Source organism: Adiantum capillus-veneris, chromosome 20 (genome assembly GCF_014529385.1).
Source record: "Adiantum capillus-veneris isolate H3 chromosome 20, ASM1452938v2, whole genome shotgun sequence".
Classification (NCBI taxonomy): Eukaryota; Viridiplantae; Streptophyta; class Polypodiopsida; order Polypodiales; family Pteridaceae; genus Adiantum; species Adiantum capillus-veneris.
The window spans coordinates 29,609,581-29,753,759 of NC_140950.1; the positions used below are offsets into that span (position 1 = coordinate 29,609,581).

A 144,179-nucleotide genomic window follows, 5' to 3' on the forward strand; every position below is an offset into this window, starting at 1 on the left:
AGTAGCACACATGATGGACTCGAGACAAAACAAATGTGGCAAAGCTTGGCTTTTGACCATACATTGTGCCATCTCCGTAAAGAGACCCATTTTTCCTTTCAGCAACACCAATTTGCTGAGGTATATACGGCATTGTACATTGGTGTTTTATCCCATGACTAGCCAAAAATGCATTAAACTCATGATACATATACTGCCCCCCTCGATCTGAACGAAGGGTGCCCATAGTACATTTAGAGACATTTTCAGCCATAGCCAAAAATTGCTTGAAGCACATGAACACTTCGACTTAGCTTTAAGTGGATACACCCATAGAAGTTTTCCACAGGCTCTACAACTACTCTATGCTAGCGCATAGTGTTTCTAGAGGTACCCAAACTAGTAGGTGTGTGCACAAAGTGCTTCAAGAAGCTCTACAACCAGTTCATGCAGGTGCGGTGTTTCAAGAGGCTTCAAGGTTAGTATGCATTGACAAGGAGTCATTCAAGAGGCTCCAAATCTAGATCATGTAGGCCCTGAGTGTTTAAAGAGGCTCCACAACTAGTTTGTGATGGCACAATGTTTTCAAGAGGCTCTGCAATGAGCCGTTCTAGCATGAAATGGTTTAAGAGGTTTCAAAACTAGTCCGTGCTAGCACATAGTGGTTCAAGAAGCTGAAAATTTAGTTCGTGCTGGTTTTTGGAGGCTTCGGGTGGAAATGTAGCTAAAGGAATGCACAAGACAATGGAGAAGAAGCTCAAGAGCACACAATGTAAGAAGTGGTAGCATTTAGTGCACTAATACAAAATTAAAATTTACCCAACTGATGGGTGCATATACAAGCTAGAGGGGGACTCCTAGCGAGGGAACAAAGTGCCCTTTCAATCTTGAGTGTGTAACTACCATCAAATGGTAACAATTCTCCCCTACAAGAGCTAGAGTGACATGGACTGGCACCCATGTATTAGAAAGTGCCATACCCTAAGTGATTGGCATGTTCATCCCGCATAGGCACATAAGCCAAGCTAGCCTATCTTACATAGAGTTTTTCCCTGACATTATGATAATGCATAAGGGAACACTGTGGTATACCTATTTGACATTCGGACTTGTTGCAACTTTTAGGGGCCTTCATGTTTTCATGCTTCACTAGGATGAGCGCACCTATCATGCCCTACTTACACCCTATTCTTCACCAGTAACTCCTTTCATAGCCATTTTCAATTATATTCTGAAATAATGATACAAAGATTAAATGTTTTATTCCGATTGTGGTGATAGATATGTTGATAGAAAGTGATGCACCTTTTCTTATTTGCGAGATTCAATGGCTTTGTGTGGAGTTTGTTACCTCATTGCAAGCTTGCCTTGGTAATGCTAAACCCTAAACACAATTTAGGATTTAGATGTCATCTCTTGGAGTATGTTGATTCCAGGATATTCCCCACATGGTCCCATTTAGAGAGCTCTAGCCTTAGGGAAGCACAAAATTTCTTGATCTGATTCGTTCTTGGCTTCTCGTATTTTAGAGCATGCTAACATGGTTGTGACAAAGGAAGTTTGTGAAAGGGCAAGGTAGTTGCCCAAATATGTGGTCACCTTAATGTATGAGGTCTAGAATGGCCAAAATGTAGACGGTAGTGTGGAAAGTGAAACAACTTCTAGTGCATTGCAAGAGAGAAGTGAGGTGAACAAAATGCAAGTTTGGCAAGCCTAAGAAGCTATGAGCTATTCTCCTAATGCAAAATCCTTGGAAAAAGTAAAAAATTTTGGTGATTTTTTCTATGAGTTCTTGCTTCAATTTTAGTCCGTGATATACTTTGAATATTGTAAGCTTGTAGAGAAGTAGAAAATTGTAAGTTGTAGCCCCAGCTAATGTGTGAGGGCATGGATTACTCTGAGCCATTCCATGAGGCTCTGTTGAAATGAATGATCGATGTAGGTGCTCATGACCACTTGATTTTTATTCAACCCTTGCTCATGGTAGGGGTACCTTAAATATTGTGGTTTTCCACATAAGTAGAGACCGTCGAGTTGTAGTTGAAGCTAATACATGAGGGCATGGTGTATAGCTATCCATTCAAAAAAGCTTTGTTGAAATATATAAATGATGTAGTGCAACCATCAATTGGTGATTTTAGCAAGATTTTTAGCTCCTCAATCCGTACGGGAGGGTTGAAGGAGCCATGTGCACCAATTAGTTTTTTTTGCGAGGTTGACAAGAGCGACCAAGGGTTGCTACGGCCAAGAGTAGGAGAGAACCTGTGTGGCAAATTATTGATGGTGATGATTGAAATTCATGATGAGATTGCTAGTCAAGGACTGTTGTAGAAACATACCTTGCTTAGCAGTGCTTTGGTCAACATGGATGCTACATGTGATGTTCTTAGGGAAGCACAAAAAGTTCTTGATGAACTTCCTATATGGGATATCTCCTTGAGCACACTGGTTGCAAGATACTCCCAACATCATTGCGGTAAGGAAGCTATGGGCCTTTTTGACAGCTGCAAACTAGAGCAATGTCCTGTTAGGATAGCGACATGCAATGATATAAATACAAAGATAGTGAAGTGAGTGACTGGAGTGAATAGAGGAGCAATAGAGCAATTCCTATATATGGCAAGAATAATGTGGGCCATTGTGTGGAGCCGTTGCAAAAACTTTTGTGGCGAGAACTACTTGTCGATGAGTCTGGCTGATTGCCTGGTCATAAATGCATGGCAGAGGTAGGGGTTCTTGTGGGATATGTATGCTAGGTTATGGAGAAAATACAGAAAATGCATAGGTGTAAAAGTGTGACATTTATGCAAGGAAAATAGGAAGTCATGCATTGATAGCTTGGTTGTGTGGAGTTGTCGCAACAACATCTATTTATAACTAAAACTGATTGTTGATGAGCCAACTTGATTGCTTGGTGAAAAGTGCATGGTAGACTCGAGATTCTTACAAGATATGCATGTCAAAATATGGAAGAAAAATAGTGAATTGCGGGTGAGCAAGTATGCAAATTTGCGTTGGGAAAAAGGGGGCCAAGTGCGCATGGATAGAGGAGGCATTGGAGGTACCTGGAAAAACTTGTGGGTGCTCGTGGGATGTATCATTTTGAAGCAAGGTTACCATGATGCCACTGTTTTTGAGAACTTGAGGGTAATGAATTCCTCATGTTGCATTGCAGATCTTAAAAAAGGAGACCCTCATATACTGAACTAGAAGCAAACATGACCCTTCAACACTGGAGGGGTAGCATATTGTGACCCTTCAACACTAGAAAAGGAAACAACTATGTGAGGAAAGGGCACGTTCCCAATGGTCAAGTGGGCGAGGACAATGTCATCTCCCCACCGTATGTACATATGCCATTTCTTTTTCTTTTTGTGGGCACATTATGCGAGCATGTAATGCATTGATCATAATCTTTTGAACCTATGTTAGAAAAAATTTATTGCTACCGATATCTTTTGACTTCTAATTTTCTATTCTTGTGAGGTTTGATGATAACTTACATGCACTTTGGGATCAATTTTTGACACAAAATACAGGTACATTACTACCCTTCATTAAAGAATACTTAATAATGATACAATTCATGAATGTGACTTGAATTGAATCATTCCCTACGAAGTAATCTTGACACACTAGTTAAGTTTGCATGGATAACAATGGATACGTAATACGTGTCCAAGGCTAACAAAATCTATTGTCTTGCTTATATGGATGCACGTGAGAGTACTATCCTTGCTTGAAGAGGTTTAGTTTAGTTGGAGTCAGGCCTTGAAGATGGACATAATTTATCCACGAACTCACTTATTGTCATGTTGTGTAGGATACTTGGAATGAATCTTAATTCTGAATAAATTGTACAAAAATGTTTCAGATACAAAAATGTCTTTGTGCAAATACTTCTTATTGTATAGAGCCATATGTAATTTGAACATGGTGTTATTTTGTGCACAAATATTCTATTTAATACAACAACACACACATACTTTCAAAAAATAAAATAAAAAATATATATACATACATGTTCTCCCACACACACATGCATTCAAGTTCTTTTTGTCCTTAGATTCCGTGATTTGTTTATATACTCTCACACTCATTTGTACACATGTACAAGGATGCAAGTGTACATGCACGCACACACATACATGAATAATACATATTAAGCACATGAAGGTATTCATTATACCTATGTATTGGAGAGACTAGGCTTATGTTGTGTGCACTTTTGGGAATTGCATGCTAGCTGTTGAAATCCTTCATGTGCCGACAATATTGATCAACATACACAATCCCAAGTTAAACTCAACATTGCACCACTTGACTCTCTTTATTGTGAAATTTCCCAACTACCCAATTTTGGATAGATTGCTCCAGTGTTTGCATTGTTTTTTTTTGGATATTAGAGATCTATCTATCAATATTTAGACAAATTTTTATACCAATGATAGTGGCATTTATGTGAACATATAATGATTCTTTCATCTCGAGAGAACAAAATACCTTCTAAAATCCTAGTTCTCCCCCATATGGCGAGCTGTGGATGCCAAGAGCCATTGGGGAGCATTGATTATCTGGGAAGGACACCATGCTTTCTTTCCAGCCTTGAAGAGTTGGGGGAAGGGGGCCAATAGATGATTATAGCTGATGACTTGGTGGGCTCTTGCCGACAAGCATGCAACGACCACAAGCATTTTTTCTTGCCAGTAGTGTTCAGACGGCTCAAAGGGGTCCCCCATAGGCCCTAGAAAGGTGACATTGGAGGGTCCTCTATGTCTCTAGAAGGTGCCCCATACTAAGGAGTTTGATACGAGAGGCCCAATATCTCAAAAAGCGGAGTCACCGCTACATTTTAGTTGGGGGTTTGGGGGGGGGGGGGGGGGGGGGGGGGGGGGGCTCAACAACACCCCACATGAAAGGTTTCACCTTTTGCACCGGCAACAAGAAGTTTCCAATCATCACCATCGACACACAGATCGAGTAAAGAGTGTACAAAAAATTACAGGCAAAACTTTAGGCAGCTGAAAATTGGCAATGCTTAAACAACAAGGAAGAAATTGAGAGCATAATTAAAACTGAGACTCGTGAGCTTTGATCGTTTAATGTTCTGTTGATGAGCGTCTTGCAATCGTCAATAGGTAGCCGGTGAGCCTACGCATGGATTTGGTGGGGTATAATAAATCAACAAGACAAGGACTCAGGGCACACACATTCTTAGAGAGAGAGAGAGAGAGAGAGAGAGAGAGAGAGAGAGAGAGAGAGAGAGATTTTGTAAAACCCTTTGTAATTGGTTGCCAGTAGATGTATGGGGTGCTCATCGCTTGCATAATGGGTGCTCTACAGGAAAAAGGACCCATTAATTTTCGTAGCAAATCGCACACATCCCCTCCTGCGAATTGATACGAACGTCCTTATGAGTGCACAAGGTCGCTTGGTTGCCTTTGAACCCATGACCACGTAAGAACAAAGACTCAACCAACCAAGTTAGCACCCATTAATTTTAACACCATTTAAAGGGGAGCCCTCTCTGAGTACACGCTCCTTGACCCGTGACCTTGGCTGGGGTAAATTTCGTTATGGGAATTCTCCCAACAAATTTCCAACTACGATGGGTATTTTGGGAAATCTGGCGTGCATATTTAGTGATTTTTCCAGGTTTTAACAATCAGCGACAGTGCAGCTAGTGAGCTGCGATGGCAGCTCCTTCGCGACCCAATGTTGCCAGAGCCAGGTAGTCCGCGATGGTTTTTCTCACCAAAGGTTCTTCCACACGGCGGGCTCTGGTGGGTCTGTGTGTGGCAGCCTTGTTCCTTGCCTGCATCTCATTACAGACGCACATCTTCTGGTCTGCTGATGACGGGGCCGCCAAAGAGCACGAAGAGCACTGGATCTCAGCGAAGCACCCTCACAAGTTCAGCTTCGTTATCAAGCTTCTCACTTACGACCGCCTTCACTCACTCATTCGATGCCTTAATTCTCTTGCCGCTGCGGATTACGGTATGCAAGTAGTTAAGCTCCATGTGTATATTGATCACTTCCCCCACAGTGATATGTCGCTGTCATCGCCGTCGTCAAAATCATCATTACCTTCTGGATCATCTGTAGAAAACAAGCTCCAGGAATCGCATGCCATTCTTGATTATGTTGATCAGTTTACATGGATTCATGGTCCCAAGGAAATACACTACAGAACACAGAATGCAGGTCTGCAAGGGCAATGGTTGGAAGCGTGGTGGCCAGCTTCAGACCATGAGTTTGCTTTTATGGTTGAAGATGACATGTTCGTATCCCCACTTTATTTCAAGTACCTCAGACGAGTCATTGAAACCTATTACTATAATCCATCCAATTATGACCCCACTGTCTATGGAATCTCTTTGCAACGCCCAAGATTTGTCCCTGGTAAGTCCCCGTTGTTTTCTCATGTCTACATTAAATGGATGTATGATGTCCATCGCTGCACATCACAGATTTTCAGTCATGTCTTTCCTTGTGTGTGGGAGTACAAATAAGCGGTAAATGTGATTGAGTAGCATCAGTGGTGTTATGCCAATTCTAGTGAACATCCATACATAGCTGTGAAATCAGCAAGTCTTGAGGAACGCTTCGCCAGGGCGTAAGAGCTTTTCAACGGTAGCGTTTTGAGATGCTTCTTGAGAAGTGCTCATGCGCTGGTAGCAAGCCACTATGCCACACTATGCTCATGAGTGTTTTCGAAACTCAAGGGCTCAAAGAGAGCATGTTGTCTTGCTTGCTCCGGAGTCAGCATAGTTAGATGCTTGGCAAATGTGTAGCCTTGTGCCAAAGCGGTATCCACATATTGTGGGCCTCTTCAACGGCGATGAACCAAGACCAACACCAACTATTGGCTATGGATAGCGCATCTACCAGTACCTAGCTAGCAGCCTATGCACAAACAAAGTTCTCAAGGAAGCCGTCAATTTTTTTGGCTCGGGATTGTGAAGCCAAAAGCAAATGTACGAGTTTGCTAGAGGAAAGAGGCAAAGGCAAGCTTGACATTAGTTAGTTGCCTCAGTACCCTCGAGGTCTGAGAGTTGTCGTTATAAATGCGAGACGACGCTTTGTTTGGCTCGAGAATGCAAAAAGCAGGAACTCACAAAAGGACAAAAGGCAAAGGCAAGCTGGATAGAGATAACAACGATAAAGATTTGATGTAGGAGATTGGCATTGTAAGAGCCTTGTGCAACTAAGAGTGCTTATTCGTGATTCAATATTTAAAGAACTTGACAAAATATTAATCACAACACTTCAAAGAGACAAGAGACAAAATGAGGGTTGAAGATAGACACCCCCCCTTCCCAAGGAAACATATTTCTGCTCACTCCAAGTACCTTAGGATTGAGCTCAGTTACAATCAACCCGAGAGTGAGTTTAAGTAGACTCACACTCGCAGATCATGCAAGATGTCATGTGCACATGCATAAAAGCAAACTTGAACATAAGTAGACTTCTCAAACATATGTACAAAGAGAAAATTCAGCTGCTGCGTGTGATGGAGAAGAGATCCAGTGTTTTGGTTGCTTGTAGGATGTGTAGAAGAGCGCAAAATTAAAGGGGGAAAGCAGGTTGGTTGCCCGGTAATCAGCCTGAGAGAGAGAGAGAGAGAGAGAGAGAGAGAGAGATGCTTCTTGAGGATGAGGGAATAGTAGAGGTAGAGAGAGATGGTGATTATAGTGAAGGGGGCTTCTTGGGCTGATGGTAGAGGATAATTCAGCAACTAAAGGGAAAGAGGCTTTCTTTATAGGGAAGTTGCCTCAAGAGGAAAAGGGAAAAGTGGACAAGCTTTCGGTAAGAGAGAAAGTTGGTGTGACAAGTGTCCACACACTTGTCTCTTCCTATGAAAGCTTTTTGACAAGTGTCTCATCTTCTGGAAAGTTTGTGACAAGTGTTCCGCCACTTGTCCTCCTTTTTGAACCTTCCTTCTAGAATCTCCCTTCTAGAACCTCCTAGAATCTTCTAGAAGCTTCCATCTTGGAAGTGCTAAAAACATACATCGAAATGGGTATCAAATGAAAGCTGTTTCCGAGTACAATACGACTTCTGTTTCAAAACGTGGATTTAATACTTCTATGAGGAGATAAAAGCATTTGATGCATTCAGTCCACACATGTATAATGAGCAATCTTCATGATTATGCCATCTTATTGATTGTAACTATCTTTTCTAGCGGATCTAGCCCACACTCCAAGGCATTAATCCTTTCCGTGTGGAAGTATGTAACAGACTTGGACACTCCAAGTCAAGAATCAATCACGACAGCACCAAATAACCACTTCAAACAATTCACATATCACAATAGATTTGCACTGGCCCGGTGGAGTTTCGTGCCTAGAGATATTGGTCCCAAAGACTGGCGCCCCTTTCGGTATTTCTTTTTGTATTAATCAGTTCAAAGTACAAGAGAGTGGCTTCAGATTCACTCTCAGACTCTGCGTCCAGATGCTCTGAGAAGTGAATGCCCAAACCACTTATTTAAAGTTACAAGGGATGCCCAAAAGCAGAGCCCCAAAAGCTTGAAAGTAAAAGCTCTTTTCCCTCTCTCAGAGAGAGCTTCTGAAAGCAAAGCAAATTCTCTCTCTCTCTCTCTCTCTCTCTCTCTCTCTCTCTCTCTCTCTCTCTCACTTAATGAGAGCAATCAAAAAGCACTTATGCTTTTCTGGCCAAAAGCTGAGATTTGCGTCGCTCAAAAATATCCCCAAAAAAAAAAAAAAAAAACCTCCACAATTTCCGGAAATTAGGGTTTGCAAGTTTTTAGGGTTTTTGTTGTCCGCCACGTCATCACTTTGTGACATACCCCCCTCTTGAAAGCATTGTAATCGACCGCGATTACGCTTGCAAAACCGACAAAAGCCATAAACCGTCTTAGCAGACATTGACTGTTAGTACCTACGTACTAGGGGGACACATCTAGCACATGTACCAAATCGAGTCACATCACACGACATCACAGGACATCACCAGACATCACAGGACATCACATGACATTCAACATTCATTCGGATCTTAGACCATGATTTATCGGCAATGTAGCTAGCAATCGCATCTAGGTCCAATCGGGACCTCATCGATGTCCGATTGACTAACCCCTATTGCAACCATGTCTATTCGAGATCAATCAGACCAAAATGCTGCAGTCATTTCGGCTATCAGTTCGTGCACTCAAAAGAAGTCGAGAACAAATCAATATCATTATCAGGAATTCCATTTCATAAAGTCATCCAGCAGAATACTGTCAGCTCTCAGTATCCCTGAAGCTCAAAGAGACATCAGTGACTTTAGTATCAAAATCAAGGCATCTGTTGACAAAGGAGCGGAGTAACTCCCCTCTTGTGCATCCCACTGCACTAGATCTTCGGCCAAGCTGAATTTCTGGGTTCCGTTTGGAGTAGACTATGCTAAACCAAAACATCGAGGTAAAGTTTCACAATCCGAGGAGTATCTGCTAGGGCCTTCCTCCATCCACTTCGCATCAAATGCAGGAAAGTTCTTGAACTTAACCAAGAACCGCCTTCGGACTTTACCTTTCTTCGTATCACTGTGTTCCAAAATCTGTTCAAGAACAAGGGTCTCCTCGTTTTCTTCCATTGCCGGTTGCTCATTAGGCTCCCCATCATCAGGCACATCACCCTTAACAGGTTTCAAGAGACTCACATGCAATGCATTGTGAATCCTCCAAGTATCTGGCAGTTTCAACCAGAAGGAGACATCATTTATCTTTTCAGTAATCTGGAAAGGTCCGTAGTATCGCATACTAAGCTTTGGAAAAAGCCTCTCCTTTCCCTTTTTCTTTCTTAGGCGTGCCTTCTCAAAACGTAAGAGCACCCAATCATCCTTCTTCAGTTTCAAGTCGCGACGATGGCGATCCGCTGCCTTTTTCTGTCGTTCTTGAGACTTCTACAAAGTCTCGCGAACCTTGGCAAAAGCCGTATCCAAATCTCGCGAGTATTCATCCGCTTCAAATATCTAATCTTTCGTGCTCAGGAAGGATGGAACCTTCGCAGCACTTTCAACAATCTCAAATGGCGTCTTCCCCGTCGAAGAGTGTATCTTGTTATTGTAGGCAAATTCCACCAAAGGTAAGTTCTTTTCCCATTGAGTCTTCTGATCCGAGATACAAGACTTCAATAAATCTAAAACCATTGAATTGGCAATCTCAGATTGCCCGTCAGTCTGCAAGTGGAACGGTAATGAGAACTGCAACCGTGTGCCAATGTTCTTCCAAATTGCCTTCCAAAACAAACTAATAAATCTTGGTCTCTGTCTGAGACAATCGTCTCAGACGTGCCATGTAATTGGAAAATCATCGTGATCATTCTATGTTCTTGGGAGATCAAAAATGAAATCCATTTCAATATTTTCCCATGGGCGGGTGGGTATGGGTAAAGGCTGTAACAATTCCTGTGCCTTATGCCTGTCAAACTTGACCTTCTGGCATACTGCGCACAAACTCTTTCACATCCTTTTTGAGTCTCGACCAAAAGAAGTATCTCTCTACCCCTTCATGGTGGTAGCAATGCCACGGTGACCCGGAAAAGGTGGACGTGGCATTCAGTCATGACCTTTTCCTGCAACGGTTGTGTAACGCACAACATAGTCTTTCTCATCAAGTAGCCTTCTCGAAGGGAGTATCCAGCTACTGTCTCCCCATCCCGTATCCGTGTGAAAATATCTGCAAAATTTGTATCTGTGGCATACTGATCGACCATATCCTCGAAGCTCCTATGATGTATCGCGGAAAGAGCCAGAACCAACGGCTTCCGAGACAAAGCATCTGCCACCACATTCTTTTGTCCCTGCACATTGACAATCTGGAAGTGAAACTATGACAAGATGTTCGCCCACCGCATCTACTTTTCCAAAAGCTGCTTCTGTGGCAAGAAGTAGCGCAAACTCTGATGGTTTGTAAAGACAGTAAAATCCGCTCCGAGTAGGTAATGCCACCACTGAGTAAGAGCATGGATAACCACCAAAAGCTCTTTCTCATAAATCTGTGCTGTCATCTCCGGCCTAGAGAACAATCGGCTCTCGTAAGCAATGACATGGCCTTCTTGCATCAAGACCGCACCCAGACTACGACCATAAGCATCACAAAATACTTCAAATGACTTCTGCAAGTCTGGCAAAGTCAAATCTGGTCCTGTAGTCAATTTCTCTTTCAATGTCTGAAAGGCAGTCACCTCGGAGATCCCCACGAGAAAGGGACTCCTTTTTGTATCAAGATATGCAAAGGGGAAGCAACCTCTGCAAACTTTCGAATGAACCGTCTGTAGTACGAACACAGTCCCAAGAAGCTTTCAACTTCATGGACATTCTTCAAATCGGGCCAATCACGGATAGTGTCTATCTTGGCCGGATCCATTTGCACTCCTGTTGCTGAGAGACAGTGTCCCAAAAAAAAAAAAAAGTATCTCTGAAGCATATGATCTCTGTGGTTTGCTTCATTCTTGGAGAAAATAATGATATCATCAAAGAAAGTGCCAACAAATAGTCTGTACTCTTGAAAAATCCTATCCATCATCCGATTAAATGTCACAGGAGCATTGGTTAAGCCAAAAGGCATCACCAAAAACTCAAATAACCCAAAAGTCGTCCGAAAGACTGTCTTGTAGACGTCTCCCGACGCGATTCGGATCTGATGATATCCACTCTTCAAGTCAATCTTGCAAAGCACGAGGATCCTTGTAACTTGTCGAGTATATCATCGTGATGGTGATTTCGTTGAGAGTGCTATAATCGAATCTCGATGCACATTCTCCAAGATCCGTCTTTCTTCAAATCCAACAACAGTGGAGAGCAATACGGTGAAGTACTATGCTGGACAAGACCCTTTTCCAAGAGGTTTTTCACTGGGTTCATAATCTCTTCATTCTGTACTCGGCTCACACGGTAAGGTGGCCGGTTCGGTGGCGTGCTTCCAGGTATCAGATCAATGGTTTGATCTTCAGGCCCTCTGAAAAGCAATCGGCATGAGTCTGGACAAAAATCTTGGCGTTCTTTTGATCAGGTCAAAACATATTCAACCTTTATCCATCGTTCAGTTCTCTCCCAAAAGAATGAGTAAGAAACTGAAGTTCATCAAGTACAATCTCTAAGCCCTTCATTTATCAAAGTCGCTTTCTCGGCCCGATAGTCAACCACGGCGTAGTTCTTGTGGTACCAAGGGATCCTGAGTAGAACGTCATTCGCGTGCCCTGAACACCCCTGTCATTGCAAACGAAGTTTGCCAATGCTCGGTGTAATGGCAACGTCCCATCCGGGTGCCAGTCGAACTACCTCCGCCTGTGGCGTCAGTCTGTCGAGCGTAATTCCAAATCGAGCCGCCAATTCCAAGTGAAAAGAAGTTGGCATTGGCTCCTTCAAAAGAGCTTCTTGATCCTTCACTTTGCCCCAAAAGCGGCAAAGTTTGTACTTTCATTCATTAGATTCGGTGCAGGTCCCACGCCATGTGGTACCAGGTCTGATTTTCTATCTGCCTTTTCTGCCACGTTTCTCAGCTGCTCTCGAACTCTCAGGCCTGTCGTTGTCTTTATCATTCTATTCTTTCTGTGCCTTTTTAGGGCACTTCGTGGAGATATGTCCATGTTCCCCGCATCCAAAGCACTTCCCCTCTCTGATGACGCGAGCTCTCTCCTCAGGAGTAAGCTTGGGTCGTGCATCCTTTTTCTTTGGGTTGCTCTTTTTCTTTCTACTTTCATTCCCAGAAGTCTGTTCGGCTCGTTGTGTCATGGCCTCATTTGTGGGGTAGGTCAGACTGCCAGAGTGAATGGCAAAGCCCCGCTTCGCATGACTCATCAACTCCTGAATAGAAGCTGACTTCTGTTCCAAGCAGTGATCTCGGATCTCTGTAGGTAGACCCAATGTAAACTGCTCAATCTGTTCTCTGAACGAGATCTTCTACAAAAGAGCTCCAGAATCTTTCACAGTAAGCATTGATTGTATCTTTCTTGGTCATCCGAAGATGGTTCCAAGCAGCTCGTATATCTCGTTCATATTCTTGCGTCAACCAAGAAGAAATAAAAAGCTTCTTAAATTTCAGCCATTTAATTGGCGCAGTCTTGTTTAAAAGAAGCGTGGACCACCAAGTACGAGCATTTTCCTTAAAGTAAGAGGTAGCTCTCCGAATCTTGGAGTGCTTTGAATAGCGTCCTCCCACGAAAGCGATGTCAAACTGCTGTATAAAAGACAAAGCCTTCGAAGCATCTGAGTATCTTGAAAAAGTATCAAACTTGATCGAGTGGCCACCTTCCTTAAACTCTCGAACTTTCTTGCTTTTATCTTCGAGAAAGTCATACTGGTTAGCTTTGTAAAAATTCTTCTTGTTCGCATAAAAGTTTTCGTCATCGGAATCTGAGCCGTCTGTAGACGAGTCCTCAGTAGAACTGTTAGTCTTTGGGCGAGATGTAGCCTTCTTTGCCTTTTTCTTGCCCTTTCCGAAGCTTTGTTTCATGCTTCGCTTTTTACCTTTTCTGTCTTCTTCGCTTGAATCTGAAGAGCTAGAAGAACTGTCAGATGAAGAAGAAGAAGAAGAAGAACTGGGTACTCCTTCAAATCGAACATGCTTTTTCTGTTTCTTTGCCTTGTCAAAAGTTGACGGACGACCCAAATATCCTGGGAAGTCAGTGCTTTTCTTCTGCTTTTTGCCGTGCTTTTTGGCTTTCTTTTGCGCGTCAAAAAGCTGAGCAATCCGTGCATCAACCACCTCTTCTAATTCCTTCTCTGAATATTTCTTGTGAGCAGAAGGTTTCTTGAGAGTGGATGTAGTGGTTTTCTGCCACTGCTCATGCACTTCTTGAAAAGAAGTCTCGCTCATATATTTTGCAAATTTTGGGTCCTTCGCAAAATTGAGCATCATTTTCGTTGCATCATCGATCAACTGGCGATGCTCTATCTCTCGCCGCTCCACCTGAGTAGGCCGAGGCGGGCCATACTCTGTCGGAATCTTCGTTGTGATCCCTGCCCGCATCTCTAGATGCAGAGGGAGTCGACTGATCCTTGAGTGAAGCCATAGGTGCCGCGGAAAAAAATAATTGGGGATCGGATTTCTCGTAGAAGAGAAATTGGCCGTGCTCTGATACCACTGTAACAAACTTGGACACTCCAAGTCAAGAATCAATCGTGACAGCACCAAATAACCACTTCAAACAATTCACAGATCACAATGGATTTGCACTGGCCCGGCGGAGTTCCGTGCCTAGAGATATTGGCCCCAAAGACTGGCGCCCCTTTCGGTATTTCTTTTTGTATTAATCAGTTCAAAGTACGAGAGTGTCTCGGGATTCACTCTCAGACTCTGCGTCCAGATGCTCTGAGAAGTGAATGCCCAAACCACTTATTTAAAGTTACAAGGGATGCCCAAAAGCAGAGCCCCAAAAGCTTGAAAGCAAAAGCCTGAAAGCAAAAGCTCTTTTCCCTCTCTTATAGAGAGCTTCTGAAAGCAAAAGCAAATTCTCTCTCTCTCTCTCTCTCTCTCTCTCTCTCTCTCTCTCTCTCTCTCTTAATGAGAGCAATCAAAAAGCAATTATACTTTTCTGGCCAAAAGCTGAGATTTGCGTCGCTAAAAAATATCCCAAAATAGAAAATAAGAAATATTATTATTATTTTTAAAAAACCTCCGCAATTTTCGGAAATTAAGGTTTGTGGCAGAAATTAGGGTTTGCAGGTTTTTTAGGGTTTCTAGCAGAAATTAGGGTTTCTGCTGTCCGCCACGTCATCACTTTGTGACAGAGTATGACCCTGATATGCAAGAGTTACAAGCCATAGGCGCCCCGTTTGAGCTAGCTAGGTGGGAGTGTGCATTAGCGATATTCTAACCCATTGTGTGGGTCCACCATAACCTGTGACCACTCATCAGTGACCTACTCAAATGCACTGTTCAGGCTATCTTTCAAAGAGGAAAACAAATTTCAAATGCAAAAAATAAGCTTTATCACAAAAAGGATACAAGATCTTTTTCTATTGAGTTCTAAAAGCTCCCCGGCTCTTGATTAGCTCTCTTCAGCTGAAAAGCTTGAAGCTTCTTCGTATCATTTGATTTTTGTCCTTCTTTAAAGGTTGAACTCCCTTCTAGATTTGCAAGCCTCTTTTTATCTTTATATGAAAGGTTGTTACCACAATTATGCTCTTATCTCCCATGTTTCGGCATGGTCTACAAGTTTCCTAAGAGTAGTGCAAGAATAATGACTTAGAGCAATACGAAGCTTTAAGTGTAAACCTCCTTGATACTTCCTGAGTTTTTCGGAGTGACTGATCTTCTTGGAGTGTTGAACTTTCAAGAGCAACTCCCAAAATCTCTTTGAATGATCTTGGAGTGTCTTGCCATAGTCGATTCCATTCCATCTTCACATCTCTCTTGAAATGAACAGGCAAAAATTGAGCCCATAGCATGCAAACAAAAGATCTCCACGATCTTGGAGCAGCATGATCATACTCCAATTCGGTCCACCAATTGTGAGTAAACTTGATCTTCTTCTCAAGTTGTGAGAGTGACTTTGTCTTCTTCTTCTTGTGCTGTAAGGTGCAGCGGAAGTGAATGTTGAACTTTGCTCAAGATGAATGCTCCGAACTGTGCTCAAGGGTTCCTTTTACTTACGGAAGGGAGAGCCTTCCGTTCCTTTAGTGAGAGAGTGCAGTGGACACAAACAAAGTGGTGAACACTGTGAATGAAGGTGCATGAGATTGAGAGATAGAGAGAGAAGAATACCACACCAGAATGTTGTCAAACCCTCCTCCGAAGGCCCCACTCTCTATGGCGAGAGCGGTCTACTTATGATTGCACAAATCTCTACAATGTTTTGGACTTGCCGACAATGTCGACGACGATGAGACGGGCTGAAATCTGAAAATGCTAATGGCTGAAATTTGCAAATCTTTATCTGCTGAATTTTGGCTCTATGTTGGTGACGATGTCGATGACGACAATGCGACGACAACGTGCTGAAAACGCAGATGCTGAAATCTGCGTTTTCCTGGCTGAAACTGTAAACCTTGATGAATCTCACTGTGCGGTGAGGATCTACTGTGGGAATGTGAGATCTGCGAGGTTTGGGGGTTCTACTGTGGGTACTGACTGCTGAAAACTGAAAACGCTGAGTCTAGGGCTGATTCCGTCGCGAAGATCTGCAAAAACCTTGAGGTGTCTTATAGATGCAAAAACGCTAGGGCTGAAAATCTTCTTGCGGGAAAATCTGCAATCTGCTATGTGAATCTGATAACGCTGGGAGTCTTCTGCTTCTTGCTGTCGCCAAGCTGTTGCCAATGCAAAAACACTGGCTGATCTTGTCGATAAACGCCAGCCTTCTACTGTGATGCAAAAACGCTAGGCCTTTCGGGGGTTCTGCTGAGAAGTTGCTTGTTGAGCGTGTGCTCCTGCTGCCTCTTCTGCCAGAAAGTGCAGGGCATCAGAGCTAAAGAGATGGGGTGCACAGCAGAGGCAGGGTTGGCATGTCCTGGCCACTCAGAGTGTGTTACTCCCATCATTGGAAAGGTGCGTCTGCATATTCAGTCTTATGTGGACACAGAAGAGTTCTACATTATGCCGTTGGAAGGATGTGACGCCTTGTTGGGGATCCCGTGGATGCTCCAAGTGCATGGAGTCTTGGATGCCTACAACAAAAAGATCACTGTACAACATAGGGGCAAAACTCACATCTTAGATGTAAAGCTTAAAGGAGAGTCAGTCGCTGCTGCTATCACTTCTGTAATAAAGAATCATCTTTCTGTGTACTTGATTTTTGCGTGTGATGTCTCAGATAGTGATCAATCAAATTTATCTGTGTTAGATAAAGAAAGGTTAGCATTTTTGCAAAAGTTTAGTGAGTGTTTTTTGATTCATTACCGTCGCAATTGCCGCCAGAGAGACCTGAGGACCATCGAATAGATTTGGTGCCAGGGTGTAGCCCACCAAATAGACCTCCCTACAGGGTTAGTGCGGCGCAGCAGAAAGAGATTATGGGCCAGGTTGAGGAGTTATTAGAGAAGGGAGTGATTCAGCCTAGTTCTTCACCCTTTTGCTCCCCAGTGCTCCTAGTGCAGAAGAAGGATGGCTCATGGCGCATGTGTATTGACTACTGTGTGTTGAATAAGAATACCATCAAGAATAGGTTTCCTATTCCTCGAATTGATGATATTATCGATCGTTTAGAGGGTGCTGCAATTTTCAGCAGGATAGACCTTAAGAGTGGGTACCGTCAGATTCGTATAAGGCCAGAGGATGTGCACAAGACTGCGTTTAGAACGACATTTGGTCTTTATGAGTTTCTAGTGATGCCGTTTGGGCTAACAAATGCTCCTGCCACGTTCAACAGAATGATGGACCGGATTTTTCGCTCACATCAACAGTTTGTTGGGACGTTCTTCGATGACATGATAGTGTATTCGAAGAATGAAGAGGAGCATAGGCGTCACTTGACCATTGTGTTCGAAGAGCTGCGCAGTCACAGGCTACTTGTCAATCCTAAGAAATGTGAATTCTTCTTGGAAGAGATCCACTTTCTTGGCCACATAGTCTCAAAGGATGGTGTTAGAATGGATCCCGCAAAGGTCGAAGCTATCAAGACATGGCCAGACTTGAAGACTGTGCACGATGTCAGAAGTTTCTTGGGATTGTGTTCCTACTATTGAAGGTTTATGAGGAATTTTGCAGAGATAGCATCGCCTCTTCACGCATTGCAAAAGAAAGAGGTCACTTTTAGATGGACCCAAAAAGAGATTTCAGCTTTTAGTCTCTTAAAGGAAAAGTTGAGCAGATCCTGTAATTGTTTTGCCAGATCTTAGGAAGTCATTTGTGGTCCAGTGTGACGCGTGTGGCAGTAGCATCGGAGCAGTGCTAATGCAAGATGGACGGGTAGTAGCTTATGAAAGCCGAATTTTACAAGGGCTAGAGAGGACTATGCAAGTCTATGAGAAAGAGCTCTTGGCTGTCATTCATGCGCTTTCTAGCTGGAAGCACTACCTCTTAGGTGCTGATTTTGTTGTCCAAACAGATCATCAGACCTTGCGATACTTCTTGACACAGTCAAAGTTATCCGAAAAGCATATGCGATGAGCAGACATTCTTTCCATGTTCCACTTCCAGATTATGCATGTGGAAGGCAAGAAGAATGTTGTGGCTGATGTGTTATCAAGAAAGCCACAAATTTCAGCTGTGTCAATTCCTTATCATCATGAGCTAGATGACATGAAGGAGCAGTATACTGATGATGAAGATTTTGCAAGGATCTTTGAACAGTTACAAGAGGGGCAACATCATGAGCACTACCTCCTTAGAGATGGTTTTATGATGACATGGCAGACTTTGTGTCACTAGGCCACTGCGACATAAGGTCATGGAAGAGGGTCATGTCCCATCGTATGCAGGGCATCGTGGAATTGATGCGACAATTAAAGCGGTAGAGACATTCTTCTATTGGCCTACCTTGAAGAGATGTGGATGCCTTTGTGTGAGCATGCATAGTTTGCCAAAAGGTCAAGTTTGACAGGCAAAAGGCACCAGGGTTGTCACAACCACTGCCAATTCCGGATAAGCCATGGGAAAGCATTGCTATGGACTTCATCTTTGATCTTCCAAGAACGCCAACAGGGAATGATGGTATATAGACCATTATTTGCAGGTTCAGCAAGCAGGCCCACTTTATCCCTGTCAGGAAGAAGATAAAATCTGATCAGATGGCACGCTTGTTCATGTACAATGTGTTTAAGTACCATGGTATGCCACAATCGATTATCAGTGATCGTGATCCTCGCATGACCAGTTTGTCCTGGAGAGGATTGTTTGAGAACATGGGCACTACGCTCAAGTTCTCGTCTTCGTTTCATCCACAAGCTGATGGATAGTCAGAAGAGGCTAATTCTACTGTCTTAGATCTGCTGAAATGTTATGTGGCAGATAATAAGGGCAAGTAGGAACAATATTTACCTATGCTTGAGTATGCGTACAATAATACGGTGCATTCGTCTACTGGCAAAGCAGCTTTTGAGATTGTTGAAGGCGGCAAATAGGTTCCTCCCATTTTGCATACAAAGGACAAGATCTTTGAGGCAGATCGATATGTTGAGAACATGGATGAAATGTAAAAGAAAATCAAAGTTGCCTTGGAGAAGACTCAGGTAAAACAGAAAACGGCTGCTGATCGTCATCGTCGTGAATTGCTGTTATCCCCTGGTGATTGGGTATTGTTAAGGTTCGAAAAGGCAAGGTTAAAGAAGATGAAGGGCAAGGAATGGTCGTTTCCTAAGCTCAGCATGCGTTACTATTGGTCTTCTCAAGTGCTTGACAAGATCAGCGATGTGGCTTACAAACTGAAATTGCCTGATGCGTGGAAGATTCATAATGCGTTTCACGTGAGTCTTCTAAGACCCTTCGTGGGTGATGTGCCAGAAGATATGCCAGATGAGGATCAGCCAGAAGTTGAGAAACTTGATGAGATCCTGGTACCTGAGCAAGTTTTGGCACATAAGGACAGAAAAGTTAAAGGACAGGTTGCAAGACGTTATTTGGTGAAGTTCAAGAACTATCTGCCTATGGATGCAAAGTGGATGGAAGAGCACGAACTGTCAGAGTCACCAAATGTATTGCAGCTTTACCTTGAAGCCTTTGGGTTACAACCTACCTATGCCCCAACCCAACGTGTGCAAAGGAGGGGTTAATGATAGAGCTAGTACATCAAATGTACATATGAATTCAGTGTAATAGATGGAAATGACAAAAGTATGAAGGTCTCATTAAGTCATTTGTATCTATGTGTTACGACCTTTCTTGCGGATACAGAGTGTTGATAGTACAAGATCATCGGTGACGTGTATTTATGGTATGCAATCGAGGACGTTTGCGATTTCAAGAGGGGGGTATGTCACAGGGACGTGGCAGCTGTTAACTATGTCACGAGGACGTGGCAACTGCTAACCTTAGTTGTTGGTTTCTTTCCAATGATTTTTGTTTAATTTTTGAGACCCTCTTTTTGAAGTAGCAAATGGTTGGACATTGTATGGCCAATGTGAACGGTAGTTTCACCTGCAGATGGTAAGTGGTCGGCACTGGAATTTGTATAGTAAGAGGATGTCTAGGCTCAGAGCAAGATCATATAGATCCCCCCGTCGCACTTAGCAAGTTGGTGGATACTAGGAAGTGAACTCAATAAAGGCATAAAGTCAAGGTGGGACCACCAATAGAAAGTATCCGACAATTGGGCCACATTGCACTTTTGGATGCGGTCCCAAAGAGGATAGACGGTCAGAAGACCATTGGGAGCCCAACGGAATCATTTCCTAAAAATTAGGAACTGTGATTTTGGGCTGTGAAATGTGTTCGCGTCATTACCTCCGGTATGACTAGGGGAACATTTTACAACTCTGCCGCAAAGTCAACTGAGCAACCAGTCGGGAGATTTTTAGGCGGCAACCCTGAAACGGGCAAATGCTTGTAAATGCGCCAAGTGGCAATTTTTCATGGACTTGCCTCTTACAGAAAATTGGGCGCTGAATTTCAAGCTGGGAGGAGGCTTCATTTGGTTTTTGTCACAAGTTAAGAGCTATGAAGTGCTTTCTTGCCCTCTCATGTATAGTGTGGTGCTAGGAGTGATGCCCTGCACGCTACACACTGCTCTCTCTTTCCCCTATGTGCAGTTATGTAATGCCCCACAAGAGGGCTCTTCATTTGACTGATGTACAACTGTATGGTTTCATGCTTTTGTGCTGAGGCAAGAGCCTCCTTGAGCAGGAATAGGGGTAGCTAGCTACTACTCCAAGGCAGGCACCGGTGAGGGTCATAACCTCACCATACAGGTGCAAATTTAGCGCTGTGTATGCGCAGAAAATTGACTGTTTTTCAGCCGTACGGACGCCAGAACCCTTGGGAATTGTGCTCCACTGGCAGAGGACAGCTAGGGGACTGTTTGGGGCTGAAAACAGGGCAAAAACCAGTAAATACAGCGAGCTGAATTTACTGTTTTTGGGCTGGAATCAGAGGGTATATGCCAGTGGAAGTGAGTTCTAGCAGGGGAATTGGTTTCGCGCAAGTTTTGGGGCTGTTTAACTGGCGAAATTTGGCCACATCAGGTAGTATCTAGAGGGATACAGGTAAAGGATTCCTAGGACTCTACTTTGTAATTTACCCTCTCAAAGAATAAAGAAATACCGAAAGGGGCGCCCATTTTGGGGCCTACAGGTTGTCGGCATCTGCTCGAAGCATTCTAGCTTCCGAGCCGTATGTGTGCTTAAGTGTTAATTGCTGTTGCAGGTTTCCTCCGCACGTTCTCTGTGTGAGTGTCTAGAGTAAAGAATTTCGGGTGAAAGCCAAAGCCTACTGCCCCACGGGCTGGTTTCAGCCAATCTTTCTTCGGGTTCACGTGCTATGGCTGCCATTCGTTCTTCGTATTTACGTTCTATCGCCGCCATTTCTGCGTCGCTTTCTAGCTTACTGTCCATCATCATCTTGTCGAAAGTCTCCATAGGAGTCAGTGCAATCCTTGGCGTAGATGGGGAAAATGGGTGATGACCATCCACTGAAGTGGTGGGTTCTTAAGTTCACGAGGAACTTGGGTTCTTGTGGGTCTTGGGTTCTTGAGGTTCTTGAGGGTCTTAAGGGTTCTTGAGTTTCTTGGGGTTCTTCTTTAGCTTGCAATCTGTGTTAGAGAAGGATCTTCTCTTCACCCGAGTTCTGCTCTTTTCCGCGAGTGCACCCCTTGGCGGCCTTGCGCTCACACCAAGGTTGCTTTGTCCCACCTCACGTCGATTGGCCGGCCGCTAAGTGCACGGTCCGCTCTCAATGAGTGAAAAGAGGCACAAGGGGAGGCTCGACAAGCCCTTCTTTCTTGGGTTTCCTGTCACTCTTCAAAAACACGATTAGGAATCGACACGCCCAAGAGAACTTGGGTTACGTGCGACCTCAACAAGCAAAACATTTTTTTGTGGTTCTTTCCTTGAGTGATACAGAACACTGCCAAAGCTTTGATACCAATGTAAGGTGCAGCGGAAGTGAATGTTGAACTTTGCTCAAGATGAGTGCTCTGAACTGTGCTTAATGGTTCCTTTTACTTACGGAAGGGAGAGCCTTCCGTTCCTTTAGTGAGAGAGTGCAATGGACACAAACAAAGTGGTGAACATTGTGAATGAAGGTGCATGAGAGTGAGAGATAAGAGAGAGAGGAATACGACACCAGAATGTTGTCAAACCCTCCTTCGAAGGCCCCACTCTCTATGGCGAGAGCAGTCTACTTATGATTGCACAAATCTCTACAATGCTTTGGACTTGCCGACGATGTCGACGACGACGAGACGGGCTGCAATCTAAAAATGCTAATGGCTGAAATCTGCAAACCTTTATCTGCTGAATTTTGACTCTGCGTCGGTGACGATGTCGATGACGACATTGCGACGACGACATTGCGACGACGATGCACTGAAAACGCAGACCTGCATCTGCGTTTTCCAGGCTGAAACTGTAAACCTTGATGAATCTCACCGTGCGGCGAGGATCTGCTGCGGGAATGTGAGATCTGCGAGGTTCGGGGGTTCTACTGCGGGTACTGACTATTGAAAACTGAAAACGCTGAGTCTAGGGCTGATTCCGTCGTGAAGATCTGCAAAAACGCTGAGGTGTCTTACAGCTGCAGAAACGCTAGGGCTGAAAATCTTCTTGCGGGAAAATCTGTGATCTGCTATGTGAATCTGATAACGCTCGGAGTCTTCTGCTTCTTGCTGTCGCCAAGCTGTTGCCAATGCAAAAACACTGGCTGATCTAGTGCCAAAACGCCAGCCTTCTGCTGTGATGCAAAAACGCTAGGCCTTTTGGGGGTTCTGCTGAGAAGTTGCCTGTTAAGTGTGTGCTCCTGCTGCCACTTCTGCCAGAAAGTGCTAGCGCTAGGTTTGCTTATATACAAACTTAGCAAAATTGCCCTACCTAGTTGCCAACAAAAGTAACTTAAAAATAATAAGTGAAAAATGTCAAAAATAGGGAAATAGGTTTAATGCACTGGAAAATTCCCCTGATGGATTCTGATGAATTCTGATGGGAATGCTGATGATCATGCTGTGTGCAACCGGAGGATATGCATCTAATCTAAGTGACTGGCCATGCACGGTCTGCGAACAGACTCACAAAAGTGCCAGCTCACTTCCTATTCTAGACTGACTTGACTAAACTGAAACCTGGACATGCTGTAGCTTGTCCACGGACACATAGGGTTGGATGTGTCACGTGACATCCCCTTCTTTACAAAGTGAGGTATTGGTACCGAACTGTATGGCGTCGAGGGAGATCGCCAACAGTGTCTGGAATCCTGGGAAGGACTCTTCGCTGGCCCACTCTGATGCATGGGTCATGCGATACTTGAACTTCATAAAGGTCTGCAACGCTTGCTTCTTTGGGCTGCGCCAAAAGCGACACAAAGTCTTCTGTGGTTCCTTTGATGCTTCAACTTCGTCTAGAGTCATGCGTCTACCTTCTTCAAGAATCTCGGAGGCTGAAAATTCGTGAAACCACTTTCAACACAAAAACATGAACAAACCCTTTCCATGTAAAGTGACTAGAAAAAATCTCGTCTTCTCTAAAGACTATGCATGCAATGTAGATGAACATAGAGACGGAGTGTCAAACCGTTCATCAAACACATGCAAACAATGAGATCAAATCTTTTCTTTCTGATCTAAATCAATCAACTATGGCAAATCATAATGGAAATACCGATGCTTGATGCTCAATCTTTCTTGTGCTCTTTCTACGATTGTGTCGTACCAAGGAAGAGACATGGAATGTGACCTCCCTGAATGCATACCTTTCAGCTTTTCATGAGAAATCCGCATACATCCGTGCTCATTCATGAGTGAATCATGCTCAACGTACAATATATCATGCCTAGGAAAAGGGATCACATAAAGACGACTGACTAAAATACAGGAAACAATCACGAATGAAACACTCGAACAATGCGTGCTGACTAATTATTCGAACACATAGTACTTTCTGTAAGGGTTCTTTGGACCTAGGCTCGAGAGCCAAGATCGGTTCGTCGTGTTTGGGTCGAATCTGCCTGGGGGTTTACTGTGGACCTTGACTCGAAAGCCAAGATCGATTCTTCGTGATCGATCGAATCTGCAACGAGGTTAGCTTCGCTAGAAAAAGCATCAACTAAACCATCATCCCGGTGAACAATCACATCATCTTCATGCAAATCATCATGCTTGTCATTATCATGCAATTTATCATGCTTGTTATTATCATTCAATTCATCATGCTTATCATTATCATTCAAATCATCATGCAAATCTTCATGTGTGTCATGCTTTGGAGAAGAAGAGACTGCGAGAGTCTCCTTCTCCTGATTCTGTTCAAACTGTGCCTGCACAATTGAAAAGAGTCGCAAGAACTCTTTCATGTATTGGTCGCTTTTCTCTTTTCTTGCTTTGTTCTCGCGATCAAATTCTGCTTCTCTTGCTTTGTCCTCCAAGCGTACTTGCTCGTACTTATGTTCGATGGTTGCCAATCTTTCTTCGGGTTCACGTGCTATGGTTGCCATTCGTTCTTTGTATTTACGTTCTATGGCCGCCATTTTTGCGTCGTTTTCTAGCTTACTGTCCATCATCATCTTGTCGAAAGCCTCCGTAGGAGTTAGTGCAATCCTTGGCGTAGATGGGGAAGGGGGAGGGTCAGAAAAACCTCTTGGTGGGGAAAAGTCTTCGTCGCCACTCCCATGCTCACCACCTCCATGCAAAGTATCCATTCTGCTTCGGGTGACGACCATCCACTGAAGTCGTGGGTTCTTAAGTTCACGAGGAACTTGGGTTCTTGTGGATCTTGGGTTCTTTAGGTTCTTGAGTTTCTTGAGGGTTCTTGAGTTTCTTGGGGGTCTTGAGGTTCTTGGGGTTCTTCTTTAGCTTGCAATGTGTGTTAGAGAAGGATCTTCTCTTCACCCGAGTTCTTCTCTTTTCCCCGGGCGCACCCCTTGGCGGCCTTGCGCTCACACCAAGGTTGCTTTTTCCCACCTCACGTCGATTGGCCGGCCTCTAAGTGCACGGTCCGCTCTCAATGAGTGAAAAGAGGCACAAGGGGAGGCTCGACAAGCCCTTCTTTCTTGGGTTTCCTGTCACTCTTCAAAAACACGATTAGGAATCGACACGCCCAAGAGAACTTGGGTTACGTGCGACCTCAACAAGCAAAAAAATTTTCTGTGGTTCTTGTGGTTCTTTCCTTGTGATACAGAACACTGCCAAAGCTTTGATACCAATGTAAGGTGCAGCGGAAGTGAATGTTGAACTTTGCTCAAGATGAGTGCTCCGAACTGTGCTTAATGGTTCCTTTTACTTACGGAAGGGAGAGCTTTCCGTTCCTTTAGTAAGAGAGTGCAATGGACACAAACAAAGTGAATGGACACTGTGCGTGAAGGTGCACGAGACTGAGAGATAGAGAGAGAAGAGAATACGACACCAGAGACGTTGTAAAACCCTCCTCCCAAGGCCCCACTCTCTATGGCGAGAGCGGTCTATTTATGATTGCACAAATCTCTACAATGCTTGGACTTGCCGACGATGTCGACGACGATGAGGACGACGACGAGACGGGCTGAAATCTGAAAATGCTAATGGCTGAAATCTGCAAATCTTTATCTGTTGAATTTTGACTCTATGTCGATGACGATGTCGATGGCGACGATGCGACGACGACGCGCTGAAAACGCAGATGCTGAAATCTGTGTTTTCCGTGCTGAAACTACAAACTTCGATGGATCCCTCAGTGCGGCGAGGAACTGCTGCGGGAAGGTCAGATTTGTGAGGTTCGGGACTTGATCTGCGGTGTCTTAAGGGCTGTAAACTGAAAACGCTGATGCTTCTGCTGATTCCGTCGCAGAGGAACTGCAAAACGCTAGGTGCTTTTCTGTCCCAAAAACGCTAGGGCTGAAATTGTCTTCTGTTGCAAAAACGCTAGGGGTTCTGTTGTCTTGCTGTTGCCGGGGCTGATCTGCTGTGCAAAAAACGCCAGGCTGCTTGTCTTGATCCAAAAACGCTGACTGATTTGGTCCAAAAACGCTAGGCCTCTTGGGTTCTGCTGAGAAGTTGCCTATTGAGCGAGTGCTTCTGCTGCCTCTTCTGCTAGAAAGTGCTAGCGCTAGGTTTCTACTTATACAAACTTAGCAAAATTGCCCTACTTACTTTTCAACAAAAGTCACTTAAAAATAATAAGTGAAAAATGTCAAAAATAGGAAAAATAGCATAGTTATGCAGAACGGGAACGGGAGGGTCCGCAACAGGACGGGAACAGGGAGGAGGAGGGGGGGCCGGAACGGGAACGGGGCGGGAACGGTTCACCTAAAGTAAGGATTGAATTACCTCCGTTCAGCTTAGTCTCAAATAAACTCCTAAACAACCCCAAAACTGCCCCCCAACCTGCCCTCAAACTGCACCAAATATGTTCCCCGAACAGCCCTTAATCTGCCCCCAAAAGCACACTTTTTTTCCCCCAAATGCCTACTTTTGCCCGTTCTGCCCATTCCGGAACACTGTTCCGATTACATCCCGTTCCGGAACGGCGTTCCGTTCCCATCTCCGTTTCGGGAAAGGGACTCGTCCGGAACGCTGTTTCGGAATGTTTAGGCTGTGTTCCCCTCGTTCCATTTTATAGTGGAAAATAGGCCTATGCACTGTAAAATGCTACTGAGGGGATCTAACTGGAATTTGATGGTCATGCTGTGTGCAACCAAAGGATATGCATCTAATCTAAATGTCTGGACATGCACGATCTACGAACAGACTCACAAAAGTGCCAGATCACTTCCTATTCTAGACTGACTTGATTGAACTGAACCCTGGTCATGCAGTAGCTTGTCCACAGACACATAGGGTTGGATGTGTCACGTGACATGTAAGGTGCAACGGAAGTGAATGTTGAACTTTGCTCAAGATGAGTGCTCCGAACTGTGCTCAAGGGTTCCTTTTACTTACGGAAGGGAGAGCCTTCCGTTCCTTTAGTGAGAGAGTGCAATGGACACAAACAAAGTGGTGAACACTGTGAATGAAGGTGCATGAGACTGAGAGATAGAGAGAGAAGAATACGACACCAGAATGTTGTCAAACTCTCCTCCGAAGGCCCCACTCTTTATGGCAAGAGCGGTCTACTTATGATTGCACAAATCTCTACAATGCTTTGGACTTGCTGGCCATGTTGACGACGATGAGGACGATGACGAGACGGGCTGAAATCTGAAAATGCTAATGGCTAAAATCTGCAAATCTTTATCTGCTGAATCTTGACTCTATGTCGGTGACGATGTCAATGCGACAATGCGACGACGATGCGCTGAAAACGCAGATGCTGAAATCTGCGTTTTCCGGGTTGAAACTGTAAACCTTGATGAATCTCACCGTGCGGCGAGGATCTGCTGCGGGAATGTGAGATCTGCGAGGTTCGGGGGTTCTACTGCGGTTACTGACTTCTGAAAACTGAAAATGCTGAGTCTAGGATTGATTCCGTTGCGAAGATATGCAAAAACGCTAGGGCTGAAAATCTTCTTGCGGGAAAATCTGCGATTTGCTATGTGAACCTGATAACACTGGGAGTCTTCTGCTTCTTGCTGTCGCCAAGCTGTTGCCAATGCGAAAACGCTGGCTGATCTGGTCCAAAAATGCCAGCCTTCTGTTGTGATGCAAAAACGCTAGGCCTCTTGGGGTTCTGCTGAGAAGTTGCCTATTGAGCGTGTGCTCCTGCTGCCTCTTCTGCCAGAAAGTGCTAGTGCTAGGTTTGCTTATATACAAACTTAGCCAAATTGCCCTATCTAGTTCCCAACAAAAGTCACTTAAAAATAAGAGAAAATGTCAAAAATAGGGAAATAGGTTTAATGCACTGGAAAATTTCCCTGATGGATTCTGATGGGAATGCTGATGATCATGCTGTGTGCAACCGGAGGATATGCATCTTGATTCTAATCTAAGTGACTGGTCATGCACGGTCTGGGAACAGACTCACAAAAGTGCCAGATCACTTCCTATTCTAGACTGACTTGACTGAACTGAACCTTGGTCATGCTGTAGCTTGTCCACGGACATATAGGGTTGATGTGTCACGTGACATGTGCCTTCTTCCATGCCTAGATCTCGAAGTAGAGAAAGACGAACTTGTCTCCGAAGATGAAGAAGAGGGTGAAGAGTATCGACATCTTTGCCTTCGATGAGATTTTTTGTATAAATGAGGTGTCTCCTTGTAACAAACTTGGACACTCCAAGTCAAGATTCTACCGCGACACAGCAGAGATTCACTTCAAACTTATTCATAGATCACAAGAAAAGTCGACACGGCCCGGCGTAGTTCTATGCCAAGAGATATTGGCCCCAAATACTGGCATCCCTATCGGTATTTATTTTTATATTAATCTTTGAGCAAAGTACAACTGAGCCCGCGGGTGCTCGCTCTCAGACTCTGCGTCCAGATGGTTTGCAGAGTGAGCCCTTTGGGTTTAATTTAAAGGTTACAAGGGATGCTAAAAGCAGAGCCCCAAAAGCAGGGAATCTCAAAAGGTCCCAAAAGCTACCAGCGCAAAACGCGGAACGTCCATATTGCCGTCTGAACCACCTCTTGAAGTTCTTGTTTTGTGAATATCCTTGGAGAAGGAGGTTCCTTGATTGCTGGTTCGATTGGTGGTTCGGTGGCTTTCTGCCAGTGAGTGTGCACTTCAACGAGGGATTGCTGAGTCAAAAATTTTGCAAACTGAGGGTCTTTCACAAATTTAATCATTTGCTTTGTGCACTCGTCAACCTGCTGGCGACGCTGCATCTCTTGAAGTTCATACTGAGTAGGCCGAGGTGGCCCGTCTCTTCCTCTGTTAATTTGTTTAAATCTTCTGCGTGGTATCCTCCCGCATTAGCAAATGCAAAAGAAGTTGACTGATTCTTTTCGGAATCCGTAAGTGTCGCGATAAGGGATCAGATTTCCCGGTAGAAGAGAAATCGGTCCTGCTATGATACCACTATAACAAACTTGGACACCCCAAGTAAAGATTCTATCACGACACAACAGAGATTCACTTCGATATTTATTTTTATATTAATCTTTGAGCAAAGTACAACTGAGCCCGTGGGTGCTCGCTCTTAGACTCTGCGTCCGGATGCTCTGCAGAGTGAACCCCTTGGGTTTAATTTAAAGGTTACATGGGATGCTTAAAGCAGAGCCCCAAAAGCAGGTAATCTCAAAAGCAAATTGTCCCAAAAGCTGACAGTGCAAAACGCGGAACATTCGTCCTGCTGTCCATAAAACGCGGAGCGTCCGTACGGCTTGCGACGTCAGCCAACGTAGATTGCGGCGATCCGTACAGCCAGTCCGCCAACGCATTTTTTAATTTTTAATGTCCCTGGGCCCCCTCGTCCCTTGGCCATAAGTTGGCACAACTTTATTGGTCATGCCACGTCATCAGTTTGTGACACTCCTTGTTGCTTGATGGTGGCCCATCTGAAGAGCCACTAGATGAATTTGACGAAGAGGATGTACTTTGGCTTCCATGTCTTCTCTTCTTTGAGATAGAGCGTCCTCTTGTGCTTTCACCATTCTCCTTCTTCACAGCTGGCGGACTTCGTGATCAGCTCCTGCCCTCACGATTGCGTTGCTTTGCTGGACGCTCTTCCTTGGCTTCATTGGGCTTCTCATCTCTCTCAAGTTTGAGAAGTTGTTCTCCGATGGAGCGGTTCGCCTTTTGCAAACTTTGAAGAGCTTGTAAGATAGCAACGTTTGTTTCTTCCATTAGTTAACAAAGACATGCTCAGGCAATGTGGACACAAGCAACTATAAGCACTAGTAGCGTAGGGATGAGGATCAAGCCAAAGCTCTGATACCACTGTAAGAGCCCTGTGCAACTAAGAATGCTTATTCGTGATTCAACATTTAAAGAACTTGACAAAATATTAATCATAACACTTCAAAGAGACAAGAGACAAAATGAGGGTTGAAGATGGGCAACCCCCCCCCGCCACCCACCAAGGAAATATATTTCTGCTCAATCCAAGAACTTTAGGATTGAGCTCAGTTACAATCAACCCGCAAGCGAGTTTAAGTAGACTCACACTCGTAGATTATGCAAGATGTCATGTGCACATGCATAAAAGCAAACATGAACATAAGTAGACTTCTCAAACATATGTTCAAAGAGAAAATTCAGTTGCTGCGTGTGATAGAGAAGAGATCATGTTAGATTTACATCACCTGCTGCTTCACATAGGTGTAGGGCACTTCCTTGTAGGGCGAGTGTCTCCGGGCTAGCCATCCATAGCATAGGTTGTACCTTGTTCAATTGCTCGAGTTTGGGGCCAACCACCCACCTGAGTTGGGCACCCACCTTGGGCACCTATATATGGAGCAAGGGGGGTACTCATTTCATAGATCACAGATCTCATCTGGTCATTGTGTATTGGGTCTTCTGCTCATGGTAGTCATGGGGGGCTGATCGCCCCCTCTTCACCATATCTTGTTTTTCTCTCTCTCTCTCTCTCTCTCTCTCTCTCTCTCTCTCTCTCTCTCTCTCTCTCTCTCTCTCACGCTTCCGCACACACGTTCTCACGTGGTATCAGAGCTCAGGCATCACTCAACATCAGAGTCTCTCCCAAGAAGACCAGACCAGCCAGCGTTTTTTTCAACAGCAGCATTTCTGCAAATTTGTCTACAAGAGGGGGTGGCGCCATCTTGTGGACAACTTCCATCGCGAAGGAATGCTTTGCCATCTGCGTTTTTGCAGGAAACCATCAGATCTACCGTTTTTCTTTCTAGCGCTAGGGTTTGGGACCCTTTTCCTCTCCGGAAATGTCCCTTTTCCAGTCGCGTTTTTGCAACCCATCTGCGTTTTTGGGAGCATCAGCGTTTTCAGCATGGAGGGGCAGCGCTCAGCTTTTGGACCCTACAGATCTTGCCTTTCCACCCGGCCTTGCATCCAGTGCATTGCCGGCGAGAATCCTCTTCATCTACTACTACATATTTCAGCCATTCTCCACCGCTGCTTTCTCTGTTTTCAGCCCACTTTGGGTTGCTACTTTGGTTCCCCACCCTCCCCAGACCCTTTGCACCGCTTCGGACCATGCCGGGAGCGTACGAGCATGCTGAAAATCGCTGGACAGCAGCGTTTTTATAAATGAGTGTCCATATCCATCTTTTGTTAGTTGGAGAAGATGCTCTCTATACAAAGCCATCTTCGTGCCCAACTCTTGTACCGGCTGTATCCATGTGCTTTTGGTATCTAGCTGAATCATATCCTGACGTATAAGTCTAGTGATCTTTGTCCGTGTAAGAGAAAGGGAGGGTGCATCCAAGGAGTGCAGTCTATCCATGCAGAAGCCATGTGACTGAAACCATGCTGTCATCTGCCTATACCAGCATGCTGTGTCCCCTTGTAGTGCTAGTTGTCAGGATGACTCAAGGGCTAGCCGAGCATATCTATTCCTTTGGGGAGGTCCTATAAATGATGCATGAAGGAAACTGGTCTAGTAAGGGCCTCAACTACGAGAGGGGGGGCAGCTAGCTCGGCTCGAATAATCTCATGTGGCACTGAGGCCTTAGCTCAAATCAGCCGAGAGATCATAGAGACTAGAGGCCTCTCCATAGATCTCCATTAGTGCTACCAGATCTTCCATGGTGGTCTACTGAGCGTCCCCAAATCTGAGCCCCATAAAGCATATAGCTGAAGCCACTAGAGTGTCAAAAAGCCACAGCTTTGTTCAAGGTTCCTGAAACTGAAGCTGCGAACACATCTTCTCCAATCCTCCCAAGGCTGCATAAGCTCTTGTCAATCTAGTCTCTACTGCTCTTCTAAATGAAACCGGTCCACTGAAGACTACCCCAAGATACGTGTATCAGTGTTGCCAAGAAACGCGTTTCTTCACTCATGAAACGTACGAAACGTTTTAGAAACGTTTCTGTATGAGTTTGGACGTTTCAAAGGTAAAGTCAAGGCTCATGTTACATGTAAACCTTGAAGCCTCTTGTTCTTTTTTCCAGTCATGAAATCCTCAATGTCATGAATGTAGCTTCTGTCTTGCTTCTAATGATGAAAGTTAGTCCTATTCTCCCTCTTTTTCTTGTCTAATTGTAAGGCAATGCTTAAAACATAGTTCTCAGCTTGCACGAAACTTTTGTTTTGGGGTTTCTTTCTCGGACAAAACCGTTTCGAAACTTCTGAAAATTGTTTCAAATGAAATGTTTCGAAACTCCGTGGCAACTATGACGTGTATGCATCTGTATACTCCACCGTCTCCTAGCCATATGTAAAAGTGGGTGTTGACCTCGTGGCCCACTGTGGTGTGGTGTTAAACACCATAATCTTGGTTTTTCCCAGGTTAACAGACAACCCACTATCGTGGGCAAATGTGTACAAAACATTTAAATGACGTTGCATTCCCTGCGGGGAGTTAGAAATCAACTCGATATCATCAGCATATAACAATAGTGGGATCCATGTCCCTGCCAATTGTGCTCCTCTATCACAGTCCCTCTCAATGTAGTCCACAATCTCATCCACATACATGCCAAATAGTGTAGGAGATAGCGGGCAACCGTGTTTCATCCCAATAGTGGAGTGAACCAAATCGGAAATCCCCTTTGGAGTGCGTACATGCCCCGCTATTGACTTGTATAGAGCATTGATCCCCCAGATCAACTCTTTGGGTACTCCCATCTCCTGTAGTCTGCGCATCAATCTAGCTATGGGCACTGTATCGAAAGCCTTGCGGAAGTCCACAAAGCAACAATAGAGCCGTCTCCCATGTGATCTCCCCTCCTCAATAATGGCTCTGAGTGTCAGAATATGATCAAGAGTAGAGAAACCTCTCCTGAAACCCGCCTGTCCTGCTGCCCGTACATGTGTGTGGGCATGGCTCCGACGGATCTGAAAGAGGTGGCTTCCCTAAGGCTGTGTAGAGAGATGATGCATACTGACCCCATACCTCCGTAGAAGTGATGACTGGTGGGGGAGAGTGCTCACGGAAGGAGTCGCCATGCCTCGCCTGAATCCTTGCTCAAAAACAATTGATATAAATTCTTCTCTAGTCGAGCTAGAAATGCCAAACACCCTCTTCTTCCGTCGTACCAAACGCCGAGAAGCAATCCGTGACTGCCTGTGAGAAATGATTCCTAGAAATACCTCCCTCTAGAGTCGGGCTCTAGTCTCTCTGCACTCCTTGTCATAGCAGCTATTCTAGGGTATGCTCCCAGAACATCGTCGTTGCCCAGGCTCAGTGTGTGGGTATGCCTCTACTACTGCATCCTGTCGTGTCTGTCAATATATAATTGAGCTCCCCTAGAGGTCTCCCCGGATCCTCTGCACATAAGCGTTTGTAGATGCCATCTATGTAGACAGAATCAGTCTCCGAAGTAAAAGTGTATCTGGTATGTGTTGATGTCTGTGCTAGTCGAGCTGTGCTGGACCGGAATGAGACGATAAACGTGAGGAGGGCATGATCTGCTGCTACCCCAATAGGCCTGGGCCCGGCTGTAAAGTCCTGAATAGAGGCTATGAAACTGGGCTAAGCCAAGACATAATCCATTGTGCTGGCCCCATGTCTATGAGGAAAACAAGTGAACCCACTCGACGCTGGAAATTTCTGGAGGCCATTCAAGATGGCCAGTCCATGTGCAGTCCCCAAATGTGTCAGATATCCCCCATATTCTGTGTGCTCTTCATCCTGCAAACACCTAGCCAATCCCTTATCACTGACATCCAATTCTCTCAACATTTCCTCGTAGGTATCATAGAAAGTTGTTTGAGACTGGCCCGATCTGGCATTAAAGTCTCCTAGAAGAATGACATCTCCATCCTTAGAGAACTCCCATATGTCCTTATCCAATATCCTGTAGGGTGACTGCCCCTTGAGCGATGCATAATGAGATGTGTTGGGGGCAAAATAGCATATTGTGATAGAGTGGCCTCCCTGTCTCCGCTCACTCTGACCCACATAAATAAGCATGAGGGGTTGAAGCTCCTCCCTGAATAGGACTGCCACACCTCCTGACCCGGTCCTCTATGCGCTGATCTCACATCCTGCCTACAAGTAGTCTCCCAATGGTATCCCGTCACTCTAGGTAATTTGCCGCCAGGAGTTTGATGCATTTCCGAGTAAAAAATAATATCGCTTCCCTTAAAAGCTATCCTCAAATGCGCCTACATCTAGCTTCATTGATCCATTACAATTCCATGCTGCCATTTTAAGGCTGGTCCCATAGGTTTCGCACCGTCATGCATTGCGTTTTTCCAACACCACTACTCTCCCTCCTCTATAGAAATCAATTTTCCCTTTTTCCCTCGCCGCCTTGATCGTTGGCATCAGCTCTTGCATGTGTGCTACCTGTGTTAGAGTGAGGTCATCACCCAAAAATATCCCAGTTTGCTAGAGTGTTGGTCTCTTCTTCAGGAATTCCTTCCTAGTTTCCAGCGTAGGGAAACGTATAATGAGTGCTCTTCCTTGGGTCTTCCTTTCTCATCACTTCCCTTCTTGCCAACTCTTCAACCCCTGTGTGTATAGGTTCAGAAATACCCATGCGCTTCAAGAGCTCTTGCACCTCTTCTTCTACTTTTCCAGTGTTTTTGAGACCTAAAACATGCACATGAAGGGCTCTAGTCTTTCTCTTTTGCCCCTCCTCAATTGTCATATTGATGATAGTGGATGTCGGTGTGGCGTCGGACATCTTATCTTTTCCTTTCTTTGCATCCTCGATCCACTTTTCAGCTTTATCAACCTTCTTTTTGCCATTATGGTTTCCAAGAATAGATCTAATTGGTTGAGCCAGTTCTACATAATAGGCCCTTGCAGTATTCCTTTATGTACTAACAAGCACACAAGGTGCAAGCACAAGAGTTTCAGAGGGATAAGGACAGTGCATACGTGGTGTAGAGATGATTTCCCTCAAGATCACTTGTCACGTGCACATCTAACCCTATGTGTACGTGCACAAGCTACTTCATGACATGGGTTCAGTCAGCCTAGCTTAGGAAGTGTTCTGGCACTTTTGTGAGTCTGATCGCAGACCATGCATGTCCAGCCACTTAGAGTAGATGCATATCCTCTGGTTGCACACAGCATGATCATCAGATTACCATCAGAACCGTCTGGAGCATTTTTACAGTGCATAGACCTATTTTCCCTATTTTAGCCATTTTTCACTTATTATTATTCAGTGACTTTTGTTGGGAAACTGGGTAGGGCAATTTTGACAAGCATGTATATAAGAAACCCAAAGCCATCATGTGAGTGTCATATAGTGTACATAAAATTCGCTTCCAGGCAAATATTTATGTTCACCTTTTCACGCCTGTATGAAGCCGGACGAGCTAGATTTGAGTAGATTCTATTTTGAGAAGTGGTCCAAAAGAGCTGAGTGAAGTTGGGCTTTGAGTGGAGGGTGATGCCAGTCAACAAAGAGTGACCTCTTCTTTGTGGGAAGAGGGGGAGGAGTTAGCTTTTCTGTCTCTGAGTTGATTGTTTGTGCTTAGACTGCTAAGAAGGGCTTGAATTTTGTGTAGGGCCATAATGCCATCAAGTTTGTGTCCCCTTCTAGATTCAAAAATTTCAGTTGATTGCTTAATGTAGATAAAAAACGTAATCTTTCGATTTATTTTGATGGTAATAGGATCAGCTTCCTGCCTGTGCTTATTGCCATCGCCAAAGGTTTATTATGTTTACATTGCAGGTAAACATGGTAGCCAGTTAAGGGTGGATGATGCTACCCATCTTTTTCTGTATCAACTGGTAGGAACTTGGGGGCAGCTTCTGTTCCCAAAACCATGGAAGGAGTTCCGCCTTTGGTATGACGTTCTGAAAAGCAAGAACATAAAACCTGTTTTGGAAGGGATGGTGACAACAGGATGGTACCATAGATCAAAGGAAAGGATCTGGACTCCTTGGTTCATTAAATTTGCTTATTCCAAGGGGTACTTCAATTTATACACTCATTTTTCAAATGAGCAGGCTCTGAGTGTCTCATACAGGGACAAGGGTGTAAATACAAAGAAGGAAGCTGGACCAGATTCTACTCTTATAGGAAATGAAAATGTGTCAGGACTAAATTCCTGGGAGATGAAGCCTTTGGACCAATTGAAGAGGTATGATTTTTGTTTCCACGAGGTCAAACAGGGTAGGCTTATAGAGAATGCTCAGGGTGTGAAAACAATTGTACCGTCATTTGAAGAAAACGGCACAGTTATTCTTGTCGATGCAGTGGGCTTTCGTGAAGAGGTCATAAGAAATTGGCTTTGCCAATTTAGCAAGTTGAGCATCAGAAACTTCGTGATTCTCATTCAAGATCGTGAGCTTGAAAAATCTCTTTTACGCCAAGGCCATGCAGTTATGCATCTTGCTCCCGAATTGCTTGAGAAAGAAATTCACCGAACTCTCAAACACCCAACTCTCAAAGATAAGATCGTGTACATTGAAAGAGCTCTAACTGTTATTCAAGCAGTAACAATGATTACACACTCTGGTTACAATATATGGTTGACAGACGTAGGTACACTCTGGCTTGCAAATCCATTTCCTCTTGTTCATATTGACAATGCCGATATACTTGGATTCACTTGGGGGACAGGAGTATCTAGTGAGCTTTTGTACATCAAAGGCTCTAAGAGGATGATGTCCTTTTGGGGGAATCTTTACAGGAACGTCTTACATCAAGCTGATTTTGTGGCAAATTCCATTAGTTCAAACTATAAACAGAACTACCTAGGGGTCATGATAGGGAACAATATGTCAAAAGGCACGCTAAGTTTCAAGCCATTGTCAACTACACTCAAGGTAGATTTGTCGGTAGCTTACAGCAATGAGTCTGATGGTCCTCCAAAGTTGGCAGCAGCATTGCTCGTAGGCATTCCTAGTAATGATTCATATGCAAGTGCCTTAAAGTCTTTTGGGTTGTGGAAGCTGGATGAGGAGCTGGTCTGTACAGGTGTCTATTGTTAACCAGAGGCATTCTTCTGCTTGGGCCTTACCCTCTATAAAAGAAAGTTCATTTCCGTGCTGGTGCTGAGCATTTGGTCTGCTTTTCTACATCCTGGATGCAATTGAGGTGGTCTTAGTATAAATTATGACGTGAGCCATGCGGTTTCTTCATTTTTGCTATTCGACACTCACGACTTCCCAACCAATTTGTGCAACAGTTTTGGATGTCATTACAAGCTTGAACCAAGAAAAAGTCCAATATATCATAAGCAGATGAAATCACAAGCTGAAGAGAGGCTCTGGCTGCCCCTACTTAAGTGCAAATCTTCCACAGCAGTGGAATATAACGGAGATGTTGGGTCGCCACTGCGCCCCCTCTTGTACTTCTCCACAAAAGGGTTCTTGATACTTCTAGAGGTGTGACTACCATTGATTGGATGTCTTGTCAAGCTGTGGCTTTGTCCACTTTACACACTCGTTCTGCTGATTCATAGTCCTCCATGAACCGTAAGGAATGAATTACCTCAGCTGGTAGTGTAGATGTAGTGCACTTGTTATTAAAACTTCTAATCAAATTCCAACTTTTGGTTGTGTGAGACCATATGAAATATTCCTTCAGCTCTGCATAGTCTCTTTGGCGTTCTGGATGCAAATTCTTTGTATGAACAGGTTGTTGTGACTGGTAATATGTTGTGCCTCAGGCTATTATTGTTAAAACAAGAGCTGCCTTGAAGATCTGTAGCTTGTCAATGTTTTACTGCTTGTAACTTGCAAAAACATACACAATTTCCGAGAATGAAAAATCCTTTCAAACAACTAAAATGCAAAGTCACATATTTCTTAATCTCTGCTTCCACCTCTGGCTTCTTTGACAAGCACCTTCTTTTAGGCCGTCTTCCTTCCGTAGCATGAGCACTTGGGTGTCTGAGGTTTGCTCTTCCTGCCGTGGTTTCGATTCTGCCTCTCACGACAAAGAAGCAAGGGTCTCTTGCAGCTCTCTCCTTTCTTGTCTTCGTGCTGCAAGGATGCTAACAGGGCCACCTTTTGTGTGATTCAAGCACAACAATGGCATTTACAGCATCGGCTCCAGATTGTGGTTGTCAGGTATGGTATACAGAGAGCTGCCATGGTGCTCAATCATAACAGAAGAGCAGGGAGAGAGGGACCTCAGGGTAGAGGGGCCAGTAGTGAGACTTTTAACTTGCCACAACAGATTTTCAACATCCATGGACAATGTTGGGCTGCAAGGATGCTGAGTCAGCACTAAAGGGTATTTAATGAACCCCAAGCCATGGGATCCAATGAGAAGCCAGTATGTAATTCATGAGATGCCTAGGACCGCAAGAGTTTCGCGCGAGTAAACTAGGACGACAAAAAGTAAACTCGGACACCTTAAATAAATATGAGTTGCCCACTAGGTCATGAACCCTGGCATAGTGGATAGGACATTAGCCTTGAGATGGGGTGACCACGGTTCAATCTGGGGCCTGCAACCCAAGGTTGATTTCTTTGGAGCGCTCGTCTGCCTCGAGATTCCCACATGCTGATCTCCACTGTAGATCTAGTGTTGAGGCACGTATGCTCCCGTAAGCCAACCACCCAAGCATCGCTGTGCTTCTTTTGGGGTGTGTTTAGTGTTAGTATTGGCACCCGACTCGCTACCGGCCCCTCTACCCTAGAGAGCGAGAGGGCAATGCAACAAGTCTTCATCCTGGTGTGAGCTCGATGGCGAGGAGAGCCCAGCGGCCAGGGCGAAAGCAAGGGTGAGAGGGCAAGAGCAGGTCTATAAGTGAGGATGCTTTGATATGCCCACCTGGCTACTGGTTAGAGGGCTCCCCCCAGGGCCCCCACACCTGATATAGGGGGCCCTTTAACAAAGTAATGCGGGCCTTCTTCAAAAGTGAAGGAGATAAAGGGCCATTCTCCAAAATTTCATCTCATCAAATGTGGAGGTGGCACATTCTTGTAAAAAATACTTGAGGATATTCTTGGAAATTTATCACTCTGCTAATTGAGGGAGGGGGGGACAGCTGATAGGCCAGCATTCACCTATGGTGAAAGCCGTTTTGCTGTAATTGATGAAACAAAGTGTGTCTCTTCCATACTACATCTCTCTCCTTATTCTTGTGTCTACTCAGACCCTTTCTTAGTGGACACTGAACAATGCTATGGACAATGTCCCTCCAACAGAAATGGGATCAAGGTTATTGTGAGTGCAGGGTGAAACCAAATGGGGTGGAAATAGGTGTAAAATGCAGGTGAAGAGGCAAGCGCACTCAACTTCAATACTAAAGGCGATGGGCTATTGAATGAAGCCTTAAGGGGTGTCTCTTGCTATTCATACAATGCATAACATCATGAGCTTTTGCTCGAGAGGCACGGCATACCTAGCTATGTACACTTGGGGGCAAGGAATCACCGCCCCCCCCACCGGACCGACGGTCCGTTGCCCCTAATCATACGTAGCTAGGTATGCGGTGCCTCCTTCAGAGAAGCTCATGATGTTGATGTAGGAATTATTGTGAGAATTTGTCCAAAACTTCTTGTGTATTAAGGTATGATGTAGATTGTAGCCTTTTTGTTCTTGACGTGTGGAAGCTATGAAAGCACCTCAACATACCATAGGAATAAAAACCTCAGCATTATGTAGACACTTTGGCACACTCATGTTACAATGCTACTAAGTTTTATTTTCATACACAATTTTGGATTGTGTGCATGATCATTTGACTTGCATTCCTGCTGTTGTATTTCCAACATGTATTGCATAAAAAAGAAATAAGAACTAGGAAAGTTTTTGGAGAAATTCCAGTTAAAATTGAGCAAAGGATTGAGGGAATGTCTCTACGATTTTGGATTGTTTTTTTAGGGCGAATCTGGTGAGATCCTCTTGCTTGGATAGAGGGAAAAGATAAGAAAATGAAATGGGTGTGCGTGCAATGAGTTGACATCGACGTGGGCAGGGGCAGCAACCTGTCAGGTGGCGCCAAGTCCCGCGGGGGGGGGGGGGGGGGGGGGGGGGGGGGGGGGCGGGGGTAGTCGGGTTTGTTGTCGCACCATGCTATTGATGTCGACGATGAGGTGCTAAGCTGGGCAACGATGGGGTTTCTTGCTATGGAGAAAGAGGGGATCAACGAGAATCTAAAGAGATTCCGCTTATTGAGAACTAGAAAGAGCCAAATATTACAACTTAGAGATCATCTTCAAACATGCATGCTATGAGCAAAACAATCAGAGAAAACTTTCTCTCTCCACCACCCTATTTTTTTTCTTTTAGTGCAAGGGAGAAGGTGATATTCTCTTTCTCTCTCTCTCTCTCTCTCTCTCCAACCAACCTTTCAAAGATGCATCAAATAGTAGCCTTCGATTTGAACAATGAACCCTTCAAAGGTGCAACCATTTACTCACAAGCACCATGTTTTGAAAGGAAGTTGGCCTAGTGGTAAATGTGAGGGCTTTAAGCGCACCCACTATGGTTCAACCCGTGAGACATGAGGGGTGTGGGTGAGTAGGAGCAATCCCATAAAACTAGTTGAAGTGAAGCTTTAAATGGCATTTTAAAAACAAAACTTTTAAATAATGTCAAAGCTTCTAATGCTATTGCTTTCAGCCCCAATGCATGTGTCAAGACACTCTTTACTTGGTGAGCCAAAGGTCATTTTTTTGGATCTTTGAGCCCACAAGTGGCCCCTCGGCATGATCGAAGCCAGCTTGAATCGCAAGAAAAAAAACAATAATAGCACTGCTTTTTATTACTTGTGCTACCCCAACACGTTCATGTCTGTGTTCGTATCATCAACACTTCCGGCAGCTCCGCTGGGTATGGTTCCAGCAATTTCCATCAAGTATTGCCTTGCAGTGGGTAGGCAAAACCTGGTCTAAAGGGCAAATTTAGCCTTCGACCCTAAATTTTTTGTTATTGATCAGAGAGAGAGAATAAAAAAGGTTTGCAAAAGGAGTTCGAGCATGAGGCTAAGTTGAAAGAAGAGGACCAGGCACCTATCAACCTTGGAAATAGCTACTAGAATGTGATAATGAAGAACATGGAAAAGCTTGCAACATGTTGGCGTGAGGAGATGGCCAGAGGCAAAAAACTGTTGTGGCCATATCCACAAAAGTCTAAGGTCTTTACTTGGTTGGCCTAAGGCCTTTTTCGGCATTCAAGCCTCTAGACGTGGACACAGCTTGGCATAATCTAGGCCATTGCCCTCGAGAAAATTTGCATTTCAATTCAGCCTTCCCGAGGCTCTATGTCCCTTATGACAGAGGGAGTATGATAGAGGAAGCTGCATCAAAGATTTGCAAACAGAGCTTGAATAGGAGACTAAGTTTAAAGAAGAGAAACAACATAGAAACATTGGTGATGGTAGACAGGATAGCAGAATTGAATTCCACAGTTGACGCGATGATAGAAGTTATAAAAGAGATGATGATGGAGAGATCACTATAGACACGATTGACTTGATGATGGAGATCGAAGTAGACATGGTCGACATGGGAGAAGGCATGTGTGAAAGACAAAGAGAAGGTGACAAAGCTGCTCACGGTATAGACATGAAATGCCACTTGGTCCTCCTCCTTCTTTAGGGCAACTGTGAGTGGTGCAATTTGTGGTTTGATGTAAGCTCCGCCATCCCGCAACACCTCTTTCATTTTTGTTTCAATGCAGTTTCTCATAGGAGAATGTAATCGTGATTCATCAATTAATGGCAATGCCACCCTCCGCCCCTTTGTCATCCCTTGGAACACCGTGTTCTGTTCGGCAATCTTGTAGAAACCCCCTATCATGGGTAACCTTGCCCAAATGGCCTCTATCAGGGAGGTGAGTGAAAGAGGAAACACCCAACACATGGATGTGAGAGTACAACCATCTGTGGTGCCCATGACACAATGAGGCCCTTGTTGTTTGGATACATTGTACAAAGCCAGGCGGAAGCATCGATCTAACACTCGTTGATGCAATGAATGATCCACAAGAATGGCTGCAAACATGCCTTCAAGCCCAATGCCAGTTCTATGACTTCCTTCCCTTATTAGAGAGACAATACTCTCAAATGCTACATACACAACAGAACCAAGGGGTTGCCTATCGATCCAGCTGAAACACCCAAGTCATCTTTGCGGTAGAGTACCGTGATGTTGCTAAACTGAACCATGTGTAACATAGGGGCCACTGGGTAGATTTATAGCCCAATCGCTTCGAGTGTATCTAGAGCCTCTGCTTCCACTTCAAGTGCAAAGAAGGTACTACACATCACCACCCAACGCAGGCTTTGCTGTGTTGGAGGAAATTGAGTCCATTCAGCTTCTCTGGAGTACGTCGGAGGAAGTCCACGGGGATGTCAACGACGCGGAAGCCCTTCATCAAACCTGGGATGATTTCAATGACCTCATCTTGCATACCCTTCGAATATCTTTGCAAGCCAATCAAGAATTCTTGAATTTCAAATAGAACAAGAGGTAACAAGAAGCTTCTAGCTCAAATATTGCCAGTCGAGAAATCACCTCCAGCTTTTATAAAGAAAGATGCAAAGAGCATTATCCATTTCCTAAAGGACCATCTGGTAGAATTTGTTGTCAGCTTGGAGGTATGACTACATTGAGAGGTTGCATGGAGGTATGACTACATTGAGAGGTGCAGGGGAGAGTTGAAGAACTGTTGACTATACTTTTTAAGAGGTGCGTGCAACATGTGGGTGATCTTAGTTGGATCTCCATCTTGCAATGGCTGCACCGATCTATATCACCTATGCTTTCATCTTGAAGACATGTGGCATTGCCTTGGTTGACATGTATGTTTGGAATGCAGTCTCTTGAAATGCACTAATTGCGGGATATGCCCAGCAAGGACTAGGCCACAAAGCTCTGGCTCATTGTTTTTAGGATGCTAAGCGATAGCATTTCTCGCACTACGTAGGACTGCAATATGTCTATGATCTAGAATAAAAAGTTAGCTCTACTTCTTTTAAAGTTTAATCTATATCCTGCATCTTTTGTATTTGTCTTAACGTGTGTTTTGTGTCTGCTGACAGAAAGGACATATATTCACGACAGTAGACGTTTCGATTGCATAAGCACGACCCCAGATCGACAACAATGCAAGTTATGTTAGTTGCATCCAATTCCCCATGCATATGCATTTTCTTGGTGCAACATAGAAATGCTACGGGGCAAGGCACGACTTCCGTTTCTTATAATTTTTGGAGAGGAACACAATGCCAACTCTCCACCATACATTTGTATGGCACTTATGTATGACATGCATTGTATATTTAACATTTTCACTGTGTAATGCTTCATTGCAAGACAAAATGTTTAACTATTTACATTGCTTTTATGTAGCTTGACTCAAACATTATTCTCTAGCTTGCACAATTGGACGACACCCGTACATGGGTGTGTGACACATTTGCACCACCACAAGTGAGAAAACGCTCTACTTTAGAAGCCTACACACTTGACATCATCGATTCTGCCCTCTCCCAACTCTATAAAATAAGCTCAAAGCTACACACTTTGTATCCCCTCAGTAGCCATCATATGCACCTACTTTGTACCCACTTTGTATATAGCATTTTCTCTTAATCTAATCATGATTTGCCATTAGCATTAGTGTTAATATCTCTCTAATCTCTCTTATAATCAACACTTTATTTACACAATGAATGGCTCATTACCGTTTTCACCATAATCACCATTCCTTCAAGTGGTATCAGAACTTACGGCTCATACTTAGACCTATTCATCAATCTTCGTATTTTCATACCTATGCTTGATTAGATCCCCATTGGTTAGTGTGAACACGTTCTAGGGTTTGAGTCCCTCGAGCCACTACTCTCCTAGCCAATTAGGTGGCTAATTAGCATTAGGTCTCAATGTGTGTAGGCCCATTGCATTCAGCCTCTTCTATGCTAGGTCATTCAAGCCCCATCCTTGCTTGATTTTGACCTCTACTCATACCTCTTGCATCACATTTAGGTGTAGGAATAAGAATTAGGTTATTGTGTGTATGTGTGATCGAGTGATTAGAGCACCACGTGTGTGAGTAATTGAGCCATTTTTAATCCATATTCTGAAGAATTGATTGTGTGTGGAGAGTACCCTTGCATAGGGCTTCCAAATGATCCCATGTATGCTTGATTTGGAGCTCATTTAAGCTCCTACTAGCCTTTGTACAAAGAATATAATCTACAGAGGTCGCTCCTTTGACAAGCAGGCAAAATGGGCGTCGTGGTGTAGGGGAATCACCCTTTTCTTGGCTTTCCACAAGGTTGTGGGTTCAACCCAACCTAATTTTTAGTTTATTCAACTTGGCTTGATGATGTTGGCAGGTCTGTTAGCGATCCATCACATGCACTCTCACCTTTACCCGAGAGAAATCGGATGCCAACCACTCCAAATTCACAGGCTAGCCCTTTTGGGTCCGCAAGGGGAGGATCTCACACTAAGAAACATTACCAAGGACCAGATCTCCCAAGGGAGTCTTCCCACAACAATAGAGAAAAGCTCAAGGCTACAATAGCTTCAAGGCAAGAGAATCTTTGCATGTGAAATATATGTGACATTTAGCATTGCACATGTAAGCAGGAGACCAAGCAATGTATGTAAAATTCAATTCCGAAATTTTGCAAACCTCACATTTGCACAAACTCTTTTGCAACCACATTTGCACAAATATAAAGCACAACCATTTGCATTCACCTCTTGCACTGGAACAAAGCAAGACTTTTGGATTCATAAGAACAAACTTGTATAAGGATCAGACATCGCCCGACATCGGGTAAGACCATCCTTACACAGACTTGCACGACAATCTATTTTGTATGCCATGCTGACATCGGCATCCTCTTTGATTCTGACAACGCATTTGAAGGGAAGGAGCATCAACAACAAATCTTAACACAAACTTTGAAGATTTACAGTAGGACTTCACCTTTGACAAAAGCCCCATTGTATTTTGATTTGGCCTACCACCTAGTTGCCTACCATTCTCTAGGGGAGGTGCACACTTTGGTCCTACACCCAGTTGACAATTCTCTCAGGTGGATGTTGTGACTTTGGTCTTACACCCAATTAACGATTCTATGGGGAGGATAGCTTTGTACTTTTGGATGCTACTATATCACACACAACGAGGAGGCTTGTTGGGTGTGTGACACATCCGCACCACCACAAGTGAGAACACCCTCTACTTGATCAAAATTACAACATGTTTTTGGCATATCTCTCACACCCGGACTCGGATATATGTGATCTAGGAGTCTATCCTGAGGTTTTGACACGTTTCAAATGCACAAGTCCTATCAAAATCTTGAAATTTTGAGTGTTGAAGTTTTTGTAGCAGCCTGCAGGAACCTCAACATATTGAAGTTTGGCAGTTTGAATCCTACATTGCAAAGTATTGTGCGGTTTGCACACTGTGGTGCTCTTTGAGAGGGAATTCACCTTGCTTTTGTGTATACAATTGATTCTTTGGAACGTGACTTTCGGATTGTTACACATCCGGGTGCGGTTTTGTATGCATTGTATGACTGTGTGGGGCATTCTAGAGAGTGGTTTTTGCACTATTCTGTGCAATTTATGCTATGTATGCATTTGCGGATACAACTTGAGCTAGGTATAGCTTGCAAATAGTAGGTTCATAGGTATACAGGTGTTTCACACAGATGGAGTTGTCCATAGAGCTACTCGTGCAAAAGTGAGCTCGATTGCAATGCGTATGCTACATGTATGTCATATCTGGATTTTCGATTGAGACAAATTGGTCTCAAAAAGGTTTATGCGCTTTTTGATTACGATGTACACGTTTTGTCTTGCTTCTCTCCCTCATGGTTAGAGAGCGTTTAGTCACTTTTGACTTGGTGTATGACATATGTGGATGAGAGATCGACTCTCTATTTTGCGCATTATCAAAACGGCTTCATTGATGCATTTTACGCATTGTTTATGCTTATGATTGTTTATGCTTATGATTGTTTATGGCTGAAATGTTTTGATTTTTTACTCAGTTTATAGGGGAAACTCTGCCATATTTTTTCCAGATTCTTGTCATGTTTTATGTATATCTGCAATTTTTCTCTGTGATGATTTAGTGGTCGAGTGTTTTACTCACATTTTGATAGGTTTTGTCAACCTTGTACACACTCGCGCAAGAGTGAGAGTTGCATATGCTCGTGTGGCTACAGACTTTTCCAGTCACAAGTTTCATAGGTTTTGCAAATTTTTGCAAGCATTTTCTCTTGTGGGATGCATTTTGAGCAAGTTTTCTCACTACTTGCATATATGGTTATGCGCTTTACACTCGGTTGAGCTGCTCCACCCACATCCTATGTTCTCTCTCTCTCTCTCTCTCTCTCTCTCTCTCTCTCTCTCTCTCTCTCTCTGTGCACACGCACCACATTTGCACATTGTTGTGTGCTTGCAGAGATAGAACATTCTGGAGCTGCTTTTATGCATATGTTTGATGCAGTTGATCATGGGTTTCATGATTGTGAAGTAGTCAAGTTTTCTCCCACTTTGTTGCCAGTTTGACATGGTTTATGGTAGAGATTATACTAGAGTTTTTTTTCTCAATTTACAGGGGAGACTCTACCAAATTTCTCCCATGTTTTCTCGCCATAGTTTCTTGACATTCACTTATGGGTCTTGGATAAAGCAAGCCTACCTTTTCCCGAGCCTTGCCCCGAATGCACATGTGGAAGGAAAAAAGGCAAGGCTCTCTCTTTTTGCTAGAGAGAGCCAAACTGATAACCCATATCAAGGAGAAATAGATCAGCACCATATGCTTTCATATCTTTGAAGATGTGGGGCTACTATATATAATTGTATATAGAGTTTGATCATTCGACTCCAATTTGGTGAGTAATGCCAAAAATGGCGAGGGAATAAGGAAGAATAAATAACCTCGAGTGGATGTAATGTTACTAACCCGTGCTACCTAGACTACCTATTAGGTATGATATAGAAAAGGTATGGCTTTTCTCGATTGCACAGGTTCCTTTTAGAGATTCGAGATTCAAAGCATAAAGTATAGAGATGGGAGGTGTACACCATATGCTATCTTTATAACATATGCCATCTCTAGGGATGCCATGAGATAGAGTAGGAAAAGGAGAAGCCATGTGGGCATGCATAGCAGGAACTGAGGGGTATATGTATTGGCAAGACTTGAGGGTTATATGGTTAGCACTAACAGAGGCCATTCTAAAGGATGTGTTGAGGCAGGCGGCAAGCATGAGCCCACGCGTGAGAAGGAAACCGGCCTAAAGCCATGTCTTGGTGCGAGAAGAAGGAAACTAGCCTAAAGTTACATCTCGGTGAGAGAACGATATGAAGTTGCAAGAGAAAGTGGATCTAGTCGGTAACTCTGAGAGAATGGGACACTAATTATAACTGTTTTTTCCCATGTAGATGCTTCTACATTCTTACTTTTATCTCCCTTCCTCTTTTAAGTTCTTATTGCCTCTAAGGGAGATTACATACAAAGCCCAAAAACTCTAATGAGTCTAATATATGATGTGACTATCAAGGTTGCACAATTTGCATGTACATGTTCCACCTTTTTATTGCCATCAAGCCGTCTTTTAGTTTACTTTATTTTCTTTTGTAACCAAATACTGTATTAGATCCACCAAGATTGTGTCAATTTGGTCTCATAGGTCATTTTGCACTTTTGAAGACGTTTAAAATAACATTTCAGTTCATTTCTCCGTTTCTTCTCTCTCTCTCTCTCTCTCTCTCTCTCTCTCTCACACACACACACTCTCTCTCTCTCTCTCTCACACACACACACACACACACACACACACACACACACACACACACAAGTTTTCTATCTTACACACACATAGAGACAATACAAGTTTTCTTACACACATACACATTGACACACACACACACACACACACACACACACACACACACAAGTTTTCTATCTTACACACATAGAGACAATACAAGTTTTCTTACACACACACACACATGTGTGTGTGTGTGTGTGTGTGTGTGTGTGTGAGAGAGAGAGAGAGAGAGAGAGAGAGAGAGAGAGAGAGACCAACCTCTATGACTATCCAGACGTGGTGGGTCATCGCATCTCGAATTTTCTCGTGTCAGTGGAATCATGTGGCTCATGGCTATGGCCTTTGCTTTGGTCTGTAAACCTTTGCAATGCCACGCCGCCATGGATATGGTGTTTGCATTGTCCGCAGCTCTCTCAAACACTCTCTTTTTCACACTCCAACTCGATGACTCGGTTCCAGTTCATTGCAACCATATTTGAGGCACCCACTTTTTAAAATTTTTAAAATTATAACTCACCAAGTTATGTGGCCAATGCTTGATCTCCATGTAACTCATTGAGTAACGTGGCGATCATGTAGGCATCACGCTCGCATAACCGGCGAGTTATGTGGCGATCCACCTCTGCCATCGTTGGCCAGCTACATATCTTGTCGAGTTATGTGGTGGTATGAACGAGGTGATTGTGGTGTTCCACATGGATCAGAAAGGACCCTCCACAATGGCATACACGTAACTCAATGAGTTACGTGTACATCCCACATGGCGAGCCACATGGCACACAACAACCACCCAGTCATACCACCACGTAACTCGGCGACTTATGTGACCGGTCCATGCTGGCTAGGATGTGTAATTCTCTATTTGTCATCGTATAAGTGCCACATAACTCATCGAGTTACGTAGATGCTCCATTGGATAGCTGAGCGAGTTTTGGGCAATTCCATGCGTCACATATTGATGCTTGGGAGAAAGGGTATCTTGCCAAGTTAGCTGCCTCGCGGATGTCACATTAGGGTGGGTACTGCAAGAAGTGGGTACGCTTGATCATGCATACACCTTGTCCTTCCCTAGAGTTCTCTTTTACTCACCCTAATCACAAGCCAAATTTGATACTGAGGAGTGGAAATTGTTGTACTAGTATTAAACACATCACACAACAAATGTCTGTTTGAGAAGGGGACGAGGGAGCGTTAATCTCTCCTTTGACATTCTCACCGGCATTGTTACATTTGAGGGTTTCCCAATTTCCCCGATTTTCTTTGCAACTACACAATAGTATTCGTTGATCCCAACCACCTACACCAAGGGAAAATTTGTGCAATCTAAAGAAATTGTTGTTGGCTAGTGGGCCCTCTCTCTCTCTAACAACAAGAAGCCATTAGTATCTATAGCACAAGTAGGCTTCTTGCTCTTAAGCAATGGCAATATTTTGCTCTCTCTTGAGAGCCTTCACTTTGTATCCCTACCCAAACTTGCACCCCAATTGCTTCCCTTGTAGCTATAACTAAATTTCTATCATAATCATCATCCTTTTGTAGGCACCTACACTCTCAACCATGACAAGGATTGATCTTATCCCAGCCCGAACATGTATGTATCAGTTGTAGTGTTTTCAACACTACCTTCTAATGCAACCCATCTCCTAACCAAGAAGAGGGTGCCCCTTTTTTAACGTAACTATTTTAGTTTATGGATATTAGCAGCCATCAAACTTGAAGCACTAATGCAAGATCTACTTAATTGAGTGGAGGTTCGTGCTAGCACACATGGTTGGTGTTGCTATTGTAGATGGCTAGCAATGCTTCTTGTCCAAGAATGGTATATCTTCATGCAGGGCTAGCACACCAAACTTCCATGTTGGCACTTATGTTGTGTCTATTGCTCTTAAACCTACTGGCTCTTTGCAACCAATATAGGCTTACTTGCACAACTAAATTTTGATGCTTTGCCTACAACCAAATTTATAGGTGCCATCCCTTCTTGGCAGACAACATAGAGCAATAACTTCACTAAAAATCAAGAATTTATCATCCATAGTGTTAATCTCACACTTGCATTATGAGAAATAGATAATTAAAAAATCCATCTTGATTCAATTCAAAATTGCATGTGTAAAGAATCATACACTCAAATGTACAAACTTCAAAATAATAACTTCCTTATATTGCATTTACAACCTTTGTGTTTACACACACTCTCGCTCAATATTACAAACATTGCAAATCAGTAAAGTGAAAAGTATTTAGCGGTTATCTCCCATATCAAGCTCATGTGTGGGAGTGCCCTTGCCATTGAAACTTGCTTTGGTATTAGTGAAACATTGGCATTGTACACATTTGGCTAATACATCCTGGATATGTCTCCATTGAGAGCTCACTGAATAGGAGCACTACAAAAGGCTTACCACCTAACCAGAGTCCTTTCATACAAACCTCATCATTCACACTTGCAAGTCTACATGTCGTCCCAAGCTACACCCATGGCCATCTGGACTCCTCAAACCCCATGTCGACTCCACCTCCAAGCTCTGCAGACACATTTTTCTCTACGCACATATCCGTAAATACCGTAAATGCTCCTTGGTCCCCATGCTATAGATGACGCAACAAACAACATGTGTGGCATAGTCTGTGTGACTTCAGTAGCTTGTCTGGAATTAGTCTCTATGCACTTTGTTCAATAGTCCAAAGTGCAAGGGAGGTGTCTAGAGTTTGGAGTATGCACCAACATATGGTGTCTATCTTCTCTATTCCAGGAATTGGTCTATGTGGACCTTTTCATGTTCCATGCGAGGTGTATGAGCATCCAAACTACTTGTACAAAGCTCCAAATCAATCTCCTAGCTTCATGGGTCGACACCCCTTTGTAGGGGTTGATTTGGGTGCCTCTTCCATATACATTGGTACTACACACTTGGACTACACCTTGCTAGTTCTACTTAAGTAGCACATCTAGTACATACTTTTGATACAAGTTTATGATCGATAAACTAGTTCATTTTCATCTTGATACATCTTGTGTATTGTGCCATTGGTTAGTACTCTAATAATCATTAATAATGCATCATTAAGTAGGCCACCATAGAAATAAAAGTGAGATCGATCATTCTTGACAGTTGATGCTTTGCCATATTTGTATCAAACTTTTGCCTCCACCTACAGGCTTATGATAAGGAATAAATCTGATGATGTAAAGTTTAATTGTCTTGTCTTTGTATTGTTGCAAGAGGCCCAATCTAGAAAAGATGAGGCTAAGTAGCGTGCTATTGAACATTTATTTGCGGCTGTACAATAAAAGAACAATGACATAGAAGGCTTGCCCACACAACTACTGCTTCTTCAAACTGAATTAGGTCCAAGAGGTCTTAAAAAAGAAGATGAAATTTCATTATTGTAGGAAAAATGATCATCTTATCAATTAAACCACCATAACATATAATCAACTTTTAAAATGCAACTGAAGAATAATCGCACTAAACCATGCATGTGACAGCTACATACTACATCAAATGTCTAAATGAAATATAAATAGTTCAATTCCAACAAAATCAATACAGTTTACACAAATTCAAAAGCATGTCTTTGCGATGTTAAAACAAGGTGAGAACTCACAATGGCTTGCAAAAAGCAAGGGAAGGTTAGTTTTTGGCGATAGGGAGGTATGTAGTGGAGTGGTCGGACCAGTAGTTGTAGTTAGTGCCATATGTGGTTTGTGGTAGGTCATTGCTAACCCATACGTGGTCTAGCATAGAGTTGTGTACTCTGGTTGGATGGTGTATTAATTGGTGGAGACCGTGCTGGAGAATGAGGTTGGAAAGGGTTCTATATGTGCTGGTTTCCTGAAGTGCGTCAATGTTGAAATCTCCCATTATGATTAGTGGTCGCATGGAGATGCTATGCAAGAATCGTGGGAGCGATGATGTCAGTGCCTTGTAGAGTGAAATGATTGTCGCCAGGCACTTGTTGGTGTAGTGGAAAGTTGCATGGATTGTTTCAAGCGTTTGATTTATGTAGATGCGTATTTGTGTAGGTATTAGGTTGTTTTTATGGAGAATGGAGATGCCGTGTAGTTGTGTTGAGGATATGCTGTGGAAGCCTGGAATGGTTGTCGTATGTTGTCGAGTCTCTTGTAGGCAGAGGATGTCGGAGGCCATCAGGATTTTGTCATGGATGATATCGTTTGCATGCTTTCCAAGGGAGACGACGTTTAGTGATTGCACAATGTAATGCGTATCTTGGTGGAGATGCAACTACTTCTGGACGGGCGAATAAGCTGCTTCTGTTCTCAACCTGTGGAGTTCTTTGAGGACAGATGCATCGGTGTGAATGTTGCAAGGTAGCAAGCTCTCTATTAAATATAGATTTGCAGTGTCACGAATTCATGTGATAGCAGTGTATGTGAGGCCGTGAGACCTAATTCCTTTGGGTTGAAAGCCAGTGTGTTGAGTGTAAGCCCTTGTGATCGGTGAATTGTGCGGGCCGCGGCAGGTTGAACTGGGAATTGCTTGTGTGTGAGGGTGTTGAAGTAGTTCTTGCCAATTTGGAATTTGCGTGCGATGCGGAGAATTGGCGTCCAACCAGGCATTGTGAGTGGGTTGCGAAGATGACGGTGGTCATACCTTTGTTTTTGCTCTATGCTAGGGTTGGTGAAATGAATCCAGAGGCATGTCGTGTCAGAGAATGTAGTGCAGAGCTTGTAGACGCCTTATGCACCGTTCACGAGGCCGTCGAGAATGTCCAGATTTCCAGCGCATAGCTCGACCACTAGGCCTGGCTTCAGACACAATGTTGCTTGGAGACCCGCAATTTGTCTGGCATCCAATGAAATTGCTATTGTTTTGCTGCAAGAAGCGGCACGCTTGTCAATCGCTTTGAATATGTGTGGCTCACCGGGCAATTGTGCGAAGACCTTTTCATTGTGTTCATCCTTTGCCTTGTTAGAGTAGAATAGGTGTGATATGGTTATGTCAGCAAGAAACTCTCTGTGGAAGGAGCTGTTAATGTATGCAAGGTCGTTGCTCGTGTGTGACCCAATTCTCATTCGGTTGAGCACCTCTATAAATTGTCCATCGTTTTGTCTCATTGTCATCGTTAGTTCGTAGCACTTAGGGATTTCATGCCAGTACGAAGGTGTAACCGCCTCTAGAAGAGGTTGCTTGCTTGTGAATATCCAAGAGTCTTTGACTGGGCTAGCTTGGCAGAGGTCACCACAGAGTATGATAGACACTTGATCCTATCAAGGAGACTTCATCAAACACTACAAGCTCCAAATCTTGATAAAGTAAGGACAATGCATCTAGCTTTTCTGCTCTGAGACTTGTGTGTGTCGTAGTTATCAAAGGCAAATATAAAGCTGAGTGTATAGTTGTGCCACCAATGTTGAATGCTGCCTTGCCTGTATATGCCATTAGGAGTGCCTTAGGAAAGTCAGGATTGTGGCCTGACTTATGTGTGTAGAAATGAATGAGGGCTTCGACTAGCAAGAGTAACGTGAATGTTTTTCCAGTGCCTGCTCCACCTGTGAGGAAGAGATGTATCTTTTCTGATGGCGCTATGCGTTTTTTAAGCATCACATCATCGAGGATGAGTCGCTGTTGTGGGTTTAGCTTCTTTATTGATGAGTGAAAATCCTTATTGGTCATGCCAATATGTTTGGAAAAATGCAAAGCATATGGTTTCTTCGCCGGTTGCTTTGATGGGGTGTTGATTATCACGTTGGCATTGTCGGAATCATTCAAGGAGCTTACACTTCTTGTGTTGCGTGAGGTTGAGACGGCTGTTGCGAACCTGTCGAGTGGAGCTGTTTCGACAACGAACTGTGATTCATTGTTTTTCACTATCTCAATGTTCGAAGTGTAGACATCGATCTAAGACGAACCTTCGAGCAGGTGCTCATTCTCATTGCTTGACCACGGCAAGAAGAGAAGGCATTGTTCTCTGTAGTGGTTGTCAGGGTCTTTGGCTTTATTGTATCTAACGTACGGTATGATGCATGCCCTCCGCAGCAACGTGTCAGGCTTGGAGGGATTTTTGGTTGTGGAAGCGAACTCGGCCAAGCACATGGCAAAGAACGAGTGTGGTCTGGAGGCATATTTGTCAATGATGGAGGTAGAGAAGATATCTGTCGTGTCGGGGTGCATTTTTTGCAAGGTGTTCTTTTTTTTGCGAACGAGAGCACGCTCTTCAGGTGGATTAGTATTTATGTATATGAATTCTCTAGAGGAGTTGTGCAATGGAAGCGAGAGACATATGTAAGCAGCTTGTTGTGAACTAATCTGCTGTGTGTTAAGGATTGTGCTACCAACTTTTCGTAGTCTCTCCAACGTTCTTGCATTGTTTGCGACACAATGATCAAGCTGTGCCTTGATTGCTCCTATTAATGTATTGTCCATTTTTGTCATGTATAAGGTGCAGTAGCTCGCAGCTCCATGTGCGATTAGCACGAATTGTATATTTGTGTTTGCATTCCAAAGTGAAGCTATTGACTTGTTGAAGTTGTTCGTGAATATATCGCTTGGTTTGCGCTTGAGGAAAATAGTGGGTCCCGAGATAGTTGCTTGCAATGCAAGCAAGTACTGTTCCATGGAGAGTTGTACTTGTTCTAGCCATTCTTCAAATGCGGGCGCATTTTGTAAATCAATTTGGCTGAGTTGTCTTGCAACTTGTTGCAAGTAAAGCTTACCTTGTCTAGCTATGTTCGCCTCAAGTATTCCTTGCCGGATAATAGTTGTGAATGGCATGGGGAAACGTGAAAATCCAAAACGGCAACTTTTGCTCTTCTTTTGGCAAGTCTTATGGTGCTTGTGCTTGTAAGCTTCAGAAAGGTCATTGGGCAAGATGGATCCATCTGTGCTAATGTGGGTATCTACAAACATTACAATATCTTGATCTAAGTGCGTTGTGAGTGATGGAGCATTTTCTAGCCACAACAAACCATGATCATGTTGGCTACCGCGACTTTGGAACTCCGTGATGAAAAAGAAGTCTCCTATTTTGCCACATATGGAGGAATCAATCCGCAACAACCGTTTCATTGCGTTGAACCTGTTGATGTAGAAACGGGCAGTTGTAATGGGATTGGCACGAATGAGGCGACGTTGGTATGAGCTCAGGCTCTCCTCGGGCTCTTGGCTCAGCGTGACTAACTTCTCTAGTGCAGCAAGAAGCTCTTTCCATCTTCGCTCTACGGTGGAGAACGTGACAAAAATGGGGGCAGTTCAAGTTGTCGGATCATTGCGAAGACATTTTTTTTTCATCTTTTCCTTGTAGTCGGAGGATGTGCGCAGTGCCTCGAAGTCTCTGAAGCCTAACCTTGAGTTCAAAAGCCTCTCTATGTTTGTGTCTTCTACAACTTGCCTTGCAGTCAGAGTTGTACCTGCTAGCTTTCCCTTGCGCATTCGCACCCAAACAGAGGAAGCAACTTGTTGTGACATGATTTTGATAGACTTGAAAAATAAATTTTCGATGTCCAGGACGAATCTTCTGTCAACGTTCAGGAGCTCCCACTTTGCAATCGTTTGATAATCTTTGCTTGCGGCTTCTCAATATCTTCTAGGTGACCCAAAGAAAAGAGTTGGGAAGCTCAACTCTTCGCAATACTCGTCCGTGAAGATGCTCAACGGTGAATTTCCCTCGCAAGGCGCAATCATGAAGAATCTTGCCACTGTAATCGACAACCTCTGCCGCACTTGTGACCCCATGAAGCATGACATCAGTCTGTTCATCCTCAAGCTCAACATCATGCGCATTGGCGTCAAGGGTATTCGTAGGAGGCATACCTAGACTAGAACGATGTGCAAGCCACTTGTCATTGATGGTGACACCTTCTCTCGTGTAGAGTGGTGTGGACAATAGCGTAGTGGTTGCACGCATTGTGAGCAGGGGTCGCACAACACCGCTTAGGTAACATCTATCGTATTCGAGCTTCCGTTTGATTCCCACAAGGACAGAAGCCTCATCCTCAATGAAGCACGGCAGCACAGTCTGGCTCTTCTCCAAGTTAGCAAGCATATTGACAACGCTACCTCTAAGCCCATACTGACCTTCGTACGTCAGTTCACGTATCTTGGCGAAGGGGATACAAATGGAGACCAAGCGTGCCTCTACGGGGTTTAGATCTGAGATAAAGGGAAGTGCTGGATTGACCCCTGTCTCTTGCAAGCTCCACAGGTGATTGCTATCGCTTGTCGAGTGTTTCTTGCACTGGCTACAGACGTACACATCCCCATAGCGTCTTCGCTTCCTTGAAGTGGATTCCGCAACTGGAGGCAGAAGCTGACGTGTTAGCTGGCGGCGGAATAGCAAGCGTCCACATTTTCCGCAGAATGTAATGGGCTTGTCCTTGATGCTTTTGTTGTATCTCTTAATCGGCTTGCTCAACCTGGCATGGGTGCTTCGTATCTGAGCACCAGTGACCAGGCCCTTCTCGTTCTTCAGACGTGAAAGCTTGCATTTCACGGCCTGGGTTGTGTGCAACGTGTGTGGGTGTTTGGCTTGGAACATGCGGACCACCTCAACAGCAGGCAAATCCTCATGCAAGCATAGCCTATGCAAAGTGGCCACCTCATCTTCTTTCCATCCAACACGTGCACGGCTTGAGCACGTTGTGAAGGTGGGAAGGTATATGATGCCATTGCTTGTTTCGGAGAGCAGAATGCCCTTTGCAAGAAATGGTTTCGATGGCATCCCCAAGATGATTGTTCTCACGCTTCCATTTCTTTTCAAATACACTTTTAACCTACAAGTCGCAAAGCGAGCGAAGGCCGTTAACACGTCGAGGCTAAGAGCAAGTGAGTTGACGCGTGTTGAATACAAAGACGTGAATTTTGTGGCCGTCATTGCGGTAGTGGCCCCGTCAGTACGGAAGAAGAGGCATGCACCCGGTGGGACAACTTGTCTTTCAAGCAAGAAGCTCTCAAGCAAGTCGTTGAGCAAATTTGATTTAAGGTCATGTGGTGCACTTGTTGAGTTTTGGAGATGGTGTAGCGCGAGGAAGATTTCTGAATTGTTCGGAAACTATGCCGCGAAAACGGTATCGACATCGTGTTTGGCCAAGTGAGTCATTGGAAAGACACGCAAAGATTGTAAATATTAAATCACCTTGTGTGTTTGTTTGTGTGTGTGTATTAGAGCGAGAGCGAGCGAGAGCGAGAGAGAGAGAGAGAGAGAGAGAGAGAGTCTGGGCTTTGGAAGGTTGAAAAGATGGAGAGGAAGGAAGAGTAGAGAGCGAGTTATGGAGAGACACCATGGCAACAAGGCTCAACTGCAAGATACGATTTTCTTATGAAAGCGATATACAATGGACAAGCCAAAATTTAGTTCATCGATTGTAGAGGAGTTTAGGTAAGGAAGCATAGTTATTCGTGGTGAAAGGCCAAAAGCTATGGAAATCCATGCTCTCAAAGCATCTAGGTTTCCAACAGAGAAGTGAAAGATATCATAGACCCATTTGTGCCAATTTTGAACACACCCTCGACAACAGATGTCGATAAAATATCCCTCGCCTCTGGAATGCTCTCCATGTACACCTCCTTGAAGCTCCTTGGCAAGCCCAGAAGACGATCCACCATAGACCCTTACACTTGAACTGCCACAACACATCTGTCAATGCTGCTTTGGATCTGTGCCTCAACCTGAGAGTCGTGTTGATGACGTGATCTTTATCGCATAGAGAACAACATAGTCGGCCTTCAACCTTCTTCACCTTCGGCGAGTCACAAACTGAGCACTGGGAATGCAAGAGAGCTCTATTGAAGTTCACAAAGCGCAAAGTCCCCACAACCTACAAAAAAAACAAACGTGTAAAGACCACTAAAGATGTGTTTATGCGGTTGAGTGCAAACCATGCAAAGTCACCTCTCTATTGTAGCCGAGAATCTCACACTGTTTATGAAATGCTGTGGTCAATTCTTCCTTCAAGCGTGATCCTCGCATGGGGGCCAAAGTTGTGACGTCCAGAACAGACAATGTGCGCACCTTGCCAACAAAGAGGCCAATATTCCTAGCCACAAACATAACAATGTCCTCCCTAGCCATCTGGGCCATCACCCGATCATAGTCATGCTTTCGAGAGTTGACAAAGCTGACCTACATATGATAAAAGGTTTGTCAATATCGAAAGAAAGAAACACTAAAGCCAATGCTTCTTATACGTACAACTGCTTTGTCGTCTGGGGTCGAGCCATCAACAACAACCAAATCCCCAAATGTAGTGTCAATTCTCTATGGAAATTACGACTTTGCAAGACAACAAACCGACATGCAAGGAGAACAAAGTTGACCCAACATCGCTATGGTTTTTAGCCCTCACAAGAGGATAGTCAATCATGACGAACAAGCCGATCTTGAGCTCCCTAGTGTAGGTCTCAATGAAGGGATCCACAACGACGACCGTGGATCATGTCAATGCAATCGGCATCGATGATGTCAAACTTGAAGTAACGTGCATTTTTCTTTTGCCCAGGGGAGATGGAACGGTATGTGCCATACCAATTCAACATTTTGCCCTCTATGGTGAAAGGTTTACTATCCTCATCTATATCGCTAATCATGAATAGCGGCAAGGTTTCCTTGACTAACAAGCTTTTCCCTTTTTCCAGTAGCTTGTCGCTGTCCAAGACATTCTGAGCAACTGAAGATTGGCCAACTTCAGAAAATGAGGCTGCAGCTTTGCGCAATTCGTGAGCTGGGCAAGGAAGTTGTTGTTGAGACGAAGACGGTGCTTATGCGCACTCCTCCTCTAGTGGAGAGTATCCTTTGCCTGCAAAAAAAAGCAGAGCACCATCTTAACGCAACTCAACACTCAAGAATGCATTGTAGCGAAGAACATCGTAGACACGTCAAAACTATTCCACAAAGAATGATTGTGCACATTGGCCATACCTGCACTTCCAACGGGATCGTTAGCAGGGCTTCCTTGAAGCAACGCACGCCTACACCTCTTTCCAGCTGCGATTTCCTCGAAGCCCGGATTTGGCGGCGACCCGACAGAGCTCGACACTACCAAGTGCGATGAACGTTTGTCTGTAGGACATGGAGGAGACTCAACGAACCTACGCAGCTCTGCAGGAGGAAAAGAAAAGGAAGCATCCAATTAACCATAAAATTGACTAGTTGAGCAAAGCAAAGAGGGCGTAAAAAACATCCGGCAAGCAGTACACTCGTAAAAGCAAAGGAAGAACGAGGTGCAGAAAGGAACTTCTTGAAAGGATGCGAACAAGCTTGCGCCAAATATGATTTCTTTTTGGATGAGCAAGCAAACAAGTTATTTAATCTTGGAAAATGTCACGTTTCAAATCCCTCGCCAGGTTACATACACAAGAAGATTTAGAAATTTTCTGATGCAAGAAAACGAAGTCTCTCAATGTTTTTCATACAATGCATAACATCATGAGCTTCTGCTCGAGAGGCAACGTATATGGAAGCCTCCGAGCCAGGTAGCAAGATTGCGAACTTCTCAAGCGAGGATGATCATAAAGAGCGTCAGGTGGAGCCTGTTGATTCACTCCCCTCAGGCGATGGGGAAATGCGAGCATGCGTAGACATGCATAAGCCAAAAGCTAATGAAGGACTGATGCCCGAGGCTGGGCTTGCTGAGGTTTGTGAGTTGTTGCAAGTAGAGACGGCTCAGAAAAGGTATAACCAGAACATAAAAAGATTGGGGCTGTGGGATACGAGACAGCCGTTGCGTGTGCATGATGCTAGTGCTATGATTAGCAAAGGCAGAGGGTTGTCGAGTGGGGTGTATGTAGAGTTAAAGAAACTAGAGGCAACACCTTTGGGGTAGTTCTCAACGGGCATGCGCCTTGGCAGGCAGGGGCAGATTATGGTGAGCGTGCAATTGTACTTCGATGAAGATGTAATGAACCACCAGTTTCCGGATTTGGCACTCAGGACGAGGTGCCCGTTCATGAAGTATTCACAAATCCTGGCCATCAAGAGCTGGGGTTTTCAGACCCGGTTCGATGGAACAGATATGGTGTGGTTGGAGGATTCAAACTCCCCTCGACTGAGGCGTCCCGTGAATCAGCGGACGGCCAAGCATGTTACCGAGATGGTTTGGGCAGATGAGCGGTGGTTAGTAAGAACTGGTGTCCTAGTCGGAATCATTGTACTCACTTGATACACGGGAGAACTGTCCATTGAATGGCAAGCATGGAGCAAAGTTTGGACTGAATTTTTTTTTAGGACATTGAGCCCCCAAGCCTAGCTTTTGACTGGCCAGACATGATGCAACCAAAGGGCTGGCTGTCCCTTTACCTGAGACGTCCTGCACTACAGCGGACGATCTCCTCGATGGTCAAGATGGCACGGACAAGTGGAGCCTGAGCTCGAGAGCCAGGCAAAATGCAAGGAGGTAACATGGTATGAGCCGAGTTTGGTTTCAAACATGACGGTAAATGAGGGTCTTGAGAGATCAAGCCCAGATTTGTTGTGATGCTCGTGTTGTTGTATTGCGACCTTATGCTCACGGGGAGCAACTTTGAACGCGGCAGCCATCGAAGTCATGGATGGCGATTAGGAATACCTAGGTTTGTTGATAAGGAGCCCCCTAGCAAGGTACTCGATGGGATTGAGCAAGGCTTGCTGAAGGTGAAGACACGTCAGGGCCCCTGGTCTCATACAACGGGGAACCCACAATACTCCAACGATGATCAACACACGAGGGCTTCTCGAGCCCGAGAGCAACACTATGGCCGGGTCTATAGTGGCCGGCAACACCTAGATGATAGCCAAGTACCAAAATAGAGAGAGAGATTTACAATCCCTTGAACCTCGAAGGTCTCAAAGCGTAAGCCGAACACGTCCAGGAGATGTCTAGCTCGACAGAGCTCCGCAACCAGAATACATGGCAAAAGAAGGAGACAACCCCTCAGTCAAAAAGGCCTGCTGCCTATGTCCACAAACTCAAAGAGAGGTAATCACCCTGGCCCTGCACGATCCAGGCGATTGAGCAAAACAGCCCCTGACCTGGGCGCAATGGTACAGTACCACAGCCCACTGCAGGCATCAGAAATAGATGGCCAGAACTTGTATGCGGGAGCTAAGACACACAAGTCAATAGAGCTCAGGCTGCTCCCAACTCCTAGCTGAGCGACTACCTGATGGCTGCTCGCGGCTCCACGCAGGGCAGCTCATGGCCTGATGGCAATCCCACGCTGGGGTAATGAGGGTCCAGCCCCTTGTAGCATGACCTGCCGATACTGTGCTAAAGGGCCCATGCACGCGCAGCCCTGCTGTTGCACTTTTGTGGACCCAAACACGTGACCACCATCACGAGCACATCACTTGCAAGTGTAACAAAAAGCAAGCAACAAGATCGGGAGAACAACACCAGCGCAACAAACTTTTTCAACTGCATCACTCGCAAGCACGAACAAACCAAGACCGACAACGTAACACAAAACCAGTGCACAAGACAGAAAAGCAAACCTCCAGAGAAGTCCATGCTCTCACCATCTTTGGGTGAGGCATTGCTTGCACTCCCTTCACCGCCACTGACAATGCCGTCATCAGATGCCATGATAAAGACGATCTCCAAAGAAATGTCGTTGCAGGTACTTTAAGAGGCAAGAAACAAACCCTCAAACCAATGTACAACGGACTTTCAACTCCTTGACTGATTTAAATTTGCAATTACAGCATATAAGCACATACAAATTGAATAGCGAGAGATAGGTGAAAGCTCAAACATGACAACAAAGATTGAGACTTGAGGACACATGTGCAAAAACAAAACAAAGAGAGAACCTTCCACTAGATAATGTAGCTCAAAAGCTTGTACAAAGCAAGACAGACAGAGAATCTTCCACTAGGTAATGTAGCTCAAAAGCTCATACATCAAAACAAATCCTCAGGCTTGCTGCCATGACACAATATAATGATAACCACCCGAAACAAGAACTTATCACAAAGCATTTTTCTGCCCTTTCTGGCCTGTCATATATGGTACAACAAGCACATGGAAATTACATGTCCCGTACTCCATTCAGCACGTGCACTTAACCACAAAGAGCAACACGAGCAATGCTTGTAACCTTAGCCTGCACGATCGCCTTCAACGACCTTGAGAAGCCCGCCTATGGCATTAAACGAGCAAAACAGCGCATGGAAAAGCTCTTGCTGCCACATCCTCGCCACCTGAGCCTGCAAAGCAACCCCCTTGAATGCAATCACCTTCCACAATCTTGAAAACCCCGCGGCATTAAACAAGGAAACTGCGTATGGAACAACGCTAGGTGCTCTGGTAGGACAATACCTGCTCTGCAACCGTCTTCTCGCTAGGACAACACCCGCTGGGCGCGCGCCACATCCTCTGGCAAGAGGAGAGCAGAAAGGATCGAGGCCCGCCAAGAGCAGCACGAAAAGGAATTCAACATGGGTCAAATGAAACTTAATAAAATAACCCTAGAAGCCTTGCAACACGTGGCAGCCATCCAACAAACCATTGGACGGCCTAGAGTTTGCAACAATTTTGCAGCAAAAACCCTATGACCTTCTGCAAGCCAAAAATCCAACATCCTCCTATGTTGGAAATATAATGCCATAAAAAGGTCCAAATTTAGAAAGTGTTTCAATTTGCACGATGCAACAATTTCTACGAGAATCGTGCGAACAAAATCTACTCTAAATTAAACAAAAATTTGATCTATCTTTGCTTGATATTCCGGCACATAACTTACTTCATTCTTAGATAATAGAGATAAAAATGTTACAATTGACCTTTCAAATAGATTAAACAAAAGGCATGATATAAATTGAGCTACCTTTCACATAATCATTAAAGACTTTGTAATCGTGAGCTCCCGAAAGCTCTTAAAATTGGATGTAAATGGATTCCATGTGCATGTGTTTGGAGCAGGATCATACTACTCTAATTTCAAAATCTTGCAAAATTGACCAGATTTTTAAACCATATCTACACTATTTTTTCCTAGAAACCAAGCATAAATTTTCTTCTCTTGGCCATGATCAACTAGCTCAAAGTTGAACGTATCCTTTGCCATAAACAACATCTAGCCAGGTACGTGGTGCACCCTCACTATAAGCTCATGATGTTGGAAGTAATGCACATAATAAAAATTATTATGAATATTTTCTAAACCTTTTTGGGATTCTCTATACTCAAAAGGATATCTAAACACAAACCTTTCCCCCCAAACCACTCCCAAATAGTGGGTGGAGAGAGAGAGAGAGAGAGAGAGAGAGAGAGAGAGAGAGTTTGCAAGTTTTGGGAGGGATACCCCTATTGCATATGCTTATGTACATTGCCCAAAAACCCTCTATATACACTCACATGATACCGTATGGAATGGACTAGTGAATCTCCCATGTAGTAGAGCCTCACATACGCCTAAGTAGTTTAATCCATGTGTAGATGATGTCATGCTAACTTGTTGAGGTTAGGGTCGCAAGAATGCACACAAAGCTCGGAGATGGAGAAGATGCTCAAGACACACAGTGGAGAATGTATTACTTGTTGAGGTTAGGGTCGCAAGAATGCACACAAAGCTCGGAGATGGAGAAGATGCTCAAGACACACAGTGGAGAATGTATTACTTGGTGTGAAAATACCAAATAAGATATCCATAGAGTGATGGTTATATATACAAAGCACGAGGAAAAAACCTCTTAGGTGAAGGAAAAGATCGGATGCTAAGAAGGCCGAGATGGTTAAGACTATATTCCTTAGCTGTGGGTAGACATGATGTGGTGAGCGATTGCATTTGCAATGGGAGTGATGAAGTCGCTACATGCCTAATCCTTGCAAGAAACATTGGGATGAAATGAAGTATATTGAGAGAGAGAGAGAGAGAGAGAGAGAGGTTCTCAAATTCTCTAGAAAATAGTACAGATCAAGCTTGGAGAGACAAATTCGGCTCTCTAGAGGAAGGACAGATCTATATTGAAAAGCTAGTGTGGCAATCGAGAGGATCCTTGCTATCTGCGTTTGGCATGCACGACCTTTGTCGAGAGGAAAGATCAGCAAAGATAAGTTAATCTACACCATAACCCTAACCTAGAACCACACACAACACCCACACCCGATCCTTGCAGCTAAAATCACTTAAATCGCACCAGACAAGATGTGCGATGGCAACACCAGGAGCAGCATTTGGGGTATGAGACATTTGAGGTTCAAAGGAAAAACACTAGAAACGAGTTCATAATTCACGATCATTTCAAATTATATAAACAAGAAATACCACATCTGCCATCATGAAGTGTGAGAAGCACAAATGTTTTAATTGAGGTAATAGACGAGAATCTTACATATCTTCTTGTTGACAGAAAACTCTCTTCTAGTCTTTTCAAAATACACCACAAGAGTACGAAGCAAATCCATATTGTGCTGATGGAAAGGCGAATTCCAGAAGAAAGAGAATCTTCACATACTTTAATTCAATAAAATTGTGAGAGGAAGTGACCTTAGAAGAGGCAATGGTCCTTAAGAGTTGCAGCACTCATGTCTAACCTTCTCTTGCAGAGCCCGAGTAGCATCACCACTCCTTTACAAAAGAGCTCGCACTACGATTGCATGCCATAAATGGAAGTCACCAAGCAAAAACCAAGTGCCAATATACCTTGTTGCAGACCGTGCCTTGCACTTCAAGTAGAGGATGGTTACTAGAAATGCTCTGCATTTATGATAAGAGGATGTATGGGGCAACGCTTACGTATTTTAAAAGGGCTATATGGTCTAGGAGGACCTAGGGTAAAGGGGCCATACTAAGGACGGTAAAGCCGGAGCCGGGCGCTTTTTTAATGAGCTGGAGAGCACTTTTTTCAGTGGACTGCAGATTGTTGGGGTCTCCTTAGCTCAAGCAGTTGCGCTATGCATGGCCTACCTGCAGAATAAGCGTCAGTCGGGTCACAAGAAGGGGGCATCCACAGAAGCCCATATGCAGGACGAGAATGACGTGAAAGAACCACCAGGAGTATTCCAAGAGGGTTGCAACAGAAGCCCAGCCAAATGGGTAGATCAAGACTTGCAAACAGCGAGGACACCTCGGAAACAACAGCTCGGTCCACTTCCTAAAGGTGGCTTGAGGACTGCAGAGAACATGCACTTCCATAAAAAAACTAGCTTGATGAAACCTGGAAGAGAGCCAACCAAGAGAGAAAAAAATAAAAACCCAAATCATAACAAGAAAAAAGGACGAGAGAACAACGAAAGCTTAGTTCAAGAACACAAACCATCTCCAGGCAGCATCGAAGCCGCTAGCTGTTGAGCGGTCAACCAACCCGGGGCAGTGATAGCCCTAGGCAGAGAGCAGCACTTCATGACATACTAGCTGGTGCACGGTGCAGAAGACCATGGATATAAACACAAAACACATTCCAACCAACGCAACCCCACACAGAAACATACATACCAGCACACATGAAGCCACCCACACACAGTCACACACACAATGCAGCACACCTACATGTGCACAGGCACATATACACACACAACCCTGCATGCATGCACACGCATGTGCGCACATACACGCATGCAACTAAAGCAAGCAGCAGAGCTGAGAAAAAGCAAAAAGAAAAAGGAAATCAAGAAAAACAAAAGATACAAAAAAAAGCCATCAAAACAGAGAGCAAAAAAAAGACGCAAATAAGTAAACCCCGAAGGATTATATGTCGACATTGTGACTGTACATCAGAGTGACATGAAACTTTTTGTGGTTTCCTTCATTCGGGATTTCGAGTGTGTTTGAAACATTTCGTTTCAGGGCAAGAAAAAAAAAGCGAAAGCCATTTCCTTATTTCACACAGACACATGCACCAATTATCTACCTATACATATATGTGTGTGTATATCTGTGTGTGTGTGTGTGTGTGTGTGTACACAGTGCACACCCACATCTGTATTCATATGCACACACATATAGGTGTGTGCATGCATGTACAAGTAAAGATACATACATATACATTTATTTATTTCTACACATGCGTGCACACACAAATATTCATAGATATGTATACAATTAGAGAGGCAAAGGAAGGCAGTGACAGAGAGACAAAATGCCTACTGTGTTGGAAGCTTGAGAAAACAAAAAGCAAAGAGAAAAAACAGTCAGCATCAGTATTTTTTACAGATGCTGGTGTAGCAACTCATGAGTTAATTGAGTTGAGGAGGTTCTTGGCCCTGCGTTAAACCCCAACACTTGAAATTATACTTCCCGGACGTGTTCGAGGTCCAAGGATGGTAATTGGATGGTGTACTGGCCAGATATTATTCGCCCTTGGAGATTGTTGCAGATATCCTCCTCAATGAATCCCTCACCTGATAGTTGCAAATTGATTATCTAGCTCCCTAGCTCGTCTTCCTTTCCAGGAGCTGAGAGGGGGTGTTAAGAGTCTTGCATCTCTCTAGATTCGTCTAGTCGTCTCACTACCTCCCAAGAATAGAAGATAGGGAGTGAGGGTGGTTTTGAGGTTGTACCCGGTTAGAGTGAGGTAGTTTTCTCATGTCGGGTTGTGTCTGCCATGTGTAGCCCGGGGTTTTGGCTCTCTCCACGGCTATGTAGCCTCCTGTAGGCAAGGAGTACTTTTTCCCTTACCATTGCAACTTTATCCCAAGGCCCTAAAGACTGATTCCCCCGTTCTATCATATTTTTTCCCCTTATTTTCATGTCCTGGGTGGGAGGTGTGGGTTGGGAAGCTTTGCTGGGCACCTACTTGAGAGAGGGTAGGGGAAGCTTGTGTGTGTGTGTTGTGCTCATCCTAGGGCACCCCTTTTCGGGTATCTGTCACAAGGACGTGGCAACTGCTTATTACTGTCACGAGGACGTGGCAATTGCTAACCTTAGTTGTTGGTTTCTTTCCGATGATTTTTAGTTAATTTTTGGGAGCCTCTTTTTGAAGTCACAAATGGCCGAACATTGCGTGGCCAATGTGAAACGGCCGAGAGTTTCACCCACAGTTGGGAAGGACAGGTCACCACGAGATGGTCCGGCCAATCGGCACTGGAATCCGAGCAGTAAAAGGGTGTCCAGGCTCAGTTCAAAGTCATTTAGGCCCCCCTCGCTACACTTATAAGTCGGTGAGTACTAGGAAATTAACTCAGAAGAGGCATAGTGGACACTTGGTAGCACCAAAGCCTCCAAAGAGTCGAACCAAGCCACCTCAATTGGGAATTTGCGCAAAATCCACATGATGGCTGCTTTTCTCTCACTGTGACTTACAATGTGTGTGTGTGTGTGTGTGTGTTTGTGTGTGTGTGAGTAGTTGGTGCAAGTGTTGAAGCTTTAATGGAAAGCTTACCTTCTCCCTTGCACTATGTAGCACGATGATTCTACACTCGCACACCTCTCTTCCCTTTTGAATACAGAAACGTGATGCCCCGCTCGAGGGCTTTTCATCTGTTGTACATTGTGTGGGTTCATGCGTGATTTTGCCGAGGCAAGAGTCTCTTGCACAGGTATTGGATTAGCTAGTTGCTAATCCCCCGTAGGTATACGTGAATCCGGAGAGATTTCACACGAGAAATCTTGCCAAATTTTTAAGTGCAAGTATCCCTACAAGTGCGAGAGCTCGAGGACTTGCTACGGATGCGACCGGCTCGCAAAACGGAGCCCAAAACAGGGAATTACAACTTCCTGTGCATTTTTGCAGGTTTAGGGTTTCGGTTAAACGGTCCCTAATACCCCTAGGAGATCCAGGGACGTAAGGGGACCGCTGTGCGGGTGGTCTAGCGCATTTTTAGGGCAGAAAACGGAGAATTCAGCATGCTGCAGATTCTCGCCAGGTTTTGCAAAGTGTCCGTATGCGTCGGGAAAGTCACCTATTGCATAGGAATACTGTCTATGAAGCATCCTAGTACAGTTATGCTGCTAAATCAGGCTTGAACATGTCATTTTCAGCCCGGATTATACGGGACAACTCCTAGGAAATCACAGGTTCTATTCCCTCTTTGAATACAATAAAGAAATACCGAAAGGGGCGCCAGTCTTTGGGGCCAACAGGTGTCGGCGTCTGCTTGGTAGCACTCTAGCTTCCAAGCCATGTGTGTTTGAAGTGTCAATTCCCGTTACAAGTTTTTATTTGCAAAGTTTCTCTGTGTCCTAAAGTCTAAAGTAAAGTTTCGGGTGAAAGCCAAAGTCTACCGCCCTACGGGCCAATTTCATGGTTCCGTCAACACGACAACATCACTTTTTCCTCAAGAAGTGAGTCCCGGTTGGTTTTTGGTGAAAACACAGAGTACAGGAACGTGGGATTACTGTCACGAGGACGTGGCAGTTATTAACCATGTCACAGAGATGTGGCAATTGCTAACCTTGGTTGTTGGTTTCTCTCCAATGGGGTTTATTTTATTTGTTTTGCGACCCTCTTTTTGAAGTAGCAAACACTCGGACATTGTATGGCCAATGTGAACGGTAGATTCACCCGCAGACGGGAAGTGGTCGGCACTGGAATTCGTATGGTAAGAGGATGTCTACGCTCAGAGCAAGATCATATAGGTCCCCTCGTCGCACTTAGCAAGTTGGTGGATACTAGGAAGTGAACTCAATTAAGGCGTAAAGTCAAGGTGGGACTACCAACAAAAAGTATCCGACAGTTGGGCCACATTGCACTTTTGGATGCGGTCCCAATGAGGATAGATGGTCAGAAGACCAGTGGGAGCCCAACGGAAGCATCTCCTAAAATTTAGGGAACTGCTATTTTGGGCCGTGAAATGTGTTCGCGTCATTACCTCCGGTATGACTAGGGGAACACTTTATAACTTTGCCGCGAAGTCAACTGACGCGTCGGTTGGGATATTTTTAAGCGGCGAACCCGAAACGGGAAAATGCTTGAAAATGCGCCAAGTGTCACATTTTGGTCAACTTTCCTCTTGCAAAAAAATGGGCGCTGATTTTTATGCTGGGAGAGGCCTCATTTCAGCTTTTGTCACAGGTTAAGAGCTATGGAGTGCTTTCTTTCCCTCTCATGTACAGTGTGGTGCTAGGAGTGATGCCTAGGCAAGAGCGTCCTTGACCAGAAACAGGGGTAGCTAACTGCTACTCCAAAGCAGACACTGGTGAGGGTCATAACCTCACCGTACAGGTGCAAAATCAGCACTGTGTATGTGCTGTAATTTCACTGTTTTTCAGTCATACGGACACCAGGATCATTGTGAATCGTTCCCCACTGGCAGAGGACAGTTAGGGGACTGTTTGGGGCTGAAAACAGGGCAAAAACCAGTAAATACAGCATGCTGAATTTACTGTTTTTGGACAGGAATCAGAGGGTATACGACAGTGCAAGCGAGTTCCAACAGGGGAATTGGTTTCGTGCAAGTTTTGGGGCTGTTATGCTGCCGAAATTTGGCCAAATCAAATGGTATCTAGGTGGATAAACGTGAAGGATTCCCAGGACCTTACCTTGTAATTTACCCTCCTAAAGAATAAAGAAATACCGAAAGGGGCGCCAATTTTGGGGCCTACAGGTTGTCGGCGTCTGCTCGGAGCATTCTAGCTTCCGAGCCGTGTGTGTATTTAAGTGTTAACTCCCGTCACAGGTTCTCTTTGCAAAGTGCTGTGTGTGTGTGTGTGTGTATAAAGTAAAGAATTTCGGGTGAAAGCCAACGCCTACCGCCCTACGGGCCGGTTCCATGGTTCCATTGCCGGGATATCAATCACTTTTTCCTCAAAGAGTGAGCCTGGATTGTTCACGGTAAAGACACACAGTGCAAGAACGCGGGGATTACACTATGGCCGACAAGGGGAAGGGAATTATGGAAGAGGGTTCCTCTCCAAAGGACAGGCAGGAGATTCCTATGGTTTTTGAGATTGGCGAGAGCTCACGGCCACGTCAGTCTGTACCTCCTGTCAACGTGAATGTCCCTCCAGTAGTACAGGGCTTTATGACAGGGTAACTTGAGGATGATGCGTTTAAGACTCAGTTAGTTGCCGCGGTGAATGTCTTTTCACAGCTAGTGCAAAATACGAGGTTTATGGAATTCTTGCAAGCGCCACCAGTGCAACAGCAAAATAGGCAACCTACGCCGCGTACGGAGCTTGTTGAAGCTCAAGCCCAGGTACTTCATGAGGCGCAAGAGGAAAGGGAACACTCGCATGTTGCGGAGTCAGGGGCTCCAAAGCAGGTTCCTCCCGTGCTTGAACAGGTGGCTAGAACGCCTATTCCACAGGTTATGCCAGTTCAGCCCGCCACCTTTCAGAACCAGCATGCTGCCTTGAATGGACAGGGAGCTGGATACCAGGCTATGCACTCAGTTTTTCCACCACCCACGGTACATCTTGGGTATTTCGAGGGTGGATCAGTGTTCCAAAGTATGGCTGGTTATGCGTCTGGAAGTCAGCCGTACATGCCAGGAACAGTGTTCGGGGGTATGCAAGGCATCATGCCAAACCCCATGTATGGTACTATCGGCATGCAGCAAGGTTTCCACTGCAACCAGGGCCAGTTTGGGGTGCCACAGGGTCATTTTGGCATGGCTGGTTTTTCTGGACAGCAGCCAGATATCGCACCTCTTACGCAAAATGTGAATGGCCAAGGCGTGCCGATCATGCCTAGTACAGTGCCCATGTTGCAGACCATTCCGTATGACAACTTGGGGGCACTAGAGAAGCCGAAGGCTTACAAAGAAGGTGGTGCAGCAGTAAAGTTCAGTACCTTCAGTGGTTTCGAGGACAAGACAAAGGCACTCACTTTCCTCCAGTAGTATGATACAGCTTATGCGGGAGGGAATTTTACAGAGGCCTCGAAGGTCAAGAAAGCGGCCACTTTCTTAAAGGACAATGCGCTTACATGGCGGACGACATTGTTAATGCAAGGACAGGCACCCGCCACTTGGGTTTACTTCAAGCAAATGTTTGCATCTGCTTGGCTATCAAATGAATTTGAAGCCGATGTCCTGACAGATTGGCACCAGCTTACGGCAGCTTCGTGCAAGAGCTTGCTGGAGTACAATAGGAGGTTTTGTAAAGCGTTACTCTCAGTGACCTCCTACAGATTTGTGCCACTGACAGAGCAGATAGAGAGGTATTGTTGTGGGCTGCCTAAAGGGCTTCGCGATTACTGTACAAAGAATAGAGTGGCTACCCTTACTCAGCTTATGGAAGTTGCGAACACTGGTCTTGCCTTGTTGAAAGGAGAGGACAGTGGATTTCCGAGCAGTGATAAAGGAGGGCAGCAAAAGAAAAATTCAGCGAAGAAGCCCTTTGTGAAAACGGCTCCTGATGCGTCAGAGGGGTCAGAACATGCCACCAAAGATAAGGATTCAGCTAGGACTTCTGGAGCGCAGGCAAAGAAACAGAAAAGGAAGCCTTTTGTGCGCAAGTCGCTCAAGGAAAAGAAGGTCCTAATGGCTGAAAACAAATGCTTTATATGCGAGCAGCCTGGTCATATTTCTATAAATTGTCCACAAAGGAAAAGGCCAGCTGACTCAGAGGATAAAGAAGACCAGAAAGGCAAGAAGCCTAAACCCATGGCAGGTTTAGTGCCAGACATGGTGGGTGACAGGCCCGGCACAGATGCAAGTGAGTTATGCAGGGCATGGGGTAAAGTTAGGGATCAGACGGCACTCATCTTCTTTGATCCAGGTGCCAAAGCCAACTTTATCTCACCAGAGTTAGCTATGAAGCTTGGCATCAGAGCTGAAGAGAGTTAGCTAACTTTATCTCACCAGAGTTAGCTATGAAGCTCGGCATCAAAGCTAAAGAGATGGGGTACACAGCAGAGGCAGGGTTGGCATGTCCTGGCCACTCAGAGTGTGTTACTCCCATCATTGGAAAACTGCGTCTGCATATTCAGTCGTATGTGGACACTGAAGAGTTTTACATCATGCCGCTGGAAGGTTGCGACGCCTTGTTGGGGATCCCGTGGATGTTCCGAGTGCATGGAGTCTTGGATGCCTACAACAAAAAGATCACTGTACAGCATAGGGGCAAAACTCACATCTTGGATGTAAAGCTTAAAGGAGAGTCAGTCCCTATTGTATCTGCTTCTGCTATCACTTCTGTAATAAAGAATCATCTTTCTGTGTACTTGATTTTTGCACGTGATGTCTCAGATAGTGATGAGTCAAATTTATCTATGTTAGATAAAGAAAGGTCAGCATTTTTGCAAAAGTTTAGTGACTGTTTTTCTGATTCATTACCGTCGCAATTGCCGCCAGAGAGACCTGAGGACCATCGGATAGATTTGGTGCCAGGGTGTAGCCCACCAAATAGACCTCCCTACAGGGCTAGTGCGGCGCAGCAGAAAGAGATTATGGGCCAGGTTGAGGAGTTATTAGAGAAGGGGCTGATTCAGCCTAGTTCTTCACCCTTTTGCTCCCCAGTGCTCCTAGTGCAGAAGAAGGATGGCTCATGGTGCATGTGTATTGATTACCGTGTGTTGAATAAGAATACCATCAAGAATAGGTTTCCTATTCCTCGCATTGATGATATTCTCGATCGTTTAGAGGGTGCTGCAATTTTCAGCAGGATAGACCTGAAGAGTGGGTACCATCAGATTCGTATAAGCCCAGAGGATGTGCACAAGACTGCGTTTAGAACGACATTTGGTCTTTATGAGTTTCTAGTGATGCCGTTCGGGCTAACAAATGCTCAAGCCACGTTCAACAGAATGATGGACCGGATTTTCCGCTCGCATCAACAGTTTGTTGGAACGTTCTTCGATGACATGATAGTGTATTCGAAGAATGAAGAGGAGCATAGGCGTCACTTGACCATTGTGTTCGAAGAGCTGCGCAGTCACAGGTTACTTGTCAATCCTAAGAAAAGTGAATTCTTCCTCGAAGAGATCCACTTTCTGGGCCACATAGTCTCAAAGGATGGTGTTAGAATGGATCCCGCAAAGGTCGAAGCTATCAAGACATGGCCAGACTTGAAGACTGTGCACGATGTCAGAAGCTTCTTGGGATTGTGTTCCTACTATAGAAGGTTTATCAGAAATTTTGCAGAGATAGCATCGCCTCTTCACGCATTGCAAAAGAAAGAGGTCACTTTCAGATGGACCCAAAAAGAGATTTCAGCTTTTAGTCTCTTAAAGGAAAAGTTGACTTCAGATCCAGTTATTGTTTTGCCAGATCTCAGGAAGTCATTTGTGGTCCAGTGTGACGCGTGTGGCAGTAGCATCGGAGCAGTGCTAATGCAAGATGGATGGGTAGTAGCCTATGAAAGCCGAATTTTGCAAGGGCCAAAGAGGACTATGCAAGTCTATGAGAAAGAGCTCTTGGCCGTGATTCATGCGCTTTCTAGCTGGAAGCACTACCTCTTAGGTGCTGATTTTGTTGTCCAATGCAAGTCTATGAGAAAGAGCTCTTGGCCGTGATTCATGCGCTTTCTAGCTGGAAGCACTACCTCTTAGGTGCTGATTTTGTTGTCCAAACAGATCATCAGACCTTGCGATACTTCTTGACACAGTCAAAGTTATCCGAAAAGCATATGCGATGGGCAAACATTCTTTCCATGTTCCACTTCCAGATTATGCATGTGGAAGGCAAGAAGAATGTTGTGGCTGATGTGTTATCAAGAAAGCCACAAATTTCAGCTGTGTCAATTCCTTATCATCATGAGTTAGATGACATGAAGGAACAGTATATTGTTGATGAAGATTTTGCAAGGATCTTTGAACAGTTACAAGAGGGGCAACATCATGAGCACTACCTCCTTAGGGATGGTTTTATGATGATGCATGGCAGACTTTGTGTCACTAGGCCATTGCGACATAAGGTCATGGAAGAGAGTTATGTCCCACCGTATGCAGGGCATCGTGGCATTGATGCAACAGTTTAAGCGGTAGAGACGTTCTTCTATTGGCCTACCTTGAGGAGAGATGTGGATGCCTTTGTGCGAGCATGCATAGTTTGCCAAAAGGTCAAGTTTGACAGGCAAAAGGCACCAGGGTTGTTACAACCACTGCCGATTCCGGATAAGCCATGGGAAAGCATTGCTATGGACTTTATCTTTGATCTTCCAAGAACGCCAACAGGGAATGATGGTATATGGACCATTATCTGCAGGTTCAGCAAGCAGGCCCATTTTATCCCTATCAGGACGAAGATAAAATCTGATCAGATGGCACGCTTGTTCATGTACAATGTGTTTTAAGTACCATGGTATGCCACAATCGATTATCAGTGATCGTGATCCTCGCATGACCAGTTTGTTCTGGAGAGGATTGTTTAAGAACATGGGTACTACGCTCAAGTTCTCGTCTTCGTTTCATCCACAAACTCATGGACAGTCAGAAGAGGCTAATTCTACTGTCTTAGATCTGCTGAAATGCTATGTGTCAGATAATAAGGGCAAGTGGGAACAGTATTAGCCTATGCTTGAGTATGCGTACAATAATACGGTGCATTCGTCTACTGGCAAAGCACCTTTTGAAATTGTTGAAGGCAGCAAAAAGGTTCCTCCCATTTTGCACACAAAGGACAGGTTCTTTGAGGCAGATCGATATGTTGAGAACATGGATGAAATGTATAAGAAGATTAAAGTTGCCTTGGAGAAGACTCGGGCAAAACAGAAAAAGGCTGCTGATCGTCACCGTCGTGAATTGCTACTATCACCTGGTGATTGGGTTCTCTTAAGGTTCGAAAAGGCAAGATTAAAGAAGATGAAGGGCAAGGAACGGCTGTTTCCTAAGCTCAGCATGCGTTACTATGGGCCTTTTCAAGTGCTTGACAAGATCAGCGATGTGGCTTACAGGCTGAAACTGCCTGATGCGTGGAAGATTCATAATGCGTTTCACGTGAGTCTTCTAAGACCCTTCGTGGGTGATGTGCCAGAAGATATGCCAGTTGAGGATCAGCCAGAAGTTGAGGAACTTGATGAGATCCTGGTACCTGAGCAAGTTTTGGCACATAAGGACAGAAAAGTTAAAGGACAAGTTGCAAGACGCTATTTGGTGAAGTTCAAGAAATATCCCCCTATGGATTCAAAGTGGATGGAAGAGCATGAACTGTCAGAGTCACCAAATGTATTGCAGTCTACCTTGAAGCCTTTGGGTTACAGCCTACTTATGCCCCAACCCAACGTGTGCAAAGGAGGGGTAATGATAGAGCTAGTACATCAAATGTACAAATGAAATAGAAGGAAATGGCAAAAGTATGAAGGACTCATTAAGTCATTTGTATCTATGTATGTTACGACCTTTCTTGCGGATACATGCGATGAAAAAAGAGTGTTAATAGCACAAGATCATCAGTGGTGTGTATTTATGGTATGCAATCGAGGACGTTTGCGATTTCAAGAGGGGGGTATGTCACGAGGACGTGGCAGTTATTAACCATGTCACAGAGATGTGGCAACTGCTAACCTTGGTTGTTGGTTTCTTTCCAATGGGGTTTATTTTATTTGTTTTGAGACCCTCTGAAACCGGCCCGTAGGGCGGTAGGCGTTGGCTTTCACCCGAAATTCTTTACTTTAAACACACACACAGAGCACTTTGCAAAGAGAACCTGCGACGGGAGTTAACACTTAATCACACACACGGCTCGGAAGCTAGAATGCTCCGAGCAGACGCCGACAACCTGTAGGCCCCAAAATTGGCGCCCCTTTCGGTATTTCTTTATTCTTTAGGAGGGTAAATTACATGGTAAGGTCCTGGGAATCTTTCACGTGTATCCACCTAGATACCATTTGATTTGGCCAAATTTCGGCAGCATAACAGTCCCAAAACTTGCGCGGAACCAATTCCCCTGCTGGAACTCGCTTGCACTGTCGTATACCCTCTGATTCCTGTCCAAAAACAGCAAATTCAGCACGCTGTATTTACTGGTTTTTGCCTTGTTTTCAGCCCCAAACAGTCCCCTAACTGTCCTTTGCCAGTGGGGCACGATTCCCAATGATCCTGGCGTCCGTATGGCTGAAAAACAGTGAATTTACAGCGCATACACAGCGCTGATTTTGAACCTGTAAGGTGAGGTTATTACCCTCACCAGTGCCTGCTTTGGAGCAACAGTTAGCTACCCTTGCTCTTGCCTCAGCACAAAAGCATGAACCCACACAACTGTACATCAGTCAAATAAGTAGCCCTCTTGTGGGGCATGACATAACTGCACGTAGGGGAGAGAGAGAGCAGTGTGTAGTGTGCAGGGAATCACTCCTAGCACCACACTGTACATGAGAGAGAAAGGAAGCACTCCATAGCTCTTAACCTGTGACAGGTTGCAAATGAGGCCTCTCCCAGCATAAAAATCAGCGCCCATTTTTCTGCAAGAGGCAAGTGCATGAAAAGTGGACACTTGGCGCATTTACAAGCATTTTCCCGTTTCGGTTCGCCGCTTAAAAATATCCCAACCGACGCATCAGTTGACTTTGCGGCAGAGTTATAAAGTGTTCCCCTAGTCATACCGGAGGTAATGACGCGAACACATTTCATGGCCCAAAATAGCAGTTCCCTAAATTTTAGGAGATGCTTCCGTTGGGCTCCCACTGGTCTTCTGACCATCTATCCTCATTGGAGCCGCATCCAAAAGTGCAATGTGGCCCAACTGTCGGATACTTTTTGTTGGTAGCAGTTGCCACATCTCTGTGACATGGTTAATAACTGCCACGTCCTCGTGACATACCCCCCTCTTGAAATCGCAAACGTCCTCGATTGCATACCATAAATACACGCCACTGATGATCTTGTGCTATTAACACTCTTTTATCATCGCATGTATCCGCAAGAAAGGTCGTAACATACATAGATACAAATGACTTAATGAGTCCTTCATACTTTTGCCATTTCCTTCTATTTCATTTGTACATTTGATGTACTAGCTCTATCATTACCCCTCCTTTGCACACGTTGGGTTGGGGCATAAGTAGGCTGTAACCCAAAGGCTTCAAGGTAGAGCTGCAATACATTTGGTGACTCTGACAGTTCATGCTCTTCCATCCACTTTGCATCCATAGGCGGATAGTTCTTGAACTTCACCAAATAGCGTCTTGCAACTTGTCCTTTAACTTTTCTGTCCTTATGTGCCAAAACTTGCTCAGGTACCAGGATCTCATCAAGTTCCTCAACTTCTGGCTGATCCTCAATTGGCATCTCTTCTGGGACATCACCCACGAAGGGTCTTAGAAGACTCACGTGAAACGCATTATGAATCTTCCACGCATCAGGAAGTTTCAGCCTGTAAGCCACATCGCTGATCTTGTCAAGCACTTGAAAAGGCCCATAGTAACGCATGCTGAGCTTAGGAAACAGCCGTTCCTTGCCCTTCATCTTCTTTAACCTTGCCTTTTCGAACCTTAAGAGAACCCAATCACCAGGTGATAGTAGCAATTCACGACGGTGACGATCAGCAGCCTTTTTCTGTTTTGCCCGAGTCTTCTCCAAGGCAACTTTAATCTTCTTATACATCTCATCCATGTTCTCAACATATCGATCTGCCTCAAAGAACCTGTCCTTTGTGTGCAAAATGGGAGGAACCTTTTTGCCGCCTTCAACAATCTCAAAAGGTGCTTTGCCAGTAGACGAATGCACCGTATTATTGTACGCATACTCAAGCATAGGCAAATACTGTTCCCACTTGCCCTTATTATCTGACACATAGCATTTCAGCAGATCTAAGACAGTAGAATTAGCCTCTTCTGACTGTCCATCAGTTTGTGGATGAAACGAAGACGAGAACTTGAGCGTAGTACCCATGTTCTCAAACAATCCTCTCCAGAACAAACTGGTCATGCGAGGATCACGATCACTGATAATCGATTGTGGCATACCATGGTACTTAAAACACATTGTACATGAACAAGCGTGCCATCTGATCAGATTTTATCTTCGTCCTGATAGGGATAAAATGGGCCTGCTTGCTGAACCTGCAGATAATGGTCCATATACCATCATTCCCTGTTGGCGTTCTTGGAAGATCAAAGATAAAGTCCATAGCAATGCTTTCCCATGGCTTATCCGGAATCGGCAGTGGTTGTAACAACCCTGGTGCCTTTTGCCTGTCAAACTTGACCTTTTGGCAAACTATGCATGCTCGCACAAAGGCATCCACATCTCTCCTCAAGGTAGGCCAATAGAAGAATGTCTCTACCGCTTTAACTGTTGCATCAATGCCACGATGCCCTGCATACGGTGGGACATAACTCTCTTCCATGACCTTATGTCGCAATGGCCTAGTGACACAAAGTCTGCCATGCATCATCATAAAACCATCCCTAAGGAGGTAGTGCTCATGATGTTGCCCCTCTTGTAACTGTTCAAAGATCCTTGCAAAATCTTCATCAACAGTATACTGTGCCTTCATGTCATCTAACTCATGATGATAAGGAATTGACACAGCTGAAATTTGTGGCTTTCTTGATAACGCATCAGCCACAACATTCTTCTTGCCTTCCACATGCATAATCTGGAAGTGCAACATGGAAAGAATCAGAAAAACAGTCACTAAACTTTTGCAAAAATGCTGACCTTTCTTTATCTAACACAGATAAATTTGATTGATCCCTATCTGAGACATCACGTGCAAAAATCAAGAACACAGAAAGATGATTCTTTATTACAGAAGTGATAGCAGAAGCAGATACAATAGGGACTGACTCTCCTTTAAGCTTTACATCCAAGATGTGAGTTTTGCCCCTATGCTGTACAGTGATCTTTTTGTTGTAGGCATCCAAGACTCCATGCACTCCGAACATCCACGGGATCCCCAACAAGGCGTCACAACCTTCCAGCGGCATGATGTAAAACTCTTCAGTGTCCACATACGACTGAATATGCAGACGCAGTTTTCCAATGATGGGAGTAACACACTCTGAGTGGCCGGGACATGCCAACCCTGCCTCTGCTGTGTACCCCATCTCTTCAGCTTTGATGCCGAGCTTCATAGCTAACTCTGGTGAGATAAAGTTGGCTTTGGCACCTGGATCAAAGAAGATGAGTGCCGCCTGATCTCTAACTTTACCCCATGCCCTGCATAACTCACTTGCATCTGTGCTGGGCCTGTCACCCACCATGTCTGGCGCTAAACCTGCCGTGGGTTTTGGCTTCTTGCCTTTCTGGTCTTCTTTATCCTCTGAGTCAGCTGGCCTTTTCCTTTGTGGACAATTGATAGAAATATGACCAGGCTGCTCGCATATAAAGCATTTGTTCTCAGCCATTACGACCTTTTTTTCCTCGAGCGACTTGCGCACAAAAGGCTTCCTTTTCTATTTCTTTGCCTGCGCTCCAGAAGTCCCAGCTGAATCCTTGTCTTTGGTCGCCTGTTCTGACCCCTGTGACGCATCAGGAGCCGTTTTCACAAAGGGCTTCTTCGCTGAATTTTTCTTTTGCTGCCCTCCTTTATCATTGCTCGGAAATCCACTGTCCTCTCCTTTCAACAAGGCAAGACCAGTGTTCGCAACTTCCATAAGCTGAGTAAGGGTAGCCACTCTATTCTTTGTACAGTAATCGCGAAGCCCTTTAGGCAGCCCACAACAATACTTCTCTATCTGCTCTGTCAATGGCACAAATCTGTAGGAGGTCACTGAGAGTAACGCTTTAAAAAACCTCCTATTGTACTCCAGCAAGCTCTTGCACGAAGCTGCCGTAAGCTGGTGCCAATCTGTCAGGACATCGGCTTCAAATTCATTTGATAGCCAAGCAGATGCAAACATTTGCTTGAAGTAAACCCAAGTGGCGGGTGCCTGTCCTTGCATTAACAATGTCGTCCGCCATGTAAGCGCATTGTCCTTTAAGAAAGTGCCAGCTTTCCTAACCTTCGAGGCCTCTGTAAAATTCCCTCCCGCATAAGCTGTATCAAATTGCTGGAGGAAAGTGAGTGCCTTTGTCTTGTCCTGGAAACCACTGAAGGTACTGAACTTTACTGCTGCACCACCTTCTTTATAAGCCTTCGGCTTCTCTACTGCCCCCAAGTTATCATACGGAATGGTCTGCAACATGGGCACTGTACTAGGCATGATCGGCACGCCTTGGCCATTCACATTTTGCGTCAGAGGTGCGATATCTGGCTGCTGTCCAGAAAAACCAGCCATGCCAAAATGACCCTGTGGCACCCCAAACTGGCCCTGGTTGCCGTGGAAACCTTGCTGCATGCCGATAGTACCATACATGGGGTTTGGCATGATGCCTTGCATACCCCCGAACACTGTTCCTGGCATGTACGGCTGACTTCTAGACGCATAACCAGCCATACTTTGGAACACTGATCCACCCCCGAAATACCCAAGATGTACCGTGGGTGGTGGAAAAACTGAGTGCATAGCCTGGTATCCAGCTCCCTGTCCATTCAAGACAGCATGCTGGCTCTGAAAGGTGGCGGGCTGAACTGGCATAACCTGTGGAACAGGCGTTCTGGCCACCTGTTCAAGCACGGGAGGAACCTGCTTTCGAGCCCCCGACTCCGCAACATGCGAGTGTTCCCTTTCCTCCTGCGCCTCATGAAGTACCTGGGCTTGAGTTTCAACAAGCTCCGTACGCGGCGTAGGTTGCCTATTTTGCTGTTGCACTGGTGGCGCTTGCAAGAATTCCATAAACCTCGGATTCTGCGCCAGTTGCGAATAGACATTCACTGCGGCAACTAACTGAGTCTTAAACGCATCATCCTCAAGTTGCCCTGTCATAAAGCCCTGTACTACTGGAGGGACATTCATGTTGACAGGAGGTACAGACTGACGTGGCCGTGAGCTCTCGCCAATCTCAAAAACCATAGGAATCTCCTGGCTGTCCTTTGGAGAGGAACCCTCTTCCATAATTCCCTTCCCCTTGTCGGCCATAGTGTAATCCCCGCGTTCTTGCACTGTGTGTCTTTACCCTGAACAATCCAGGCTCACTTTTTGAGGAAAAAGTGATTGATGTCCCGGCAACGGAACCATGAAACTGGCCCGTAGGGCGGTAGGCGTTGGCTTTCACCCGAAATTCTTTACTTTAAACACACACACAGAGCACTTTGCAAAGAGAACCTACGACCGGAGTTAACACTTAATCACACACACGGCTCGGAAGCTAGAATGCTCCGAGCAGACGCCGACAACCTGTAGGCCCCAAAATTGGCGCCCCTTTCGGTATTTCTTTATTCTTTAGGAGGGTAAATTACAAGGTAAGGTCCTGGGAATCTTTCACGTGTATCCACCTAGATACCATTTGATTTGGCCAAATTTCGGCAACATAACAACCCCAAAACTTGCGCGAAACCAATTCCCCTGTTGGAACACGCTTGCATTGTCGTATACCCTCTGATTCCTGTCCAAAAACAGTAAATTCAGCACGCTGTATTTACTGGTTTTTGCCCTGTTTTCAGCCCCAAACAGTCCCCTAACTGTCCTTTGCCAGTGGGGCACGATTCCCAATGATCCTCGCGTCCGTATGGCTGAAAAACAGTGAATTTACAGCGCATACACAGCGCTGATTTTGCACCTGTAAGGTGAGGTTATGACCCTCACCAGTGCCTGCTTTGGAGCAGCAGTTAGCTACCCCTGTTCCTGCTCAAGGAGGCTCTTGCCTCAGCACAAAAGCATGAACCCACACAACTGTACATCAGTCAAATGAGTAGCCCTCTTGTGGGGCATCACAGAATTGCACGTAGGGGGGAGAGAGAGCAGTGTGTAGTGTGCAAGGCATCACTCCTAGCACCACACTGTACATGAGAGAGAAAGGAAGCACTCCATAGCTCTTAACCTGTGACAGGTTGCAAATGAGGCCTCTCCGAGCATAAAAATCAGCGCCCATTTTTCTGCAAGAGGCAAGTGCATGAAAAGTTGACACTTGGCGCATTTACAAGCATTTTCCCGTTTCGGGTTCGCCGCTTAAAAATATCCCAACCGACGCGTCAGTTGACTTCGCAGCACAGTTATAAAGTGTTCCCCTAGTCATACCGGAGGTAATGACGCGAACACATTTCATGGCCCAAAATAGCAGTTCCCTAAATTTTAGGAGATGCTTCCGTTGGGCTCCCACTAGTCTTCTGACCATCGATCCTCATTGGAGCCGCATCCAAAAGTGCAATGTGGCCCAACTGTCGGATACTTTTTGTTCGTAGTCCCACCTTGACTTTACGCCTTAATTGAGTTCACTTCCTAGTATCCACCAACTTGCTAAGTGCGACGGGGGGACCTATATGATCTTGCTCTAAGCCTAGACATCCTCGTACCACACGAATTCCAATGCCGACCACTTCCCGTCTGCGGGTGAATCTACCGTTCACATTGGCCATACAATGTCCGACCGTTTGCTACTTCAAGAAGAGGGTCTTAAACAAATAAAATAAACCCCATTGGAAAGAAACCAACAACCAAGGTTAGCAGTTGCCACATCTCTGTGACATGGTTAATAATTGCCACGTCCTCGTGACACCCTCTTTTTGAAGTAGCAAACGGTCGGACATTGTATGGCCAATGTGAACGGTAGATTCACCCGCAGACGGGAAGTGGTCGGCACTGGAATTCGTATGGTAAGAGGATGTCTAGGCTCAGAGCAAGATCATATAGGTCCCCTCGTCGCACTTAGCAAGTTGGTGGATACTAGGAAGTGAACTCAATTAAGGCGTAAAGTCAAGGTGGGACTACCAACAAAAAGTATCCGACAGTTGGGCCACATTGCACTTTTGGATGCGGTCCCAATGAGGATAGATGGTCAGAAGACCAGTGGGAGCCCAACGGAAGTATATCCTAAAATTTAGGGAACTGCTATTTTGGGCCGTGAAATGTGTTCGCGTCATTACCTCCGGTATGACTAGGGGAACACTTTATAACTTTGCCGCGAAGTCAACTGACGCGTCGGTTGGGATATTTTTAAGCGACGAACCCGAAACGGGAAAATGCTTGAAAATGCGTGAAGTGTCACATTTTGGTGAACTTTCCTCTTGCAGAAAAATGGGCGCTGATTTTTATGCTGGGAGAGGCCTCATTTCAGCTTTTGTCACAGGTTAAGAGCTATGGAGTGCTTTCTTTCCCTCTCATGTACAGTGTGGTGCCAGGAGTGATGCCCTGCACACTACACACTGCTCTCTCTCCCCTACGTGCAGTTATGTGATGCCCCACAAGAGGGCTACTCATTTGACTGATGTACAGATGTGTGGGTTCATGCTTTTGTGCTGAGGCAAGAGCCTCCTTGAGCAAGAACAGGGGTAGCTAACTGCTACTCCAAAGTAGGCACTGGTGAGGGTCATAACCTCACCGTACAGGTGCAAAATCAGCGCTGTGTATGCGCTGTAAATTCACTGTTTTTCAGCCATACGGACGCCAGGATCATTGGGAATCGTGCCCCATTGGCAGAGGACAGTTAGGGGACAGTTTGGGGCTGAAAACAGGGCAAAAACCACTAAATATAGCGTGCTGAATTTACTGTTTTTGGACAGGAATCAGAGGGTATACGACAATGCAAGCGAGTTCCAGCAGGGGAATTGGTTTCGCGCAAGTTTTGGGGCTGTTATGCTGCCGAAATTTGGCCAAATCAAATGGTATCTAGGTGGATACACGTGAAGGATTCCCAAGACCTTACCTTGTAATTTACCCTCCTAAAGAATAAAGAAATACCGAAAGGGGCGCCAATTTTGGGGCCTACAGGTTGTCGGCGTCTGCTCGGAGCATTCTAGCTTCCGAGCCGTGTGTGTATTTAAGTGTTAACTCGCGTCGCAGGTTCTCTTTGCAAAGTGCTGTGTGTGTGTGTATAAAGTAAAGAATTTCAGGTGAAAGCCAACGCCTACCTCCCTACGGGCCGGTTTCAATTACACTATGGCCAACAAAGGGAAAGGCATCATGGAAGAGGGTTCCTCTTCATAGGACAGGCAGGCAATTCCTACAGTTTTTGAGGTTGGCGAGAGTTCACGGCCACATCTGTCTGTACCTCTTGTTGATGTGAATGCTCCACCAGAGCAAGGCTTTATGACTGGGCAACTTGAAGATGATGCGTTCAAGACTCTGTTGGTTGCCGCTGTGAATGTGTTTGCTCGACTGGTGTAGAACCCAAGGTTTATGGAGTTTTTGCAAGCGCCACGAGTGCCACAGCAGACAAGGCAACTCACACAGCCAGTAGAGCCCGATGAGGCTCAAGCCCAGGTACTTCATGCATCCCAGCAAGATAGGGAGCACTCGCCTGTTGCGGAGTCGGGGGCTCCAAGACCGGTTCCTTTCATCCATGAACTGGTGGTTTAGACGTATATTGCACAGGTTTTGCCAGTTCAGCCCGCCAATCCACATCTTGCATTAAATGGACAGGGAACCACTTTCCAGGCAATGCATCAGGTTTTTCCACCACCCACGGTACATCCTCGGTATTTCGGGGGTGGCTCTTGAAGCATCACAGGGGTCAGGAAAGCTCAACCAAGACAAGGACTCAACTCGGACTTCTGGAGCACAGATAAAGTAACAGAAAAGGAAGCCTTTTGTGCGTAAGTCGCTCGAGGAAAAGAAGGTCTTGATGGCTGAGAATAAATGCTTTATATGTGAGCAGCCTAGTCACTTTGCTACAGATTGTCCACAAAGGAAAAGACCAGCTGACTTAGATGATAAAGAGAACAAGAAAGGAAAGAAGCCCATACCCACGGTAGGTTTAGTTCCAAACATGGTGGGTGGCATGCCAAGCACGGATGCCAGCGAGTTATGCAGAGCATGGGGTAAAGTTAGAGATCAGACAGCACTTATTTTTTTTGATCCAGGTGCCAAAGCGAACTTAATCTCCCCAGAGTTAGCTATGAAGCCGGGCATCACAGCTGAAGAGATGGGGTACACGGCACAGGGAGGGTTGGCATGTCCTGGCCACTCAGAGTGTGTTACTCCCATCATTGAAAAGTTGCATCTACATATTCAGTCGTATGTGGACACAGAAGAGTTCTATATCATGCCATTGGAAGGGTGCGATGCGCTGTTGGGAATTCCGTGGATGTTTCGAACACATGGCGTGTTGGCAACAGATATGTGGGCGCCCACAAAAAAGTGGGCGGTCAGCCCGGAGTGGACGGCCAGACAGTGATGCAGTCTAAATGCATATGCAAAGGGTGGCCAGACCGAAGGCACACTAGTCGTACATGTATGCCCTAGACCTGTGAAGCAGCAGAGTGCTGTAAGTCTTAACACCCCCTCTTAGCACCGGATGTTGCGAACAAACCGCGTGAAGCCGAAGATGTGAGGCAAACGATGAAGATGTGTGTTGTGGTGTCCATTGAAGGATACTCCATGAGTAGAGCAACAATCTGGGGTGTCACGACCGCCAAGAAATCTCCATGGTAAAGTGCCGTCACGAGTAGTGTAGCTAACTATTGTACTCTGCCGATACAAAGTGAAGATATTGCGTGAAGGTCCCAAACTGAGTTTGAAAACAACTCCTTGTTGTTAAAGACGTGCCAATAGACTTGCAAGTGTCCTACCCAATAGGATCTGTGGTGTCTGTAGTCAAACCATATGGAGAAAATGGGGAAGCCCAGGAACCGTCATCAATATGGACGGAATCCTGTCCAATGCATGAACCTCTAACCAGTGTGGCTAGGTGGCTAAGCTGTGTAAAACTCCAAAAAGGTCAGATGTAGCAATCTGCAACTTAAACGTCCTTCGAGTCAAGGAAAGCTAGACTAAACAGTATGCATTGTAAAAGCTACCGTAAGCTGCAACATTCACCGATAGACCGCACAACCACCACCGGATGGTGTCTTGTCAATAGGTAGGGTAATCCAAGATGAGGGGAAAGCCAAACTCACCAGTCTGCACTGTGAAGGGCCTCTGAGAAGAGGTATGGTCAGACCAAGCTGTCTGCACCGTGATCATCATGTATGAGTAGGGAAGCGATACTAAGCAATCTGCGCTATAAAGATCCTCTCAGAAGAGGAAAGGTCAAACCAATCTCTCTACGCCGTCTTGCCTATATCTCTTGCCTCCAATCCTCCGGTGCTAACCAAAACAAAAATCCGTGCAAACAACGCCACCAAACCGCATCTCGGTGTGGCTCGCAATGTAAATGAGCTGGGAGTGGCCTACTGCCCAGGTTGGGAGATAAGTCTAATGTAAGGTTACCGAGGGTGAGTGTAAGCAACTCTAAAGGTAGCATCCAACCAATCAAGAGTGTAGAAGAGCAATTGCACTACCATCCAAGCCAAGCTCCGGGTGACTCCAGATGTAGTCGCGTAATGATGCCTGATCTCACGCATCTCGCGGGTAAACTCTCCAAGAAAGTCCAAAGCACTAAAGTCCCACTCCAGTCCGTAGATCCAAGCAATGAACCTGTCCAGGAAGCGATTTAAGATCCTCTCCCTAAGTCCATGTAGATGCTCCTATGTAAGCAAGTGATCTGACGCGTCGAGGTCAAATAGTAAGAGTTCGTCCACCCAAGATAGTGGTGTCTTCTATGGGAATGTCGGAATCCCATATGCCATGAGCATGGCCATATCTCGTGTGAACTCTGATGATGAGTGCATAGGTGTGTACAAAGCAAACCACAAGTCACCACCCCCTCCGGAGTGCCGAATGATGGCTGGAATGAATGGATCTCCCAAGGATCGCGCGCCCGTAGATGATCAGCCGTTGTCGAAATACCGTGTACTGCAGCAGTCACGGAGAGACCGCACGGACCACCATCGGATGGTGTCCTGGCAAGAGGTAACTTCATCCTCTGTGAAAAACACAAGCGAAGAGTCTGGTGTCCACCCAAAAACACAACTGTGAGGTAATGAAAGCGCTGCTTTCCAGAGATTTTCAGCGTGCTCGTACGCTCCCGGCGAGGTCCGGAGCGGTGCAGAGAGTGTAGGGAGGATGGTGAATCCCTGGCACAACCTCCGGTGGACTGAAGAACAGAGAAAACAGCAAGGGTAGGTGGCTGAAATCTGAAGAAATGGAGAGGATACGGGCCGGCAAGGTACCGGATGCCAAGCCGGTGGGGCAAAGATCTGTGGGTGCTGCGCCCCCTTGGCTGAAAACGCTGATGCTCCCAGCCTAAAAACACTGATGTTGATAAACGCTGATGGTAGGGGGTAATTCCGGCGATGAAAAGCCCTCCTGTTGCTAGCGCTAGGTGTGGGCAGGACAGATCTGCAGTTCTCCAGCAAAAACGCAAGGTGAGGGTTGAGGTCTTCGCAACGGATGACCTCGTACTGACGTCGCCCCCTCTTGGTGTAAAAATGCTGGCTGATTCTTGCAGAAAACGTTGATGTGATCGCTTGGAAAGAGTACCTGATGCGGAGATGGGCCAGGAACACGGCAGAGCCGGAAGCTACTGATACCATGTGAGTGCGCACGTGTGCGGAAGTGTGAGAGAGAGAGACAGTAGACCACAAACGCAAGATATGGTGAGGAGGGGGCGATCAGTCCCCCCATGACTACCATGAGCAGAAGACCCAATACACAATAACCAGATGATGGAAGTGGGTACCCCCATGGCCCCTTAAATAGGTGCCCAAGGGGAGGTAGGGCAAATGCCTTGAAAATACCCCCACGACCCAACAAGAAAATGATATATAGAAATATATGTGGGCGCCTTGACAAAAGTGGGTGGCCAGCCCGGTGTGGGCGGCCGGACAATGATGCAATCGAAATGCATATGCAAAGTGTGGCCAACCCGAAGGCACACTAGCCGTACATGTATGCCCTAGACCTGTGAAGCAACAGAGTGGTGTAAGTCTAACAGTAGGTCACTTATTGACTTTCACACATTTATTAGCAGTTAGGTCCATTTTTACCAAGTCGCGGGGTCTAGTTGGAGGTAGGGCATACTTTAGTTTTCTCTATAAATACAGATCCTCCCCTTGTACTTTTGGCCAGTTTTGCAGAGCTTGCAAGCGTTTGGGTCCAGTGGACTATCTCTCTGGCCCTTATGCTAATCTGACATTTCTCTCTCTAGCATTTTTCACTCACTAGCGTTTTCACTCTCTACAATGTTTCGCCAACGACCTCTCTCTCTAGCGCTTACTGGCATGGACGGTGAGGTGGGTGTCTGGTCCGCAAAAGAAGCCTCCTCCCAAGCGAGATGATGTACTCAAAAAGGATAGAGGGGCTCCATCATCCCTAGATGAAGGCTACTGCCACTCACCAGGATCCCAATCCAGTTAAACAAGGGGCTTTCCCCGCCACATCCACAGTCTCCAAATTGGTGCCTCCTCAATAGTAAAAACAGGGTCAACACATGATCTCCTCTGGCAAGAGCCTACCACTCTAACATGCTGCCAATGGGCAATCAATTGTTGCATGGAATTCCGCATTCCATGCTAACTATGCTAACTTGGCAGCCTGTACAGATTTCTGTGATTTACGCTAAGGAGCTTTTAGCGCTAGTTTTTGAGGTGAGATGCTTTTGAGTTTGATGCTTTTCATGTAGCTGCTTTTGAAAGGCCAAAGGCCTTTAAATATGTGCCATGGGCTCATTCTCTGGCACGCTTTAGTGTGAAGGTGCAGAGCTTTGAGTACCAGCATTGTACTGAGTTCAAGCAATACAAAGAAACATTGAAAGGGGCACCAAGGTTTGGGGCCAGTGCTCTCTCGAGGTGGAACTCCGCCACTCCCAGCCTCGTGCGTCGTCTATCTCTTTCAGTTCAATTGTTATTTGAAGTGCTTAAAGTTGTTCAGTCTATTATTCTCCATTGGCACGGGGTGCCCATCCCTGTGATAGTGGTTTCAGCGCTTCAGGCGTGTGCTTTTCTGAAAGCATACCGGTCCTACTGACGAGGAGACAGAGCAAGATTGCGCTGCTAAGATTTGCAAGAAATATCATGAAAGAATCTTTGTGCCCCGCCTCCAACTTTTTTGCAACTCCCACCCTTACTTCATTGCGCATCGGGCGCGCTCCCGTCTTCATCGCTCCGTCTTATAGAACATAAGCCATGAGGAATTCAAGATCACTTGCACGGGAAGGATCAAATTTTTTTCAAGCCGCTGTTTTTCTCAGAGGCAGTGCCATGCAATGGTGGAAGTCTATAGTTACCAAGCCGCACAATTCAAGCTTTTCTTGTCTCAACCAAGGGGCCTAAACCCTAAGAGAAGAAGCAAAAGCAACTGAAGAAGCTTTACCAACTTGCACACTCTTGCCGAGTGGCCTATTTTCTAAAGAAGAGTTCCCACCAACTTATGGGACCCCGTCCGATGGGGCCCAAGTGACCTAAAGAGATTAAATAAAGCAGGACCAGCACACACATGCTCCAACTCACTTGCGTAGCAGATGATGGCGTGGCAGCTATACAAATGCCCGTGATTTGCGTTGGCAATGCCACATGGCAGCCTCTACAAAATTCCACGTTTCACGCTCAGTGTGCTGACGTGGCAACCTGTACAAAGTTTCGTGATTTCCGCTGGGTAACTTTTAGCACTAGCTTTTGAGGCCAGATGCTTTTAAGTTTGATGCTTTTCATGTAACTGCTTTTCAGAGGCCAAGGGCCTTTAAATATGTGCCACCGGCTCATTCTCTGGCACGCTTCAGTGTGAGGGTGCAGAACTTGGAGTACCGACATTGTACTGAGTTCAAGCAATATAAAGAAATACCGAAAGGGGCGCCAAGGTTTGGGACCAGTGCTCTCTTGGGGTGGAGCTCCGTCACTCCCCGTCTCGTGTGTCGTCTATCTCTTTCAGTTAGTTGTCATTTGAAGTGCTTAAAGTTGTTCAGTCTATTCTTTTCCGTTGGCACGTAGTGCCCGTCCCAGTGACACGGCGATGGGCTGAAAACTGGCAAACGAAGATGGCTGAATGCTGAAAACGCTAAGGACTGAATGCTGAATCTGATGGTCGACTTGCTGATCTGCTGCGGTGCTAGGGGTGATGCTGAAGATGAAGAACGCTGGATAGGCAAGGCTGCAAACGCTAATGATGCAAGGCTGAAAACGCTGGTGATTCCAATAGCTCTGTCTGCTCTTTTGTAGGACCGCTATGCTTTTAGAAAAGCACACGCCTGATGCTCTGATACCACTGTCACAAGACGGGCACCATGTGCCAATAGAAAAGAACAGACTGAACACACTTTTAGCACTACAATAACAACTGAACTGAGAGAGAGAAACGACACGCGACACGGAGAGGCAGAATTTCACCCCAAAGAGTATTGGCCCCAAACCTTGGGGCCCCTTTCGGTATTTCTTTATATTGCATCAACACTGTACAAGCCGGTACTCCAGACTCTGCACCTTCTCCAGGAAGCATGCCTGAGAATGAGTTCTAACCTCGTATTTAAAGGCCCTAGGCCGCAAAAGCAGTTTACAGTAAAAAGCCTTCAAACTCAAAAGCATATGGTCCAAAAGCAAAGCCAAAAAGCTGCTAGCGTAAATCACGGAAATATGTACAATCTTGCCACGTCAGCATTGCCAACGTAAAAAGCGGAAATCCGTACAGTTCTGCCACATCAACAATCAGTGGAATTTTCGGAAATCCATACAATCTGCCACGTCAGCAGTCTGGTGGAAATGTGCTACTTTCTTCTTCTTTTGCTTTTGATTCTTCTAGGGTTTAGACCCCTCGGCCGGCATCTGCAAGTTGGCTCCATTCTACAGGGCTTTGACACGTCATCAGTTTGTTACAGACGTACTCGTCCCAAAGACTAGCGCCCCTTTCAGTATTTCTTTATTATTACGCTTTGCAAAGTACAACTTCCCAGGGTCCTCTTCTCCGAGACTTTGCGCCCAAATCCTCTCTAAGAAGTGGCCCTCTGGCACTTATAAACTTACAAGAAATGCCCACAAGCAGAGCCCCAAAAGCATCAATTCTAAAAGCACTTGATCCCAAAAGCACCTGCTCATGTAGAAAGCTGCCCAAAACAACTAGCGTGGCAAAGTTGTACGTAGATCCCCCAAATTGCGCTAACTACTGACGTGGTTGCCGCATGGACTTTCCACAAAAAGCGTTGATATGCTGACGTGGCAAGCTGTACAGGTTTTTGCCAATTGCGCTGAGTGCTTTTTGGGGGCAGATTTTAGACCAGATGCTTATTGGGATTGACTGCTTTTTGAGTTTAATTGCCTATGGGGCTCTGCTTTTGGGGCATCCCTTGTAAGAATAAATAGACCCTTGGGGCACAACATCTTGACGCAAATGTCTAAGAGCAGAGGTCCCTCGGGAGCAGAGGTCCCTCGACAGGGGCAAGCCAGATTTTGGGGCCAATACCGTTGGGCAAGGCACAGAACTATGCCGAGCCGTGTCGACTCAAATTTTAAAGTTGTGAAGTATTCTCTCGTGTGTCCAGATTGCATCATTTCCATTTTGAGTTCGAGGAAGATCCATAAAATCCATGGCAAGACTTTCCCAAAGTACTTTGGAGATTGGTAGGGGTTGTCACAAACTGGTGACGTGGCATGCTCGGACACACAAGTAGCAGGGTACAATCCCATAAAATGCGACAACAGTCACACGTGGCAGCTCTACGACACGCCCGGATTTTCCGCCACAAATCCCGCTAACTTGCTGATGTGGCAAAGCGTACAGATTTTCACTTTTTGCGCTGCTAAAACTCCTACGATGGCTGATTTGAGAAGCTTTTAGACTTACTGCTTTATTTTTAAAGGCTTTTGAGTGGAGAAGCTTTTGGGGCTCTACTTTTGGGCATCCCTTGTAACTTATAAATAAGTGGGCAGGGCCCTCACTTCTCAGAGCATCTGGACGCAAAGTCTAAGAGTGAGAACCCTCCCACTCTTGTACTTTGAACACAGATTAATACAAAAAGAAATACCGAAAGGGGCGCCAGTCTTTGGGGCCAATATCTCTAGGCACGGAACTCCGCCGAGCCGTGTCGAATCAAGTGTGAATTGCGAATTGTTTTGCTGTGAATCTCTGCTCTGTCGCGGTAAAATCTTGACTTGAAGTGTCCAAGTTTGTTACAGTGGTATCAGAGCGCAGCCGATTTCATCCTTTTCTCGCGACACTTATGGATTCCAACAAAGAACAATCGACTTCCTCTGCATCTAGGGATGCGGGAAGAGATCACAAAGAAGATTCTCACGAAGAGTACGGCCCACCTCGGCCTACTCAGGCAAAGATTGAAGAGATGGTACGTCGACAATTGGTTGACGACGCGACACAGATGATGATCAACATTGCAAAGGATCCGAAATTTGCAAATTTTTTGACTCAGACATCCTTCGAAGAAGTGCACACCCAGTGGCAAAAGGCCACAGAACCACCAATCAAACCGACACTCAAGAAACCTCCTGCTCGGAGGATGTTTACAGAATAAGAATTGGAAGAGGTGATTGATGGGCGGATTAGTCAACTTTTTGACGGAACAACACAACCAAAAAGCACGACAAAAAGCAGAAGAAAGGAACTGACTTTCCGGGTTATTTGGGTCGTCAATCTACTTTTGCCTCAGCAAGAAAGCAAAAGAAGAGAGTGCGATTTGGAGCTTCTTCTTCTTCTGGCAGTCCTTCTAGCTCTTCTGACTCGAGGAAAGAAGACAGGAAAGGGAAATAGCGAAGAAAAAAAGCAAAGCTTCGGAAAGGGCAAGAAAAAGTCAAAGAAGCCTAAGTTTCACCCAGTTTCTAAAAGTTCTACGGAGGACTCATCCTCAGATAATTCGCACTCCGAAGATCACAGATTCTACGCAAAGAAGAAGCATTTCTATAAAGCCAACCAGTATGACTTCCTCGAAGATAAAAGCAAGAAAATTAGAGAATTTAAAGAAGGTGGACAGTAAATTAAGTTTGACACTTTTTCGGGATTTAGAAATGCTTCGAGGGCTTTGGCCTTCATACAGCAATTTGATATAAATTTCTCTGGAGGGCATTACTCAGAGCACTTTAAGATTGAGAGGGCTACCTCTTCTTCAAGGGAAATGCTCGAACATGGTGGTCCACTCTTCTACTGAACAAGGAAGCGCCAATTAAAAGGCTGAAATTGAAAAGGCTTTTTATTTCTTCTTGGCTGACTCAGTAGTACGAACAAGAAATACGAACTGCTTGGAATCATCTTCAAATGACCAAGAGAGATTCTTTGGACGCATATTGCGAGAAATTTTGAAGCTCTTTTCTACCAGCCTCTTCGTTTAAAAAGATCTCGTTTAAGGAACAGATTGAGTTCTTTTGCTACGGACTTCCTACAGAGATCCAAGATCCGAGCCCCCAAGAAAAGAAAGATAAGGATTCATGACCCCGGCTCACTCTTCGGGAGAGGGCCAACTACATCAAAGAGGGGAAGTGTTTTGGATGCGGGGAACATGGGCACATCTCCGCGAAGTGCCCTAGAAGGCACAGCAAGAACAGAATGAAGACAGACCAAAGAGCTCGAAAGCAGCTGAGGAACATGGAAAAAGGCAAGATGAAAGCAAGACTGGTTCCAGATTGCATGGGTATTGACCCAAGCACGATTGATGAAAGTACAGAACTTTGTTGAGCCTTCGGCAAAGTGAACGATCAAGAAGCCCTGGTTTTCTTTGATTAAAGAGCGAAGCCCAACTTCATTTCACCTGAATTGGTGGCGCGACTCGAGATTACACCCGATTGGATGGGACCACAAGCAGAGGCAGTTCTAGCGGCACACGGTTGGGACGTGGCCATTACACCTGTCATTGGCAAACTTCGGTTGCATTGTCAGGGGTATTTGGGGCACGAGGACTTCTACATAATGCCCTTGGAAGGTTGTGATGTCCTCCAGGGAGTCCCTTGGTACCATAAGAACAATGCCGTGGTCGATTATCGGGCGAAGAAAGCGACATTGACTATTGAAAAGGGCCGAAACATTGTACTTGATGTGAAACTGGAGGGCGAGTCTATCCCTTTTGTATCGGCTTCGGCCGTTTCGAAATTGATGATATCCAGTTTGTTTACTCGATCTTTTAGAAAGAGTTGAATGATAAGCATAGGACAAATATCATATATGTCTGGATAAAAAACACCAAGATTTTCTCCACACTCATGCCAATTGCTTTTCTGAAGGCCTGCCAAGCGAGTTGCCACCAGCTTGTCCTTAGGATCATACCATTCATCTGATACCTGGAACCACACCACCAAACCGGCCACCTTATCGTGTGAGCCGAGCCCAGATGAAGAGATTATGAACCAAGTGAAAGACCTCTTGAAAAAGGGTTTTATCCAACCAAGTACTTCACCTTACTGCTCTCCGGTGTTATTGGTTTTGAAGAAAGACGGATCTTGGAGAATGTGCATTGATTATAGAGCTCTCAACAAAATCACCATCAAGAACAGGTTTCCGATTCCGAAGATCGATGGTATTCATGACCGACTACAGGGATTCTCTTGTTTCAGCAGGATCGATTTCAAAAGCGGATATCATCAGATCCGAATCGCGTCGGGAGATGTCTACAAGACAGCTTTTCGGACGACCTTTGGTTTATTCGAATTTTTGGTGATGCCTTTTGGCCTTACCAATGCTCTAGCGACCTTTAACCGAATGATGGAGAGGATTTTCAGAGAGTACAGATCTTTTGTCGGCACTTTCTTTGATGACATTATTGTCTTCTTCAAGGATGAGGCAGAATATAGAGAACATCTGCTACAATTTCAGGCATTGCCGGATCACAAGTTGGTCATCAATGCAAAGAAGAGTGAATTTTTCTTACCAAAGAGACTTTTTGGGGCACATCGTCTCCGCAACAGAAGTGCAGATAGACCCGGCCAAGATTGAGACTATTCGTGATTGGCCCGATTTGAAGAATGTCCATGAAGTTAGAAGCTTCTTAGGCTTATGTTTTTACTACCGGCGGTTCATTAGAAAGTTTGCAAAGGTTGCTTCCTCTTTACATATCTTGACACAGAAAGGAGTCCCTTTCTCATGGGGACCCACAGAGATGACTGCCTTTCAGACTTTGAAAGAGACATTGACTACAGGACCAGTTTTGACTTTGCCGGATTTGCAGAAGTCATTCGAAGTATGTTGTGATGATTGTGGTCGTAGCCTGGGTGCGGTCTTAATGCAAGAAGGCCATGTCATTGCCTATGAGAGCCGATTGTTTTCAAGGCCAGAATTGACAGCACAGATATATGAGAAGAGCTTTTGGCGGTTATCCATGCTCTTACTCAGTGGCGACATTAACTACTCGGAGCTGATTTTACGGTCTTCAAAGATCGCTACTTGTCACAGAAGCAGCTATCATAAAAGTAGATGCGGTGGGTGAACATCTTGTCACAGTTTCACTTCCAGATTGTCCATGTGCAGGGACAGAAGAACTTGGTGGCAGATGCTTTGTCCCGAAAGCCGTTGGTCTTGGCTATTTCCATGATACATCATAGAAGCTTCCACGATATAGTCGATCAGTACGCCACAAATCCAGAATTTGCAGATGCATTCAAATTTCGGTCGAATACAGAATGGGGAGGTAGTAGCAGGATATTCCGTTCGGGATGGCTACTTGATAAAACGATGTTGTGCGTTACACAGCCGTTGAGGAAAAAGGTTCTAACCAAATCTCACTGTCCACCATTTACGGATCACCACGGAATTGATACCACCTTGAGAGGTGTGGAGAGATACTTCTTTTGGCCGAAACTCAAGAAGGACGTGGACGATTTTGTACGCAGATGCTTGGTATGCCAGAAGGTTAAGTTTGACAGGCATAAAGCACACGGATTGTTACAGCCTTTACCCATTCCCACCCGCCCCTGGGAAAGTATTGCTATGGATTTCATTATTGATCTTCCGAAGACACAGAGTGGGCACGATGGTATCTACACTGTTATTAACAGATTTAGCAAGCAAGCTCATTTCATTCGAGTGAAGAAAACAGTCAAGCCAGATCACTTAGCAAGACTATTCATTGCCCAGATATTCAGATTACATGGCATACTTGAGACAATTGTCTCTGACAGAGATCCCCGATTCATGAGTTTGTTTAGGAAGGCTATTTGGGAGAACATTGGCACACGGTTGCAATTCTCATCATCTTTCCACCCGCAGACAGATGGGTAATCTGAGATTGCAAATTCAGTCGTACTGGATTTATTGAAGTCTTACATCTCGGATTAGAAGACTCAATGGGAAAGGTTTTACCTTTGGTGGAGATTGCCTACAATAACACAATTCACTCTTCGACGGGGAAGGCACCATTTGAGATTATTGAAGGTGTTTCAAAGGTTCCCCCCTTCTTAAGCACGAAAGATAAGATTTTTGAAGGCGACCAGTACACGAGGGACTTGGACACTACTTTTGCCAAGGTGCGGGAGTCTTTAAAGAAATCTCAGGAAAGACACAAAAAGGCAGCAGATCGACACTGTCACCTGGATGAGCAACCGAAAGATAAGATTTTTGAAGGCGACCAGTACACGAGGGACTTGGACACTACTTTTGCCAAGGTGCGGGAGTCTTTAAAGAAATCTCAGGAAAGACACAAAAAGGCAGCAGATCGACACTGTCACCTGGATGAGAAAAGCGAGGAGATACTCGTTCCAGAACAGATACTGGCACATAAAGATAGAAAGATAAAAGGTAAAGTGATAAGGCGGTTCTTGGTTAAATTCAAGAACTATCCCACATTGGATGCGATGTGGATGGAGGAGGAGGACCTGACAGATACTCCACAAATTGTGAACCTTTACCTTGAAGCATTCGGTTTAGCATAGTCTACTCTAATAGAACCCCGATTTCAGCATTGGCGAATCTAGTGCAGCGGGTATGCATAAGAGGGGAGTCACTCCACTCCTTTGTCGACAGATTGCCCCGATACTTTGATTTGATATAGAGTTATTGATGTCCCTTTGGGTTTCATGATACTGCTGAGCTGACAGAATTCTGTTGAATGACTTTATGAATTGCAATTCCCGATAATGAAAATGATACTGATTGATTTGTACTTGACTTGTTTGAGTGCAGGAATTGATAGACCAAATGACTGCAACAGTTCGGTCTCATAAATCTCTATAGACATGATTGCAATATGAATTAGTTAATTGCAAGGTCCTGATTGGATCTAGATGCAATTACTAAATACATTGCCGATTAATCATGGTCGGAGATTTGGAATGATTTTTTAATGTGATTTGTCATGTGATGTCGAGTGATGTGACTGTCGATTGGTACATGTGCTAGATGTGTTGTTCCTAGTGCGTCGGTACTAGCAATCAGTGTCTGCTAAGACAGTTTATGCCCTCTGTCTGTTTTGCAAGCGTAATCGAGGGCGATTACAATGCTTTCAAGAGGGGGGTATGTCACAAACTGGTGACGTGGCATGCCTGGATACAGAGGCAGCAGGGTACAATCCCGTAAAATGCGGCGGCAATCACACGTGGCAACTGTACGGCATGCCCCGATTTTCCGCCGCAAATCCTGTTGACTTGCTGACGTGGCAAAACGTACGGATATTCGCTTTTTGCGCTGTTGAAAATCCTACGCTGGCTGATTTGAGAAGCTTTTGGACTTACTGCTTTATTTTTAGAAGCTTTTGGGGCTCTGCTTTTGGGCATCCCTTGTAACTTATAAATAAGTGGGCAGGGTCCTCACTTCTCAGAGCATCTGGACGCAGAGTCTAAGAGTGAGAACCCTTCCACTCTTGTACTTTGAACACAGATTAATACAAAAAGAAATACCGAAAGGGGCGCCAGTCTTTGGGGCCAATATCTCTAGGCACGGAACTCCGCCAGGCCGTGTCGAATCAAGTGTGAAATGTGAATTGTTTTGAAGTCAATCTCTGTTGTGTCGCGGTAGAATCTTGACTTGGAGTGTCCAAGTTTGTTACAGGGGTTGAAGTATGCCAAGAGTTTTACAGCGATCATACTAATCCTTCTAGCATGCTCACAATCTCTAAACAAAATTATCTATGTCAGCTCGTAGCGTTGGCCATTAAAAATAACTTTCTAATGCTTGTGTTATGGACATTATACCTCTATGTCCTACATAAAGAGAAGCATGTACCTCATTCATTACTTTTGTTCTAGGTGGACGTGCCACACAAAGAGCCTAATGAAAATAAAGATATTTTTATAGAATAAGGAAGAATTTCATTACACATTTGTCGATGTTGCCATATTTCAGCAAAGTCAAAATATTTAGGATACATATCAGGGAGAGATTCTAATTCTTGATGATATATGTTGGTTATAGCGTTTACCTAAGAAAGAGCATCCGCAACTATGTTTTTACTTCCAAAAGTGTGTAAGATTAGGAAGTGAAACATAGAGAGAAAAATGACCATCACATCTCTTCTTCAAACAACTTACATTGTGAGAGAAAATACATAAGGCTTCAAAATCTACCCTGATTATAGAAGTCTGCTCCACGAAGATAATGCTTCAAAACAAAGAAAGCATGTAGAGGTCTTTCTCATAGATTGAAGCATCAAGCTCCACATCACGAAGTCATCTGCTTTCATAAGCTATTACAAGAAAGACTTAAATGTAGGGCATGGCTCACGAGGGGGAACTTGTCCAACGTCGCAGCATTCACGATCGAGTACTCGACTAGGGTCGGACATATGTGCCACTCAATAAGCCCATCTTGATATCACTGATGATCCTTTGGAAGCTTCATATTGTTGCTTTAGTTGCTAATGATTCGAATAAGAAGTAGTTTGCTTAGTACTGTAACATTTCCAAGAATATTTATGCTGAGACTTTTGCTGCTCGCACAAAGATACTTTGTGCCTATAGTTGTCTCTGAGAAACCATGCTTTGGGTGAGAAAATTTGAGTTCCGAAGGCTTGTGTGTGAGTGGTTCTTCCTGGTCGACCATTGAAGCGTCGGAAGAAGATGGCAGAGAAACTGCATGTGTAGTCCGAGAAGCAGTTGGATGACTCCGAGAAGTGTTTTGCGTCTACATCTCATCCAAGCAAGTGTGAAGTGATGCGAGGCTCGTGGAAAGTGTGGCCATCTGCTCCTTAATAAGAGTAAGGGCATCGTCAGATTGACCACCTCCGTCCTGAGAATTCGGCATGGTTATGCCTCAAAGGGAACTCTTGAACACGTGCAGGAGCAGCTGCTGGGACGGGTACTCTGGGAGCGGAAAACTATGTTCAGAACGGGTTCCGACTTTGGGGTCGGGTAATAATCTGGAATAATTATGATCTTTGCTCTAGAGAATCTAGAATCACGAACACTTCATGTGTAGGAAAAATTCATCCGCAAACTTTCATCGAGGAATCCCGAGCTGGTTCGCGTCGGTCATGTGTGCGAAATGTCTTGCGCAAAGAAGGTGCACACGGAGCAGAGCAAGGGTGGGAGAGTAGAGAGAGTGTAGCGCTGGCTGCAAACGTTCTCTAGAAGCATCGTTTGCTACTAGTTTAGGATTTGGTTATTTTATTTTATTTTTGGTAAAAGGGTGTGTTCACATAGGCCTTTAATTATTGGACCAGGGCAGCCAACTTAAATAAAGAGCATGGCCGGGTATTTTTAAATAAAAACCTTGCGTTGATTTAAGTGACATTTTAGGCGGCAACCCCGAAACGGGAAAATGCTTGTACATGCGCTAAGTGGCACATTCTGGTGCACTTTCCTCGTGCAACAAGAAGTGGCGCTGATTTTTAAGCTAGGAGAGGCTCATTTTCAGATTTTCTCACAGGTTAGGAGCTATGGAGTGCTTGCTTTCCCTCCTATGTACAGTGCGGTGCCAGGAGTGATGCCCTGCACGCTACGCACTGCCCTCTCTCTCCTCTATGGCAGTATGTTATGCCCCACTAGTGGGTTTTTCAATTGACCAATGTACAATTGTGTGGGTTCATGCGCGATTGCCGAGGCAAGAGCCTCTTGCACAGATACTGGATTAGCTAGCGGCTAATCCCTCGCAAGTACAGGTGTATTCGGAGAGGTTTCACGCCAGATATCTCGTCCGATTATAAGGGCAAGTAGCCCTACAGGTGCATCGAGGACTTGCTACGGATGCGACCGGCACGCAAAACGGAGCCCGAAACAGTAAATTACAGCCTGCTGTGTATTTTTGTAGGTTTAGGAATTTGGCCCTAAACAGACCCTAATACCCCCACGAAGTTCAGGGACACGAGGGGACCGCTGTACAGGCGATCTGGCGCATTTTCGGGGCTGAAAACAGAGAATTCAGTGTGCTGCAGAGTCTCGCCAGGTTTTGCAAAGTGCCCGTATGCGTCGGGAAAGTCATTCCATGCGTGGGAACACTGACTGTGAAGCGTCCTAGTACAGTTATGTTGCCGAAATCGGGCTGGAACAGTTGAAATTCAGTCGAGCTTGTGCGGGGCTGAATTCCCTCTTTTAAACAATAAAGAAATACCGAAAGGGGCGCCTAAGTTAGGGGCCAATCCGGTGTCGGTCTACTCATACAGGTGCAATCTAGCAGCCTGTATCCCTCTCCCCTTTGTTGTGTCTTGAAAGTACAGGTAGAATAGCGTTTATTCCCTCTTTTAAACAATAAAGAAATACCGAAAGGGGCGCCTATGTTAGGGGCCAATCACAGCGTTTATTCCCTCTTTTAAACAATAAAGAAATACCGAAAGGGGCGCCTAAGTTAGGGGCCAATCTGGTGTCGGTCTACTCATACAGGTGCAATCTAGCAGCCTGTATCCTTCTCCCCTTTGTTGTGTCTTGAAAGTACAGGTAGAATAGTGGGTGAAAGCTAAATCAAGGTTTGAAGTAAAGTCTACCGCCCTTTTTGAAGTTAACAGCCGGTTTCATGGTTCCATCGACGGGATTAAATCACTTTTTCCCATAGAAGTGAGCCTTGGTCAGTTTGGGCTTGAAGACACAGGGAATTCCAATTATGGCTGACAGACCAGATGATGTGACTGAAGAGGTTTCCTCTTCACACGGTCAACAGACACATGAAGTGGGTGAGTCTTCAAGACCACCGCAGACGGATGATGATATATTCAGGACCCAGTTGGCTACTGCTGTGGCTATGTTCACACAAGTAATGCAGAATCCGAGGTTTTTAGCCTTTCTGCAACCTCCTCTTTCGTCTCAGCAAGTTGGGTCACTGGATCATATTCAAAAGCCTGTTAAGGCTCGAGCACATGTGATTCATACTACACAGTCAATGGAAACACCTCTACACTTGACGGAGAACATGCAGTCTCCACAACCTGTGCCTAAGGTGCAAGAACAGGTGGCTGAGATGCCAATCTTTCAAGCTGTACCAGTTCAACCAGCCACTTTTCAGCAGCCTATAGATGGTTCTAATGGGCAGGGAAGCAACCTACATGCTATGCAACAGGTCTTCCCACCACCTTCAGTACACACTGGCTATTTTGGAGGTGGATCAGTATTCCAAAGCATGGCTGGTCATGCACCTGGAAATCAGTTTTACACGCCAGGAACAGTGTTCGGGGGTGCTCAAACGATGATGCCTAACCCCATGTACGGTGTCACGGGCATGCTACCAGGGTTTCAAAGCACTTAGGGCCAATTTGGGATGCCACAGGCAAATTTTGGTATGGCTGGAATAACAAATCAGCAGCCAAATATTGCATTTCCAGGTCAACTTAATTGCGATCAGGGAACACAAATGAACCCTAACAGTGTTCCCATGTTTCAGTCACTTCTTATGACAATTTGACGCCGCTTGAGAGGCCAACTCCGTACAAAGAAGGTGGCAAAGGTGTGACATTCACGACCTTTACACGGTTTGATGACAGGAAGAAGGCTCTCTCATTCCTCCAGCAGTTTGACAAGGCCTATGCAGGGGAAAACTTTACAGAGGCTTCGAAGGTCCGCAAGGCAGCCACTTTCTTGACAGGGAATGCGGGACAATGGTGGACAACTTTATTGCTTCAAGGGCAAGCTCCGTCCACATGGATTTACTTCAAGCAGATTTTTGCAGCAGCATGGTTATCTGATGACTTTGAAGCAGATGTCATGACAGAATGGCACCAGCTTAATCTGCTACTTGCAAAAATCTGGATGACTACAATCGAAAGTTTTGGAAAGCTCTACTTCCAGTAACCTCCTATAGGTTTGTGCCATTGACAGAACAGATTGAAAAATACTGTTGTGGCCTACCCAAAGGATTGAGAAAATACTGCACGAAGACCATAGTCACTACTTTGACGCAGCTCATCGAGGTAGCCAACACTGGCAATGGTTTGCTCAAGGGAGAAGATTGTGAATTCAATACTGGCGTCAAGGAAGGATCAGCCAAGAAAAATTCAGCGAAGAAGTATGTTCCCAAGGAGGCTCCGAAAGGGACTCAGGAGCCAGCCAACGCAGGGAAAGACAAAGCTACGGCTGAATCAGAAAAGGGACCAACGAAGAAATGGAAAAGACGTTTTCCTCGCAAGTCGGAAGAGCAAAAGAAGGTCTTTAGGTCAGAGAACAAATGCTTTATCTGTGAGCAGCCTGGCCACATTGTTTACAACTGTCCTACAAAGAAAAGGCCAGCTGATGCTGAAGACAAGGAGGACAGGAAAAGAAAGAAGCCCATGGTTGGTCTAGTGCCAGATATGGTGGGCCACCAGCCAAATTCAGATGCAAGTGAGCTTTGCAGAGCATGGGAAGAGGTCACGGATCAAAAAGTGCTTATCTTCTTTGATCCAGGTGCCAAAGCCAACTTCATTTCCCCAGAATTGGCTTCAAAGTTGGGAATCAGACCTGAAGAGATGGGGTATACAGCAGAGGCAGGTTTGGCATGTCCTGGCCATACAGAGGCTATGACACCCATCATAGGAAAGTTGCGCCTACATATCCAGTCCTATGTAGATGCTGAAGAATTTTACATCATGCCACTAGACGGATGTGATGTGTTGTTAGGTATTCCTTGGTTATTTTGTGTACAGGGAATCATGGATGCCTACAACAAAAAGATCACTGTACAGAGCAGGGGAAAGACTCACATCCTGGATGCAAAGCTTTAAGGCGAGTCTATTCCCACTGTATCAGCTTCTGCTATTACTTCTGTAATGAAAAAGCATCTTTCTGCGTACTTGGTTTTTGCACGGGTGAAGTGTCAGATTGTGATGAATCAAATTTATCTGTGGTAGATAAAGAAAGGTCAATGTTTTTACAACAGTATAGTGACTGTTTTTCCGATTCATTACCGTCTTAATTACCGCCAGAGAGACCCGAGGACCATGCAATAGATTTGGTGCCAAGCAGTAGCCCACCAAATAAGCCTCCGTACAGGGTTAGTGCGGCTCAGCAGAAAGAGATAATAGGCCAAGTACAGGAGCTATTAGAAAAGGGGCTGATTCAGCCCAGTTCATCTCCATTTTGTTCTCCAGTGTTGTTGGTGCAAGAAAAGGATGGCTCATGGCGTATGTGCATCGACTACCGTGCACTGAACCGTCGTGAAGTGGTATTTTCACTTGGTGATTGGGTGCTTCTACGCTTTGAAAAGGCAAGGTTAAAGAAGATGAAGGGCAAGGAAAGACTGTTTCCAAAGCTCAGCATGCGTTACTATGGGCCTTTTCACGTGTGCGACATAATTAGTCATGTTACATATAGGCTGAAATTGCCTGACAATTGAAGATTCACAATGCGTTTCATGTGAGTCTTCTCAAACCCTATGTGGGTGATGTGCCAGAGGATATGCCAGCTGAAGATCAGCCGAAAGTCGAGGAGCTTGACAAGATCTTGGTCCCCGAACAGATTTTGGCACACAAAGAAAGGAAAGTGAAAGGCAAGGTTGCTAGGCGTTACTTGGTAAAGTTCAAAAACTATCCACCAATGGATGCTAAGTGGATGGAAGAAGGTGAACTTGCAGAGTCACCAATTGTGTTATCACTTTACCTAGAAGCCTTTGATTTGCAACCTACCTTGACCCCTTGAGTTTCAAAGCTACATGGATTGTCAGTGTGACAATGGCTTCTGAAACAAATGATGTACATGGTATTTAAAGTGAGCTCAAATGAAATACCTGTTACATGAATGTTAGAGCTGTACAGATTGTCAGTTTGGCAATTGCTCTTATGGAATGTCCAAAAGTTTGGTTAGTGCTATAGAAGTGAGTATTTCTTGTCAGTTTGTCAAGGATACAGTAATTGCTTCTATTGAAGGGTACATGTGTAACTACATTCTTGAACTATCGGTTTGGTATGCTCGAAAGTGTTACTGGGCTCAACGTGTACTATAAGACAGTGGCAAAATGTGTGGCTACCATTTTGTCATTGGAAAGTTAGTGACTCAAAGCAATGGCAGAGTGCGAAGCTACCACTATGTCATTGGGACAAGGTTCACACGTAGGCAATACATGTGTCGACGAGGTGTTAAATACCCCAAGGTTGACAATGAGCATGTATGTGTCGTACATGTGTCGACAGGTGTTGAATACATCAGTGTTGACTGTGAGCATGTAAACATAGATGCAAACGAGGACGTTTGAGATTTCATGAGGGGGGTATGTCACCAGCATGTGACTACTATCTATCCTTTTTGTTGATTTCTTTCTTATTATTTATTTACTTTCACTTTTTGGAAACACCCCTCGAGAAATCTAACTGCCCTGCATTGCACAGGTAGTGTGGAACTGTCCAGAGGGAGTCCAGGCCTGAGGGCAAGAGAGCACTAAGGTTGGACAAGGACTATGGTTAGCCAAAGTGGGGTCATTGACTAACCAAAGTGGAATCCTTTGCTACAGAGGCTACATTTCAGTTCTGGGTGTGGCTGCAGTGTACAAAGGGGGTCGGATGACCTAGAAAGATACAATGGCAGCATCTCCTAAAATTTAGGGAACTGCTATTTTGGGACTTGAAAATGTGTTTACGTCATTACCTCCGGAATGACAAGGGGAACATTTTCTTACTCTGCCGTGAAGTCAACTGGGCAACCGGTTGGGAGATTTTTAGGCGGCAACCCCGAAACGGGAAAATGCTTGTAAATGCGCCAAGTGGCACATTCTGGTGCACTTTTCTCATGCAACAAGAAGTGGCACAGATTTTTCAGCTGGGAGAGGCTCATTTTCAGATTTTGTCACAGGTTAAGAGCTATGGAGTGTTTGCTTTCCCTCCTATGTACAATGCGGTGCCAGGAGTGATGCCTTGCACGCTACGCACTGCCCTCTCTCTCCTCTATGGCAGTATGTTATGCCCCACTAGTGGGTTTTTCAATTGACCAATGTACAATTGTGTGGGTTCATGCACGATTGCCGAGGCAAGAGCCTCTTGCACAAGTACTGGATTAGCTAGCGACTAATCCCCCGTAGGTACAGGTGAATTCGGAGAGGTTTCACGCCAATTATCTTGTCCGATTCAAAGGGCAAGTAGCCCTACAGGTGCGGGAGCTCGAGGACTTGCTACGGATGCGACCGGCACGCAAAACGGAGCCCGAAACAGTAAATTACAGCCTGCTGTGTATTTTTTCAGGTTTAGGAATTTGGCCCTAAACGGACCCTAATACCCCCAGGAAGTTCAGGGACACGAGGGGACCGCAGTACAAGCGATCTGGCGCATTTTCGGGGCTGAAAACAGAGAATTCAGCATGCTGCAGAGTCTCACCAGGTTTTGCGAAGTGCCCGTATGTGTCGGGAAAGTCATTCCATGCGTGGGAATACTGACTGTGAAGGGTCCTAGTACAGTTATGCTGCCGAAATCGGGCCGGAACAGTTGAAATTCAGCCGAGCTTGTGCGGGGCTGAATTCCCTCTTTTAAACAATAAAGAAATACCGAAAGGGGCGCCTAAGTTAGGGGCCAATTCGGTGTCGGTCTACTCATACAGGTGCAATCTAGCAGCCTGTATCCCTCTCCCCTTTGTTGTGTCTTGAAAGTACAGATAGAATAGCGTTTATTCCCTCTTTTAAACAATAAAGAAATACCGAGAGGGGCGCCTAAGTTAGGGGCCAATCACAGCGTTTATTCCCTCTTTTAAACAATAAAGAAATACCGATAGGGACGCCTAAGTTAGGGGCCAATCTGGTGTCGGTCTACTCATACAGGTGCAATCTAGCAGCCTGTATCCTTCTCCCCTTTGTTGTGTCTTGAAAGTACAGGTAGAATAGACGACTAATAATGGGTGAAAGCTAAATCAAGGTTTGAAGTAAAGTCTACCGCCCTTTTTGAAGTTAACAGGCCGGTTTCACTGCCCACTTATTAAGAGGGCGGCCGGCATATTTTAAAACTGGTCTGAACCTGCCCAAAAACTCAATAAAACCTTATAAGTTTAAAACAATGCTTTTCACAACACTTCCCAGGCGTCCCTAGATGCAACCACATGCACAAATGCACTGCAGACACAGATTCCTCGCGGGAAAGCGTTTGGTCTTTCCGAAAAACTCGTTCAAATTTTTCGCTTTTTAAAAAAGCTTCTCAAAACCCATCTTTATTCTTGTGCTTGCGTCTTTACGCGTATTCCTCTTTTCCAGTTCGGATTTCCTCTCGACTATGGATATCCCCTTTCCGATGCACCCGTCCCCCACCTTGTGACACATCAGGAATACCCATCACTTAGTCCTTTCCTATCGAACTTACGGTACAATCTCCTTCACGATGCTCTATGTCACCCATCCTATGACGCATCAAAGATGTCCGTTCCTGGATGGTCGGATACTTCTTCCCGATGCTCCCTGTCACCCATCCGATGTGACGCATCAGAAGTACCCGTTCCTGGTGGCCTTACAAATATTCCCGTTCACAGTGCTCCCGTCATTACTTTGAATGACGCACTAGGAATACTCTGTACTCGGATGTTTCCAGTGAAAAAAACCCTCTCACTTACGAATTCCAATAATTCATTTAGAATTATTTTTCCTTGGTGTTCCAAGCGAGAAAACCCTCTCACTTATAAATCCAATAATTCATTTAGAATTATTTTTCTATCAGATAAAGCCAATTTAGCAACCTGTCACAAACGGGAGAGCATAGCAATATAAAATATGCTCGGATTAATAAAATTTATCACTTAATATTGAAGCCAAAGGATATAGAGAGAAATAAATAGAGAGAGAGAGAGAGTGAGAAGATCGACACAGTACTGGGGACCAGAAGATGGGTTGGTCCCCCCCCCCCCTTAAAGAGAATCTTATATTAGGGAGAATCTTTTTACAAGCACAAGAGCCAGAGAAAACCCCTCCGTTCTAATTCTCTAACTCGATGGTCGTTCCTTCCCGTAAGGGAAATCCGAGAGACGAGCTCTCAATCCTTTTTCCGTCTGTACTCGGAGTCAAGACTCCACAGACAATTTACGAATTCCGTTCCCGGAATTCCCAAGGAACAGAATTCCCAAGCCTAGGCCGAAGCCTTCTCGCTTCTCCTTCGCGATGAAGTACCTACAAACACACACACAAACACGCAACAACAATTCATATGGCGAATCCACAATAGATACCAATCGCTCTTGTGCGGGAAAAGCGACTTCTGTGCTTCGTAGTCTCGCGATCTCTTACGTTATCTGGCGGCAGAGTCTTCTCTTGCTGACATTGGTAACTTCTCTTTCAGTGAGGGCATGTGGTGCTCTTATAGCTCCTTGGCCATTGCACGAATAGCTGCTCACGTAGAGATCGCGGCCGGTCTTCTTCTGTTTTTTTTTTGTGGGAGAGAGAATTCGCTGGCTGGTTTTGTTGCTTTATTTTTTAAGTGGCTGCCCACTTATTAAGTGGGCGGCCGACATATTTTAAAATTGGTTTGAACCTGCCCAAAAACTCAATAAAACCTTATAAGTTAAAAACAATGCCTTTCACAACACTTCCCAGGCGTCCCTGGATGCAACCACATGCACGAATGCAATGCAAACATAGATTCCTCGCAGGAAAGCGTCTGCTCTTCTCGGAAAACTCGTTAAAATATTCCGCTTTTTAAGAAAAGCTTCTCAGAAGCCATCTTTATTCTTGTGCTTGCGTCTTTACGCGTATTCCTCTTTCCAATTCGGGTTTCTTGCAAGACCAACGAGATATTCCCTTTCCGACGCTCCCATCACCCCATTACGTGACGCATCAGGAATAATCGTTTCCCAGTCTCTCTCACCGAACTAACGGTAAAACCCCTTCACGATGCTTAATGTCACCCATCATATGATGCATCACAGTTTTGCGGTCTTGATGGATTTTAATAATTCCAATAGATCTACAGTTCCTAAACTTACGGTTCAAGTGCACATCTTTAAATATCCTGATTTCAATTAAAAAGAATTACTCAAGAAAATAAGAAAATAAGAAAATAGTCCATTTAGCAACATCCCTCTCACTTATAAACAGTTGTCCTCAACTGTAGAGGTCCAACTGAACTGCTCTGATACCACTGTCACAAACGGGAGCGCATAGCAATATAAAATATACTCGGATAAATAAAATTTATCACTTAATATTGAAGCCAAAGGATATAGAGAGAAATAGATAGAGAGAGAGAGAGAGAGTGAGAAGATTGACACAGTACTGGGGACCAAAAGATGGGTTGGTCCCCCCCCTTAAAGAGAATCTTTTATTAGGGAGAATCTTTTTACAAGCACAAGAACCATAGAAAACCCCTACGTTCTAATTCTCTGACTCGATGGTCGTTCCTTTCCGTAAGGGAAATCCGAGAGACTAGTTCTCAATCCTTTTTCCGTATGTACTCGGAGTCGAGACTCCGCAGATAATTTCCGAATTCCGTTCCCGGAATTCCCAAGCGTAGGCCGAAGCCTTCTCACTTCTCCTTCGCAATGAAGTACCTGCAAACACACACACAAACACACGACAACAATTCGTATGGCAAATCCACAATAGATACCTGTCGCTCTTGCGTGGGAAAAGCGACTTCCGTGCTTCGTAGTCTCGCGATCTCTTGCGTTGTCTGGCGACAGAGTCCTCTCTTGCTGATGTTGGTAACTCCTCTTTCAATGAGTGCATGTGGTGCTTTTATAGCTCCTTGGCCACGGCACGAATAGCTGCTCGCGTAGAGATCGCGGTCGGGTTTTTTTTTTTTTCTGTTCTACCCGAAATAGGGAGAGAGAATTCGCTGGCTGGTTTTGTTGCTTTATTTTCTAAGTGGTTGCCCACTTATTAAGTGGGCGGCCGGCATATTTTCAAATTGGTCTGAACCTACCCAAAAACTCAATAAAACCTTATAAGTTAAAAACAATGCCTTTCATATTTTTAAAATTGGTCTGAACCTGCCCAAAAACTCAATAAAACCTTATAAGTTAAAAACAATGCCTTTCACAACATTTCCCAAGCGTCCCTGGATGCAACCACATGCACGAATGGCAATGCAAACATAGATTCCTCGTGGGAAAGCGTCTGCTCTTCCTGGAAAACTCGTTAAAATATTCCGGTTTTTAAGAAAAGCTTCTTAGAACCCATCTTTATTCTTGTGCTTGCGTCTTTACGTGTATTCCTCTTTCCAGTTCGGGTTCCCTTCCAAACCAACGAGATATTCCCTTTCCGATGCTCCCATCACCCCATCACGTGACGCATCAGGAATATTCGTTTCCCGGTCTCTCCCGCCGAACTAACGGTAAAACCCCTTCGCGATGCTTAATATCACCCATCACATGACGCATCAGAGTTTTCCGTTCCTGATGGCTTTTAATAATTCCAGTAGATCTACAGTTCCTAACCTTACGGTTCAAGTGCACATCTTTAAATATCCTGATTTCAAAAAAAAGAAATTACTCGAGAAAATAAAAAAATGAGAAAATAGTCCATTTAGCAACACTCTCTAGCCATTGAGGCTGGCCCATCTTTTCGCTTGTCCTTCTCCATCCTCGTCTTAGCTTGTACATCGGCAGGTACTTAGTTTAAAGCAAGAGGAGAATCCTTCTTGAGATGTGGGCAACCTAGTTTGTTAGGTGCAGTGGAATGATTGTTTGCGCTTTACTCAAGATGAGTGCTCCGAACTGTGCTCAAGGTTCCTTTTAGTTCTTATGGAAGAGAGAGCCTTCCGTTCTTAATGGAAAGTGCTATGATCACAAACAAAGTGAATGGACACAGTGCATGCAAGTGTATGAGATTGAGAGATAGAGAGAGAAGAGAGATACGACACCAGAAACGTTGTAAAACCCTCCTCCGAAGGCCCCACTCTCGTCGACGAGAGTGGTCTACTTATGATTGCACAATGTGGTACAATGACGATGCAATGGACTGATGCAACCTGTGACTATGCCCATGACGACGACGGTGGTGACGACGACGACCTTAGGGCTGAAATCTGTGGTCGTCTATCTGCTGAAAATCTGCAAATCTTTGGACTGTTTTGGGTGGCTGAAAATGACTGTTTTGGCTGCGTTTTCAAGATTGAAAAATGAGGTTCTTTTGCAACCAATTAGGGCTGAATTGTCTACTGTCGACAAAGGCTGAAAACGCTGCTGTCGCTAAGGCTGAAAACCAAAAAACGCTGATGTTGATTTGTAGCATTAGTAAAACTCTAGGCCAAACTGGTACTTCTTCTGGCGATTGGGGAGATCTGCAAACGCTAGGGGACTACAGAGGATGGCGATCATGCAAAGCTCGGAAAACGCCAAGAGATGGGGGTTACTGCTAGGAACAGAAAACGCTAAGGGGTTCTGCTAAGAAGGTGCCTGTTGAGCATGTGCTCCTGCTACCTCTTCTGCCAAATAGTGCTAGCTCTAGTTTGCTTATATACAAACTTAGCAAAATTGCCCTACCTACTTTTGTTGAAAAGTCACTTAAAAATAATATGTGAAAATGTCAAAATAGGGAAAATAGGCTAAATGCACTGGAAAATTCCCCTGACTGAATCTGATGGATTCTGAAGGGAATACTGATAATCATACTGTGTGCAACAGAGAGGATATGCATCTACACTAAGTGACTGGGCATGCACGGTCTACAAATAGACTCACAAAAGTGCCAGATCACTTCTAATCTACACTGACTGGACTGACTGAACCCTGATTATGCTGTAGCTTGTCCACGGACACATAGGGTTGGATGTGTCACGTGACATCCCCTCCTTTTCAAAGTGAGGTACTGGTACTGAACTGTATGGCGTCGAAGGAGATCGCCAATAGCATCCGGAATCCTGGAAGAGACTCTTCGCCGGCCCACGCTGATGTGTGGGTTGTGCGGTACTTGAAATTCATAAAGGTCTGCAACTTCTTCTTTGGGCCGCGCCGAAAGTGAGACAGTCTTCTGGATCTCCTTCCTTGCTTCAACTTCATCTAGAGGCCTGCTTCTTTCGTCTTCGAGAATCTCAATGGCTGAAAATTCCTGAAACCATTTCCAACACAAAAACATGAACATACCTATTCCATGTAAAGTGAGTGGGGAAAATCTTGTCTTTGCTAAAGACTGTGTATGCAATGTAGATGAACAAAGAGACGGAGTGACAACCCGTTCATCAAACACATGCAAACAATGAGATCGAATCTTTCTCTTATGATCTAGAGCAATCAACTGTGGCAATTCACAACGGAAATGCGCATGCTTAGTGCTCATACTTTCATGTGTTCGTTCAGAAATTGTGTCATGTCAAGGAAGAGACATGGAATGTGACTTCCTTACATACATACTTTTCAACTTTTCATGAAAAATCCCCAAACTGACTCTGATGGAATCTCATGGAAATGCTTATGCTTATGCGGTGTGCAACCAGAGGATATGCATTTACATTAAGTGACTGGGCATGCACGGTCTACGAATAGACTCACAAAAGTGCCAGATCACTTCTAATCTAAACTGACAGGACTGACGAGAACCCTGTTATGGTGTAGCTTGTCCACGAACACATAGTGTTGGATGTGTCACGTAACATCCCCTCCTTTTTAAAGTGAGGTACTAGTACCGAGCTGCATGGCTTTGTAGTCTGCCAACAACTCTGGATAATCCTTGAAGAAGTTTTCGTCTACCCACACCGCTTCATGGGTTCCTCGATCTTTGAACTTCAAAAAATATTGTCGTACTTGTTTCTTCGAACCATGGCGAAACCGATGCAACAAGACTTGCTCCGGCTCCATGACTTCAGCTTCATCGATGATCTCCGGTTCTTCTTCTTCTGAAACGTCCTTTGAAAGTGTTTCAGGGTGCTTAAGGTTCCTTTTGTTCTTATGGAAGGTAGAGCCTTCCGTTCTTAATGAGAGAGTGCTATGATCACAAACAAAGTGAATGGACACTGTGCGTGTAAGTATATGAGAAATACGACACCAAGGACGTTGTAAAACCCAAGTTCCTCGTGAACTTAAGAACCCAAGTCCACAAGAACCCACGATTGCAGAATGGTCATCACTCGAAGCGGCATGGATACTTCGCTTGGAGGTGATGAGCATGAGAGAGGCGAAGAAGAATTTTCCCCACCAAGAGGTTTTTCCGATCCTCCCCCTTCACCATCTACGACAAGGATTGCGCTAACTCCTATGGAGGAGTTGGACCAGGAAAGAAAAGCAGAAATAGAGCGTGAACACAAAGAAAGAATGGCAGCCATAGAGCGTAACTACACAGAAAGAATGGCAGCCATAGATCGCGAGAACAAAGCAGTAAGGCAAGAGATGTTGCGACTCTTTTCTCGAATGAAGGCACAGATGCAAGAGAATCGGGAAAAGGAGACTCTCTCAGTCTCTACTTCTCCAAAGCATCACACACAGGATTTGCATGATTGTGTGAAGTATGATGATGAATTAAATGACAATGATTTGCATGATGCTTTGAATTACAATGACCAGCATGATGATTTGCATGATCAAGATATGATTTCTCAGAAGCATAATGATTTGCATGATCAAGATGTGATTTATCACAAGCATGATGAGTTGCATGAAGATGATGTGATTGTTCACAAGGATGATGTGTTAGTGGATACTTTCTGTAGCGAAGCTAACCTCGTTGTAGATTCAATCAATCACAAAGAACCGATCTTGGCTTTCGAGTCGAGGTCCAAAGAACCCCCACGGGACGATTCGATCATTCAGGAAGGATCAATCTTGGCTCTCAAGCCTAGGTCCAAAGAACCCTCACAGGAAGTATTATGTGTTCGCATGATTTATACGCACGCATTGTTCGAATGTTTCATTCGTGATCGTTTCCGGTATTTTCGTCAACATCTTTATGTGATCCTTTTTCCTAGGCATGACATACTGTATGTTGAGCACGTTTCTCTCATGGATGAGCACGAATGTATGCGGATTTTTCGTGAAAAGCTTGAAACGTTTGTATGTAAGGAAGCCACATTCCATGTCTCTTCCTTGGCATGACACATTCGTAGAAAGAGCACATGAAAGTATGAGCACCAAGCATGGGCATTTCCATTGTGAATTGCCACAGTTGATTGCTCTAGATCGTAAGAGAGAGATTCGATCTCATTGTTTACATGTGTTTGATGAACGAGTTGTCACTCCGTCTCTATGTTCATCTACATTGCATGCACAGTCTTTGAGGAAGACAATATTTTTTCCCTTCACTTTATATGGAATAGGTATGTTCATGGTTTTGTGTTGGAAGTGGTTTCAGGAATTTTCAGCCATGGATATTCTTGAAGACGAAAGAAGCAGGTCTCTAGACGAAGTTGAAGCATCGAAGGAGCCACAGAAGACTTTGAGTCGCTTTCGGCACGGCCCAAAGAAGCAAGCGTTGCAGACCTTTATGAAGTTCAAGTACCGCACAACCCACACATCAGAGTGGGCCCACGAAGAGTCCCTTCTAGGATTCCGGATGCTATTGGCAATCTCCCTCGACGCCATACAGTTCGGTACCAGTACCTCACTTTGAAAAGGAGGGGATGTCACGTGCAAGGTTGGATCAAAACGTACGTACGGATCGGTTCCGTACCGTATGGACGTTCTATACTGATCCGTACCGTACAGAACGATCCGGACATCTTTTTTAAAATTTTTATTTTTATAATAATTTTGTTATTGTGGGAAGCCCGTACGGTGCTGATTTAAAATAAAGCTAAGTCCCTTGCAGTAGTTACATAGTATGTGGTTGTCTTGTAAAACATGTCTTTGAATGTCTCTGTAAGTTGTTGGCTTCTCTCTTGTTTTTTATTGAAATGTCCTAGAAAATTTAGAACTTTGGGGTTTTTTTTATAAGAGTACGTATTTTTACGTACATAAAAAATTTTCCTGTACGAAACAACATACAGTACGTACATATACGCCACGTACAGTACCTTTGGTACCACCTTGGTCACGTGACATCCAACCCTATGTGTCCGTGGACAAGCTACAACATAATCAAGGTTCAATCAGTCCAGTCAGTTTAGATTTAGAAGTGATCTGGCACATTTGTGAGTCTATTCGTAGACCGTGCATGCCCAGTCACTTAGTGTAGATGCATATCCTCTAGTTGCACACAGCATGATCATCAGAATTCCCATCAAAATCCATTAGATTCAGTCAAGGAAATTTTCCAGTGCATTTAGCCTATTTTCCCTATTTTTTACATTTTTCACTTATTATTTTTAAGTGACTTTCCAACAAAAGTAGGTAGGGCAATTTTGCTAAGAAAATATATAAGCAAACCCGAGTTAGCACTTTCTGGCAGAAGAGGCGGCACGAGCACATGCTCAACAGGCACCTTGCAGAATGATTGTTTGCGCTTTGCTCAAGATGAGTGCTCCGAACTGTGCTCAAGGTTCCTTTTAGTTCTTATGGAAGAAGAGAGCCTTCCGTCTTTATGGAGAGTGCTATGATCACGAACAAAGTGAGTGAATATTGTGCGTGCAAGTGTATGAGACTGAGAGAAAGAGAGAAGAGAGATACGACACCCGAGAGTTTGTAAAACCCTCCTCCGAAGGCCCCACTCTCGTCGGCGAGAGTGGTCTACTTTTGATTGCACAAAGGTGTACAATGATGATGCATGGACTGATGCAAACGGGGACTATGCCGATGACGACGATGATGACTTGGGGCTGAATTCGATGCTCTTCTATCTGCTGTCCACAAAGGGGTAAAGGCTGAGAATCTGGACCACTTTGGGGGGCTGAAAATGACTGGTTTGCTGCTGTTTTTATGGCTGAAAATGACTGGTTTTGTCGAGGTTCATATGATGATAAAAAACGCTGAGGTTCCTGCTCTATCTGGCTGTGTTTTCATGGCTGATTGTACCTGCTACAAACGCTGTCATGGCTGCGTTCCAATGCTGAAAACGCTAACACAAAACGCTGAAGTTTGCAGTTGGGCGGGCGATCCAAAAACGCTAATGGCTGGGAGTGTTTGTCGCAAGGGAAAACGCCAAGGGAGGACACTTGATGGCGATGGCTTGCTGGGGATGAAAACGCCAAGGGGGAGGAAGTATATGGCGATGCTAAAACGCTGGGAATGGCTCACCAAGGGATGGCTTGGGGAGGTCTTGTTGACAGAGGGAGGGAGCACCGGTTGCTTGGGAAGCATGCTGTGCTCTTTGTTCATCTGCCCAATTGTGCTAACTTGGGTTTGCTTATATATTAACTTACCCAATTTGCCCTACTGAGTTCCCAACAAAAGTCACTTAATAAATAAGTGAAAAATGTTTAAAATATGGAAAAATAGGATAAATTCACTTGAAAAATCCCCAAACTGACTCTGATGGAATCTGATGGAAGGGCATGCACGGTCTACGAATAGACTCACAAAAGTGCCAGATCACTTCTAATCTAGACTGATTGGACTGACGGGAACCCTGTTATGGTGTAGCTTGTCCACGGACACATAGGGTTGGATGTGTCACGTGACATAGTTTCTTATGGTCTTTGAAACACTTGCCTTCTTGCATGTAAGCCTTGAGCCGTGAGGGAGTAAGATATCTACTTTTCTAGACTCCCTCTGGCTTCTTTTCTTGACCCTTGGGCTCATCTGAAGGTCGCTCCCGAGAGGTGGTGTCTGTGAGTAGAGAGAGGCTTCTTTATCGCATGGCTGATTGTACCTGCTACTGTACCGGCTACAAACGCTGTCATGGCTGCGTTCCAATGTTGAAAATGCTAACACAAAATGTTGAAGTTTGCAGTTGGGCTGGCGATCCAAAAACACTAATGGCTGGGAGTGTTTGTCGCGAGGAAAAACGCCAAGGGAGGACACTTGATGGCGATGGCTTGTTGGGGATGAAAACGCCAAGGGGGAGGAAGTGTATGGCGATGCTAAAACGCTGGGGATGGCTCACCAAGGGATGGCTTGGGGAGGTCTTGTTGAGAGAGGGAGGGAGCACCGGTTGCTTGGGAAGCCTGCTGTGCTCTTTGCTCATCTGCCCAATTGTGCTAACTTGGGTTTGCTTATATATTAACTTACCCAATTTGCCCTACTGAGTTCCAAACAAAAGTCACTTAATAAATAAGTTAAAAATGTTAAAATAGGGAAAAATAGGATAAAGTCACTTGAAAAATCCCCAAACTGACTCTGATGGAAATGCTTATGCTTATGCGGTGTGCAACCAGAGGATATGCATCTACATTAAGTGACTGGGCATGCACGGTCTACGAATAGACTCACAAAAGTGCCAGATCACTTCTAATCTAGACTGACTAGACTGACGGGAACCCTCTTATGGTGTAGCTTGTCCACGGACACATAGGGTTGGATGTGTCACGTGACAGTTTCTTATGGTCTTTGAAACACTTGCCTTCTTGCATGTAAGCCTTGAGCTGTGAGGGAGTAAGATATCTGCTTTTCTCGACTCCCTCTGGCTTCTTTTCTTGACCCTTGGGCTCATTCGAAGGTCGCTTCCGAGAGGTGGTGTCTTTGTGAGTAGAGAGAGGCTTCTTTATCGCATGAAGGTACTTAACTCCTTCGAATGCAAATTTCAAGCAATAAGTGCAGATTGCATCATTATATGAAGGTGTTACGAGGATACGACTTCTTACTCTTTTGTAGTGGCGGTTGGAGTCCAATATCAAATTTTCCGCATCTTTTTTTATCAAAGACGAATGAACGGGGGACTCTAAGAAGTATCTCCCATAACTTGTCAACATAATCATAATCAACTTCATGCTCTTTTTGGGAGAGCCTATCCCATTCTTTCTTCACATCTGATTCAGATTCCAAAGAAAGAAATTGAGCATCGAAATGCTTTTAGAAGTACCCTCAATCTTTTGGTTTACGTCCTTCAAGGATCGCCATGAGCCAATAGTTGCTAGCTACTTTCTTGATATACATACTAACACATCGTAACTTGCATCATCCTAAGAAATTGCCTTCTACAAAGGGTACTTCAAATTGGTGAATAAAAGCAAGAGCTTTATTTATCATCCTTCTTCCATTGGAACTCTCAAATTTGATGTCTATCTCAACTTTGAACGTCTTCTTCTTGTGGTCGAGAGCGTTTTTTGGATATAGCTCTAGAATCCTTATAAACAAGAATTCTTCGATGAATATTTCGCCGATCCCAGTTATGTTCCCTTGGCTCCCTTGGTTGATCAATAGGTTCCTCCGGATCTAATTGTAGAACTTGTTCAGGGTTTATATTGTCCAAATTTTTCATAAATGAATAACTTGGAGAATAATTGGGCAGGAGGTTGCTCTGACATCTAGAAAAGGCTCTCTCTCTCCGAGAGAGTAACAAGAGTCATGGCCACCTACAAAAGAAAGGACTCCCATCAGCATCTGAAATATAGGCAGCCTGAACCACGATAGGAAGCCAACTAGGGTGAAAGTAGTAACAACTACCCCCAAAAAACACCAATCCCCAAATTGGACTAGAAGCCTCCAACAAGCGTCCACTGCCACTACACAACCAATGTCTAACCAAAGATCAGAAAGGAAATTAGGACGTGGACGAGGGTGAGGAGGCTAAAGTGAGATACCGAGTATTCCACAACAAAGAGGAAACACAGACATCTCTAAATGGGACCCACCAAGGAAAAAATCTGAAGACACTGAAGTGAGTAGCCCAATTGTTGAAGGTGGCGATCAAAGAGAACAGAATCGGGCTAAAAATAGCAGAATCAAGTGTATTATCAAGTGTATCTCCACCACAATCAAAACCAATCTCTAAAGAGGACGAGTTGTAGGAGAACTTGGTAGAGAGGACGACCTCAACAAGCAAGCAAAAAGGAAAAAACAAGGGGAAGAAGAGGGAGGGGAGACCCACATTGGCCACTCATACACACTTACTCAGGCCTTCAAGTCAACATTCCATAAACAGAAAGGATGAAATGACAAGCCACTGACACACCTACTGAGGCCAACTCAACTCAACATCCATTACCACACAACAAACAATCAGCAGAAACAAAAATCATCACCCCCATTCCCACACCCACACCCTCACCACCACACACCCCCCCAAGTCATAGGCTGAAAAAAAAAACACCAACACACACACACAAAAAAAAACAAACCCCACAAGGCACAGGACAGCATTCTGTGCTCAGGACAGCATTCTGTGCTGAGGTTGTCAAGAATGATACATGCGATTATGCATGAGAACTACTTTGCCTCTTACATCAAGTAATAAAGAAAATTCATGACACAGGTAATTCCAAGCCTAAAACCAATCGGTCACTTCCTTTGAATCTTCAATGGCCAATTAGTGCTGGGTTTTAGGCTGATCAGATGCAGCATCAAAGAGAAAATACACAGCACAGTTGGCTTCAGTGTGCACAAGGGGAGATGCCAAAAATGCTGCTGGATAGTTTTGGTATACATTCACTACCAAGTTAAGGGTCCAGATGGTATGAGCATAGCTCGAAATTAAGCTTATTTTCATAAGAATTCTGTGGAAAACTTGATTTGCCACCATTGGTGGCATCTCTAAATTCTCAAAGTTAATATTCTCTTTGAAACTCTACATGCAAAAATGCCCACTCAAGGGGGGAATTGGCTTACTCAGATGGAGGATGTTCTTGGGCAGGTAATGGGGAATCTGCCAGCTCAGGTAAATGTTGGTCTTGGGCAGGGGGGAGGGAGGGCTGCTCACTTGAATCAGATGGGGATGGGGGCTTTCCTTCTTCACCATCAGAGAGGCCAGTCTCAGCAGCCTCAGCCTCTGCCTCTGCTTCTGCTTCTGCTTCTTCACTCATGGCCCTCTCTGCTTGAAGCACCGGCTCATAGTAGTCGGAATTCTGCTCCATACATTCTTTAAGTAAGAAGGTGACCTTGTGGCATTTTTCGACCATGTCTTCCTTAGCCTTCTCTGCCTGCTCCACGCATTCCTCCCACTTGGTAAAGCTATCCCGGCAAGGTCCGCTCTTCATAAAGAGGCAGAAGCCGCACTCCCCGGCCTCTTCTTCCTCTCCTTCTCCCTCCTCCCCTTCGTCACCATCTCCATTTTGCTCTGTATTCTCCGTAATGCTACTACTCAGTCTTTCTGCTCCAATGCCCTGCTCTTCACCTTCTGGTGGTTGCGATGCTGCTGGCTGAGACCCATCCTGTGAGGAGTTTGCTCCTTCTCCGTCCCCCTGCGATCCGTCACTTGGAGTGTCCGGTGCTGCGTCTGCCATGCTCGGCTCACACAGCGAGCGATAAACCCTACTAGACACAGTAATGATGCATCGACCAGGGGTTTAGCCTCCTAAGCGAGAATTTACTTGATGACCAGACAGAGAGAGAGAGAGAGAGAGAGAGAGAGAGAGAGAGGGGGAGGGGGCGAGGGGGGGGGGTAAACAATTTCAACGAGCCTAGAACTCAAGACGTGTTACCCAAGATTGGAGAGCACTTATTTTTAATTTTTTTAAGAGAGTACAAGAATTTTGAAACACACGCACACACCCTATGTACAATGGCCTCACAGGTCATCCCATCACACACACACACACACACACACCCAAATATGGGAACAGTCCCCAAGGACTTAGATCATGTCTTCAGGTCGCCAAGGATTGAACCCAAGACCTTAAGCACATAGGCTATGACTCTACCAACTGAGCTAGCACCCGTTGACTCTCGAGAGCACTTATTGAAAGGGTGTGCACCTTTAAGAAAAATTGTTGGTGTGGCACCTATTTCTATTTCAATCAGAATCTTCTTTCAAAAGCGTCAAAGTAGTTTTTGTGTAGTAGGAGTAGTAGGACACAGCGGTGAGAATTTTGCCCCAAACAGTAAAAACATTACGAGCAATGTTGTCCTCCTTTAATGTGTGTGTTGGGTTCCTCATCGGTGTTCTCTCGTCCATGAGTGCTCCCTCCCCTGTGGCAACTTTACAAGCACCGCATTCAATCCCTCTAAAACAACTGATTTGCACCTCAAGGGTGAGGTGAGTTTAATACCTCCAACTTAATCAAGATTGTCACTCTACCCCTTCATAAAGCAGCAAGAACAACCCTCCATGGCAATCTTTTCATGGCTTTGAGCACTAAGTTCAACCCTCCTCTAGTCTACTTTTGTGCACCAGTAAACTTTTATCGCTTTTGTAGTTTTACACCAAGAGTTTTTCTTTTCTTGGTAGCCCACACTCCTTGCCCTTCAAATCACTCATTAAAGATCCATTCAAAGTTAAGAGGATCTTGTACAATGGCAACTAGGGATGCAAAAGTGAACATAAGTTGATAGATTCAAATGTGTTGAACGAACTTCACAGGAAGTTGGTTGTGTACATCCTTCTATTGGCATCCCCTCTATCTTTGATCTATTAAGTCCTTTGTCATTTTCATGTGTTGCATAGCATGTGTTTTCATTGGACTCTCTTTTCTTAGTTTTCTTTAGCAAGCGGCTTGTCTTTGCAACAACTGGGTATACAAATTTTGTTAGAGTCATGAACTTATGCAGCAGAACTTTAAATAGTAAAAGAGATTACTCTACTTGTGTAACTTCTAAGATTCGGATAACAATTGCTATATCAATCACACATGCATGCATGTAAGGAGAGAGAGAGAGAGAGAGAGAGAGAGAGAGAGAGAGACTTGTAACAAAATTTGGGGAGAAGTAGATTTTCACCATCACTTGAACATCATCCAAAATAAGAGATTCATAAAATAATCACATAACCATAATTGTAGAGAGAGAGAGAGAGAGAGAGAGAGAGAGGACATATTATCGAAATCCCCCCCCCCCCCCAAATAGGGCTTTTTGTATTAGTTTTCAATGAAGGTAAATACAATCATGATACATCAACTTGCCCATAAGGTGACCTTTTCTTTTTGCCAACACAATGGCCTTCTTTGATCAAGCTAATAACTTCTGCCTTCTATGATCAAATACTCTTGGTAAAGAGGCAGACTTTTTGGGGTGCCAACAAGCAGTGGTAGAGGAGGTTAGAGGTTATTTGCCCCACACTCAATCACATCACCGATGTGTGGTCCCTCTCCCACCAAATGGCTACTAGTTAGTGCCTTGCTCATGAAGTTAAGCACCTTGGGCCCACTTCCCACATTTGGATAATCGTTTAGCTCACTTCTAGAGGCATCCTAAATGTCAATAGTGATCCCATAAAATCATTTCAGAATCTAGAATGAATACCATAGGCAACATTTGAAGGTAAGATCTTTCTTTTGACACTAATAGCCCATGAATGCACCTGTCTGCCACATTTACAACTCTCAATCCTTTATGTTTTACCTCTAGAATGGCTTGTATTAGTGAAAGAAACTTGATATAAGTAGATCAAAATGAAAATCGGTAACAAACTTTCTCTATGATGCTATCAAATATCCCATTTATGGTATTGCCTATGACAAAGACAATTCCCATTCTTTTGTTTACTCGGTGAGTACTACAATCGATTTGTCCCACGATGTCCTTAACTTTATTGTGAATCCAAAGTGCCATACCGTAACACTACCTTCTTTTTTGGACTCCCTAAAACTTATGGCCACGAGCAATCATATTTTATCCCTCTTAATGCTAATCATCTAGGAGATTGGTAGGGTGTGGCTCATTTTGCACAAGCCCAACTTGTTCCTCCACTGTATCAGGCATGTATGGCATTGCAAGCCAAAGCTTCAATGTCCACGGGAAGTCTACCACAACACTTAACTATTACCCCTTCGCCCCCCAACACACACACACGCACACACAAAAGCCAAAAGAATACTCACTTACAATGTATCCAACTTTCTATTATCAACTTGGTGAAAGCAGAGGATGATATTGATTGATTCATAAATTTTGGGCTATATAAAATTGCATAGAAGTTTGGAGAGTTCACTTGCACTATGTACAATTGAGTATTCCTCTTCACAAAGTTCTTAGTAATCCATATGATTTTTTAAATATTTAATAAAAATAATTTTTGTTTTACAAAATTTTGCCTCCTTTGAAGAAATCTTAGTGTGGTAGTAATTATTTATGGTGCACAAGTTACCATCAATTGTATGTTTGGCGGGTGGAAAGAAATCTTTATCATCGTATTGTTTTTAATTTAATAAATACACACGAGTTCATTGAGGGACCTATTGATAGTTATTTTTTGGCTATCTGAAACTGCCATAGTGAGCTACTTCACTCTATCAAAATCACTCAAACATTGTGGCTATCCCTACCTTTTCATTGTACATAGGTGTATGTGAATTAGGGGACTTTTCCCATATCTCCTTAAAACCCTCAGCTAGCTAGTCATTGGGTTAGTTGAGCCAAAAAAGTAAATAAAATAAAAAATATATATATTATGACCCATTTGTGTGTAAATATTTCACTGTATATAGTGCCTAAATATAAGCAATTTTAAAAATTATTTTGGTATTTATTTAGATATTTCTACATAGGTGTATGTTATTTATCTATGTATGCTATGTACATTGACTCACCATTACCACAATTTTTCTTACCATTTTGCATACTTTTTATTCCATATAGAAATATTTTCATGCAAGCTTCTCTAATTTTTGGTGTAAATCCACTCTAAGAAAAAACCTCAAAAAAATACCTTCCACCATCAGTCATTTCCTTTCACTAAATTCTTATTTTCTACAGGTATTTTTACTTACCTCCTGTAAATAAATATACATCAACAAAAACAAATGAGGGTCCTCCTCATTTGATTCCCTATATTTTCATATATTATATATATAACACTATTTTAGATTCAATAAATTGTTTATATCTACTAGTCTATTTTTTTCTATCATATCAATATATTATATGTATGCATAATCCACAATCATGCATATTTTCAAACCCCTAAGAATCTATTAGTTCATGCTCTCACACAAGGAGGGGCTCACCTTTGGAGCCTTATGCAAATTCAACAAAAAAAGAGGCAGCTGAAAACTTTTTTGCGAAGAAAAATAGGCTTTTTGGTGGGATTTTTTATATCCATCTCCACTCCAAATTTGAAGCGGTGGTTAAAAGGTCAAATATGGACCAAAAGCTAAATAATCACCTCAAAAATTTTGATACTTTTTGGAGCTACTACCGATGAGATAGGATTTTTTGGATGGACCCCAACCTACCCACGTTTCTCACAAGTAACCCATAGTCTTCCTTTCCTACTTCCACGCATACTCACACACTCATCCTCCTCCTCCATCACCAAATGCTGCACTTTTCATCCTCTTCACTATTAACCTTCCCTCTTACTTCCACAGCTCTCATATGAGCTCTACATGCACAGACACCATCTCTATGCCTCTCTCTATTACTTCAAAAGTACAATTTCATCTTGGCCCTTCTCTATATACATAAAATTCAACATGTAAACCATGCTTAACCTCTCTAAATTAAGAGATCTCATCAACCAAATTGCTATTTTCATCGCGATAATCAACCTTGACGGCGGTGGCATAAAGAAGAGAAGAAGAAGAAGAGGATCGACAGTCATTTTGAGAACCTACACAAGTAAGTCCAAAACTTCTTCAAGCTTCACCATCACAAGGATTTCCTCACTTCATTCAACCATCCACTTCATTTTACCCACTGTAAATATATTATTAACTTTCTAGTGATTGCTAACACTAACCACTAACATACTAACACAAAATAGCCATTCACCTAACCATAAAAGACACCTCACCTCAAGACATGTGCATAGTATCTCTCTCTCTCTCTCTCTCTCTCTCTCTCTCTCTCTCTCTCTCTCTCTCTCTCTCTCTCTCTTCCTCAAAACTCTACTTTCACTTTATCTACCATCAATAATTCTCTCTTTTGAGCCCACATCCATGACTCAAGCAGACAAAGAAGGCCCGCAAAGTTTTGATATTTAGAAAAAATCATAATCTTGATTTGTTAACTTGTAAATTAGAATTTCCAATAATCTTAATGAGAGGTCTCCAACCTATAAATAGGCCCCTCTCCTTCTTGTAAACGATCCGCAATATCTCACATAGAACCCCAACACTCTATGCATGAGGAGAGACTTAGGCGTACCAACCACTTTGTGAGCTTCACTGTTGGTGTGAGAGAAGCTTTCAAGCTACACATTGCAAGTGAGAGAGCATGAGTTCAAAATCTCATCATCAATAATTTGAGGTTTCATCAAAGGCGTGATTTGACATTCATTTGATTTTATTTGAGAAAGTGTTTGGTGTGTTTTCATTGCCAATTTTGTGTCCATTGAAAGAGGGTATTGTGGTGAGAGGTCTCCCACACCCTAAGACAGTGTGTGTGTGTGTTTGCAATGTTTAGCATTCATTAAACATTGGGTTAGTTTTGTACAAGCTCTACAATAGTATCATAACGAACCATCTCCATTTACAAGTCACAAACAAGGTATTACGCAAGTTCCATTCCTCTATCTCTCTCTTGCCTTTGCTCTAGCTCTCTCGGATCCACTTGGTGTGAGATTGCTTGTGTGTGTTTTGTGGTGCATCTTCTTGGTTGTGATAAAATCTCTCTTGTGTCCTAGTTCGCATACCATAACTAGGCGGTGCCCCTTTACTTGGTTGGTTGTGGGTTTATTGTTGTTGTTCCTTGCTTGTGGTTGCACCAACCCCAATTGAGCAGCACAAGAGCCTTGAGGGGTGTTTAGAGGTCTCCTCTCTTGTTGCCCGCCCCAGACCGCCTCACTATGTTGGGGAGAAGTAGCTTGGCCCAGTCTCATGTCGATCTTCTCCTCTCTTCTCTACCTCTCCTCTCGTCTCTAGTGTGCATGCATAGCACTTTGACCTAGGAGATTTGCATGTGTGTGTGCGCGCGTATGTGTGTGTCCCTCCTTGAATTGTGTGTACAAGTGAGTCTCTAGGTATGCACATTTGTCAAATTCCTCTCTTGTACATAGTCTTTTTGTGGTTTTTCAACGCCAATGTGCTCTCCGACCGTTGCATTGGTATTAGAGCTGTCATTTACGATTATGGGGGGTAGAATGACGTGGTTGTGGAGATCAAGGCTAACTATTTATTTCAGATGTTGTAACTTATATATAGAAAAGTCTACAACTGCAAAGGAAGAAGAACAAGCTTATGCATATTTTTGAAGACATTATGTCTTTCTCACATATAAGTATACACACACACACACACACTTTCATATATATTTATAATTTATTTATTTATTTATATTTATATTGAGAGAGAGAGAGAGAGAGTTCGTGTTTGTTGGTACTGTTGGACTAAAGCCTATCCGCATAAATCAAAATAGAGTTGTGGTCTCAGTAGCAAATTGGCAATAGGAAAGATGAAGTAGATCCGATCCCCACCTCCTAGATTACTCCTCGAATCTTGGTATTACTAAGTTGTATCAAGTTGTTTATAAACTGTCTATGCTCCTAAAATAAGAGATTTGGTAGAAATATAATTAGCTATTATCATCGCTTTCACAACATTTTCTAAATGTAATGATATTGAGGGAGGCAACGTTCTACAAGCGACCGATCTGTTAAAAATCTCATTTAAAAACAACAATAGTGAAGTTTTCTTTTTCACTATATGAGGTAAAAGATAGCATGAAGGGCGAGCTAATTCTGAGAATTTAAAATTACGCGATCGTTGCAGTGGGGTTTTCCCCTTAAACTTAGCTTCTAAATCTGCCAACTTTTTAAAAAAAACTGGGCATTTATCCATGGCTCATGATTGAGACCCCTGCTCATGGATATGCAATCAATGGAGCACAAGATGATTTGTTGTTAGTACTTGGCCCACCACCACACCTTAATTCACCATCACTTCCAACTGTCGTTGATCACTTTCCTCCTATCCTTTTGTTGCTTATCTTGACCATGATTGGAAGCTATCTTCCACACACCTTAAGGCCTCTCTTGAAAGCTATGCGCCTATTGTACCATCTTGGAAGTGAAGTCGTTTGACACACATATCATATGAGATGGAAGGAACTTTTCCTCACTATTGTAGACAAATACAAAAATCAACAAATGCACACACGTAAATGCAATCCATGTGGTGACCAACATGCATAACACGCCTTCCTCCTTTTGTCCCCTCTAACTTTTCTGTTATTCCGCCTTCTTTCTTGGCTACCCCATCACGTCTTCTGGAAATCTCAGGTCCCTATGTCGGCATCTAGGCACATAGAGGCTAGCCATGCCATGTGCTTTTGGTTGGGGATGGACCATGCAAGGTGCTTGATATGAGGCACTCAAGAAAATGCAGCAAGCACTTGAGGCCTAATAACATGGCGATCCAATCAATGGTGGTAGCTCACATAGGTGATAACTTGCAACACTTAAAGTGTAGATAGTGTAATAACTTGCAACACTTGCAAAGTAGTTATTGTAATAGTTTGCAACACTTGCAGAGTAGATATTGTAATGCTAGAGACTGACAAGCATTGCCTCCCCAATGTAGCACCCAATGCACTCTCACTAAGAATAAACCACTCTTTCTTCCCAATGCCCTAGTTTCAAGCACTCTCACTCGGTGGCTTGTCTCTTTTTCACACACACACACATTTCTCATTCTATGCATGTGCTTGTAAGCAACTTTCCATCCTAATATCAAATGATTTAGGCACTCATCCTCAATGACATCGACTTGAAGCATATTACCAAAAATAGTCAACACCAACCCATGAGGAAGGGCAACATATTGTGCACAAGAAGATTGCAAGAGTGTCTTCATCCACAACTAATACTACACACACACACACACACTCTCTTAGACCCATCCTATGTCAACATTGGATTATGTTGGATCACGTCATAGTTATGAGTCTCAACCTACTTGCACGACAATAGTGGAAACACCTAATTTAACTTGACTTTGTAATCATTAATGTTGGTAATTGGTCCAAGAGAATGATTGCTTCCACAAAGTCAATTTGTCACACACACACTTATCAACTTCTCACCATCACTCCCAAACCCAAGAACACACATCAAGACTAGGAAATCACACACACAAAAGAATAGATTGACAAGGAAAGAGTGTAAGAGAGTGTAAGAGGGATTGTAAGAGATGTAGACATAATCATGGAGTACACATAATAACACATCATAGTATATGAGAGAGGGAAGGGAAAATTTAGAGCATCTACATAAGAAAGGTTTAAAGATTGCAGCTTCAAACTCCATGGCACCTCTTGTGGAGTTTGGTATTTAATATATGATATTACTTGTTGGTGCCAAAATTGGAGGCCTCTTTTTTACCTTTTTTTCCACTTTAGTTATGAGTGGAACACATTACTTATTGCATGACCCTCTTAGGGTGAATTCTCACAGTCCTACTTACAAAGCAGCCATAGTTGCTTATCGATAAAAGATCTAAAATACTGTGCAAAAGTAAAATGACCGAGAGGATTATTATTTGTCCCTGCCTCCTTCTCAACTCCCATAATTCCAATCTACAAATCATCATGCACTCACTATTAGTAAAATCAAATAGACAGCACATAATTAACCATTAAGCCAGCTATCCCAATTGCAGTTAACCACATACAATAGGATGGTGTCTAGTCTTGTAACATCCCTCCCACCAGGGATAGCAATTGTCCTCAGTTGCTCAATAAAGAATCAACTAGACTGAGAGTGATGGAAAGTGTGGAGAAGGTCTAGGATGTTGTAAAAGAAAAATTCAGGTATCCATTTGGCATCCTCTTTAGGGTGGCCTTTAAAGGTAAAAAGATAGCAGTTATAAACCATGTCAGTGTGTGTGAGGTAGTCTCGTAATCAACTATTTGTGCAGGAATCGGTTGTTCTTCTTGGTTCACAAGTGAAGGGGGGTCCTCATAAATGTGATGTGTAGGTAGGGGTCCTTTGAAAGGTCTTAAAAGACTAATGTGGAATGCATTGTGAATGTGCCAATGTGAAGGTAAGTCTAAACGAAATAAAACATCATTGATCACAACAAAAATTTTGAATGGATCATAAAAACCAGAAGCAAGTTTAACAAAAACATTAGTATCAATACTTTTGATCCTTCGTTTTTCAATGTGAAGCATAACAATCACCTTCCTTAAACTGGTGTGTCTTGCGGTGTTAGTTATCATGCTTGGTGTAAATTTCCTATGAGTGTTTAAGGACAAAGTTCACACTTGCATAAACATCATGAAAATTAGCAATAAAATCATCAGCGACGGCAGGCACAACATTAGAAAGATGTGAATCAAGAGTAGAAAGAGAGTGTTTAAACACAATTTCAAATGGAGACTTACATGTGGCAGTGTGAGTGGTGTTGTTATATGAAAACTATAGAATATGCAAGTAATCGTCCCATTTCTTGGGTTGAGAAGAAACATAAGGTTTTAGCAAATCAATGATAGGGCGATTAGTGACTTCATTTTGACCATTAGACTCGGGATGGAATGCAGAAGTAAAATCAAGTGTTGTTTCAAGATTTTCAAAAATAGTAGTCCAAAAAGCACTACAAAATTTGGAATCTCGATCAGATATTATAACTTTAGGCAAACCATGATGTGGAAATATAGCTTTAAGAAATAGAAGTGCAGCTTGATGTGCTATGAGTGTTTTCTTACAAGGAATGAAGTATGCTTGTTTAGAAAAATAGTCAATTACAGTTCAATTCATATCATGCTTGTGAACAATGAGTGGAAATCTAGTAACAAAATCCATTGAAATATGTTCCCAAGTTTTTTCAGGAATAGGGAGAGGGTGTAAAAGTCCCAATTTCTGACCTATTGCTGCTTTGATCTTTTGACAAATCAAACAAGTTGAAACGTATTGTTTAACATCAGTCTTCATAGCAGGCCAATAGAAATGACAACATAAGTTTTGAAAAGTAGCAGCAAATCCTCCAATGATCAATGTACGAAAAGGTTTAGTTACACACAATCTCTGTTTGAAGTAAAGAAAGTTTTCTTGAATAGTGTATTTTAGAAATGTCTGCACATAATTGTCAATCATATGAAACCATGTGGTTTTGAAATCATCATCTTGTGCATAAGTGTTAGGCATTGAATCAAACGAAGTACCCATAATGGTTGATAGATTATTAAGAGAGGGTCTTGACTCAAAGCATAAGCTACAACAGTTTCCTTACCAGGTTGGTATTGAATGTTGGGTTGAAAACTTTGAATGAAAGCAGCCCACTTAATATGTTTATCATCTATTAAGGGTTGAGACATTAAGTACTTGTTGTTACTTTGTTGATCAGTTTTGATTATTAAATCATCACCCATTAAATAGTGTTTCCAAATTTTTAAAGCATATACAACAACAGTCAACTCTTTGTCATATGTACTAAATTTTGCTTCAGATGGTCTAAATTTATGACTTTCAAATACAAGTGGATGGTTATCTTGCATAAGGATTGCACCAATACCTTTTCCACTAGCATCAATGACTACGACAAAGAATGGTCAATCAAAATCAGACATATGTGATACTAGTGCATTGATCAAAGCGTTTTTGAGTGCATTAAAGGAACTTTCTTGCAAATTAGACCATGCATAAGGAGAATTTTTCTTTAGTAGGGTAGTGAGGTAATGAGATTTGTAAGCAAAGTTACATACAAACTTCTTATAATACCTGCATAGACCAATAAAAGAACGAAGTTCATGCAAATTTTTGGGTCTAGGCTATGACTGAATGGCTTCAGTTTCTTAGGGTCTACATGTATTCCCTTTCTCGACACAATGTGTGCTAGATATTCAATCTCGGGTTGGAAAAATGAACTCTTTTCAGGATTCAGATACAAGTGGTTGCGTGCAAGCAGATAAAATACCCGTATTAAGTGCTTTTTATGTTCTTATTCTGATTTAGTGAATACAAGAATGTCGTCAAAGAATACTATCACAAAATCTTGACGGTCAATGAAAATTCTATTCATCATGCGTGTGAATGGGGCTATTGCATTCGTTAGACCAAATGGCATGACAAGAAATTTATAATGTCCCATTTGTGCTCTGAAAGCAGTTTTGTAGACATTTTGGTCAAACATTTTGACTTTGTGATACGTGATTTGAGGTCAATTTTGCTAAAGATGTTTGCCCCTTTCAGTTTGTCTAACCAATCATCCACCCTAGGAATAGAGAACCTATTCTTGATGGTGATCTTGTTTAAAGCCCTGTAGTCAATACATAAATGAAAAGTTCCATTTTTTGTATGGTGAACTATTAGGTCTTATAAGTCCTTGATCAAGCAAGTCAATGATTTGAGTTTGTATCTCCATGTGTGCAGTCGGATTTACATAATACGGTGCTCTACAAGGAGTTTCACTACCCGATATAATATCTATTTTGTGGTCTTCTGGGCATGAAGGTGGAATTCTAGGTGGTGGGTCATGCATGAAACAATTCTTAAATTGCGAGAAGTTATGCGAGACTTCAGCTTCAGCGGAGTTTTGATTCACCAGCACCAGATATGTTTTCCCTTGGTTTCAAATTGCTCTTTTGGCTTGAGTGTGCAAGAGAAGTGGAAATTTTTGAGTGCTAGTGTTGCTTGGATGGAGAAATTTTGATTATTATGAGTAAGAGACATGGTACGTGTTTTATAATTAATCAACGGATCAAATTCATGATGGAATGGCATTCCCAAAATCATATCAAGACTATGCAATGGTGCTACCAAAAATGTACGTGCTCGTGTTAATTCACCAATGCAAACTTCAACAATGACTTGGATTTTTTGCAATTAAAATGTTGATTATTAAAAACGGTTTTGACTTTGTAAGGTGAAGAAATTTCAGAGAGAGAGAGAGTTGTTGTGCTAATCGTGCAAAAATAAAATCATGGCTACTATCATCTAAAACAATGGTGACACTTTCACCCTTGATTGTGCCTTACACTTTAAGCAAAGTGTGAGGAGATATAGGAGTACCTGAAGATGGGTTTTCATCATGATCATACTCAGGATCATATCGCTCACTGTAATTAGCTTCCACTTCATTGTTGTTGGGATTAGTATCTTTGATGAGGTTAACATTGGCATCGTTGGGGGCAGTTGTTATTGAAGGGTTTTTGGTTTGGATTTTGAGCGATTCCATTGGATTGGCCATTGGGTTGGCCATTTCTCTTAGCATGTCCTTTTGGGCACTTATCTGCATACTGACCATACTGAAAACATTTGAAATTCTTCTCCTTTTGTTACTCATTGGTGGAAGAATTTTGGTTGCCTACCTGCCGGGTGTTGCTCTTGTTGTTGCCATAGGGTAGAGAAGTTGTAACAGAGTTGTCAGATCTACGTCTCTTGAAGAAGGTACAACTTTGATGTTTGTTCCTATCAAAGTGAGGAGCGAAAGAAGCTCTCTTGTTACGGTTAGTGTTAGCAGTTTGTTCGGTGTGAGAGGGTTGTTCACCTTTCTTCTTCTCCGCATTAAGGGCCAAATTAATATCCTTTAACAGTGAAACTGATTCAAACATATCTACCTCAACACCAATTCATAGTGCTAAGCGAGATATATACTTATGCTTCAATTTCCTATGACTGACATGTTCAATACCTTGCAATTGAATTAAACAACTTACAAAAATGATTAGTGTAGCCCTCTACATCTTCATTTTGACCATGTCAGATTAAATACCATTGGCGTCCTGCTTTATCTTTATACTATGTGGGCAAAAATTGAGGTAAAAAAAACTTTTTTAATGCATGCCAGGTACGTGGTCTTTTACCATGCTATTTGGTGGCGTTCACCACAATGGAGCGCTATTGGTGAGATGATTTGATGCACACTTTATCATTTCACATTCGGGAAAGTCTTCATCATGAAAATAGTACTCTAATTGACTAACCCATGCTAGAACCCTGCTAGCATCTTTCGTGCCATCAAAATCCTTGAAAGTGAAGGCTTTTCTGCTAATTTGCTTGGGTGCCGGTGCAGATTCTATGCGTGCAGAATGCAATAATTTATCTTCAAGCTCTTGCCTTTGCATGCATTCATAAGTGAGAGATTGTTGTAGATAAACAAGCTGCTCAGTGATCGTGGGCGGTTGTGGAAGATGTGCCATAATTGTGTGCTTTTCTCTCCTTTTTTTTTCTTCTTCTTTTTAAAAAAATTATATCTTTATGTATTTAAATAACTATTTATACATGTGTATATGATTCATATGTAGACTAAGGAGAAGAGAAAGAAAAATTAAGAGAGTAAGTTGCACTTAGCTCGATATTTGGCGGCGATGTCCAGTCCAGAAGTGTGGTACCCAGGCACGGTTGGGAACGGTAAGCAATTGAATAGGCTTGCGTGTGAGGAATTGATAGTGTTCACTGCCAAGCTCCCTTTTGCAATTTCCAGATGGAAATCATCAAATAAAGAAATCCATTTTTAAAAAAAAAAATATGGCTTTCCAAGAGTGGGATCGACTCTTGCTACATTACATCAAATAATGCTGGTAGTGTGGCCAACACAACTTTAGATTGGATGGCCAAGGAAGTTTGAATTTGGGTGACCAATAAATTTGGCTAAGGGAACTTGAGTTGAATGTTCGAAGGAAATTTAAGTGCATATTAGAGGCAAAACTCTGAGAATTGGTGGTCGGAGGAAATTTGGTAAACTACCAAGGACCTTACTTTAATAAGGGCTTTTGGAGCAGGTAGGAATCGCCCTTTGGGGGTAAATTTTGGATGTTATTGTGCGGGCGAGTGTGGTCAATCAATTTAGGCCACACCTTTTATAAAAAAAGGTGTGCATGGCAGCGAGCAGAAGGCGATGGAGTCTATGCCAATAGGGAAACGCAAGACAGCGTGCTGTATGCAGCCCGTTGCGGGCTTCGATACAGAGAGAAGAAATTGATGGCAAGCCCGGGGCGCCCGCGTTGATGCCAATTTCTTTTGTGTTGTACATGCAGGTTGACAGTGACGGCTTGTTGTAAATTGGGGATGATTCCCACGACGGCCTTCGTCCGCTCCCCCCACTTGCTTCTTCAAGGTTTTCTTCTCTTATGAGCCCCAAGTGTTGGGTGTCACAATCAGATCTTCCGAGTGGCAATCTTCACTCGTTCAATTGCTTGTCGACACCATCACAAACCACAATTGCTTTAAAATAGCTTTTAGTGCTCTTCAAGGACCGTATCTTCTTAATTCTCTTTCTCAATCCGAAGTTAACCCCTTTTTGACTATTTAATCTCTTCAATGACCAATTCCAGAGAAACCTTCTTCGATATCTTCAAGCTCTTCGCTTTCTTCGCATTTTGCTCTCTCTCTCTCTCTCTCTCTCTCTCTCTCTCTCTCTCTCTCTGCTTCCTCAAATTCAATTTGTCACACACACACGTATCAACTTTTCACCATCACTCCCAAACCCGAGAACACACATCACGACTAGGAAATCACACACACACACACACACACACACACACACACACACACACACACACACACGCACACACACACAAAAGAAAATATTGACAAGGAAAGAGTGTAAGAGAGTGTAAGAGGGATTGTAAGAGATGTAGACATAATCATGGAGTACACATAATAACACATCATAGTATATGAGAGGAGGAAGGAAAAATTTAGGGCATCCACACAAGAAAGGCCTAAAGATTGCAGTCCCAAACTCCACGACACCTCTTGTGGAGTTTGGTATTTGATATTTGATATTATTTGTTGGTGCCAAAATTGGAGTCCCCTCTTTTACACTTATTTCCACTTTAGTTATGAGTGGAACACACTACTTATTGCATGACCTTTTTAGGGTGAGTTCTCACTGTCCTACTTACAAAGCAGCCATAGTGGCTTATTGATAAAAGATCTAAAATACTGTGGAAGAATAAAATGACTGAGAGGATTATTATTTGCCGTTGCCTCTTTCTCAACTCCCATAATTCCAATCTACAAATCATCATGCACTCACTATTAGTAAAATCAAATAGACAGCACATAATTAACCATTAAGCCAACTATCCCAATTGTAGTTAACCACATACAACATGAGGGTGCCCAATCTTAGAACAAATAAATATTTTGTTAGCAAAAACTTTTGTGTGGAAAGAGCAAGGTACCTTTTGCAAACTTCTATAAAGATCTATAAATCTTTATGGAGCTATAATGTAGCGATCACTAACTTTCATTGAGGCTTTCACCATGATTATGAGTCTATCCTAGCTTGAAATATTTTTGTTTCTCCATGGTTTTATGTGCATCTATGATACCATCCATAGTTCTATATGGAGTGAAAGGAGAAGGGTAACAATGGCTTGGCACTCCTCCCATTCAACCCTCTAGTTATACTAGCCATTGTAGGACCCTTGTGCTCACCTCCCCCCCCCCCCCCCCCCTCCTTTGAGAAAAATTTTCATGCTAAAAAATAAAGGTGGGAAATTTCTTCTTAAGAACACCAATGTATTCCCAAGTGGCACCTTCTTCGGGTCTATCTTTGTGCAACACGACAATCCTTCTTCATATGCCCTTTCTTATGGCAATAGTAGCACTAAACATTACGCCCAAACCATGAGATTTACTATGAGAGTTTTTTGCAATCCTTAGATTTGACACAATTATAAGTGTGACCTCTTTCTTTGTGAGATAATAAAACATAAGCATCACCACTCTTGGTATGCTCAAGAGGTTTCCTATGAATCTCCTCGGTGATCAAACTGCTGCCTACATTATTGTAGCCTTTAGGCACATAGTTACTTATGGATGTGCTGAAAATATCCCAAGAGGAAGGTAGAGACCATAACAAGAAGATAGATCAAACCTCTTCATCAAAATTTAGTCCTTATGATGTTAACTGGTTGAAGATAACATTAAACTCATTCTAGTGTCCCGAAATGGTGCTACCTTCTTTCATGCAAAGCTCAAACAACTTTTCATCAAGTAAAATTTATCGCTTACTCTCATTGTGTTGCATAACTTATCCCAAAAGGCATGATGAGTAGCTCTCACTAACAATAGTGAAATACCTCGACTCTGTAGGATGTAAGAAAATAGAAGATCTAGCTTTAGCATCAAGCATCTTCCATTGTGCCTCAGTGTAGTCACTACCCTCTACATTCTCAAACAATGGCTCAAATTGATCTTTCTAGATCAAAACATCCTAAATCTGTTGCTTCCAGATACTAAAGGTTTTTTTGTTGAAATTTCAAATGTTATAAATGTCCTTCTTAGAACTAGAAGCCATACTTTCCAAGTGTCAAAACTATAACAAAATGTTGGGAAAATTTTCCCCTTGTAACTAGGAGAAAATTTCAAAATCAAATGAGCATAAAAGCGATCAAAAAATGCAAACAGTACGCATAACGAGTGTCTTTGTCTAATGCGCATAAAAAATCAATCAAAAACTGTCAAAAATGGAATGCCACCACGCTACCAAAACACGTAGTCCTCTCTATACATTTCCTATGATGATGCTTCATATTAGAGTATTCTAGAAACCTATATCACCAAAATTGACATTCTGGAAGCCTATATCATTGAAATTGACATTTGAGAATCCCCCATCTCAATAAAACCTAACCATGACTCTCCAAAGGCTCAACAAATGACTCAAGACTATGGTCAAGCTCAACAATGACCATCTACTACTTAAGTCAATGATCAAGAACTCCCGCAGATCCCAATGAGGCTCCATAAACAACGTACATTGGTAGTATTCACAACTCAATGCACATGAAATGGAGTAAGTAACTGCTATCTGAAGTAGGAGATCTACATAATATGGCTACAATCCAACCATTTGCTTTCCTACCAAAGAATGACTCATCCTTAGAGGGTAGCAAGGCCAAAACTCTAAAGTGCAACATGACCAAGAGGTCAAAAATTGTACCCAAGCGTGTGGGAAATCATGTGGCACTTAATTTGAAAGCTTTTGATGGCAAGATGGGTTGTTTTGAGGACTCCAAAGGGTCTTCCTATGAGATTTTAGATCTACATAATATGGCTACAATCCAACCATTTGCTTTCCTACCAAAGAATGACTCATCCTTAGAGGGTAGGAAGGCCAAAACTCTAAAGTGCAACATGACTATTGAAGTATGAGCAATTAATTCTACTAGCTTTTCTATGTTCACGAACATATCATAAGGCAACCAAGTGACATTGAATGAAAACAATATTATGAAGAGTTTGTGGTAGTTTTTCATTTTATTGTTTCATATTGGTGAAGTGTTGAATTAGTGACCATGTATCTCGAATAGCCTATTGGTATCATCTCTCTCCATGTCTCTCTCTTAGGGTTTTCCAATAGGGTGTGTAAAGATTACAATCCGCAATGGTTGACCGAAGGGTGTTATTATTTACGCTCTAACATTTACCACACTTTTAGAAGTAACCTAGAAGCATAGAAGCCTTGCACTAAATATAAACAATTGTTACTAAAGCATTTAAAATTCACCCTTCTACTCTAGGGTGTCTATATTGAAGACCATGGGTATCTCAAGGGGTTTATTTATTGATGCACTAACAATTAACTTTTTAATTATAGTGTAGTGAGTCTTTTACATAGTTGTAACACTGTAGAGGCTAAGTGACACTGCTATTCTTTTAAGTGTTTTTTTGACATAAATCAATTTATCTTAAAGAGGATGGCATCTTGTTATTTCACAGCCACTTATTGACACAAAATTGACACATTTTGGATTCGCTAACTATACTTTTGTACGACTTTAATAGTTACAACTCTCTTCTACTTGTACCTCTCCACATGCACACACAAGTACTAAGCAGTATATCCTCCAGGTACATACGTCTATACCTCACTCCTCCTTTCATATTTTCTTTACCTACATTATCTTATGAGCTAGGAACCTAGCCATATCCCACGTCGTGGCTTAAGCTAACATTGAATTGAATGTCTATTTATATGATTTGACATTAAGATACAACTACTCACGTGAGCTAAGATGTTGTGGGAAAGTGGAGAACAATTTATAAGCACTATACTATTTAAACATACGTAAATTTGTTATCAAGAAGGTAGTAAATGTTTTTTCTTTTATGCCTTGTCTAGTCCATTGGTCACATTCACACAGATTCATCGATTTAGCCAGTGTGTAAATGCTCATACCGGTGTAGAGTCACCGATTTAGACAGCTCTAGTTAATCGTCCAAATTTGTCGATTTAGATAGCCTGCCTGCAGATTTGCTGATTTAGGCAGCACACCAACAAACCACAAACTCACTAAGTTAAACAATATTTAGTGCAAATTTGCCGGTTTAGGCAACACAAGTGCAGATTCGTCGATCTAGGCAATGCCGATCACAAAATCATGTTGCAATGGCTGGCCACCACTTTTCTTATTGTGATTTTGTTACTCGTGTATATAATGGAAATGATTTGGATTTGGAATTGCAGTTGGATTTGGATTTGGTTTATTTTGATCTGATTTATGATGATTTTCTATCATGACAATGTTTTTATGGAATTGGACTAAGAATTTATACAAATTGATTACTGAATGAAGAGTGTGACCAATGATATCTTGATACATCTGTATATGACATATACTGCTTATTCTAGTGGTATGGGACACTGGAATATGCAGCATGTGGATGACGATGGGCATAAGCAAATGTTGTTTAAGTTTATGAATTTTTCTCTCAATATATGAGATTTCTAACATAGAATACTAACTGTTGTCTTTGACAAGTATGGTTTGCAGATTCTTAACTTAGCAAACTGAGGACTTGCTTTTTGATGGAGAGGTATATAACGGAAATTGATTATTATTTATTTATTGTAGTTGGTAAGTGAAAAAGGCATAAGTGGTCAATGAACTATGCAAAAGGATATTCCATTTATGAATATTTTATTATTAAAATGAGCCATGGTCATTGTACGTCCGAGCGAACAATCTATATTCAATTTGAGCATTCAAGAAATTTATAAATGAATACATGCAAGAGGAAAATGGTCACTCTTGCACGGGGGGAGATTGCACCCAGTTTTGTGTTATTCTTCTCTCATCTCCTCTCTCGCCATGCTTGTGTAGCACTACACTCTAGGAGGTGCACTTGCACGTGCTCTCTCTCGTTCTCTACCTCTCTCATATCAATCTTGCAATGGATTTTGTGTGTACATGGTCAATGTATGAGAGTCTATTGATTTTATCGTTGTCACGTGTTATTTCAGTATGTTGCAGGGCCCTCTACGGTCCCAGCTATTGCGTGTTGTGCATCACTACAGTTGGTCTAAATTTCCATATTTCATCTAATTCAAAAAAAGTTTTAACTCATAAATATTGCGATGAGGTATTTGGTCTTGCAAGTATTCACTCAAACAACCCATTGTATCTTCCATTATGTCATAAAAATAAGAAGGAACAGGAGAGTTGCAACATGAACCCCTTACAACCAAAAGGGATGCATTACTTAAACATGGGTGTAAACGGTGCATTCAAAAAACAAAAAATGGAGGGAAAAGTGAAGTCTCGTTATCCAAATATAAACAGCTCTCTGTTTCTCTCTCTCAGGCAGTTATAGTGTTGCTTGTAGTTCACTTTCTCTCTATGTTTGTAGAGCTCTACATTGCCCTTTCCGCCTCTGTTTGTTTTCCCACATAGAATTTCAATGTAGATACAATTGGTCCTCTTTATCCCTTCTTAGCAAGTTCAAAACACTCTCTGTCTCTTGACCATTATCACGACCTCTCCAAAATCATCCTCTTGTTGCCTTTCTTGCAATATGGGGGTCATATCCATTGTACTCATGTAACATGCACTCTCTTTGTTGGGCCGTTGTTTTCCTCCCCTACAAAAATAGGCAACATTAGAGTTCGATGGGTACAGAAAAAGATGATGACTAGATAGATAGATAGAGAGAGAGAGAGAGAGAGAGAGAGAGAGAGAGAGAGAGAGAGAGAGAGAGAGAGAGAGAGAGAGAGAGAGAGAGAGAGAGTATTGCTTAGGGTATGAAGGAAGAGCTAGGGACTTGAGAGAACATAGCAGAAGGAGGTAGCAAGGTGCTTTAGCCTAAGGTTTGAGGGTGATGTGGCTTTTCACAAATAAATGATCAAGACCAATTAGGGGAATATAATATACACCTTCCGAGACTAACAGACTGTATGCTAGATGTGTGTTACCAACTTCTCCATTTGGGAAGCCATTCCCATGGTATGGTCCCTTATGGGTGTGATGCGTATAGCAAGTTCGTTTTTAAACATGCAGATATGTATAAAGTTTTGCTCACTGCATTTCTCATGAGTTGATTGTCATGCCAAGGGTAGGACCAGGCACGACCAAGGGCCAGGATGGACATGCAGTCAAGGGGGTCCCTATATTTGGAAGGCCAAGGGTCTATATAGGGCATGGCTGGGTGGTGATGAGCATGTTCCAGTTCCCTTGTCCTTCCACTGTATCAGAGGTCAGGGAGGAGGAGCCATGGAGGAGGGGGGAGGAGATTGATTGCATGAGGCATGCATGATATGTTTCTCTCTCTCTCTCTCTCTCTCTCTCTCTCTCTCTCTCTCTCTCTCTCTCTCTCTCTCTCTCTCTCTCTCGGTCTCTCTCTCGATCAAAAAACAAGGCAACCTTCTCTCCCTCGTTTGGTGCAAGCCATGGTGTACAAGCGGCTAAGCAAGAGGGCAGGGTCGAGGCACAGAGCATGTGCAAAAACTCTTGTCAAGCAGGGACGACGATGAAGTGGTGACCTCGTGTGCAGGACCCCTTGAGGCGAGGGAGGTGGTGTGTCGACCGACTCCAAATCAGGTGTTGTAGAGCTTGAGAGGAGCGTGCGGCTAAACCACCTCCCCTCGCCTCAAGGGGTCCTGCACACAGGGTTACACGATATTGTGATTCCCATTTACCAGTCTTCTGGGAAGATTGTCTGTAAACCGTGAGGGAAAACACACCTCAGTACTGTCAGTTATCCAAGAGGATAGGAAGATTACAAAGTGTAATCTTGTGCTGAAGGACATGCAAAGTGCGTACGTTAGCACCAAGCGATCCAATCAATAAGCATTTATTGCTCTACTTGGAGTTTGCTTACCATAAGTTAAAGCATGTTTGCCACTAGGTGTAGTCTCTTCATGTATAAATCAAGTTCTCAACCTTGAACACTAGTTATGGTGGGGTTGTTTACTGCTCGAATTGGAAAACAAGTCAAGGACTTAAAATTGGTTGATGAATTATGTTAGTAAGTTACTTTCATGGAAAGTGAAAAGAGGTACTCTTTAGGGTACATCTTTGTGTGATAACTCGTTTTGCATACTCATGTGTGTTCTAAATGGAGTCTACACAGTATGATTGGATAGGAATCGGTAACACAAGATGGTTGCAAATGGACAACAATGTGAAAAAATCAAGATGTTACTCTTGGTTTCATTGAACCTCCTGCTGAACCGTGTTCCGGTCAACCAAACATCTGGATCCATGAAGGATGCCACTATAGAAAACATTAGTATATCATCACTCTTGTTTTCGAGGACGAAAATGCTTCTCCAAGGGGGGAGTGATGTCATGCCAAGGGTAGGACCAGGCACGGGCAAGGGCCAGGACGGACATGCAGTCAAGGGGGTCCCTATATTTAGAAGGCCAAGGGTCTATATGGCTGGGTGGTGATGAGCATGTTCCAGTTCCCTTGTCCTTTCATTGATGGTGAATAAAAAACACCATCATGACCCTCCATAGTAGGATCTAGGAATGAGGGGATTCGGGCCATCCGATGCACATTTGTAAATTTGAGTAGACTTGTAAATTTGGGCCACTTTGTGCCTCACGTCTTGAACCTACGACCTCCTCGCAGCGAGCCGTGTGCTCTAACCACTATGCCCGCATGCGTTCATTGAAATATAGGGGATTTGGGCGTGTCATATTGTAATGTGCATGATTTGTAAATTCAAGTTGTGTCCACACCGTCAAATCCCCCCCCCCCTCCTTTTTGCCCTCCAAGTTGGGTTGGAGAGAGACAACTAGTTTGCCTTGATAGCTTCATTATGTATATGGTAAGAAGTAAAGAAGTGATAGTAGTGGTGTGGATTTTATCACGTGGTGTAGCTTTTGATGATGGCTCTATAGCATCTCTCCTCAAAGGTTTTGCCAAAAACTCTATGATCTCTCATGACAAAGAAGATATTGCATTAAAGGATGTCTGGAGGTGAATCTTGTACATTATAATAAAGATGGAGAGAGCATTTCATGCATTGCAATGCTTGTGCCCAAAAAAAAAAACGTATGTATGCTATGGAGTTGGCACCGTTCTCCATATTTATAATAATACCGTAGGGAACGTGCCCTTCCTTCGCCACTTTTATCCCCTCCAGTGTTGAAGGGGGCCTTACGCTTCTCCTCCGGTGTTGGAGGGACTTTTGTATTGTAAAAACATTGTAGTTGTACGAGTAAGAACTCATTAACGATGTTTTATATAGACATGTATCATTCTACATTGCCATGTTGTGGTGTATTGTCCGTGTGTCCCTTTGTTGGGCATAACAAGTCCTTGTCACCTTCGTCTAAAATCTTCTCAATAAAAGGGATGTAAATTCATTGGTTTAATGTATACATGATGTAATCTAAGAACTTTTGAGATCACATAGAGGAAATCAAAACACAAAGTATAAGTTTACCTTTGATATTAGTCGTCTGCATCGAAGCACTGTCTTGGATGGATCAACTGCTAGACCTTCCTTGCATTGTTCCATCACCTTCCCACTAGCATGTGTTGTGCCATTTCCATCCCTGCAGCAACATGTTGACTGCCACATTCACTTTCTTTATCATGCCTACCATTACCTACACTACTTTTGATGTTCGTGGTCTTAGGGTAGGTTGAATATGTTGGATTGTCTGTCTAAAGGCTCAGACACATACACGTACACAAACTCGCACTCTTTGGGCCATCCCCGTCTATCATACATATTGATCAAAGCACGACCAAGCACGACATCTTTCTCCTAGATCCCCTCAACAGGGTATCTTTATGTAAGAGCCCTCGCTTCACATGTGCTGAAAACAACCTAGAGCTTTCTGGAGTTGCCCTCGGGGGAGAAAATCCTGCAACCACGAGAGGGCCATCTCTTTGCATATGCAAAAAACAGACTAGACCCTTTTGGCCATGCCCCTGTGGGGAAAATCCTGCAATCAGTGCATTCCAAGAGTCCACACTCTAGACTGGAAGCATTTTGAGAAGTTCAGGTGCTCTCTAAACTGCACCACATTTAGCAAACATGCCAACCCAGGCATTGGCAAGCACGGCATCTTTTTCAACAACCCCTAACTAGCAATATCAACACGAATTTTTATGCCCATATCAGCATCTTGTGTAGACCCACATGCTTTTTAAATGCACCGGTATGTGAATGCATCAAAAGAGAGGTCCTCCATTTGCGTCGATTGAAAACAACCAAGAGATTTTTACCGTGCTCCAGTTGTGTATATCCTGTGACGATCGATGCACTTAAAGGAACGACGTTCTGGACACGAAGCTCCTCAAGCACTTTTTGTGCTTTCTAAAGTGCAACACATTTGGCATACATATCAGCCAAGGCATTACAAAGCACGACATTTTTTGCAACAACATATCAGAAGTGAATTTTGAAAGTTCACCACATTTAGCAAACATATCAACCAAGGCATTTCCAAGCAGGACATCTTTTTCAATAGCCCCTAACTAACATTATCAGTGTGAATTTTTATGCGCATATCGGCATCTTGCGTAGAGCCACGTGCCTTCAAGATGCACGCATATGTGACTGCATCAGGAAAGAGGCCATCACTTTGCTCCGCTACAAACAGGCTTGAGATTTCTGGTCCTGCTCCTGTTGCGCATATCCACAATCAATGCACTCCAAGAGAAGGAAGTCTAGACAAGAATGTCCTCAAGCACTTCCTCTGCTCTCTAAAGTACACTACATTTGGCATACATATCGACCAAGGCATTGCGAAGCCCATCATTTATTTACAACAACCCAAGACTAATGATATCATAGTGAACTTTAAAGCCCATATCAACCTCCTGCATAGAGACTCATGCCTTCAAGATTCACGCATAGGTGATTTCATATGGACGAAGGCCCTAACTTTGCATCCTCTAAAAACAAACTAGATATTTCTGGCCCTCCTCTTATTGTGTGTACCCCCCAATCAGTGCTTGGCATACATATCGACCAAGGCTGTGCGAAGTACGAGATCTTTTTTCAGTAGCCTCTAACTAACAATACAACTGTGAATTTTTGTGTCCACATCAACATCTTCCGTAGAGTCACATGCCTTCAAGATGCATATGTAGGTGATTGCATCTGAAGAGAGGCCCTCGCTTCACACCTATTGAAAACAAAATGGAGCTTTTTGGCCCTGTCCCTGTGTGGCAGATCCTGCAATTAGTGCATTAAAAGAATCCACACTCCGGACAGGAAGCTCCTTGAGCACTATTTGTGCTCTCTTAAGGGCACCACATTTAGCAAACATGTCAAATAAGGCATTGTCAAGCACGATACCCTTTTTCAACAGCCCTTGGCTAACAATATCATCCTAAATTTTTGTGTCCATATTAGCATCTTAAGAGCACTATTTGTGCTCTCTTAAGGGCACCACATTTAGAAAACATGTCAAATAAGGCATTGTCAAGCACGATACCCTTTTCCAACAGCCCTTGGCTAACAATATCATCCTGAATTTTTGTGTCCATATTAGCATCTTGCATAGAGCCACATACCTTCGAGATGCACACGTATACGATTGTGTCTGGGGAGAAGTCCTCGCTTTGCATCCTCCATTGAAATCAGCATGGAGCTCTCACGATACCCTTTTTCAACATCCCCTCACTAACAATATCAACAATAATCATTATGTCCATATTAGTATCTTGCATAGATCCACATGCCTTCAAGATTCACACGTATATGAGTGTACCTGGAGAGAAGTCCTCGCTTTGCATCCACCGTTGACATTGGCCTGGAGCTCTCTCGTCCTACTTCTATTGTGCATATACCGCAATTAATGCACTCCAAGCGATGACATTCCGGACATGAAGGTCCTCAAGCACTTTTTGTGCTGTATAAAGTGCACCACATTTGGCAAACATATCGACCAAGGCATTGACAAGCACGATAATTTTTGCAACAGCCCCTCACTAACAATATCAAAGTAAATTTTTAAGCCCATATCAACATCGTGCATAGAGTCACATGCCTTCAAGATTCATGTGTAGGTGATTGCATATGGACAAAGGCCCCCTCTGTCTCTCTCTCTCATGCACTCCAAGAGACTACATTCTGGACAAGAAGTTCCTCAAGAGACGGGGAGCTTCCTCTACTTTCAAGCTTGATATTGTACTTCCCTATTTGCATTCAATCACTTCGGGTTAGTGTGCGGCACAATGGAAGTGTAGGTAGCATCCTCCCCTTGGGATTCATCATCATCATCATCTTGTAACTCTTGAATGAGCTTGCAAGGCGGTAGGAACATGAGCCAACTGCCTAACATACAACAAAAGGTTTCCTTGGATCTCCCCGTGTACACATTTCACGGGCTTTGCAACACCTTAGGGTCTACCGACAAAGAATTGATGAATCCTGTGTTGGAAACACTCAAGATTTTAGCACATCACCCTCGACTTCAAGCGTGTAGAGCTATAAAGTAGTGTCTTTTGCAAAAGCAACATGGATCTCTCGGCCACATCAATTTTCAACAGCCCAGATCTTCCTGCCCCTGCCCGTGTTGGGCATATCCTACAATCAGTGCGTTTTAAGAGACGACATCTTGCACAAGAGCACCACATTTGGCATACATATCGACCAAGGCATTGCTAAGCACCCCAATTTCATGCAACTGCCCCTGGCTAACAAAATGAGAGTGAATTTTTAAGCCCATCGGCATCTTGGGTAGAGCCACGTGCCTTCAAGATGCGCATGTAGATGATAGCGTCTGGATAAAGATCGCCGCTTTGCATCTACTGAAAACAGCCCAGGCTTCCTAGCCCTACCCCTATATGGGCATATCCTGGAATAAGTGCACTCCAAGAGA

At 43.9% G+C, this 144,179-nt stretch overlaps 3 protein-coding genes and 3 pseudogenes across 9 annotated transcripts; 1 reads left to right on the forward strand and 5 right to left on the reverse strand.

Moving 5' to 3' along the window:
* Positions 1–5,609: 5,609 nt before the first annotated feature.
* Positions 5,610–37,479, forward strand: LOC147432297 (transferring glycosyl group transferase). The gene is made up of 2 exons (XM_086492260.1): positions 5,610–6,381; positions 35,638–37,479. The coding sequence occupies exons 1-2, from the start codon at positions 5,721–5,723 to the stop codon at positions 36,900–36,902; spliced, it is 1,926 nt and encodes a 641-aa protein (XP_086348386.1). The 5' UTR covers positions 5,610–5,720; the 3' UTR covers positions 36,903–37,479.
* A 3,659-nt stretch (positions 37,480–41,138) lies between these two features.
* On the reverse strand, positions 41,139–42,290 carry LOC147432298 (7-deoxyloganetin glucosyltransferase-like; annotated as a pseudogene).
* A 10,594-nt stretch (positions 42,291–52,884) lies between these two features.
* Positions 52,885–54,714, reverse strand: LOC147432299 (uncharacterized). Its single transcript, XM_086491905.1, has 2 exons — positions 53,559–54,714; positions 52,885–53,480 (listed from the first exon to the last, which is right to left on the reverse strand). Exons 1-2 carry the CDS (start codon positions 54,712–54,714, stop codon positions 52,885–52,887), a joined length of 1,752 nt encoding a protein of 583 aa, XP_086348031.1.
* Positions 54,715–55,231: 517 nt separating this feature from the next.
* LOC147432300 (uncharacterized) lies at positions 55,232–56,721 on the reverse strand (annotated as a pseudogene).
* A 357-nt stretch (positions 56,722–57,078) lies between these two features.
* LOC147432301 (uncharacterized) lies at positions 57,079–58,823 on the reverse strand (annotated as a pseudogene). Its single transcript, XR_015185530.1, has 4 exons — positions 58,562–58,823; positions 57,935–58,439; positions 57,536–57,766; positions 57,079–57,461 (listed from the first exon to the last, which is right to left on the reverse strand). The product of XR_015185530.1 is annotated as an uncharacterized LOC147432301 (transcript).
* Positions 58,717–118,693, reverse strand: LOC147432302 (uncharacterized). Of its 6 annotated transcripts, none has more exons than XM_086492265.1 (3): positions 117,954–118,689; positions 61,938–61,994; positions 61,422–61,825 (listed from the first exon to the last, which is right to left on the reverse strand). In XM_086492265.1, exons 1-3 carry the CDS (start codon positions 118,565–118,567, stop codon positions 61,759–61,761), a joined length of 738 nt encoding a protein of 245 aa, XP_086348391.1. In that variant the 5' UTR covers positions 118,568–118,689; the 3' UTR covers positions 61,422–61,758. The 6 variants fall into 6 exon arrangements, with proteins under 6 accessions (XP_086348393.1, XP_086348391.1, XP_086348392.1 ...); XM_086492264.1 differs by lacking the exons at positions 61,422–61,825; positions 61,938–61,994 and adding exons at positions 62,001–64,527; positions 64,613–64,777 and having other exon boundaries at positions 117,954–118,690; XM_086492267.1 differs by lacking the exons at positions 61,422–61,825; positions 61,938–61,994 and adding an exon at positions 58,717–58,741 and having other exon boundaries at positions 117,954–118,686.
* Positions 118,694–144,179: the final 25,486 nt, after the last annotated feature.

What these genes read in the sequence shown, in the direction of transcription:
- LOC147432297 (XM_086492260.1), top strand. Translation starts at nt 5,721, where the DNA reads ATGGTTTTTCTCACCAAAGGTTCTTCCACACGGCGGGCTCTGGTGGGT. An exon ending in ACGCCCAAGATTTGTCCCTG is followed by an intron (nt 6,382 to 35,637) that starts GTAAGTCCCCGT and finishes TTTACATTGCAG; the next exon opens with GTAAACATGGTAGCCAGTTA.
- LOC147432302 (XM_086492262.1), bottom strand. Translation starts at nt 118,567, where the DNA reads ATGGCAGACGCAGCACCGGACACTCCAAGTGACGGATCGCAGGGGGAC. An exon ending in CAAGAACATCCTCCATCTGA is followed by an intron (nt 64,778 to 117,953) that starts GTAAGCCAATTC and finishes GCTCTCTTCCAG; the next exon opens with GTTTCATCAAGCTAGTTTTT.
- LOC147432299 (XM_086491905.1), bottom strand. Translation starts at nt 54,714, where the DNA reads ATGAAACGGTTGTTGCGGATTGATTCCTCCATATGTGGCAAAATAGGA. An exon ending in GAATGAGCACCTGCTCGAAG is followed by an intron (nt 53,481 to 53,558) that starts GTTCGTCTTAGA and finishes TTGTCGAAACAG; the next exon opens with CTCCACTCGACAGGTTCGCA.